Raw genomic sequence first — 106571 nt, forward strand, 5'->3', positions numbered from 1 at the left:
CACAGACTCCCCACCCCCTGGGCGACCAGTTCCTGGGTGGCGGGCTGCTAAGGGAGGAGCTCTTTCGGAGATAGGTGCTTTCAAACCCCGCTCCCGTTTTTTTAAGCTCCAAATAAGCAAGGATTCTTTTTTCCCGGTTGAAATGGGTTGCCACATTTATATTGACTCTTTTATTGCTGTAAAATGTACCATTTTAACCACTTTTAAGCGTGCAGTTCTGCGGCATTAAGTACCTTTATATCGCTGGGCAACCATCCCCACCCTCCGTCTCCCGAACGTTTTCATTTTCTTAAACTGGAACTCTGTTCCTTACAGAGTAACTCCCAATTTCCCCCTTCCCTTTGTAAAAATTTATTTTTAGCTTTAAAATGATTCAGGTGTCAGTGAAGATAGGAGTATGTGATATAAATTCTCCCACTCTGGGTGCTGCCCCCCCAGTTCTGTTCCTGGAAGTATCAGCAAATAGCTTTCTTCCTCTTGGGTGTTTCTTAGAGATCATCTCCGATGATCTAGACTTGCCATAACTTGTCCACCGCGTCCCCTGTTGGTTGACAGTTGGGTTGTTACCAATTTTTGGACACAAGCTGCTTTTTTGTGCAAGTGTGAGTTCTTCTGTAGGAGAAATCTCTGGAATTGGCATTGCTGGGCCCAGCAGGATGTGCCTAAAGTAATGTTGATAGCTCTTGGCAAGTTCCCTCTGGAAGTTCCATTGATCATTGAAGCCCAACCACCAAAGTAAGGGAGCCCGAACCTTCCCCAGCACGGCGGCTCCCCCTCCGCCTGACACATGAAAAATGGTATCTCACTGCCGTTTACAGCTGTGTTTCTGATGGTTGTTATTTTAAGTTTTTCTTGGAATCACTTTTCGGTTTCATGCAAAGCCGCTGAAACTTCTTTGAAGAGTTGCTGGTGTTTTGCTCTGGACAGCGGTGGCAGTGTGTTCTCTGAGCCACAGAAGAAAGGTCACCCGTGAACCTCAGTGATGTATGCTGTGCCGTGGTAGTGATGTGAGGGACAGCGCAGACGTTCATGACACATCTGTTTTGCGTCAGGTACTGTGCTAGGTGCTCCACCCTACATCGCCTGGGTAACTTCAGTTTTATGGTTTATAATTTAAGTATTTACTATAGAGTGAATGTGTCACCCCAGATTCGTATGTTGAAACCTAACCTCCAGTGTGATGGCGTTAGGAGGGGGGCCTCGGGGGGTGATGAGGTCATGGGGGTGGAGCCCTCATAAAAGAGACCCCACAGAGCTCCTCACCCCTTCTTCCAGGTGAGGACACAGCAGGAAGACACCAGCCGTGAACCTGGAAGGGGCTCTCACCAGACACTGAATCTGCCAGCACCTTGATCTTGGACTTCCAGCCTCCAGAACTGTGAGAGCTCAGTGGTATTTGTTTAAGCCGCCAGCCTGTGGTGGTGTTTGGCATAGCATCCTGAACAGACTAAGACAGTACTACATGTACGTGATTTAGAGAGTGAATTACCGGATCCCCTTCTATACCCCCCACCCAGGTTTCAGCTCACCAAAGGCAGCCACTTTTAAATCTCTTATTTTTCTCCGTGTTTCTAAATAATCTGCTTATTTTCCCTCTTTTTTTCTCTCTTTCCTTTATTTCCGTTTTCGATGGTGTCTGTTGATTACCACCAAGTAGGAAAGAGGAATTCTCTTCCAACCCCACCACAGTCCTTCCTCCCCCGTACAGTTACATGTTCTCAGTGTTATGCTCGTGTAAACCATGTTCACGGTTGAACATGTAGGCATAAATGCCTGACTGTATGCATGTGGGCAAAGGCTCCCTTATGTAGTGGGGAACCTTGAACAAACAAGCCCCCTGAAAGAGGGCTGGACGTAGACCCGCAGGCTGACACGGTGAGCCCCAGCTCTCCTGAGTGGTCAATCAACATGCATGTATAAGATAAACTCATCATAGGGCCTCTATTTTCTGTTTTTTTTGTTTGTTTGTTTGTTTTGTCAAAGAGGTGTGGGTTAATGCCTGTGGGTCATGGCGAGGGTGATAAACCAGACGGAGAAACTTTAAGACACATGTCCACACGTTCTGATTTGCTCCATTAAAACGTGTTTCACAGGCATGGTGGTAGGTGCAGGGAAAACGGAGTCAGCTTGAAGTGTCAAGGTCGAGGGGCAACAACGAAGCCTGGAGCATCTCCCACAGTCCTCCTCAGATTTCCTGTCTTGTTTCAAAGCTTTTTTTATTTTTAATGTGGTAAAATATATGTAACGTAAAATTTACCATCTTAACCATTTTCAAGTGTGCGGTTCAGTGGCAGTAGGGGCACTCACATTGTTATGCAGCCATCACTACTATCATCTCCAGAACTCTCTGATCTTCCCAAACTGAGACTCTGTCCCCACTAACTACTGACTGCCCACCCCTCCTCCAGCCCCTGGCAGCCACCCTTCTACTGTCTGTGTCTGAACTTGTCTACCCCAGGGACCTCATATCAGTGGAATCCTATAGGATTTGTCCCTATGTGTGTGGCTTATTTCACTGAGCATAATGTCCTCAGGGTTCATCCATGTGGTAGCAGGTGCCAGAATTTCCTTCCTGTTTAAGGCTGAGTGATAATATTCCGTTGTACGGACGGGCCACGTTTTGCTTATCCATTTATCCGTCAGTGGATATTTGTGGTGCTTCTGCCTCTTGGCTGTTGTGAGTAATGCTGCTGTGAACGTGGGTGTCAAACATCCCTTAAAGTTCCTGCTTTCAGTTCTTTTGAGTGGAATTGCCCAGTGGTAGAATTGCTGGCTCATATGGTAGTTCTGTGTTTAATTTTTTGAGGAACCTCCAGACTGTTTTCCACGTGCCTGCACCATTTTACATCCCCACCAACAGTCACAAGCTTCCCGTTTCTCTATGCCTCCACTGACACTTGTTCTTTTCTTTTCTTCTTTTTTTGTGGTAGCCATCCTAAGGGCTGTGAAGTGTGAACTGGTGTCTCATTGTGGTTTGATGTGCATTCCCAGATTTCCTTTTATTTGTGGTGATTTCTCAATGTTGATGAGAGAGCACGTGGGATGGCGTTTCTCAAACGTTGGCATGCGTACCAGTCACCCAGGGAGTGTGCTGAAATGCAGGTTCTGAGTCAGGAGGTCTGGGAATCTGCCTGTGTAGCCAGCGCCCCCGGTGTCGACGGCAGAAGCTGCTGGGTGAGGGCCACACCGTGAGCAGCAAAGATGGATAACAGTGCACAGAGGCCCTGCAGTCAGGCCAGCCCAGCGTGTGGGTAACTTTCTTAGCCACAGAGAGCATGTTTCCTACAGCAGAGCAGTGTTCCCTGAAGGGACTTAATGGACGGGAGGTGACTTGAAAAGATGATATGTGTCTGTACGTAGATTTTTTTTATTGCCCTTTCGTTTCAATTCAGTCCACTCTGGAGATCCTCAGCAGCGAGGTTATTCTGGAACCCGGGGCGTGTGAAACACCAGGGAGTGAGGCAGTGGGAGATGGAAAGGGAGGGAGTCTCCTCTCCCGGGAGATTACCTTGGTGGGGGAGGATTCGCTACTTACAGGAAAGGTGACATTGCAGAGGTGATGAGGTGCAGGTAGACTGCACCGCGAGGTAGTACTCATGGGTGGTGCAGACGCTGTGGTCCAGGGCAAGTGTACGGAAGAGGAGTCGGGGGCGGGAGCCGGGGTGGCGGGGGCAGTGAGTAGTGACGCTGGTGGGTGGGGACGTTCTGGCGGTGGAGGCGGTGGGAGCGACTGCGCAGGAGCACATCGTCCCTCCAGGAGGAAGTTCCTCTCTCCTCCAGGCCAACCCAGCAGCCAGGCGGCAGCCAGACGCTCGTGTGTGCTGGCGGGCGCAGCCATTCAGAGCGAGAAGGGCCCGGTGCCCCAGATTTCACTCCCCACCTCGTTCCTCACTGTCCTCTTCGTCATCTTCTGAAGTCCCATGGGACTTACCATCTTGGCCCTGGAAATAAAGGGCTTGAACTCGGCGACCTCTAAAGGCCCAGGACTCTGACCCCGTGCCCGCACAGCGATCCCGTCTCCGTGGGTCCCGGCACTGGCTCGAGGCTTTTCTGCAAAGGACTGGGTGGCAGACGCCGTTGGCTTCCTGCCTCTTCCAGCTCGGCTGCCACGACCTGCCTTTGCTGTGGCAGATCCAGAGCAGCCCTAGAAAACGAGCAAGTGACACGGACACGGAGGTGTGAATCTCATAGAATTTTCAGGCCACAAAATCTTCTTTTGATTTTTTTGGTATTTTTTTTACAGTGGTAAAATATGCATAACACAAAATTTCCATTTTAACCGTGTTTAAGTGTTTAGTTTTAAGAGCATTCACATTGTGGCGCAGCCATCACCACCATCCGCCTCCAGAACTTTCTCACCGTCTTAAACTGAGACTCTGTCCCCATTGAACACTGACTCCCCGGTCCTCACAGCCACCATCTACTTTCTGTCACTCTGTCTTTGACTCCTTTAGGTCCCCGTGTCAGTGGAATCATATAGGACATGCCTTTTTGTGTCTAGTTTATTTCACCGTGCATCGTGTCCTCAGGCTTCACCTGTGTGGCGAGTGTCACAGTTTCCTTTTTATTGCTGAGCAACGTTCCATTGTACAGACGGACCACACTTTATTCATCCATCAGTGGACACTGGGCTGTTTCTACCTTTTGACCGTTGTGAATAATGCTATGTCTTTTTTTTTTTTAATATTTATTTATTGATTTGGCCGCGCCGGGTCTCAGTTGCGGCAGGCGGGCTCCTTAGTTGCGGCATGCGGACTCTTAGTTGCAGCATGCATGCAGGATCTAGTTCCCTGACCAGGGATCGAACCCGGGCCCCCTGCATTGGGAGCACGGAGTCTTAGCCACTGGACCACCAGGGAAGTCCCTGCTATGTCTTTTGCTTTTCTTTGATATAACCATCCTCAGCTCTTGGGCTGTCCAAAACAGGTCGGGAGGGCTCGGTTTGGCCCCTGGCCATGGCTCACTGACCCTACTCTCAAACAAAACGGTCCCAAATCACATTCTGTGCTCCGCTTTGCGTTGCTTTGTAAGTATCCAGGAACTGCCCAGGCTCACCAGCCATCCCCATCTAGAGAAAACGGATCTGGGTGGAGTGGCCCAGGGCTGAGGGCTGTCTGGGTCTGCAGGGAGGACAGTCCAGCCCCTGCGTCGGCTGGACCATGTCCCGGTAATCACTGCAGGGGGCACCCGCCCTCCTCTTTTCTTCTTGATAACTTTTTTCCCCCCAGAGCCATTGTTTCTGGGTAAAAGTTTTCCTATTTATTAAGGAATGTTTGATGCACATAAAAGAATACAGGTCATGTGGTCATATAAAGCATCAAAAAATGAAGCCCTAGCCTCTACCACTTACTTGAAGAACTTGGACCAGTTTCCGCAAGTACCTGGTGCATCTCCCATCCTGGTCCACTCGCAGATGCAAGGAGGTGGGCGGCCCTGCTTTCTGTGAGGTCTTGTCCCTGCACAGCACTTCCCGTGTCTGAGCCCAGCTCTTCTCATAGTTATGTCTCTAAGGACCCCTGACTCTTCCTTATAGGATGAATTCAGTGTCAAGAGGACCTGCTGGCATCCTGGGAAGGTGAGGATGACAGAGTAGTGGGGTTGGTAGCAGAAACGGAGAAACAGAGCTCAGTTCACGCCCCACGCGAAGACTCGTGGGAGGTTACCCCGGCCTTCATACTTTCAGGCTTTCAAAATTACCTTCCGTTGTCTCCTTCTTCAGGGAAGAGCTGTGTGACTTTCTAATAATCACAGAACGGAAGGTTCTGAAGCCTTCGGAGTCCTTCTAAACTTTGCTAAGTTGTGTGTGCTCCTCTGACCATTCACACACTTTCGTTGGGGTCCTCCTCCAGCAGGTGCTGTATCGGGTGAGGGGGGAGGCCGGCAATCTCCTCGTGGAGGTGAGACAGCTTCTAAAAATTGAACAAAGGGGACTTCCCTGGTGGTCCAGCGGTTAAGACTCCGCACTCCCAACGCAGGGGGCCCAGGTTTGATCCCTAGTCAGGGAGCTAGATCCCACGTGTCACAACTAAGGCTTGGCACAGTCAAATAAGTAAGTATTAAAAAAAAAAAACTGAACAAAAACACAGCAGAGAGTGTGGCACGGGAGGCCACAGGTGACAGAGGTGGGTCGCCGGGAGATGCAGATATATGCTGTGGTTCCTTGGGCATGGCAACAGCCTGGAGAATGATGTGATTGTAACTGTGTCTTGAGAGCAAAGCCAGTCGGTGACATGTTGGATGCATTGGAGCGAGGACTGTCTGTGGCCAGGGAGACCTCTAAAAGGTCACCGCGGTGGTCTGTGACACTGTCCTCTTCTGTGACGTAGGCTAAGGAGATGAACTGTCATAGACAGTGACAGTCTGGAATGGAAGGTCTGGACCAGCAGGGGAGTGGCAGCGAACAGACTCTGAGGCCTGGAGGAGTGAGATGGGAAGAAAGCACAGGGCGCGTCGAGGGCCCAGGGCTGGAGACAGAGGGAGGGCAATCATGGCAAATTCCACCCATGAAAATTCTAGAAAGTGCCAGCTAATCTGTAGTGACGGAAAGCAGATCAGTGGTTCCTGAGGTGGCACTGAGGGGGTGGGGTGGATGGATTAGGAAGGGGCAGGAGAAAGCTTCCTGGGGGTAGATATGTCTCTTCCGTCGATGGGAGCGATGGTGTCACGGGTGCTCATCAAACTTGGACGCCAACGTATGTGCAAGTGACCATATACCAGCTCCATCTCAGTGAAGCAGGTTTGATTGTGCAGGATTTTCTGTGAGGCCCAGGTGGATGATTTTGAACTGAAGGGCTCAGAGAGGGTGGGAGAGGGTTCTCGCTGTCATCTGAGGATAACACGCTCATGGTGTCAGAGGCGTTGTCTTTGCCCAGCTGCTCATCTAGAAGTACTTGCCTTCAGTCTTGGAACCGAGAGGGCAGCACGGGAAGAAGTTCCACAAGTGGGGAATGAAGCTGAATCTGGAGGAGGGTGGGGCGTGGGTGATGAGCCCCCTCCCCTAAGCCTGCTCGCGTCTTTTTTTTTTTTAATGTATGGATTTTAAATTTATTTATTTATTTATTTGGCTGCGTCCGGTCTTAGTGGCAGCACACGGGATCTTTGTTGCGGCACGCGGGATCTTTCATTGCAGTGCACGGGCCCATCTTTGCAACACGCGGGCTTCTCTCTAGTTTTGGTGTGCGGGCTGCAGAGCACGCAGCCTCAGTAGTTGTGGCGCGCAGACTCTCTGGGCTCTCTAGTTGTGGCGCGCAGACTCTCTGGGCTCTCTAGTTGTGGCGCGCAGACTCTCTGGGCTCTCTAGTTGTGGCGCGCAGACTCTCTGGGCTCTCTAGTTGTGGCGCGCAGACTCTCTGGGCTCTCTAGTTGTGGCGCGCAGACTCTCTGGGCTCTCTAGTTGTGGTGCGTGGGCTCTAGAGCGTGCCGGTTTAGTTACCCCACGGCACGCGGGATCTTAGTTCCCCGACCAGGGGTCAAACCCACGTCCCCTGCGTTGGAAGGCAGATTCTTAACCACTGGACCGCCAGCTAAGTTCCTCGCGTCTGATGTTTGTGTCTCCGTCCTCGAGTATAGGCCCAGTGCACGTGTGCACATGTTCAAGAAGCATGCGTTTCAGGAGCGTCGCCTGAGTGCAGGGCCTCCTGCAGGGCCTGATGCCATCGTGAAGAGACTCAGAGGCACTGTTTCCGCCACGGCCTGAGCCCTAACCTCGTCCGTCTGCGTGGCCCCTGCTCCCCACCCCTATTGAAATGACTGACGTTTCCCCAGGAGCAGCTCGCTCTACCCTGGATCCCATTCCCAGCTGCCGTGTCTGACCCGAGTTTGGATCTCTGCTCTGCCGTTGGCCAGTGGGCCTCTCAGAGTCCCAGCCTCTGTGCGCTCCCATGCCCACAGAAGCCTTTCTCTTGGGGCCTGTTGGGAGGTGACACCGCTGGCAGGGAGCCAGCATCAGCCTGGAGGCCCCGTGTTTGGACATGGGATCTTTACAGAGGGGATTAAACTAAAATGAAGCCAGTAGGTAACCCTGACGACTGGGGAGATAAGAAAATAGGACCCAGACACATAGGGGGACGACCACGTGAGGAACTGGGGAGAAGCCGGCCTCGGGAGGAACCACCCTGCCGACCCCTGTGTCTGGGGCGTCCGGTCTCCAGGACGGTGAGACAGGAAATGTCTGTGTTAAGCCGCCGGGCGTGTGGTACTTTGTCGTGGGTGATATCACACCAGTTCCCCAGATCTTAGGAACAAAGGCACAGCAGGCTGCTCTGCGTATGTAACTGTAGCCATTAACAGGGACCCTCTGCGGGCTCTTCAGCGGCCCCGGGGTTATCCCCGCTCTGCAGGTGTTTGGCGAATCTTGAGAGGTGCCTTCCGGCCGCATCTGCCAGCGTCTCGTTGCTGAGCTTCCTGTGAGGGGTTTGCGGTTCCAACAGAAGCGCTTGAGGTCTCACTGAGACCCAGGGCGCTGGGCCCCCGGGGGCGGAGTGCGCGGGGCTGGTCGCCGGGGCTGCGGGCTGCGTACCCGCCTTTCGCCCCCAAGCCCGGCTCACAGCGGCCCGTGTCAGCCCCCCGTGGGCCTGTCGCCCCGACCTCCCTTTCCTGTGTCTCCTCAGCTTTTCTCTCTCGTTTCCCAAAGCCCGGTCGGCTCTGAGACGGTGAGTGTCTCCTGCTGTTCTCCTTCCTTCCAGCCCATCTCCCTCTGCCTGCCCTCCTCCTACCCCCACCAGGCGTGGGAGGGGACCCGCTTGCCATGTGGATTCCAGAGCTCCCGTCCTGCACGTCCGGCCGCCCCCTGACCATCTCACCCCACGCCCTGGCCCTGGATTAAAAACCTATCTGCTATCCTGATCTGGCGCCTTATTTCTGATTTCCAAGTGAAAGGAAAGCTCAGAATTGCTTACTGAGCAGCAATGTGGTTTAGGAGCCAAGACTACAGACTCTGGAGCCAGAAATCCCAGCCCTGCCGTGGACCCGCCGTGTGACTTTGGACAAGCTGCTTGGGCCCTCTGTGCCAGCGTCCTCCCTCACGGGGGATAAAGCCGTGAGAGGGCTCGTGTCAGCGCCATGCCATGTCCATCCGCAGTAACTGTTGATTATTGTTGGTCCCCAGAGAAGCTCTCAGGTGAGTGCAGTCGCCCTTCAGAAGAAACTGTTCATTAAATCAGGAGTAAATAACGCAGCCTCTATAGCTTCCGGTTTTCTGAAACGAGGGCTCGGAACACGGCGTCGTTTACTGTATGCACGAGGCTGGGAAGCCTCGCCAGCTGGGGCGGGCAGCTGCCACCCCGCCCACACTCCTTGGCCTCCCTGTTCGAGCCAACCACTGCGGAAAGTATTTCCCTCATCGGGGGCACGTGCACCCAGCTTACCTGCTTTCAAACACCCGCACACGTGGTCCTGCACCCCAGCTGCCCCTGTAGATAGATCTGGGGCTCGATTCGTGCAGCCTGGGTAAGCCCAGGAGGCTGCTTGCCGGGCCTCCTGGGGCTGGTGATGGTTATTACGTTTGTGCGAAGCAGAGCAGACCCGTATCCAAGGGCGGGAAGAAGCCGTGATCGTGAGATAAGCCCCAGAGCTGGATCGAAGCGGGAAGAAAGTCGGGTCTAGACCAAGGCCTGCCCTGTTCCCTCTTTATTCCCCCATTCCCTTGGCGTTTGTCCAGGGTCTGTCCCGGATCAGATGGAGGTTAGGCACGTGGGATACAGAGGCTGCCACCATATGGGGGGTTCGTGGGAGAAAGTGGCCTCGTGTGCGACGCTAAGGATGACAGGCTTGAACTTGAGACCGTGGGGCGGACAGCCTGTCTGAGGCTGGGACGGCGCGGGCTGAGCGGGTTGGAGCCGCCCTTGGGGTGCAGGACGGAGGCTGAATGGGAGACGGCAGTGGGGGCCGGGAGGACTCTCGCACTGTCGACCTGGGAGATGGCGAGAATGTGCACTGCAGTGAAGGCCATGAAGGTCGAGGTGAAGACGCTGGTCTGAGGAGGCCTGAGCGGTGGAACTGGCGGACTGTGGGGTGGGGAAGGTGAGTACAGGGCCCGTCTCTCGTGATGCACGTGTGGGGAGACCACGTGGCCTCGGAGAGTCATTTCCGGAGTCAGTGGATAAAGCAGGAAACACGTCAGGGCAGAGCTACCCCGAGTGACCGGTGGATGGCTCCCTGGAGCGGCGGACCCACCTCCCAGCGCCTCCCCGGCGGCCCACCTGCCGCTCTGGCCCCGAGGGCTCACGTTCACACTCGAGGGTCCCGTGTAGGGTTGGGGGTTCCCACGCCGTGCGTCTCAGGGGCCCTGCGCCCGCCCAGACGATTAAGGGCCCCAAAGAGCTAGTTTGTGTGGAGGCTTCCATCTGTTTTTACCCATTTCGGAAGTTAAATTTGCCGAATTCGTTTACTAAGTTCATTTAAAATTATCAATAATAAACCCATCACGTGGTAACGTTTTGTGAACAATAGCTATCTTGTGAAGCAAAGTGGTAGTGAGGAGAGTGGTGGTGTTTTGCATCTTTGCGAGTGTCCACGTGCGGCCCCGTGGACGTGTGTGGCCAGGCTGTCCTCTCAGCCTCCTCCTCGTGACGCTTTGGCTGACGTGTGGGAAGGAAGCCTAGCCGTGCGGCGGGCACGCGCTGGAAGCGCCTTCGGACGATGTGGCTCTTGTTTGAAAGCACCAGAACTCTGCCAGGTGTGCTGTGATCCTGGCGCCCGGCAGCGAGCTTCCCGCACTCTGCTCCGCTGGCTTCCCTGCTCTGGTGCTTTGCGTCTTTGGTCCAGGCGGGGCTTTGTGACGTCCGCGTCGGTCATTTGGAAAATATTGCTTCACTGACTACACAGAGCTTCCAAATGCTGACGTTTCTTTTCTTTTCTTTTTTTTTTTTTTTATAAATTAATTTATTTATTTTTGGCTGCGTTGGGTCTTTGTTGCTGCGCGTGGGCTTTCTCTAGTTGTGGCGAGCGGGGGCTACTCTTCATTGTGGTGCCCGGGCTTCTCATTGCAGTGGCTTCTCTTGTTGCAGAGCACGGGTTCTAGGCACGTGGGCTTCAGTAGTTGTGGCACGCGGGCTCAGTAGTTGTGGCTCGCGGGCTCTAGAGCGCAGGCTCAGTAGTTGTGGCGCACGGGCTTAGTTGCTCCGCGGCATGTGGGATCTTCCCGGACCAGGGCTCGAACCCGTGTCCCCTGCACTGGCAGGCGGATTCTTAACCACTGCGCCACCAGGGAAGTCCCTGACATGTTTCATTTTATAGTATGAAAAACTCACTTCCTCATCAGAAAAGTCTTTAACGTTGGGAAATTGCCAAGCTTTTATGGAAGACAGACATTCCCAAAATTGCCATTTTCTCTTGAAAGCGCAAGTGCTATCATTGGCAGTAAATACTGTCCGTCCTCCCTGAAGTGGCAGGCTCACTGGTCCTTTTCTGAGAAGCCGTCTGCGAGGACTGTGGTCGAGGCGACCCTGCACACCTCACCCGGCAGGTCCCCCTCCAGTGGCAGTGGAGGGCCCCGCACACTCCCCGCCTCTCCACTCAGAACATCACAGGGACCAGGACGCAGGATGCAGGGCGTCCTGGAGCCGCACTGCTTCGCGTGAGCGTGTGGTGGTGAACTTTGGTGCCTCGGTCTGTGCGGGGCTGCCAGCGGTGCAGCCCCCTGCTTTTGCACCATCGAGGCTGTGAGGGACGTAACGAGTCTCCCTTAGCGCGGCCCCCTGGACGGGTCTGCAGGCCACCTGTGAGAACTACTCTGCTGGAGGAGGAGGGAGACGACCCCTGGGGTGACCGGAGCCACTGCGACGGCGGGCCACGCCTCCCGGATGCCCAGCAGGGTCACCCCGACTGTCCTCAGTCTCTTTCTGGCCTGTTCAGAGCAGCTGCATGTCAGAGGTCACGCTGCAGCATTCACAGAGAGCCCCCTGTGACTCCATACCTGCCTTCCCTACAGAAGTACAGGCGTCACTGTGTCCTGGGCCCCAGGCCTGTTCCCGGGGGAAGGAAAGGGGCAGGTGTGTGAGCTGGGAGCGAGACCGAGGTGATTCCGCCTCTTCCTGAGGACCAGTTACAGGCGATCCTTATAGGGGACAAAAGCAGCCCTGAGGGGCAGAGCTGGCTGTGAAACCCTGGGCGGTGGGGAGCACTGACTGACGCCTGGGAGGACGGTCTCTATTCCACATGATACCCAAGGATGGCCCGCGCTCACCCAGCAGGACGGACCCTGGTGGGAGCCCCACCCTCACACCTTCTGCCCTCCTGTCCTTCAGCTCTCCCCAGCGCTCTGCTGGCACCTGAGGACACCCTGGGCAGCTGCCAGACCATCTCTTGGGCAGCTCGGCTTGGGCTGGGGGGTGGGCAGCTGGGAGGAGAGGTTTCCTGGAGCCAGAACTTGGTGGTCAAGAAATGGACGTAGAGTCTAGGAGGGGTTAAAGGTCGAGGGTCTCCCTAGAGTTAGCGATCATAGTTTATTTTTGGTGCGCTAAGTGTCTTCGTTTGCTGCTGTGTCTCCCGGGCCCCTCCTGAATTGTGGAACAGAGGGTAGCCCGCTTCCCTTCGCTCAGAAGCGGAAACCAAGGCTTCACAGTGGAACGAAGCCACCGTAAAGGCTGGGGCCAGAGCGCCTCACTGCTGCGTCTGGAGGAGGCTCTGTGTTTGCGGCAGACTCCCACAGACCCCGGCTTGGGGAGCGGGTGCCTCCGCGCCCCACATCAGTTCCAGCCTCTCCCTACGCCTCTGAGTCTTGGCAGCCGGGGCGCTCTCCCTGGAACCCTCCGCCGTCCGCAAGGTGATGGCGGCTGGAAACTTCTGTTCCACTGAACTTTGCCAGGGAGCTATACTTAGCCACCAGGGGGAGGCCAGGAGCGGGCTCGCTGAGTATAGATAGTAGCCAGCGGACTGATTTAGAACTCCCAGAGAACCCCCAACACGGTATTTATAGAAGCCTCTGGGCTTCTGGAAGGGAAGCCATAACCTTAGCGCGCCTGGGGCTTCAGGAGAGAGGTCTCTCCGCGGGGAGCGGGGCGGGGAGCTGGGCCCCCGAGAGGCTGGGTGTCCCTCTCACACCTGTTCCGGGACCTGAGCCACGGGGCCAGGCGCTCGCGTCCCAGTCGGAAGGCAGCGCCCGGTGGTTTTCTGTCCGCCGCCCGTCACGCGCCTCCCGGGAGCGATTTTCATGTGGTGCAGATGCCGCCCCTCCCTCGGCTCGTTCCGAGAGTCTCCTCTTGTCCAGAATCCTGCTGATTTCTTAGGCTCCTGCTTTTGCCCAGACTTAGCCGGGCTGCCTCTGAAACACCTGTCTCCAACTCCTCAGGTCCTGGGGCTCCTGTCCCCCCGGCCCGGGCTCCTTCCCTGGAGAGAGGTACCAACAACGTGCCTGAAGCTGTGTGGCCAAAAGGCCTTCTTTAGGGAGAAAAGTGGAAATGTGATGCGTAAAATTTGGGTAGAGAAAGCCTGTAGTTGGGGGGGGACCCAGGTAGCAGTCCTGCGAGGAAACAGGTGTCTGTGCACTCCTCACCCGGGACGGTGTGAGGGACGGTTGGACCCCTTCCTGATTCCCATCTGTGGGTGTTGGGAGAGGGCTCCAAAAACCCAAGTCTTAAGTGAGCGTCTCGGGTCAATGCTGCTGGTCAGGCAAAATCACGAGCAATGAGGAACGGAGAGTGGGAAACAGTGAGGCCTGAGTGGCCGGTGGGGACATGGCCCCATGGCGGGGACGAGGCGTGCTGACTGCAGCCGCCCTCCTCGGAGAGGAACATCTCCCCATTCACTCCACGTCGACTCCCTGGCAGGTGCCCGGGACTCTCTTCACCCCGCCTGCCAACCCACCCTCTGCCACCCCTGCCCTCCGCCAGCCCAGATATAAATATAAGAGCATTTTCCATGGGCCGGCACAGAAGGGCAAACATGGACTTTATTTAGGCCTGTGAAATTCCCTTCCTCCATCCCCAACAGGTGCCTCGCTTCATTTAGATATTGGTGCTCAGAAATAGAACACAATTTACAATATAGCTTCCTTCAGGCATCTGGATGCCATTAAAAATAAAAAGCCATCCAGTGAGATGGGCACAAACACGAGCACGGTTGGAGCTTGGCCTTTGCCAGGGGTGAGGAGAGGCTCCCCAGCCCCGGGCTGCCCACCCTGCTCAGCAGAGGCCCGGGCATTCGGGAGACAGTGGAGGGACGTCCCTGGAGGGCAGCGGCCTGTTCTCACCCGCTGCGGGCCCCTGACCAGGGTAGCGGAGAGGAGGAGGGGTCAGGCACCTGCACACGCGAGAGGGGCCGTCCGGGTGGGTCACAGTGCGTTTGGAGGAAGCGTTTCTAGTAAGTCGGTCGTGGAATCACTGCCCCCTTGATCCTTTGTGGCCTGGGGGGAACAGCATTCCACTCTCCTCTCCATAAGTCCAAGCACAGGGACCCGCCAGGCTTCTCTAGGCAAACTGTGTGCTCTCATCAGCTGTTACAGGGTGAATGGTGTCCCCCATTCGTATATTGAAGTCCTAACCCCTGAGTGCCTCAGAACGCGGCCTTATTTGGAAACAGGGTCTTTGCGGATGTTGTCAAGATGAGATCATCAGGGTGGTCCTCACCCGGTACGACTGGTGCCCTTATAAAAAGGGGAAATTTGGACACAGACACAGACACGCACACGTGAAGACGGAAGCAGAGATGGGGGTGACGCTTCCGCGAGCCACAGAACATCAGAGGCGCCAGCAAATGCAACAGCTGGGAGAGGCCTGGGGCAGATTCTCCCTCGGCCCCGGCAGGGATCAGCCCGGCCGGCACCTCGTTCTCGGACTTCTGGCCTCCGGGGCTGTGGGGGAGTCTGTCTCTGTGGTCTGAGGCCCCCGCTCTGTGGGTTTGTCACGGCCGCCCCAGCAAACTGACACGTTAGCTAAGCCTCCTGGTCCTGCCATGTGTCCCTCGGGGGAGGCTGATCCCTCTTGGGGGGAGGCAGTGGGACTGGGAGTGCAAGCGTGGCTTCCTTGGAGAGGTTCTCTGTTCTATGGGCAGACGTATCAGTCTGGTTTAGGCTAGAGCAGGGGCTCTCCTGGGTGGTCAGTTTCATCAGGGTCGCCCTTGATCCAGGGAAGCCCAGTGTCAAGGTCAGGTTTCCTCTGGGATGTCCCCAGGCCCCCTCTGATTGCCGTTATCAAACCAGCCACCCAGGGACCTTCAGCCCCTGACTTCAGCATCAGGAGGGATCTACGGGTGGGGACCCAGGGATGGGGCTGCAGAGCTGGGAGCTGTGTGGGCCTGATGAGCGCTCCCAGCATCCTGTCACACGGCGAGGAGGTCAGCAGGTCTGGTGGCTCAGGGCCGAGCGGGGGCCTCTGCCGCTTGCTGTGTGGCGCCGTCCCGGGAGCAGGACCAAGGTGCCGAGCCCTGTCCCTTGGCTGGGGCCAGCCCTCCTGCAGAGAGGAGCAGGTGTCCTCTCCTGCATCAAGGATTCGGCCAGTCTCCGTCAGACTCAGGCCTCCTTCCTCCTTCCTAAATGCCACCCTCCAGGGTCTGGTGCAGACGACTCAGACACGCTGCCAAGTGGCAGGACCAGCCCAGCGCGTGACAGCCTGGCGCCTGGGGGTGAGGGGAGGCCACCTATGAGAAGGAAGCGGGGTCTCGGCATCTGAGTCGGTTTGGGAGGTGTGTGTCTTGGGTGGGGTCAGAGATCGGCTGCTTGGTGGGTTGGAGGTGCTACAGCCTCAGGAGAGGGCGTGCAGGAAGGAGGCCGGGGCGCTGGGTGAAGGGCTTGTGCCTCGGGGAGGCGGCTGCAGTGGCGACGCGTCTGTGGTGTTCAGTAGAGATGCTGCAGGTGCAGGAGGGACTCCCCTCTAAATTAGACTTTGGGGGGATGAACGCCTGCCACAGACACGCGGCCTCGGTCCCCCTCTCGCACCCTCACCCCGTCGCTGGCCCTCGCTGTACTGTCCCCACGTCCGCTCCCTTCCTTCCAAGGGGAGGCGCCCTGCTCACCTGGTGCTCCCACCCAGTGAGGACCGCACAGCTCGGGGCCCTTCCCCCTCGGCTTCCCCCGCTCTGGCCACAAGGGTCCCGTTATCCAGGGGCCCTGCTGCCTCAGCAGAGTTTGTCCGAGCTCGGCCTCCTCCGCGGACCCAGGGGACCGGGTGAGCCTCAGAGGACATTGCAGCAGGAGTGCGGGCTCTTTATTGCCCCAGATCCACCCGCCGCGGGGCCTCCCTCGCCTCTCCGTCTTCAGGACGGCCTAGCGAGGAGGGGAGCGTGTGTACGTGCCGCGTGTGTGCGCCTGTGCACGTGTGACATGAGACAGCTTGGCCCAGATGCCATCAAAGGCGGGTGGAGGGGAGCCTCCAGGTAGCTCTGCCCACGCAGGTGGCCCACACGGATGTGCTCGGCCCAAGTCAAGCTGCCGGTCTGGAGTGGAGGGCATCCAGGGCAGCCCCGCCGTCAGCCTAACGCGGGGGTCTTCCATGCTGACCACCGGCTCCCGACCGGCTGTCACTGGGAGGAACAGAACCGGAACCAGAGCTCGCTGGAAACAGCATGGAGGAGGCTCTCAGCCGGACGAGAGTCATCCCCGGAGGGAAGTCCCTCACGGGGGCAGGGAAGGGCGACGCCCTCCCAGGACGCCCCGCTCCTCGGCCCCTCCGCCTCTCAGGGGGCGCAGCAGCCGGACTCCTCGTGCCGCGCCAGGAGCGCCACGCGGGAGAAGGTCTTGGCGCAGCGCTTGCACTGGTACTTCTTGGTGTCCGAGTGCGTCTGCAGGTGGGCCCGCAGGTTGGAGCGGTCGGCGAAGGCCCTGCTGCAGTGAGGGCAGGTGTAGGGCTTCTCACCTGGGGGAGGGGAGGGAGACAGGTGGGCGACCGGCTGCAGGGGCCAGAACAGCCCTGCGGAGGGTGGCCCCAGGCTCGCAGATGCATAAGCCGTCCCCACCCAGAGGCTCCTCAGCCCTCACAGTGAGGCTAACGCCTTCGTCTCCGTCGCCCGCTCCCTCGGGGTCAGTGACGGGGGCCTTAGCACCTGCCCTCCACTGAGGGGGTCATGTGCTTGATAACCTGGGCAAGACCGCAGCAGCTAAAACACCGATCTTGGCTAGATGGCTCTTTGCTTCTTCTGGAGCTCCCCTGGGGCCCTCTGTCACCAGCCCTGGACGGGAGAGGCGCTGCAGGCCTCCTGGCAGCTGTACCCACCCCCCGAAAGCCACGGTGGGAACCGTGAAGGCGGCTGTACAAGGGCAGGCGCTCAGGACCAATGAGGATTCCCGTGTCCTCCAGGCCACCTCCAATCAGGGCAACCAGGGATTTGGACAAAGTCCTTCTGTTGGGACCTTGCCCTCCAGGCTGACCCCCCAAGTGTAAAAGAAAGGGTCAGTGAGAGTCATCTGTTCAGCTCTGCCTGCGTGGAGAGTCCTGCAGCCCCAGGGGCCCTGGGAGGCAGCAGCCTGTAGTCCCGTGGGGCCCAGAGCATCGCGTCCTGGCCGCTGACCCTGCGCTCCCAGACCAGGGCACTGAGCCCCGGCTGTGTGATGGGGCGCTCAGGGGACATCCTCAGCCAGCGGTCGGGGAAAACCAGGTGGATTTCCAGCCTGGAAAAAGGCTCCTGCAAAACCCTTCTTTCGTGTGAGTCACAGAGCCGTGACTGAGGGTGAGGGAGGGTCCAGTTCCAGAGACTGTTTGTTGTAAGTCCCCAGCCTGTTCCTGTCTCCCTTTCACCGCGTGCTTGACAAAGTCCTGGACTCAAGAGGAAGACCTGGGGTGGGGTCCAGCTCAGCCCCTGGCTGCCCTTGGGCAGAGCCGGCCCTGGCGCTCTTTCTGGGCCGTGGTTTGTAATCTACAGAATGAAAGACTGCGAGCTCCCTTCCCCGTATCCCCCATCCTGTCCCTGCCTCCTGTCCGCAACTGCTCTCTCCTGCATCGCCTGTGCTCTGTGACCACCCTCTCACCCAGGGACGGGATTGCTCCTGGGTAAATCCCAGCCCGTCAGACAGGTTGTGTGAGCCCTGGGGTCCTCACCCCCAAGCCAGGCCTTTCTGGCTCCCCTCCTCCCCCGCTGCTCCAGAACTCAGGAAGGCCATGGACTGTTTGAGAAGTCAGGCCCCACGGAAGCCCTGTGCATCCTGCGCTTTGCCGGGTGTTACGAGTTGAATTGTGTCCCCCCAAAAAGATACATCCGTGTCCTAAACCTGGTTACCTGTGAGTATGACCTGATTTGGAAAGAGAGTCCTTGCAGATGTGATCAAGTTCAATTTAAGTTGTACCGGAGCATGCGGGCCCTGAACCCAATGTGACTGGTGTCCTTATAACTAGAGGGAAATCTGGACACAGACACAGGGGAGAGGCCGTGTGAGGACAGAGGCAGAGACTGGAATGACATGGCCACAAGGAACACCTGGGGCCCCAGGAGCTGGCAGAAGTGGGAAGGATCCCCCTCTCCAGATCTGGAGGGAGCCTGGCCCCGTGACACCTTGATTCAGACTTCTGGCTCTAGACTGTGAGAGAGCATTTCTGATGTTTTGAGCCCCCCGGGGTGTGGCTCTTTGTGCCACAGCCTCAGGACACCAGGAAAAAGAAGCCGTGTGTGCCCATCCATCCTCTTGTTTATGAACCCAACCCCTCCCCTCCTTTGAGGCCCAGACCCCACCCTGCCCCCCAGCCAGATCCCTCATGGGCCCTGGCACCTACCTGTGTGGGTCCGGATGTGGCCCTGGAGCAGCCAGGGCCTGGAGAAGGCCTTGCCGCACATGGTGCAGAGGCAGGGCAGCGTGTGTGTGCGGATGTGCATCTTGAGGGCGCCCAGGCTGCCATACTCCTTGTCACAGAACTTGCAGGTGAAGCAGCGTTGAGCCTGCAGGTGGCAGTGCAGCTGCTGGTGCCTGGCCAGTGCGGCCGGCGTGCGGAAGCCCCCTGGGGCACGGGGGGCCCGCTCGGCCCCTGGCAGGTGGCCCGGAGCCTGGGCCCCATCTGCGCCCAGGACCGGGGGCCAGCGTGTGGGCAGAGCCAGCAGCGGGGGCAGGTTGAGGTGGTTCAGGCTGTCTCTGAGAGGTGCGCCGGGGGCCCGGCCAGCCCGAGGGTCTGCCAGGCTGACTTCCAGGGGGTCTGGCCCCGAGGCCCCCCCGAGCTTCCTCGTTACACAGGAAGGTGGGGAGGGGCAGGGAGACGTGGGCGACGACGGAGGTGAAGTCCCAGGGCCGGGGAGGGTCGCCAGGCGTGGACGGGGCCGCCTTGTCTGGGAGGACAAGGGGCACCACCAGCCCCCCGCAGGCGGAACAGGCGCCATTGGTTTCTAGAAGCGGGGAGGGGAGACAATGCACGGTGAAGCCTGAGTCCCAGCGCTGCAGAGTTCACCATCCCGCATTCCTGGCCGAATCCCACTACTAGGCCATCCATAGCCCGGCGGGAAGGGGAAGAAGGTCTGACAAGACAGAGGCGTGGGCTGCGGAAGTGGCGGCTGCAGCCGGAGACCACAGCGTCCGAGCAGGAATCTCAGTTCCTCTTTACAAACAAGGGAAGAGAAGCATCTCACAGGATCCCAGAGCAGCCCTCAGGGGCCAAGGAAGGGTCCCTAGCCGCCCTCTCTCTGAGCCCCACCCGCCGCAGGGCCAGCTCGGAGCTGCATCCTGCGGACTCCCACGCAGCTTTAATTCACAACTCTTGGCAGCAGCCGCCGCGTGTGAAATAACTCATCAGCCTCCGGTCACCTCCCGATCGCCCCTCGCCCACCATGGCGTGGGCGCGCACAGCGTCCTGCAGACGCTCCCAGCTCAGGAGGGACCGTTGTCGGTGGTGTCCACTGCCTCCTGGCTCGGCCTGCCCTCAGGCTGTTGCTCCCGTATGTGTGGGCCACCCCGCCTCATGCTTGACCCAGACAGCAGAAGCCCCCAAAGTAAACATGTCAGCAAGTAAGAGTGAAGTTCTGCATTTCCCCAAAGACCAAATCTCCAGCCCTGAACCCATTTCTTATTTCATATGTGTTGAAATAAATCTCTGGCCCCATTTCTATGTCCACACCAAGGCTTTGGGTTGAGAAAGACAACCCACAGAATGGGGGAAATGTTTGCAAATTAGGTATCTGATAAGGAATTGGTGTCCAGAATATATAAAGAACCCTTGCAACTCAACAATAAAAAGACAAATAGTCCACTTTTTAAATGGGCAAAGAATCTGAATAGATGTTTCTCCAAAGAAGATGTACACACAGCCCATAAGCACAGGAAAAGATGCTCAACATCATTAGCCATCAGGGAGATGCAGATTAAAGCCATAATGAGGTATCACATCATACCCACTAGGATGGCTAGAATTAAAAAGAGGCAAATTACAAGTGTTGATGAGGATGCAAAGGACTGGGGAAGCTCCCACGCTCCACTCTCTCCTGACCTCACCGTCTTCCACTCCAGTCTTCCCAGTTATAAAATCAGCTCGCCAGGCTTCTGTCCTCCTAGAAATGGCGGCTGGAGAGTGACCAGCTAAGAGATGAAGTCCAAGGAACTTCTGGAGACAGCGCTGGGGTCCCCGGAGAGTCTAGGGCCCCCCACTCCACACACAAGCTTCAGTAGGGGCCCTCGTATGGGAAAAAAGTCACCTTAAGGCTTTGCGGCTCAGCCACTACCCTGACCCCAGGCATCACCTCGGAGCCTAACCCTGTCTAGGGGGCCAGTGCCGACCCCAGTGGGAGGGCAGGAGGGAGGCAGCCATATGCCGGGTGCTGCTGACCGTGTGCTTCTGCTAATAACTTTAAATGCTTCCCCATATCCCCTGGGTTAGCTAGATTTTTTAATTCATTCTGCAGCTCAGATTCCTGGGAGAAGAGACTTAAGTTCCTTTCTGGCTTCAGGGGTTCCCTGGGGAGGCCTAAAAAGGCACTTATTTAAAAGTGACGAGTGGAGGACCCCAAATCCAGCATCTCGGGTCTATCTTGGGGTAACTGCCTGGCAGAAAGAGGATCACCGTGGCCATTTGGCCCTCAGAAAGCTGGTGCTACAAGGAGGGGAGAGCAGAGCACTGATGGCCCTGAGGCTGTTCCCTGACAGTCACCGGGCCGTGCTCGGCTGCCAGGATTTGCACGCTCAAAGGGGTACGCTGCGTGACTGGAGTCTAAACAATAGTTTTTAAACGTTTAAAGCCATGACCCGTGTGAATTACATGCTCTGTCATACATGTGTATCTGAAACAAAAGTTTCCTTTACTGCGAGCACCGCACTCTGATGGCTTCTGTTCTTTTTTATTTTATAAAATTGCTGGTGGTGACTCATTAACTGGATTTCAAAATGTGGAGTTGAGGATCCCGGTCCTAGAAGGTGCCCCCTGGTGGCAGCCCAGCCCCGGGGACCCACCAGCCTGGACTCCCTCCCCGCTCCCAGTCCTGAGAGGGCTAAAGGGCTCTGGACGGGCACCGACTGTGTGCCCTGGTCTCCGCAGTGTCTCTCCCCTGTCCCCCTCTAAGTCACTGAGCCATCCCCCAGAGGGTGTCCCCCCCAAGAAGCTGTAGAGCTGGGGGCGCCTCTGACCACTCGAGAGAGGCCTTTGCCGTGGGACCTCTGCATGTCCCTGACCCTGACAGGGAGTGGGAATGAGTGCACGGTCCTGGTTCCTGGACACCTGTCTCCCCACCTGAGTAAGAACTGCAACCCCTTAGCCCAGCCTGCCCTGGGCAACCTCCTCTGGGGTGAGGGAGGCGGGAGGGAAGGAAACCCCAGGAGGGGTGAGGAGGCATTGGAGGGGGCACAGCGGAACGCTGTGCGAGCTGGGCCCTGGCACCACAGGGCCTCTGGGTCACTCCTCCTGGCCTCTCTGCTCACCACCCAATCCAGGATGTTCTGGGTGCTCTTGGAGAACAGCCTGGGCTCACTTCGTCTCTGCAATATCCGTGGGGCTCTCTCAAACCTCCTGCACGAGGAAGATGGCCCTGGGGTCCCCTTTGCTGGGATGGGCATGCCGGGCCATAGCGGGAGAGCCCCAGAGTGACTGGGGGCCTGGAAACTTCTCTACGTGGAGAGAAAATCCCCACCCAATCTGCCCGACGCGAGGCTGGGGTCCCTGAAGTGGGTAAGACGCCCGCGGGCCACCTTTCTACCTCCAGCCTCGTGGTCTCGGGCCCCTCCTCCCACCTGGGACAGGTGTTCCCGTTCCCGGGGTTCTCGCCCCTCCTGCCCCGCGGGAGTCGAGCCCTGGGCAGGGCAGGGGAGCCCGCAGCCCCTACCTCTCTGCCTCTCCAGCTGCCCGTAGTTGGGGACCCTGTGGCTGGAGTGCGTCTTCACCAGGAAGGAGCGCGGCATGGTGCCCTGGCGCGGGTCGCACTGTGCGTACGCCGGCGCCCGCGGGCAGCGCGGCCCACAGGTGCCGGGAGGGTCAGGTCATTAGCACAGCGCGCCGCCTCGGCCAACCAGCGCGCGGCGCGGCCGGGGCGAGGCGGGGCCGCGGGGCGGGGCATCGGGCCACGCCCAGGACAGGTGCGCGGGCCGCGGGGGAGGGAGCGCGTGGCTGCGTGTCCAACCCACGGGACTGGCCTGGCACGCACTGCGAGTCACGCCGACCCCGGGGCCTGGCGGGCCCACTCGACGTGGACTGAAGGGCGGAGGTCAGGGCTGGGCGGAAGCCGAGCTGGGCTCAGTCCACGCTGGGGTGGGAGCGTGCGCCGAGCCCCGCCTCGGAGAACCCTGCTCCAGCGTGTTACACCCGCCCCGCCTCCTGCGCAAACCCGCAACGGTAGGTTTGACGAGCAGCGGCCCGGAACCGGCTGACAGGCTAGAGCGGCGGCCAGGGGCTCGGCCGGCCTGGCAGAGGAGACCGTGCTTTAGGAGTTGGCCCCAGGCCTCCAGAAAGCTTATTTGTGGGAGAAAGGACACCGCTGGGCGTTCCGGAATTCCCAGGGGTTCAGACAGGCGGCGTGGGAAGTGTAATCACAGAGGGCGTTGCATGTGCCCGCTGCTGCAGCCTGGTCTGTGACCCGGGCAGCCTCACCTCCTTCAGTATCCTTTGGAGTCCTCGGTGCCACCAAGAGCCAGCCATGCCTGGGTGTCTGGTCCCTTTTGATGTGGACGTTTCAGGAGTTCAGGGGTCAGTCTCTGGGGGGGGCGAGGACACACTGCCAGGCCCCCCCGGAGAGCCACCAGGCGCTGCCATGGCTGTGCAGGAGGCCTGCCTTCAGAGGCCCAGGTGCCACGTGCAGCCTGGCGCTCTCTGCCAGTTGTGGGCCTGGGGACAAGGTGGAGGTGGTGGGGAGTCTGCGAGGAACCGCGGAGAGACGGGAAGAGGGAGGCCCGCGTCACGCAGCGTCTTATGTGCCTTCAGTTTCGCAGGACAGAAAACAGGCTCTGAGAAGTTCCGAAGCTGTGGGATTGCGACCCGGGCAGGCACTTCCAGCCTCTCAAGGGGCGTCTGCCGCTTGGTTAGGGCGTGTGGAAGGGTAGACAGGTGGTGCGCAGGCGGGAGAAGGCGCGCGTCTCTCCCGCCGGCCTGGCCTGGCAACGTGTTGCCGTGCACGTGGCTGCCTTCTGCTTGTTCACCTGTTCCGTGGCCTCCCAAGCTTAACATGTGTACCTTCCCTTCCTTCTCCCCGTCCCAGACGTAGATGACACTTGCAGATACCTGGGCCAGCCCTGCACCCACGCTGTCCTTCCTCGCCCAGCCACCCACGGTGTGGGGCTGACCTCCTTGACCCCCGGAGGGGCACTCATGTTCTTGAGGGGCGCTCATGCACTCCCGTGGAGAACCCGCTGATCTCATCCTGGAGACGCCCCAGGGACCCCAAGGGGCCTTAGAGCACCTCTGCGGTGGGGTGCTTCTTTCCGAGGGCTGCCATAACAAGTGACCCTAAGGGAGGTTTGAGGTCCTTGCCGACTGCTCAGAACTGCCCTCCTGTGGTCATACAGACTCACTGTTAGGCTGTGACTCACAGGGTTGTGTCTGGGCCAGACCAGAGTACCACTCACAGAGGAAAATCCGAGTGTCTGCCCTGTTCGCACCTGTGCAGCCCCAGGGAGGCGGGAGGCTGTCCCCACCTGCTCTGCGTCCCTCTGTCCTCAACACGACCGCCTTGCCTTGCAGCTAAGCCCCGCGCCCCGCTGTTGGAAACCAGCTCCCCTCCGGCCTCCTGGAACCGGGCTCTCCACCAGAGCAGGACCTGCAGGGACCAAAGTCCACGCTTCCTGCAGAAACCCCAGGGTCTCCCCTTGACACTTGGCGACGTCGGCTTGTGGCCACCCGCCCGCCTGCCTCTATCAGACGCTGAACAAGCGGAGCCCAGGTAAGATTGTTACAATTCCTCTTATGTTGATGTTTTCTTTCTTTCTTTCTTTAATTAATTAATTTTTTTTTTTGGCTGTGTTGGGTCTTCGTTGCTGCGTGCGGTCTTTTCTCTAGTTGTGGCGAGCAGGGGCTACTCTTCGTTGCAGTGCTCGGACTTCTCATTGCGGTGGTTTCTCTTGTTGCAGAGCACAGGCTCTAGGCACGCAGGCTTCAGTAGTTGTGGCACGCGGGCTCAGTAGTTGTGGCTCGTGGGCTCTAGAGCACAGGCTCAGTAATTGTGGTGCACGGGCTTAGTTGCTCCGCGGCATGTGGGATCTTCCCGGACCAGGGCTCGAACCCGTGTCCCCTGCATTGGCAGGGGAATTCTTAACCACTGCGCCACCAGGGAAGTCCCTCTTTCTTTTTATGGGTGTATTTTTGTGCTCTTTTTCTGTGCTTTGTATGGCGATGGTGCTTGGCTGTCTGCATAGCGTGTACGTGTGCACCTGTATCCCATTGGGTCTGGTTTTTTTACTAATTGGGTTTCATGGCCCAGCGTGGACGCCCCCTCCCTGTCAGATGCAGCCCGAGGGGCTGCCAGGTGGGAACCGCCTTCCTTCCCTCACAGCACCTGCACGAGGTCGGGTCCGTGGTGGAGGCTCAGCAATGCCTGCCGGACCAGATGGAAAAGCGTCAGGAGCCCCCGTACAGTGCGGCCCGGGCACACTCCTCCCTGGGGGTCTCTCAAGTGTAGACACGTGGGTGAAGGTACAAAGGCCCCGCGGTGGGCCTGGCTCTGGGACTTGGAATAGCGCTCAGAGCTGGGCCTTGAAGCTGGGCTCGGCCGTCCCAGGACTCTGACAGGGACCCCCGGTGTCAGTGTGTGGCGTGTTTGTCGTGGGAGGGTGGGTGTGGCTGGACCTCCTGCCTTGGGGCATCCCTGCTGCTGCCCACGGTCGCGGACCCAGCGCTCCAGCTCCCGGCACATGGGCAGATTGGTGGCCAGTGTGCATTCGGTCACCCCCAGAAGGGGGACTCCCAGCTGCTCCCAGCGGCCTGTTCCCTCTTGGGTCCTGGTTGTCGGAGGTGATTTTGGTTCTTAAATGGGGGTTCAGGGAGGGGACGCTGACCCTTCCCCCACAGCTGTGACACACAGTAGAGCCCCAGACGCTGAGCCCGGGAAGGTGATCTGGGGGCTGAGGAGGGATGCACGTGTGTGCGCGTGTGTGCAGGTCTGCACGCCCTGATGTGCACACGCACACGGGTGTGCACACGCGTCTGTGTGTGCGTGTGAGGTCGCAGGAGCGGTTCCGTGCGACACAGCGGTCAGGCGGCAGCGGGTGGGCCCAGGGCCTGGAGGGGAGAGTCTGTGGGCGCACGGCTCGGGTCCCAGCTCCGGACCCCACAGCAGTCAGGCGGCAGCGGGTGGGCCCAGGGCCTGGATGGGAGAGTCTGTGGGCGCACGGCTCGGGTCCCAGCTCCGGACCCCACACCATCCTCTCGGAGCTCCTTCCCCGTCCGCGTGTGGCGCTGGGCCCTCGTTCCCAGAAACTTGCTGGAGAGACCGGAGGGTCACGGGCCGTGCAGCTCTCTTCTCCGGGACCGGAAGGGGCCTGACGTCCCCGGAGCTCCCGCCGGCACCTCCAGGTCAGGTCCCGGCCCCTGGCGGCGTGGTGGGAGCAGCACAGACACAGACCACGGACGCTGGGCGCGGAAGCTTTGCTGGCGGGGGGTTGATTGTGCACCGCTGGGGAGGTGGCCTCAGGCCCACTTGTGTGGTGGCGGCTTTGGGCCTGTCGGTCCCTGCTGCCTTGTGGTGAGTGAGTTCAAGGATCCTTCCTGGGCGCGTGTTTCGCGGGCAGACGTGGGGAGCCCCGGTGTGTGAGGGTCCAGAAGGAGGCGCCGCGGCCTGGGCGTCAGCACCGGGAGACTGCCGCCCGACCGCCCGCTGTGTCCCGAGGGTGCGCCCTCCCTGCTGGGCCGCAGGCCTCAGGCCCCATGGCTGCTTGGGGGCTTGTCGAGGGGCGGCCCTGGGGCCCTCCACTGGTCCTAAGGGCTCAGAACCTCTTTCTTCCCCTGTGGAACGGGGGCAGCGAGCTGGCAGGAGGTGGCCCCACGCCAGAGGGACCCCGAGGCCCCACCCGAGAGGTGAGGGGCGGACCTGGCCCTCTGCGGCAGCTGGGCTCCCCGTGCCTCCCTGGACGAGGTAGGAGGAGTAGACGCACGTGTTCGCGGTTTGCTGCCAGGCCCCCGGGCACGCTTGTATTTCCTGAAGGCATGGCTGCTTTGCAACCCCCGTGAGGGGCCGGGCCTTTCGGGAGGCCCCTCCGCTGGGGGCTGCATGGCCACACCTGGCCTCTCCGTCCACCCTTCTCCACTCAGCGCCCAGAGCTCGGAGGCGCGGCTCCTGCAAGACCCAGAGGTGACACCTGTGGCCAGTCCTCGGGGGCCCTGGGGCAGGCGCTCGTGCTCTGGGCACCCTGCCTTCAGGAGTGCTGGCTGCCTGTCTCCCTCCTGATGGCCGAGGTCACGGGTTCCCAGGGACCCGGCGGCGCCGTCTAGGCGGCAGGGTGTGTGCGGACCCCCCAGGCCGTTGTGTGACTGGGGAGGAGAGGGTGTGCGGCCCCCCGTCAGGGACGCCCTGGAGTCGCTCGGGGTCCGGGCCTCCCACCTCCACCTCACCTTTCATCCAGACTCAGAGCGGCGTCCTGCGGGCTTCAGCCTGAGGTGTCCTCGCCGGACGCTGCGGCGTCTGCCGAGATCCAGCTCCCACGCAGCCCCACAGCGCGTCGGGGCTCGCCCGGTGCTCCGCCCTGGCGTCCGTCCTGGACGCCGAGTCGCCGAGCGGCCACGTGCCCAGGGCCCCGTGCGTCCTGGGCCCAGGGCGGAAGGGACGAGATCAAGGCCACGTGTGGGTGCTGCCCTGTGGCTCTTGGCCTCCGTGGCCTCTGGGGGGGCCTGGAGGGGGCTGAGCTTGGCAGGCGTCCTCGGGCGGGGGAGGGGACTAGCCACCAGCGTGTGCTCCTGGCTCCGCCCCTCCTGGGGCCCCACTGTGGCCAGGAGCCCTCGGTGATGTGGTGACGTGGTGGGTGCTGAGGCCTCCACAGGGTGAGACGTGGGGAAGTCACTGGGCGTCACCTCCTCGAGGGCACCGGTGGGGTCAGGACCTGCCGAGACAGCCGTGAAGCTGCCCCCAGGACTCCGTGGGCGCCGAGGGTCACGACGGACGTGTGAGGGCAGCACCATCCTCCCCCAGGCAGCGGGCGGGCAGCGGACAGGCCTGGCTGGCGTCCAGGTGGTGAACAGACAGCTGTGCTCTGAGGGCTGGAGGGTTAGCTGGGGATGGGATATGGGCCCGAGTGACAGCCCAGAACCACAGCCGCTGCACGTCCCAGATGAGATGTGCTGGCAGCGCCGGGGGAAGAAGCAACACGTCCTGGACGAGGGGAGGGCAGCCGGGTACAGGGGAGGGTCATGGGGCAGTGAGGTGCTAAGCTGGGGGTGGGAGAAAGGAGACGGGGCAGCGTCTGCACCTGGCATCTGGAGACTGGCTGTCCCAGCGCTGCCACCACTGGCTCCAGGCCCCAGGGGACTGGCCAAGGCCACCCTGAGGCTCCCCTGGGTGCTGATGGGCCCTCATCCCTCTCCCCACTCGGTGAGGCCTGGGAACGTGGCCTTGAGTTTGCACTTGGGGGCCGTGTGCCTGGCAGGCTGGTCAGCAGGGCAGGGCAGGAGGTGCACTTCCCTGGCGGCCGAGGTCCCAGCTCCCCCATCCTCCTGCAGGAGGGGGACTTCAGCCACACCCTTCCTTTCCCGTCAGCCCTGGGGGAGGCTGAGGCTGGGCCCGGGTGGCCCCCCGGGGACCATGTCACGGGCCTTCTTCTGGAAGGCGGCAGAAAGGACAGGCTGGCAGGTGGCATCCTCGGCTGGTGGGGTCAAAGAGCGGTCAGAGGGGAGGGTGGGCCAGTGGCTCCTAACAAAGGGTTCTGAAGGGGGGTAACGCACCCCAGGTCACAACTCTTCTCTCTTGGAGACTTTTGCTTGCCCAGCCCTGCCACGGTCGAGCTCAGGAGATCCGCTTTCTCCATAGAGGAAGGGTCCAGAACACTACGTGGGGAGGCAGACAAGGAGAGCGAGGCAGGGGCTTGGCCTCGCTCTGATGACCAGCCACCTGGGCACAGCCCAGCAGGTGATTCTTGTCAGCTTTTAAAGGCCTGTGGTGACTGGGAACAGCAGGGGCCCATGGCACTGATGGTGGCCCGAGACCACCGTCCCTGGGTGGATGTTTCAGAGGAGGGCCAGGTGCCGGCCTGGGGAATGAGGGCACACACTGGGGCACCAGGCAGGCTGCCCGGGGAGGCAGAGGAACGCCTCGAGCCAGCAGTGGGGAGAGCGGCTGCAGCACAGGGACTTGGGGGGGGGGACGACAGTGGGGCTTCACCCCAATGGCATCCCAAAGGCCACCTGTAGGCCACCACGGCCACCTCTGGGCCCCAGCACCAGCCCCATTCAGACCACCCCGGCCAGGGGAGCTCAGGACGGTGCCCAGCCTGCTGGCCTCAGGTGGACCCCATCCCAGGACGAGGAGGTGAGCGCCGCTGCCCAGGAAACCTTGGCCTGGGCTTGTCGCAGGGAGAGGTGGCCAGGCCGGCAAGTGAGGGCACAGGTTGAGGGGAACAGGGTCCGGGGGGCGGTCAGGACCAGCAGGGGCCGCGGCCCAGCTCATCCCAGACGCGGAAACGGCCTCCGCGGGGCCCCGAGGCCAGCTGTGCTCTGAGCTGGAGCTGCCTGGGGACAGACACGTGCCCGCGGACCTCGAGTGGAGGACGGTCTGATGACCGCACTCTGGCCCTCTGCCTTTAGTATTCACTGAAGGAAACGCACCAGCCAGGTCGCTAGAGATGCTTTGAGACATTTTATTTAAATTTTTTTTAAAGACAGCAATAATTTATGCCATGAACCAAACGAGGGTGCCGACGAGCATCTTCTGAACTGCCTGGTCACTGCCCCGGCCCCCGCGCTCTGCCACTGCTGGGGGTGGCCCTGCCGGGGGCGGGCGGTGGTCAGCTTTGGAACAGTGACAGCAGGGCCGAGGCCAAGACCCAGGCGGGAGGCCGGGAGCAGACACAGCGCCACTGCAAGTGGCCGGGCGTTGGGATTTCTTCCCGTTATTATCACAGTGACCCTGGGGAACGGCAAGGGGACCTGGGGACGTGGCCACCTCGGTCCCCGCCCACAGCGATTGCCCCGTCTCTCCTCCCCTCCCCCTACCAATCCCACAACCATTCGTTTTTTATTGTTTTTTTTTAAAAAATATAATTTTGTAAACGTTCCATAAAAATACTATTATTCCTAGTCAAACACAGATATTGCAATATGAAGGGTAACTGCTCTGTCTTTGCTCTAGAAAACGTGAAAAGGTCATCACACCGGATAATATAGAAAAGTGTGGAACCTCTAGGTATCACAAAAGCCAGTACCGAGCACGCGAGGGGGAAGCGTTGCCAGGTGCTGGGCCGGGGCCCCCTCCGCGCTTCCCTGCTCAGTGCCGGGGCCCGTGGGCGCGGCAGGGCCTGAAGGGTCCTCTCTGCAGGGAGGACATCATGGCTTTGAGACACAGACAGTGGCCACACTCCGTCCCAGTGGCCGGCCCCCCGAGGCCACCTGCTCAGCCCGAAGCACCGAAGAGCCGGTGACGACGGGGCCGCGGCCTCTCCTCCTGCAGCAGTGAGGCCCCCACGGCCCTCGAGGCGCCTTCCCAGGCAGGCCTGGGCCGCAGGAGCCGGCGGGGCCTGTCCCTCGAGGCGGGGGGGTTGGGCCAGTGGCCGCGCCTTCAGTTCTCGGAGAGAGACAGGGCCAGGGCGGCCTGGAAGGCGGCCTCCTCGTCGATGCTGTAGTCCTGGAAGACAGGGAGCGGAGCTGGGCCGGGGGCACCGGGGCCTCTCAGGGCGAGCCCCCCGCCCTGGTCCGGTCACCTCACACGGACCGGCTCTGCCGCGTCCGGTCTCCCCGCCCCCCTTTGGCCCCGCACGGTCCCGGGGTCCCGGGCGCCGTGTGGTGAACGCTCTGCGGGGATGGTCGGGCCGCCCCGAGGACACCACGCCCAGTGACTGAGGGCTGGGCGGGCTGGGCGCCCGGAATCGGAGCTGTCCTTTCCCCTCAGACTCAAGAACGGGGCTTGAGATGAGCAGAGAGGCCAGGGATCCCCGTGGCATCCACCCATCGGGACCAGGCACAGGCGGAGGAGCGGAGGGGTCGAGTCCACAGGGTCTGGTGCCTGGAGGCTGGAGGCTGGCGGAGGACGAGCATAGCAGGGCTGGGGGCGCACAGGAGGGGAGGGCCTGCAGGAGGGTCTGCAGGTGGGGACCGCAGGTGGGAGAGGGAGAGGAAGAGCCGGAGTTTTTCCCGGCGACAAAAGTCCCCGTGGCTCTTCCCCGCGGGAAGGGCCTGTCCCCCGTGGAGGGGTCTGTGTGCCGAGGCCCCGGTGCAGAACTGGGGAGATGGTGGCCCTGCGATGGCGCCTCCCCGAGAGGAGGCCCCGCGTGAGGAGAGCTCGCTGGCCCAGCGGTGAGGGACCCGCAGGACAGGGGGCCGCTGTGGGCCTGGTCTGCACAGCCCCAGAGCCCCCGGGCCTCTAGTGGCCACGTGGACCTGCCCGCCACCGGCACCGGGGGAGGGGGAGGGGAGGGCACCCACCACGAAGGTGTCGTAGGAGAACTTGTGTCGGTGGAGCAGGTGCTGCAGAAAGTTGGCGCTCTTGTAGCTCGGGTCGCCCCAGGGCATGGCCGCGCAGATGGGACACACCTGTGACAGAGCGGGCTGGTGAGCCTACAGGGCCTGGGAGGGCCGGGCGCGCGGGGCCAGGGTCCCGGCGGGCGGGCGGGCTCACCACGCGGTTGGGGTCGCCGCGGTGGCCGTCCACGCAGTGCTTCACCAGCTCCTGCTGGTCCAGGTTGCGGGCACCACAGTAAGGGCAGGCGAAGGTGGACCTGTTGGGGACGGCGCTGGGGCGGGGTGGGGGGTGAGTGGCACTACCCACCTTCCTACAGCCCGGCCGGCTCGCCCTCCCCTGCCCTGTGGGCCGTAGCTGCCGCGGGGCCCTGCCCCCTCTGCACCTCCCGCCGCCTAACCCTGGGCCCCCTGCTTCCCCGACGCGGCTGCCCACCCTGAGAGGAGGTGTCTGACCAGCCCCAGCCTGTCTGGGGACCGTGTGTCCCTGCTGGGAGGTGAGCCATGGGGGCCTGGCTTGGGCCCTCCTGGGGTCCCCTACCCGCAGGGGGCGAGGCCCCACCGCCCACCCCGCGAGGTAGGCCCGGAGCTGCCCCATGGAGGGGGCCCCGGCGCGGCGGCCCACCTGGGGATGGGCTGGGACGTGGGCACCACGGGGACGAACTTGGGGCAGTTGGCCATCTGCTCCTGGACCTTCACGCAGGAGGCAACGTGCACCCTCATCTTGGCCAGCGCCACCTGGGGAGGAGAGAAGGGGAGGGCCGGGCAGCGGGGCTGGGCCTCCGGCTCCCGATGCCCCGGCCCAGCAGCGCTGCGGAAGTGGGGCCGGAGGCCGAGTGAGGGAGACACAGACTCCGGACCCGAAGGCGGCTGAGCCGCACCCAGAAGCAGGCGCTCACGGCTTCATGCTGAGGCCGTGCGGGGGGCAGTGCGCCTCCGGTCCCTGGGGAGCTGCAGGCGAGGGGCGGCCCACGAGGGGACAGGGAGGGTGTCTATTTGGGAAAAAATACCCCTTGTAACGGGAGCCAGCAGGCAAAATTCTGGACAGTCGAACGTCCAGCAAACTCTTTACCAAGAGGTAGGAAACCGAACAAGATACAAGCTTCTCGGCTGCCCGCGTGGCCTGCTCTGGCCGAAGGCTGGAACCGGCTGAGCGCAGGGCAGGGGAGGGCGCGCCGGCTGCAGAGAGCAGGCGGGAATGACCGGGAGCAGGAAGGGGCCCGGCAGCCCTCCCGGGTGGCGCGCACAGGAACCTAGTTCCCAGAACCGAGGAGGCGGAGAGGGAGCAGGACGGACAGCCGCCTCCATGCGGGGCCCTCCTGATGCCGGCCCGGCCCCCGGCTCTGCCCAGGGTCGGGGACACTGAGCAAGCCTGCCCCCCGGGCCCGCACGTGTGGACGGAACCGAGGCCAAGGGTGGGGGCCGCCTCACACCAGAGCCAACAGCCTGCTCCACTCTCATGCCGGGAGGGAGGGGCACGTGCGCCTGAAGGAGGCCACGGCAGCCCCTCACGGCGAGCTCGGGGCGGCCCCTGGACAGTCTGACCTTCGGCCTTGAGGATAAAGCAACAGGGCTGCTGCCTACGTGAAAACGCGGAAGAACTCGTTAACCCGAGCGATGGCAAAGTCTGAAAACCTAAGTTCAAACTCCGTTGCCGGGCTGGGTCCCCCACCAAGTGGTGTGCCCGCCTGAGGGGGCAGCGGGTGCGGGGACAGGGTGTGCGGGCCGGGCCCCATTGCGGTCGCCGCCTGCAGTGCGAGGGTCACTGGGGTGTCGAGGCTGCATCAGGGTGGGCTCAGCTCAGCCTGTGTCCCTGCGCCAGCCACAGCCCGGAGCCCAGGCCACACGCAGGGCCCGCAGGAAGCGAGCGGAGCGGCGGGCTGCTCAACAGGGAAGGGAGGTGGCCCGTGCCCAGCTCCCCTGCGCGCCCATCGGAGCCCCCCGGGCCAGGGAGGCTGCGGTACCTTCTTACTGCAGCCCCGGCAGGGTGCCTTGTAGGACGAAAGCTGCTTCTCCACGTGGGCGGCCTTGTCCACTTTCTTGGGGTCGAAGGGCAGGCGGCACAGTGGGCACAGGGGGGACGGCACCTGCAGGCACGGCTGGAGGCACTCCCCGCAGAACCTGCAGGGCAGATGTGGGCCTGAGGGCTGCGCTCCCCTCCATCAGCAGTAGCTGCTGGGCCTGGGTCCTACGGGCTGGATGGGCACCATCTGGCTAGAAGATGACCCAGGTCCCTGCCCAGCCGTGAGCTTCTGGGACCCTCCTGCCGATCCTGCGATGAGGGCTGAGCTGCAGCTGTGACCCTTCCAGGTCCCATGCTGGCCCCGCAGCCCTGGTCCCAGCAAGAGCTCTGGCTGCAGGAGGCCCAAGGCCCAACCTGTCCGTCTCACTGCCAAGTGGTGATGACGCCACCTCAGGGGACTCCAGGACAGCATGGGGGACCCTGGAGACCCTCTACCCACGAAACTCTGAGGAGTAAAATCACTAACAGTGGTGAGAGGAAACCGCAGGGCCCCAGGGCCCAGGACTCATTGGATGGAGCAGGGCCAAAGCTGGCCAGGGAGTGTCACCAGCCTTGGGACAGTGCCCTCTCCCCAGGCAAGAAGGGCTCTGGCTCGGCCTGAGCAGAGGCGTAGTGGCAGAAGGGCTGTGCCCCTCTCGGCCCTGAGCTCTTGGCCACGTCCCTGGAGACGCCGTGTCGTGAGGTACAAGTCCCGGCACCCCGTGTGTGCTTGGCCCCGGCAGCTGGCATTTACAACCACCCCAGTGCTGCAGAAGAGCGCGCACTGCCCGGTGGGCAGTGGGGCAGCGGGTCGAACACTCTGAGTGGGGGCAAGAAGGGCCAGGAGCCTGACCGCAGAACCAGCTCGGTCCACCTCTGCAGGAAGCGCCAAGGGGACCACTTAGCAGAGACGGGAGCCGTGGAGTGGAGGCTCCACGGCCCGGAAGAGCAAGCGCTCGGCCCCACGAGAAAGGCGGCAACTTGGCAGCCTGCAAGAAACCCGCGAGGTGTCGGGGTGTGCACCGCTCTGCATGCGTCTAGCAGGCTGGGCCTGCGGGACGCGAGGACATTCCCCGAGCACACGGGTGGCTCAGCTGAGCTCAGGGGTCCCTGTCCTTTTACCTCAGACTTTCACGTCTTTGTGGGAAGAGGCAGCCGCGGGTGACGCCGAGGCCCTCCTCCTGCACGCTGGCTTCCGTGCAGCCGCCACGGGCTCGTCACCATGGGTGCCGCTCTTTGCACACAGGAAAGGCCAGGCTGGGCCTGAGGCCCATCAGAAAGTGCAGGGTTCCTGACACCCTGTTCCTGCCCACCCGTCACTTTCCGCACCTGTCGAGGGCCCACCAGGCGCTACCAGCAGCGCCCACCCCTTGGTGCTCCAGCAAGTCCTCCAGGGCCGTCCCTCTCACTGGTCTTAGGAGCCAACTGGCCTAGCAGCCGGGGCAGGCCTCGCGTGTCGCCCTGTCACTGGAGGAAAGTGCTGGCTCCACGGTCACCACGGGGAGGCCGGGGGAAAATCCGCACGGGGCGCTCACGGCAGCATCGGTCACGAGAGCCGTGGAGCCAGCCCAGCGTTCACTGACGGGCGAGGGACACAGAGATGGTGGCCGACCCTTACGATGGGACACCACTCAGCCCAAAGGGAGCACGGCACGGATGGATGCTGGTGCTCAGGTGACCCCGAAGACGTGCTCCATGAAATAAGCTGGTCACAAAGGCCACATGGTCTATGAGAAACGTCCTGAATGGGCAGATCCACAGAGACAGGAAGCAGACCAGTGGTCGCCGGGGTGGGGGTGGGCATGGGGTTTCTTTCTGGGGTGATGAGGGCGTTCTGAGACGGACTGTGGTGAGGGCTGCTTGACGCTGTGGCTGCCCCAGGAACCAGCACACTGTGCGCTGTGAACGATGGGTGCTGTGCCCTGGAGCTGTGGCCCCGGAGCACACTCAGGACGAGTCGGCCTCGGGTCGAGGTGAAGGGTGCCTCCAGCAGGGGAGGCAGGGAAGCTGCGGCTCGGGAAGCAGGGCGGACCCTGCCTGAGCAGCCCGCCCCACTGCTGGCCTCTGTCTGGGCCCCTAAGGAGCCAGACGCAGAACCAAGTGCCCCGAGGCCCCTCCCCCTGCAGGCGCCCCGAGGCCCCTCCCCCTGCAGGCACTCCCTGCTGCCCCAGCTCTGCGCCCCCAGCACAGGCGCAGGGGAGCCGCCTGGGACCCAGGGCTCTCGGGCCATGAGCTGGAGGGACAGAGGCCTTGAGAACCCTGAGCGGAGAAGCCCGCTCCTGGCCTGGCAAAGCTCAGCGTCCCGGGTCTCTGCGGGCACTGGTGCAGGAGTGCTAGGTGCTGTGGCCGCTGAAGGTGCCACGGGGAGATGGGCTGTGAGGCTGGCCGGGCCTGGCAGCCTGAGCTCCAACCTCGGCTTTGCCACGACACTTGGGAACCGCACCCGGCCGCTCTGCTTTCCTTTTCCTTGTACAGAAAGAGTAACAGCACCTGCCTCCCAGGGCTGTGCAAGTGGGGAGGACTCAGAAAGCGTGTCAGCACCATTCCCTACGAGTCTCCTTAAACACGAGTATTTCAATTTTTCTACAACTTTTGTTCGTAAACAAATTGCATGTGGGGACACTTCAGCACAGGGACAGTGTGACAACACTGACCAGAGGGAGTGACAGAAGAGGTACAGAGGCTGGGGGCAGCCCCGGCGGAACCAAACACTGGCCCTCAGGGAGGCCTCATCAGAGGGTCAGCAACAGCTGGACAGGGCTTCCCTGGTGGCGCTGTGGTTAAGAATCACCTGCCAGTGCAGGGGATGCGGGTTCGAGCCCTGGTCCAGAAAGATCCCACATGCCGCGGAGCAACTACGCCTGTGCGCCACAACTACTGAGCCCGCGTGCCACAACTACTGAAGCCCGTGAGCCACAACTACTGAGCCTGCACTTCTAGAGTCCGCGAGCCACAACTACTGAGCCCACGTGCCTAGAGCCCGTGCTCCGCAACAAGAGAAGCCACCGCAATGAGAAGCCCGCGCACCGCGATGAAGAGTAGCCCCCGCCCGCCGCAACTAGAGAAAGCCCGCGCGCAGCAACGAAGACCCAACGCAGCCAAAAATGAATAAAATAAATTTTTTTTTTAAAAAAAGAGGAAGCCATACAAGGCTAAATTCCTTTATAAAAAGAAAAAAAGAAACAGCCGGGCAGCTTCTGGTTCCGGATGTGGCTCACCGCCCAGGCCGTCCCCTGAGTGTGACAGATCACTGGCTCTGGGGCCCCTGGGGACTTCATGGGAGCGCTTCCACACTCTCTACCGAGGCACCTCCTGCCTCTGGGCTCCTGCTCAAAAGCCCTCCCTGTGACCTGTCCCCTTCTGTCTCGTGCCGGAGCATGAGTCTCGGCCCCTGGCAGGGCTGCTGTCACCTCCAGAAAACCTATGTTGTGGAAGGAGACTGCCACAGTTAGGGAGCTGGGGGTGGGGGTGCGGGGTGCGGGGTGGATAACCAGACCACCAACAGACTTTTTAGAAGGAGAGATGTGAGTCTTTAAATCTTTCACGTTCATTTGCACACATGCCTTCAAAACACCGGAAAAGAAACTTATGGAAAGTAAGAGGCAGAGATGGAACAGCCAGGAGGTTTGTTTACACCAGCAGGTAGAGCCAGGGAGAAAGTCTTTTTAAGGCAGAAGCTGAAGAAGAGGCTCTTGCAGGACCAGCCTCAGAAACAGGAGAAGAGGGGACAGATTCTGCCAAGAAGAGCACGGGGGAGTGGGGTTTATAGAAGAATACGCTTGCACAGCAGTTTGTGTATATCTGTATTCTGAAAACCACCTTTTAAGAAAAGACTTATTTGGAAAAATAGAAAACAGATTTGTGCTGACCAGAGGCCCGAAACCCCACAGCCCAGGGCTGGGTGAGTGTTGATACCAACCCGAAGCCCAGGAAAGGCTTTCTAAAATTGGGCCTGGGACAAGCACTACAGCTCTCTCAGTGATGGTCTGGAAGAAGCTGAACACACTTGACAACACCCCCTGCTGTGTGCTGACGAGAGCAGTGCTGTGCAGGGGCTGCCCCTGCGGAAACGCCACACGCAGCATGAAGACGTGAGGCACAGCGCCTTCAGGACAAGTCAGCGGTGCTCTCCCCGTGTGGGCAGGTAGGTCCCCGTGCTGCCTGCCAGTGTGTGTGTGTGTGTGTGAAGGCTTGCTGGCTCCTGACACGGTTCCTGCCACCTCCCTGGGTGATGAGCAGCACACACTCCCAGCGGCTGCAACTCCCTCTTTGTATCAGGAACCTTCCAGGTCATCTGCCTTTGTTTGCAAAATGTTCAAACACCGAGCCTGGGTGAATCTCGGCCCCACCTCCTCAGCAGCTCTGCTGGCAGCGAAGCCCTCCTGCCCCCTCTCCCCACCCTGCTAATTTCACTCAAGAGCTGTATTATTCAGCCACTCCAGAGAGTTGGAGAGCCGACACTGTGATCTCAGCCCCCTCCTAAACAGGCTGGCAGCTCCCAGAAGCCTTGAGTGCAGCACTTGGCTGGGAGGAGAGCCACATCCTCAGGTTTCTGTTCCTGAAACAACCCGGCCCTGACACAGCTGGAAACCCTAGCAAGATGTGTGGCATCTGGTCCCCCGAGGGCCAGCCTGCCTGGCTGCTCAGTGATCGATGTGACCCAAGTTCTCCATCAGAACAAAACAGCACCAGACTCCAAACAAGCCCCTGCCCAAACTTTAGGGAACTCCTCTGCAGTCAAGACAAGCAGACAGCGGGTCCAAAAAAGAGTTGACGGCAAAAGGCACAAGGCATTTATTTACAACTGCCCACCCCAGTCTCCACGGGACCAGATGGAAGGCGACCGGCGCAGAGGTCGTGCCCGCTGCCCTGTGAGTCCCCGGGGAGGCTCATCTATGCCGTCAGCGGCCCCGGGCACTGCCCGTTAGAGACCGGGCAGGGCTGCAGGTCGGTCCTGTCTGCCGACGGGGTGATCGGATCGAGAGCCCGGGGCGGGCGGGCGGGCAGAAGGCTGGGCTGAGGCGGATGGACGCGCCCAGAGGGCAGAAACGGCGCTGCGCGAGTCCTCGCGCGCCAAGGCGGCTGCAGAGCCCTCCCCGCAGCGGCGCCCGACCCCGCGGCCTCCCGGAGGCCGGCGCACTCACGTGTGTCCGCAGCTGCCGATGGCCACGGGCCGATGGTAGACTTCCAGACAGATGGGGCAGCTGTACTGCGCCTCCAGGCCGCTGTCGCCGCCCGCGGGCCCGCCCGGCGGCTGCCGCTGCTGAGCCGAGGCCACCAGGCTGCGGAACATCGCCATCCCGGGGCCCGGCCCGCCGCCGCCGCCCCTGTCCCGGCCAGGCCCGGCCCGGCCCGGCCTGCGCGTCACGGCCGCGCCGGCTCTGAGTTGACGTCATACGGAGCGCCCGCCCCCGGCCCGCGCGTCATGGCCGCGCCGGCGCCGAGATGACGTCATACGGAGCGCCCGCCCCTCGCCCGCGCGTCACGGCCGCGCCGGCGCCTTGGTGAGGTAGTCAGGGCGCGCCGCCGCCGCGTGTAACGCGACACGGAGCAGCCATGTGCGAGGTGGGCGAGGACTATCGGGCGCCCGCGGGACAGCCGCCGCCACGGCCCGGGTAAGAGTTGGGCGGCCGCACCCGCCGCTTTCTTTCCGGCGCTCCCGCAGACGGCGAGCCCTGCCCCGAGGGGTCGGCCCGCGCTTTGCGCTCAGGGCCCCGGGAGGCCAGGAGACTTCCGAGGGCGGGGCCCAGGAGCCCCGGAATCTCAGGTCGGGGAGGGACCTCGCTCCGCAGCACCCGGAGAGTGCCTGGCAAGCCTGTGGTAAACACTGTGCGCTCTCGCACCTCTAATTCTTGCAGCCAGTGGGACGGCTTCGCTGCTGACCAAGCTGTCCTTACAGGGAGGCGAGGAAAGTCGGCCTCCCTGTCCCTTCTACCCACTGGCTCCACTTCTCCCTTCCAGGGCCGCAGAGAGCGAGTTGTCTCTTTTGTGCCAGGCCCTGAGAGATTGAGCCCACTGAGCTCGCTTTAACAGACTGAAATCTCTCTAGGGCCCTGGTCTTTCCCCAGAGTGGTAGCTTGGATAAGATACAAGCCGTGGTTTGTGTGGTGCGGCGCCCCCGCCCGCCGCCGCCAGTGACCTCTCGTATAACAGCTTGGGGTGAGAAACAGGCTACGGTCTCCCTGAAGCCCCCGGGAGAGGGGTGTAACCTGTGTTCCTGTTCTCTCTTCCCCCCCACGTCTCAAGCCGTGAGCAGAAGTGTGTGAAGTGCAAGGAAGGCCTGCCTGTCGTGGTGATCCGAGCCGGAGATGCTTTCTGCAGGTGAGGCATGGAGGTGGCAGGCGACCTGGTACACACGGTCTCACTCAGTAACCAGGACTGCCCCCTACCTGTGGCTTTGTCTTTTTTTTTTTTAATTAATTTTATTTTATTTTTTTATTTATTTTTTGCTGTGTTGGGTCTTCGTTGCTGTGCGCGGGCTTTTTCTAGTTGAGGTGAGCGGGGCCTACTTTTCATTGCAGTGTGCAGGCTTCTCATTGTGGTGGTTTCTCTTGTTGCAGAGCACGGGCTCTAGGTGCGCGGGCTTCAGTAGTTGTGGCACGTGGGCTTCAGTAGTTGTGGCACGTGGGCTTCAGTAGTTGTGGCGCACGGGCTTAGCTTCTCCGCTGCATGTGGGATCTTCCCGGACCAGGGCTCGAACCTGTGTCCCCTCCATTGGCAGGCAGATTCTTAACCACTGCAGCACCAGGGAAGCCCTGTGGCTTTGTTTCTTGCTTTTGAAAGCATCTTACCACTTCACTCCTGCTTCTGACGTCCTGCTGGCATGTCTGTGTGTGTGCAGGTTTCCTGTGTGAGTGCCATTCTCCCATCATCCAGCCATTGGTCAGGTGGCAGGAAGGTATTGATGGAGCTTAGGGGGAGACTTGGGAGTGAAAGTGGAGCGTGGTGTGCGGGAAGAGCTCTTTGGGGCAGCTGGAACGCATATAGGGGCAGATTGGAGCAGCCTGGGGTCTCTGGCAGGTGCTCTTCATGATGCTGTTTGACTTGTGAGAGAGAGAGAGGGATGGAAGGTGGGCTGTAGCCTTCTCCCAGCTCTGGGAGGACCTTTGGACAGCAGGGGCTTCTTCCCAGAGAGGCCTGAGCATATTCCGTTTTATCTGAGGCTCTCTGTGGCCCTGTCGCATCGCCTTTGAATCATAACTTCCAATGTCTGATCATGTTCACTGGATTCATAGCTCCACAAGGGCAGGGCCTGTCTCCCGTTTTATACCTAGGGATTTCTGGTGACGTTGCATGCTTTGCATAGCGAACGAACGCATGTTGAATGAGTGATGGGCTCACATTTTTAAATTGGTCTTCCAGAGTACTGGACTCTGCTTTCTAAGTTTCCAAAAGAGAAACCGAAGGGACGGAATAAGTTGTTTTCCCCAGACTTTCTCATACCTGCCTATCTTTGGGGGGGCCTAGTAGACTTGGTGTGTGCCATCAGGAAATACGTTTCAGGCAAGGAAGTCACTGCTTTAAGCACGTAAGAGCATCTAGAAACGATTATCTCTCCAGTCTGCTTGGAGAACTCACAGGTAAGAAGCGAGGCCGCAGTGACTCACTCCTTCAGGGCTCAAAGCTCCCCCTCCCCCGCTTGCCTAGTCCCGGGAAGAGGTGGGAGGCTGATTTTCCAGGTTGCAGGTCCTGGCAATCTACGTTTTGAGCAAGTTTCCTCAGTGACGGAGAGGTTCAGCATGTCGGAAACCCTGGCCTTGCCTGACCCACAGGGCGCATGTGGTTTCAGGAGGCTAGTGGTGCTGGGGAGACATGGGTGCAGCAGCCACGGGGTCCTCTCTGCCGCCCTGAGCATCTGTGTCTGCTTGAGGAGCCTCCCTGGGCCATGACCTTCCAGGAGTCACTCCCATGGCTGGTCTCCTGGGGTCCCTGGAGCCCCAGTGATTTGCTGTCAAAACCGAGTTGAGTTACCATCCACAGAGGTGCCTCGGGGTGTTTGGTCGGCAGTTCGTAAGTGGTGCCTGCTCGGCGCTGGGGGGACTGCTGTGATACCAGCACGTCCGCACAGGAAGAAGGAAGTAGATGTGGGGGCAGAGCCCCAGGCTTGGGGCCGCTCCCCTGGGGCCGTGCCGCTCCGCCTTGGCTGCCTGCTGGGGAGCGAGCTTGCTTTCTCTCTCGCTCTCTTTCTTCCTTCCTTTCCCTCCCTTCCCTTTCTTCCCTTTTTTCCTTTCCTTCCTTCTTTTCTGTCTCTCCGTCTCTCTTTCTCCCTCTTTTTTTTTTCTCCCTTTCTCTCTCCCTTCCGTTTCTCCTTTCCTTCCTTCCCATCTTTGTCTTTTTGTCTCTCTTTTTCCTTTCTTTCTTTTTTCCTTTCTTTCTTTTCTTTTTTACACTTTTTTCTTTTTTTTATACACAGCATTTGTTTATTTATTTTGGCCGTGCCGGGTCTTAGTTGCGGCATGCGGGATCTTCATTGCAGCATGCAGGCTTCCTGGTTGTGGCATGGGGACTTCTTAGTTGCCACATGTGGACTTTTAGTTGCAGCATGTGGGATCTAGTTCCCTGACCAGGGATCAAACCTAGGCCCCTGGCATTGGGAACGTGGAGTCTTACCTACTGGACTACCACGGAAGTCCCCGTTTGTTTCTTTTTTCCCTCCCTCCCTCCCTCCCTCTTCTCCCTTCCCTTCCCTTCCCTTCCTTCCTTCCCTTCCTCTCATCCCGTGCGGCTTGCGGGATCTTAGTTCCCCAACTGGGGGTTGAACCCGGGCCACGGCAGTGAGAGTGCCAAGTCCTAACCACTGGACTGCCAGGGAGCTGCACTGGGGAGCTTTTAAACGTGGATGCCTGGGTCTCACCTGATACATCCTGACGTGGTCGGCCTGAGTGATTCTCATGTGCGGCCAAGGCTAAGAACCTCTGACCTGGTGAGCCCCAGGCTCAGCTGGAAGGCTGACCAAGAATGCAGAGTTCCAGGCCCTGTCGAAGTTATGGTTCTCCACGTCTGTGGGAGCCTCCTGGGCATTTCTAGAGGCCAGTGTGGGCCTTTAGGATGCTGGTCCCCTGACCCCACGGCCTGCTCAGTGCCTCCCCATGGGGGTCTTGGAAGGGGTCAGCTCCTCTGCCTAGGGAAGGGTCAGGGTGGCCTTGCCCTGTGCATGCCCTTCCATCCCTTCCGCCAGCTGGGCCTTCCTGAGTAGCTGCAGGTACAGGAGCTGCCTGGGCTCTGGGCCCCTCAGGCGTTGGTTCACAGTGGTGAGAATTGGGGGGTGACCCAAGCGGGTGGTGAGAACTGGGGGGCGACCCAAGCGGGTGGTGAGAATTGGGGGGTGACCCAAGCGGGTGGTGAGAATTGGGGGGTGACCCAAGCGGGCCTTCCTGTGTGATGTGAGGCTCATCCTGGGGCAGCCACAGTTGGTGAGAACCCCTCAACCCTAGCTCCCCTCTCCAGTCTTTGGGCGCAGCCTCGACGTCAAGACACTGCTTTGAAGGGTGGAGGTTGCGAAAAGAGAACGTCACCCGGCGGAGCATCAGGCTGTCCTCCTACGAGGCAGGGGCGGACAGCTTCCCCACCCTCGTGGCGGGCGGGTGGCCTGGGCAGCGTTGCCGCAGCTGCTGGTGGTCTGTGTTGCAGGGACTGTTTCAAGGCGTTTTACGTCCACAAGTTCAGAGCCGTGCTTGGAAAGAACCGGCTGATCTTCCCAGGGGAGAAGGTAGGGTGTGGCGCCCCCTCCCGCAGGTGGCCTGTCCCAGCCACATCCCGCACGCCTGGACTCGGGGGGGTGGCCTCACGTCCAGGGACGCCCGTGGGCAGGGGGTGGGGCATGTTGGGGGCGCGGTGCCTCTGCTGATGCTGCTTCTCCCCCAGGTGCTCCTGGCGTGGTCCGGGGGGCCTTCATCCAGCTCCATGCTCTGGCAGGTCCTTGAGGTACGCCTGCACGCCATCCTCCTGCGCCCAGGCTGTGCCCGGCCGAGCTCCAGGGTGGGGGGCTGGCACTGAGGGGCTCTTGCTTGGGGTTGGGGAGAAAGGCCCACTCCCCAGCTAGGACGCCCGAGGGCTCTGGGACGTGTGCACAACGGGCACAGGCCCCGGAAGCGGTGTCCGGAGTGCCCAGCCACGTGCCGGTTTAGCGCCCCATCCCTTTGCTGGACTGCGTTAGAAACACGTTGCTGGGAAGCCGTGTGTGCCACGCCAGAGCGCCCCTCAGAGTGTCCCGGGGCCCAGGGCCCTCCCCGCAGTCCTGGTGGTGTGTCAGGACGGTGAAACGAGCAGGCATTTCAGGGGCCTAGAGGGCCTGGTTCTGGTGGGGGTCAGGGTGGCTTCCCTGAGAAGTTTGAGGGGAGACCCGGAGGAGCCGGGGCGCGGCCGGGTGGCGGAGGGGTGGAGAGACCGGCGGGGGGCATGGGGGCGGTGCCCCGGCAGGCCCAGCTTGGGCGTCGGAGGCCTCGGCCCGCGTGGGACACGCACGGATTCCCTGGCCCTGGGCTCTGTGAGGGGCTGTGGGGCAGTCTGTCCCAGGGCTAATGGGAGGCGGCCCAGGGCTCTGGCACAGCGCTTCTGTGCTTGGCCTTCTGCGCTTGCCTCCTGGTCCCCTAGCCCCGGCCGGAGGGTGCGAGAGCAGCGGCCCGCCCGGCTCTGTCCAGTGCCTGGCTGTGGACCTGAGGCCCTCTCATGTCCACCCCAGGGCCTGAGTCGAGATTCTGCCAAGAGACTGCGTTTCGTGCCAGGGGTTGTCTACGCCGATGGTACGTGTGGCTGCTTCTCCTCCCGGGCCGTGGCGCTCGGCTGGGCCCACCGACGGCTGGCGCTGTGCCCACACAAAGCCCTGGCGGGGGCGTTTCTCTCGAGACGATGCCTGTGTTCGACAGGCAGCACCGCTGCTGTCTTAAATCTCAGACCGTCCAGGATTGGGCAGGAGCGTCTGCCTGGCGTCTGTCACAGGGTCAAGGGCACTGAGTGAGAAGGGGGAGTTCGTTGCCCTTCTCTGCCCCCCTTCTCTCCCCAACCAAAACAGAGAACCCACCAGCCACTCTGAAAATGCCCCCAAGGAGACAGGTCAGCGTCCAGAGACTGCTGCCCTCCAGGGTGCAACGGCCTTGGCCCTGACCTTACTCTCCTTTCTGCCTGCGGTTCTCAGAGGGAGCAGCCTGTGGCCAGAGCCCGGAGGACAGAGCAAAAACCGTGGCCGAGGCGAAGCTGGTCTTGCAGAGCGTCGGCTTCCCGTGGCACATCGTTGCCTTGGAAGAGGTGGGCAGGTTGTCCCTGTTAGAGCGCCTGGGGGTGACTGCTGGGTGTCCACGAGGGGTGCCGGCCTGCTTCCCCCACGTGGAGTGGGCTGGCCCTCACGCACTCCCCGCCCCCCCTCCCCCAAATACACACACAAGGTGTTCAGCCTGCCGCCCTCTGTGCTGCGCTGCTCTGCCCGGGAGCCGGTGGGGACCGAGGGAGCCTACAAGGCGGCCGTGGACAGTTTCCTGCAGCAGCAGCACGCCCTGGGCGAGGAGCAGCAGAGCCTGCCCTGCCCCCCGCGCCCCCCGATACGGGCTGGGCCACCCACAGCCGGCCAGACTGAGGCTCTGTCCACACTGTTCAGCTCAGTGGAGACGCTGACGGCCAAGGAGGAGCTTCTGCGGACACTGCGGTGAGTCCCCTGCCACCCCAGGGTGCCAGCCCTGTCCCCCGCACCCAGTTCCCGAGACCCTCTTTACCCTGCCCCCCGGAGTTCTGGCCCTCCCTGGGCCCCTGAGACCCCCTGCCCTGCCCTGCAGGACCCACTTGATCCTGCACGTGGCCCGGACCCACGGCTACTCCAAGGTGATGATGGGGGACAGCTGCACCCGCCTGGCCATCAAGCTCATGACCAGCCTGGCACTGGGGAGAGGGGCCTTCCTCGCCTGGGACACGGTGCGCCTGCAGGCTGCCCAGGGCCCCGTCCCCACCCTCCTGGCCCCTTTCTCCACGCGGTGTCTCCTGAGTCGGGTTGCCCGTGAGGCAGGGGGAGCCCGTGACCCCCCAGCTGGCAGGGAAGGGGGGGGTGCTGTGAGCTGGTCAGCTGCGGGCGGCAGGGAACGCTGTGCCCCCCACCCCCAGGGCTTCTCAGACGAGCGACATGGCGACGTGGTGGTGGTGCGGCCCATGCGTGAGCACACGCTTAAGGAGGTCGCCTTCTACAACCGCCTGTTTGCCGTCCCCTCCGTCTTCACGCCGGCCGTTGACACCAAGGTCAGCAGTGCCCGCGCCACGTGTCGTGCCCTCCGGGAAGGGGGGGCTCTCGGGGGAGGAGGGTGCCCAGCTGGGGGTCATGCACGTGGGGGAGGGACAGTGGGGGCAGCATGACCTTTGTCAGGGATGCTTTGTCTAACGACAGAGACGCTTTAGAGCAGGGACCCTGGCTGGCTCCACTGCAGACCCTCGGGCTGGTGGTGTAGAGGAGCCCGTGCTCCCTGCTCTCAGGAGGCCCTGACCGGCCCCTTTGTCCCATTGCTCCTAGGCCCCCGAAAAGGCCAGCATCCACCGGCTGATGGAGGCCTTCATCCTCAGGCTGCAGGCCCAGTTCCCCTCCACGGTCAGCACCGTGTACAGGTGGGCGTGTGTGGGTACTGGGAGGGGTGCCTGGGAGGGAGTGGAGCCCCCCAGCCGACGCTGCCCTGTCCCCCACCCCCAGGACGAGCGAGAAACTGGTCAAGGCGCCCAGGGATGGCTGTGCTGCCGGCACCCCCGGCCCCCGCTGCCTGCTCTGTATGTGCGTGCTGGATGTCGACACCGCTGGTGTGTCCTCGCCTTCACAGGGTGCCGGGGGAGGGGCACCGGCGAGCGGGTGTTGGGGTTCCGCGGCCCCCGAGGTCCCCTCAGCTCCCCTCTGCTTGCAGACAGTGCCACAGCTTTTGGGGCTCAGACCTCCTCACAGCTCCCCCAGACGCAGCCCCCCGTCGCACAGGCTGAGGCGCCCACCGTGTCCTGCTGCTGCACCGGGATGGGCGGGGCCCGGCACTGCTGCAGGACGTGAGTCCCTGCCTTGTCCCGTCAGCCCCACCCCCCATGGTCGGCCCCTCGCGGCTGCACGGGGGAGGGGGTGCCCTCGGGCCCTTGCTGAGGGCAGGAGCGGCTCTCAGCGCATTCTGCTCATGCAGGGAGGAGGACCCCCGGGCCCGTGTGATTGAGCAGCTGTGCTATGGCTGCCGTGTGAACATGAAGGACTTGGTGAGTGGAAGCCTCCCTCCCGGGTGAGGGGGCAGGTGGGGCCTGGGTTTGTGCCGCGCAGCCCTGGCACCGTCAGCTCTCTGTTGCAGCCCTCCCTGGACCCCCTGCCACCCTACATCCTGGCCGAGGCCCAGCTCCGCAGCCAGAGGTACTGCCCACTCTGCTGGGGTGGGCGGGGGGGTGGCTAGGAGGGGTCCTTCCGGGTCTCGGTTCCCACCGTGTGGCTTCCCCAGGGCCGAGGCTGAGCAGATCCAGGAGTACCTACTGGAGGACCGTGAGGACGAGGACGCACGGCCTGGCGAGAGCTGAGCCCGAGGACCGGCGCCTGGGCCAGGAGGCCCCAGGCCTCACCCTAGGCAGAGCAGGAAGGCAAGGATGGGCGGCTGGCCTGTGACCCCCCCGTCTGTATAAATAAAAAGGTTTTAATTAGAAAACTCTACAGTACGAGTGGGGAGGGGGCGCCGGGCCGCCGGGCCCTGCAGGGAGGGCGGGAAGAGACAGCAGTGCTGTGCCGGGCTGGGGGCCGCAGCTTCCGGTGACAGCGGCATCAGGGCCCGGGGGCTGGGATGAGGCTCCGCCCCCGCCGCCAGCGGCCCTAGTCCTTGTCGCGCGTCCACTTGATCATGGTCTCAGGCGAGCGGTACAGGAAGATGAGTTTGGCGTACAGCTCCTCCTCCAGCTCCAGCTCCCGCGTCTCCCGCACCAGGAAGATGTCCTGGCAGAGCTTGAGGATGCGGTCCACGCACGGCAGCTCCTCAAACATGATGGAGTGCGAGATCTCGCTGAAGAAGCCGCGCACGAACTTGCCGATGACCAGCACGATGGACACGTACAGCCCCATGATGCTGCAGGTGGGCGGGTGAGTGCGTGTCGGGGCTACGGCCCGGCCCGCACCCCAACCCCACGCCCTGGCCCCGCCGCACTCACCCGTAGCCGGCCAGGAAGCCCAGGCTGGGCGGGCTGACCTTGTCGCTGAAGATGACCATGGGCAGCAGGTTGCAGTCAGCCTGGCAGTCCTGCAGCTCGATGACCCACCACTCGAGGAGGCCGGCTGCCCCCGAGCCCACTCGCTCCCTGCGCAGCTGGACGCGCACGCCGAGGTAATCGGCCTCCTCGTCTGGGTCGGAACCAGGAGGTGTCAGGCCGGCGCTGAGGCCACGGCCGGCGCCCCCGCCCCGGCACCCCCGCCCCACTCACTGGGCTGCAGCTGCTTCACGGGGTTGGCTTCAGGCCCGTTGGGGGCACGGATGTACTTGGGGAAGAGGTGGGGGATGACCCTGCGGGGAGGAGGCCGGCAGGTCAGGCCCAGCCCAGCCCTCCCGCAGCCCCCCGGCCCCCAGGCCCCACTCACACGGACTGGTCCGAGGTGCCCTCCAGCAGGCTGGCCAGCTGCCTCCGGGCGGTGCTGTTGGGGGCCAGGCCCAGGGTGTGCTTCTCGTTGGTGTACTCCACCGTGCCGCCCTTGGCCAGGTCCCTACGACAGCACGCGGTGTGACCCCCCACGGGCGTGCTCCCCACCAGCCCGGCCCCTCCTGTCCCGGGACGCACCTCTGGAAGTTCCAGGTGAAGCGCAGAGTGATGTCGGCGGTGCCGTTATACAGCTCCCGTTTCATCTGCGCCCGGCTTGGCGGGCTGATGCGCCAAAGCGCCCCGGAGCTCCCCTCGATCTGCGCCGTGACGATGTCCTCGGGGCCATACTGGCTGATGAACTGCATGGCCAGCTGGGTGGAGGGCGGCACCTCAGCGGGGCGCAGCCAGGCCCCCTCCCATCCCGGCGTCTGCGTTTGCGGGGGGCACTCACCGGGTGAGGGTCAAACTGCTTGGACAGCTCCTCGTAGGCCTGGTGCGTGAAGGGCACGATGGACGGCTGCTGGGCGCTCATGGTGAACAGGGGCTGGCGGTGGGGACACGGTGACGTGGTGCTAGGGGAGCTCCCCCACCCCAGGCCACCAGCAGCCACGGGAGGGCGAGCTCGCCTCCCAGGCAGGGGGTTGCTCACCTCGTAGCCACCCAGCTTGAGGGTGACGGTGACGTCAGTGGGCTGGTTGACGACGCCGACCACGGACCGCACGAGGGACATGAAGAGCAGCGGGAACCAGATGATGGCCACGAGGAACAGGATGATGAGGCCGCCCATGCCGTACTTGACGATCTTCTTCTTCTTCTGCCCCTTGGGCTGTGGGTATCGCTGGGGGTGGGGGACACGGGGCACACAGGTCACCCGGCGCGCCTCTGCGCCGTGCCCTGAGCAGCCTGCCTCCCTGCTCTGTGGCGGCGGGCGCCGTGCTCTCAGGCTCCCCTGTGGCCCCCACGAAGTCGAGCCTTGACCGAGCATTGAAGCCGTGGCAGTGAAGACAGTGGGGACTGAGGAGTAGAGCCCAGAGCCAGAAACAGACCCTTCCTTTGCGACTCTGCAGAGGGGTGGCTGGACGCCCACATGCCGAAGAGTCACGTTGGGCCCTTAAACCCTCGGCAAAAGTGAACTCAAACCTAAGACCTAAAACGGTAAAAGCCTTCGGGGCAAATCTCCCTGAGAAGGATCTAGTGTTCGGAATACACAAAGAACTCTCACAACGATAGAAAACCACCCAAGTAAAAGCCGGCAAAAAATGTGAACGGACGTGTCTCCAAAGGCGATACACGAGTGACCGACAAGCACAGGAAAAGATGCTTGACGTTATTAGTCACCAGGAAATGAAAGAACCGCGGTGAGAGACCGCCTCACCCCTGCCAGGACCTGTGAGATCAGACAGTAACAAGTGGGCAGGCAGGATGGCGCCCCCCACTGGCAACACCCACGCGGCTCCTCGGAAGGGGAGCCTGGAGCCCCCAGAGGTGCTGAGTTCCACTCCTAGGTGTGCATCAGGAGAAAAGCGGGCCTGTGGCTGCAGTTCTGGACGCGAATGCCGTGTCTTTTAGGACACCCAGAAGGCTTATTACGGTGGACTACTACTCAGCCCCGAGAAGAAATGAAACCGTGACATGGCTGCGTGGATAAACCTGGGCCGCGTCGTGCTGAGAGAAGCCAGTCACGGGAAGCCATGTGTCCCGTGGTTCCACGTAAGTGGCACGATAGAAACAGGCACATCCGTGTAGAAGATGGACGGGGGCCAGGGGCTGGGGGCTGAGTGCTAGTGGGAGCGGGGCTTCTGTCTGGACGATGAGCACCGTCTTAAATTGTGCTGACGGTTGCGTAAATCTGAACAGACTAGAAACCACCAAACTGGAGGTGTGTGAATTTTATCAATAAAACTGCTAAAAAACCCCACAGAAACCCAGTTAACGTCTTAGTGCCAACACCATGACCCGTGCTAGTGAACCAGGGCCCGAGAAGCCAGGCCTCTCCTGCCCGGCGTCTGCTCAGGCCCCTCTGTGGCTGGCCACCCCAACACGGCCACATTCACTGTCCCCTCGAAGAAGCCCCTTCTGGCCTCCAGGAAGTTTTTAGGACAATGCTCTCTCACGTTTCGTGGGCTGTGAACCCCAGCAGGGACCCCAGTGGGGAGTGACCAGTGTCCCCTGCTACCCCCGCCTCGGGGCCCGGGCACCTTTTCTGTCTCTCGGCTGCACTTGATGATGAAGATGTTGGCATAGATGTCCTCCACGCACATCCAGTTGGACAGGGACAGCGTGGTGTCCGTCCACACCCAGTCCATCACAGCCCGCAGCTCCACCAGGAACGGCACCAGCCGGAACCTGCCGGAGGCCGGGGCACCGTCACGCGGGCCGGCGGGGAGGGCAGCCCTGCCGCAGGTGCCCAGGCCAGCCACACTCACCCCTGGAAGAGGAAGAGGTTCAGGTGGTTGTACTTCTTGGTGAGGAAGTTGCCGAGGATGCGGGTGGGGTAGCCGCAGCGGATCTGGTAGGCAGACAGGGCGAAGTAGATGCATTTGACGAAGTACCACAGCTGGGCCACCGCGTTCTGGCTGAACATCCTGGACGGGACACGAAGCCAGGTCAGGGTGCCTGTCTCGAGGCCGGAGCTCCAAGGTCCCCGACCCAACCCTGCTTCTGCCGGGCACCAGCAGGAACGAGAGCCCCGGCACCTACCGCTCGGTGACAGCGGGCAGGATGAAGAACATCCAGAGGTGCACGGCCAGCACCAGGACGACCTGGAAGGCCAGCTTGCCCAGCACGGCCTTGCGCAGGTAGAGGGCGCGGTCCACGACCATGGTGCCGAACTGGATCAGCAACATGACCAGGAAGGCCTCCGGCACCTGGTCGTCCGACAGGGAGGACGTGATGTCTGTGGCCGCCGAGTGCTTCTGTGGCGGGGGGAGCAGAGGTCAGGGGCGCGGCCGCAGCTGTGGGGCCCTGTGCTCCTGGGGGCCCGGAGACCCGACTCACCCCAAAGGCCCAGAATCCGAAGATGATGATGACGAAGTCGACGACGTCGGCCAGGAACATGAGGGCGTAGACGTCGGTGGCCGCCCGGTACTGAGTGTGCAGGATGTCGTGGAAGAAGCGCCGCACCGGCCAGTACGTGCTCCGGGCCCTGCAGGCGAGCCGCCTCAGTCCAGGCCCCGCTCCTCCCACCCACCCTGGCCTGGGCGCTCCCGGCCGGGTCACTCACAGAGACAGGCAAAAGCTCTGCAGCCGGAGCCCCAGGGCCCTCACTCTTTCGCGGGGCCGGCTCCGCCTCTTCTCGCTCTCTGCAGCCGCCGCCTCCGCTCCCACCTCCTTGCCGTCCTCACCTTCTGTGGGGGAGCAGCCGCTGCTGAGAGAGCCTACGGCACGGGGGCTGGGCCCAGCTCAGACTCCTGACCGTCCCGAGACCCCCAGGGGCTGCCATTGCCCCACCTCACAGACCAGACCGAGTGCAGGGAGACCCCCCCCCCCTCCACCGAGGGTCACCAGCAGTGGCCGTCAGGGACGCGGCTGGGGCAGTGGCCAGGTCCTCGTACCAGTGGCTGCCCGTCCTCTGGGTTCTGTGCTCTCCTTCCTCCTCCTCCTGAGATGCAGGCTGACGCGCCTCTCGTCACGGGGCTCTGGGGGCGAGTCCTTTGCTTCCACCGGGATGTCGTCCTCAGTGGGGGCCCTGGCCGCCCCTGGCTCCCCGTGGGGTCCCAGCAGGGCCGGCTCCTCCTCAGCCCCCTTGTCCTTCCCACCACCCCTGTCACGCTCCTTCAAGAGAGGGTCCTCGTCGTGGTCCCAGAGGCCGTAGCACTGTGGAGAGAGGTGGGGGGCTGGTGAGGAGGCCAGCGTGGCCGCATTGGGCAGCACACAGAGCGGGCGAGGTGGCCAGGCCCACGCTGGGCGTCGCGGCGTCCGGCCTGCCTCTTGGAGCAAGATGGCTGGGCGTGTGTGCGTGCGTGTGTGCGACCGTGTGCGCTGTGTGTGTGAGAGGCGGCTGCCCTGCGGCAGGGCGCGTGCGCTCACCAGCAGCTGGGCGCGGTGGAAGAAGAGCACCATGAGCTGCAGCAGGTCGTACTTGACGTAGCTGTCGCTCTTCTCCAGGCCCAGGATGCGTGGCGGGAAGTAGGGCTTGTTTTCGTAGCGCCGCAGCACGGCGTGGCTGTTCCAGGGGAAGAAGCCAAACTGGAACAGGTACTTGGCGACCACTGTGACCTGCAAGGGAGAGGGGTCAGCGGGGCGCCAGCCCCCGACCCGCACCCCCACTGCCAGCCCGGCGATGCCCACCTCGGTGAAAACAATGGCTGTCATCCAGAAGCGCTTGCTGGGCCGTGGGATGGACAGCGTGGCCCACAGGAAGACCAGCACGGGCAGCACCAGGGAGGCGGTCGAGGCGGTGACCATGTGGTTGAGGACGATGACGAAGTAGCAGAGCAGCTCCGAGTGGGCGGCCACGCACTGGTACACGGCCTCCAGCAGCCGCAGCGCGCGGCCCTGCCCTGCCGCGAACCGCTCAGCTTCCTCCAGCTCCGGGATGTGCAGGCACCTGCGGGGGGACCAGGCTCAGAGCCTCTGCGGCCACCAGGCAGGCCTGGGCCCACCGGCCCGCCCGCCGTACCCCTCCCCGCGCACCTGTCCAGGAGCAGCTCACTGGCTGTGCGCGTTCTGGCGCGGCCGCCGGCGGGAAGCTCCCGGGAGCCGTGCAGCGAAGCCCCGGGCTCGGCGACCATCTCCTCGCTGCTGCTGTGGGTGTCGTAGCTGGTGCTCAGGGGGCTGCTGATGTCCTCGGTCACGCTGCTCAGTGGCTCCTCCGCCCCCAGCCCGCTGCAGGAGGGCAGGGTCACAAGGTGGCCTGCGCTCCCCTCGGGCTCGGGGGCGGGCCTGGAGGGCTTCGGGGCCTCTGGTGCATGAGCGCCCAGCCGGCTGCCTGCCCCGTGCAGCAGCCCAGGTGCCGGGGCTGGACCTCACTCTGGGCCAAAGCCAGGCCGGCGGGGTGGGTCCCCGCTCCAGCCTGAGCCCCCAGCCCCCTCTCCTACCTCGATGGTGTGCTCAGCGCATCACGGATCATTTCAGCTTCGCTGGCGTACAGCTGGTCCAGCACGTCCCGCCGCACCTCTCCACCCTGCAGGGCGGCGAGGGGCTCAGGGCAGCCGCGGTGGGCAAGTGGGCGTGGCGAGTGCAGGGGGCAGGGCGGGGCAGGGGCGGCCCACTCACCCGCAGCAGCTCCTGCGTGAGCAGGTAGCGTTCCGCGCGCAGCACGTCGCTCGTGGCGCGGTGGTGCCGCGTGAAGTCGTGCAGCCAGCGCAGCAGCCCGTCCGCCAGCGCCTGGCCCAGCACCCACAGGAGCTGCATGGCGCTCAGCGCGCGCTGCATCACGTGGCTGCGGCCTGCGGCGGGGGCGGGGCGGGAGGGCGCTGGAGGGACGCCTGCCTGCTGGGAGACCCCCAGCCCCCCGGCCCCTAGCCCTCGGGCCAACTCACCGGCCACCTCATCCTCCAAGCCCTCCGCCAGCTCTGCCTCCTGGCCTGGGTCGCCTCCTGGGCACAGGGGTGCCGGTCAGCACCTTGCAGCCCCACCTCCCTGCAACCAACCCGCCGGCAGCCGGACTCACCTGTGGGCAGCTGCTCTGCCCGCTCCCGCCGCTGCTGGTGCAGCACCGTCTGGGCGTTGGTCACCCACACCTGGTACGCCATCTGCAGGCCAGGGCCCTGGCTTAGCACTCGGCCTCCCCTGACCTTCTGATCCCATTAGCCGAGGGGCCTGGGGTCAGGAGGCTGAGCTGGGGGCCGTCAGCTCCCTGAGCCCGGCCAGGAAATGGGCCATGGAACTGTGGGGGGAGGACCGGGCGGTGCGTGCAGCACACCCAGCGTGTCCTGCTTGTCAGCGCCAGGCCCCGTGCTGAGAGCCAGGGGCCCAAAGATGCACAGGAGAACGTGTGTCCAGCACACTCTGAGCCCGTCTCCAGGCTCCAGTGGCCACCACAGGCCTGGGTGATCGGAGGGACACACAGCTGCCTGTGACCTGTACCCCCAGAGCCTGCTCTTCCACTCGACTTGTGGGCGCAGGAGACCGGGATGGGGCCGGGTGGGCTCCCTCGGCCTCGGGGGCGTCCGTCCTCCTCGTGCGGCCCTAGCCAGCCCAGGCGCTCACCTGGAAGGCACTCTGTGCTGACGGCCGGGGGTCCTCAGGCTGGGCCTCCTCCTCCTCCTCGCTGTCGGACTCGAACAGGAAGTAGTCCCCGGAGTGGACGACTGTGGGCAGGGGTCACTGAGAGCTGGCCGCCCCCACGGCTGGGCTCTGCCCCTCCCCCCTCCTCCCCCGGACCCTCGAGTCCGTCTCCTCGGTTTGGGGTAGGTCCAGTGACAGCCTGGCCACGCCGGGTTCCCTCAGCAGCCTGTGACCCTGGGCCAAGGCCTGCACGCCACCCTCCCCCGAGGGATGGCCGCAGGGGCTGGGGGCCTGTGGCACGTGCACGGGACACAGGCGGGAGCGGTGGGACGAGACCAGCCTGCGTGAGAGGAACGCGTGGGGGCAGGGCGGGGAAGGCAGGGACGGTGCCGACCGGCAGCCAGGATCCAGACTTCCGAGCCCGAGCGTTAGGAAGCAGGAGGCAAACGGGGCCTGTTGTCGGGGACACGGCCCGACGACAGCGGGACGCAGCACGAGGCCTGAGAGCCCGCACACACGGCTCCTGGGGGGCGCTGGCCAGGTCGGCGCAGGGCGCGCTCCCTCTGTCCCGGGGGGAGACAGCGGCCAGGGTGGGGGAGGCCTGCCTGGCGCGCAGCAGCTCTGAGAGGGCGGCCAGGTGGGGGCAGTACCTGTGGCGTGGTCCAGCCAGGGCCGCCACCACTGTGGCCGTGGCGAGGAGGAGCCCCCTGGACTGCCGGGCCCTGTGGAGAGGCGGGGTGAGCGTGAGCCAGCAGGGAGCCCCCAGGGCCACGAAGGGGCCACGTGTGGTGCCGTGGGAGGGGGAGAGGACAAACCACAAGTGCAGACGGATAGTCAGGGGCCGGCCACGTGGCCTGTGGGGACAGAGAGTGACCAAGCAGCACAGGGTAGTCGGGCCGGAAGCCCCGTGGGATGCCACACGGCACAGACACAGGCAGGCTCCAGCGGGCATGGACGCACGGGGACGCAGGGCCTGCTGAGGCTCCGTCCACACTCACCTGGCTCCTGGCTGGGGTCCAGGGAGCCCTGAAGGTGGCCACGGCCGGCCCGGCCCTGCCTGTGCTTCTCCTGCTTGGCCCGGATGCGCTCCATCCTGCAGGGCGGGAGGCGGCTCAGTGCCGGGCAGGGCGGGGCCAGAGAGCCCGTGGCCCCACCCACACGGCACCTACTGTCTTTTTAGCTGGGCCAGCGACTTCTCCTCCGCCCTGCGGTGGAGCTCGATGGTCTTGAGGTTGGCAGCGTTGTAGAGGGCAAAGCCCCTGTGGGGCAGCGAGGGGGGTGGGGCATCAGCTCCGGCTCAGCCAGGCATCCCAGGTCCTGCCCGCTCACAGCAGCAGGGGCCCAGCCCACCGAGCTTGACCCCTGCCTTGTCGAGTGCTGCTTCTGTGAGAGGGAGACCCTCCCGCAGCCTCCAGTCTTAACGGGGTAGAAGATGCAGGGGGGGATGGGAGAGCCGCTGGCCCAACAGCTGAAGTGCGGGGACGCACCCTCGGGCCAGCGCGGTGGCCACAACCGGCCCGAAGCGCCAGCTGGTGCCAGAGCCCGGGCCGAGGCCAGATACCACCGGGGTATGGAGAAGGTCCTAGCGGGTCTGTCTCCTTGGTTCTCCCTCTAGGGGATGGGTCACGTCACGGAGGGCCGGCCCGGGGCGCAGCGGGGGGCCCACCTGGAGGCCTGCAGGGCAGTGGCGCGGAGCTCGGCCCGGACGTGCAAGAAGTAGTAGCTGAGGAAGACGCGGCGCTGCAGCAGCAGGAACAGGAAGCAGACGCTGTCCCACAGGACGCCCGCCTCCTCCACCGGCAGCAGGCAGTCCTGGTCGCGGCCCAGCATCTCCTTGGCTGCGGATGGACGCCAGCCAGGTCAGGGTCCTGGAAGCCGCGTGCGTCCCCACGCGCCTTGGGGCCCCGGCCGCCTGCCTCGCCACTCACGGTTGTAGTAGCCTTTGACCGTGCACACGAGGCTGAAGAGCTGGATGACCCAGCAGAAGCTGCTCTGCATCTGCTCCACGAAGACGCAGGACAGCAGCTGAGGGCGGGAGGAGGGGGTCAGCCTGGGCGCCCCGGGCGGGGGCTGGGGGCCGGGGGCCGGGGGCCGGGCTCACCGAGAGCATGTTCTTGGAGACGATGACGGTGACGTTGTAGAGAATGAGGCAGTCCCACAGCACGAGGCGGGCGCGCGTGTCCTTCTGCTGCAGGCTGGTGCCAAACAGCAGCAGGTAGAAGCAGGCCAGCAGGTAGCCCAGCCCGAAGATGCTGACGCGCGTGGCGCCCGTGACGAACACCACCACCAGCACCAGCCAGAAGAGGTAGCGGAAGACGGCCACCTTCAGCGTGTCGAGGTAGGACCTGCCGGGCGGAGCGTCACTCTGGGCCCTGGTCACCGCCGCCTCCGCCGCAGCCCGGGACCAGAGGAACTCCCGGGCGGCCCCTCTGCTGCGGGGTCGGCATCCGCCCCTCGCCCCGGCCACGGTGACGCCCCTGGCAGCGCGCGTCCTGGCTCAGTCCCGCTTGAGCCCAGGCGCGTCTGTCGGCCCCGGGAGCCCCGCGGCCTCTGCGACGCCCACCTGCAGTGGATGAAGTTGGGCACGGGGTTGGGCTCCCCCTGCAGCGGCTCCAGGCGGTCAGTGTTAACGCCTGCCATGAGCTGCCACTCCTCCGTGCGCTCGGCCAGGAACACCTGCCGCTGCTGGGCGGCGCAGAGCAGCAGGAGGACGTCACCTGTGGGCACACAGGAGGCCACTGCCGCGCCGCGCCCCGGGAAGTGCTGGCTGCACAGAGGCCTGGCCCACGACGGGGCGCAGGGCACGTCCTGCCCGGCTGCTCTCATCCCCCAGGCCCTGGGGGGCACAGGGGCTGGGCAGAAGCGTGCACGCGTGTTCACGCCGGCATCTACACACAGCGTGGATGTGCACGTGGGTGCTGGGGAACACGCCTGTGTACACGTTCTGCATGTGTACACATGGGGGTCTACAGGCACCACACGGGTGTCAGGAAACGCCCACGGGAGCCTGACTGCACACCATGTGGCATCAGTATGTGCACACCTGTGTCCTCCCCCACATCCGTACTTGTGTGCACACCCATGCCCACCTGTGTCCACACTTGCACGCACACCTGCGCCCACACCGTGTGGCAGGAAGTGCGCACGTGAGGTGGGCCCGTGGGCCCAGGCACGCTCACGGAACACACGCCCCCGCAGGGAACTGCAGGACTGGACCAGCCGGCAAGGCCTGGATGATGCAGCCCTCGCTGGCCGGAGAGGAGGGTCGGCGCCCGCCTGCCACCTACCCCGCGGGAACCCGCACGGCTTCCCGCACGGCCAGCAGTGCCGCGTGTGCACGAGGGGCCCCGGGGGACTCACTGATGAGGTTGGTGGCGTTGGGGGCACTGAAGAAGTCAGGCAGGTAGAGCCACCGGATCAGGGCAGAGTTCACGGGGACAGCCCGGCTCCAGCGCCACGGGTAGTCTGTGGGAAGAGGGTGCCCGTCACCCACCATCCCAGCCCGTCCCCAGCGTCCCCGGGAGTCGCTCGGGCACCCACTCCCACCCGCAGTCTCCGGAGCACGCAGGACCAGACAGCCCAGTTCTCACGGACGTGTGCCCAGGCGCCAGTGGCTGGGGAGGGGGTACATGGGCAGGTGGGCGGGCACGGCCCCGTGTGTGGGCCACGGTCGGCGTGGACCCGAATGAGGCTTCATTGCGCACCTGTCAGAATGGCTAAAATAAAACCGTGTGGATGCCAAGTGCTGGCGTGGAGGTGAAGGGGCGGGACCACCCTGGGTGCTCATCCCAGAGAAATGAAAACCACGGCCACACAAACACCTGTGCCCCACCAAACGAACGAACATCCACAGCCCCTTATCCCCGACATCCCAGACCTGGAAACGGCCCAGTGCCATCCACGGGGGGAAAGGTCAAGCCAACTCTGGTGCATCCAACCCGAGGAAAACTGCCCAGCAAGGAACGTGAGCAAAGCGTCATCCAGGCCACAGCCCGACGCACCTTCACTGCATCTCATGAGAGAAGCCAGACCCCTAGGTTACACCATCCAAAGGCAAACCATAGGGATGGAGACCACGGTGGTCGCTGGGGGTGGGTCGGGGGCAGGGACCTGGGGACGGACCAGCTCTACATGCTGGTCAGCACCACAGAGTGAATTCTACTACATGGTTGGGGGAGCCCGGGACGGAGCGCAGACTGACGGGGGACCTAATGGGACAGCGTGTGTGTGACGCACCTCCCGGGAGGGGCCGGGAAGAAAGGAGCTGCCCTAAGTAGCTTTGCAAACGGTGTCTTGACAGAAGAAAGACACTGTCCACCAAGATGAAGGAGGAGCAGTGACACCGCGTAGCAACGCGCACACCCAGGGCCAAGGTCTTGGTTTCTGAATTTCACCCTCCAGTGAAAGGAACCAGGCTCCGTGGGGCGGGGGCCGACTTCCTGGGGATGGAGGCAGGGGGGGGTCCCGAGGCAGCAGCGCCTGGTAGGGCCAAGAGTGAGGACGTATCCCAGGGCCAACGCTGGGACGTGTGAACACAGAGCACCAGCGACGGGCGCGCAGCAGAAGCCTGGGAATAAAGGCCCAGAGTCCCTACAGATGAGTAAACAACTGGACAGATCAGCGGGGAGAAGGGACAGCTCCTCTTTACAGATGATGCCGATCAGTCGCCACAGGAGACAGAAAGGCACTGTCAGAGAACCAAACAGCCCCCGCGGGTGGAGCCACCGAGCGCGCTAAAGCCAGTGGGCGCGAGTTCACACGGAAACAAGACTCCTGCCGGGCCCTAAGCTCGCCCTGCAAGTGAACACGCGGCAGTGACAAGCACCGGCGAGACTGGCGGAAAAGGGGTGTCACCACGATGAGACACACCAGCCCCAACGTGACGCACTGAGACGGGCAAGTCACGGCTGTGGTTTTCTTGCCAAAAGTGTATAACCTGGTCTAAGGGAGAAACACCCGTCGGTGCTGGGTTGAGGGGTGTTCTACAAACGACCACTTCGTGTTCCCCACAGTCTCAAGGTGATGAAAGACAAAGGAGCCCAAGGAGCCGGCCCAAGGGGTCTGCGTGGGGGCCCCTGGGGACAGCCATGCGGGCCTCTGGTTCCGGCCGTGGTTGGTGGCCTGGCACCCATTTTGGTTCTTAACTTTGGGTGCTGTGCTGGGTCGCTTCAGAGGCTGACGTTCCCATCGGGGAAACTGGGTGAAGGACGTTTAGGAACTCTGCTCTGCTTCTGCTACTCTTCAGCCAAAACTCACAGACTGTAACCCAAAAGGGGCCTTTCACGGGGCAGGGGCCTGACTTCCAAAAATACTGACGAGGACATCGAAGTGCCTGCCTGGAGGGCGCCACGGGCACCTCTGAGACGCTCTGAACGGGAACGGGAACACAGGATGGATTACACGGCGTTCAGACAGAACCCTGCGCCCGCTGACAAGACAACAGGAAACAGAGCAGGGAGGGAGAGAAATCAAAGCTCCTTCTCGCAGAGAAGCCAAGTAACAAACGTACCAGGAAAAACAGAAATCGAAAATGTCCGTTTTAGGAAGTCCCGCCAACGGGAGGGAGAGAAATCAAAGCTCCTTCTCGCAGAGAAGCCAAGTAACAAACGTACCAGGAAAGACAGAAACCGAAAATGTCCATTTTAGGAAGTCCCGCCAACGGGAGGGAGAGTCAGCAGACGTGGACACACGGGGCAGAGCGCTGGTCCCCTGACAGGGTGGGCTGGGGGCCCCCAACGCCCTGATGGCCGCTTGACTCCCCGTCATGGACCATTCCTGCCCAAGCATTCACCGGTGTCTAAGCACTGGGGCACAACCCACAAATCCAAGTTCAGGGCTTTCTGTAAGCCCCCTGGCCTGACTCTGGAAAGATCACAAGAGACAGAGGCTGGGACAGTCTTGACCAAAGGCGACGGGAGAAGAGGACGGCCAAGCACTCCCGTCAGCTCCTGGTCAAAGCCAACAGCTACCAGGGACATGGCCCTGAGGACAAGGCCGCTGAGTATGGATGGCGCATCAGACCGGGGCATCATCCAGGGATGGACGGCCGGGCATGGTCACCGTCCTGAACACAGAGGGTCCCCGCCCTGGGTGTACTGAGCGCGGAGCCCACACAGACTCCCATTTGCCTGGGAAGAGCGTACAGCTGCTCCTTGGACTATTCTCCCAACCTCTCCGGTTGTTTGAAAGTTTTCAAAATAGAACGTTGGGCAAAAAGAACGCAGAGGATTAGGGGAGACCAGCGAGGGGGCCAGCACGCCCCCCGGAGTCAGCACAGCTGCAGCCCACAGAGTCCATGCATGGGAAGGGGGGGCTGAGGCCGCTCCAGGGGCTGGGATGCCCAGGTTGGGTGCAGCCACGCACGCCCACTCACCCCCACTCACCCCGCGCCCACCCCAGCCCGCAGGCCACCCTGCTCACCGATGCACAGGGCGGGGGGGATGCCCAGGCACAGCAGGTACTGGTAGAGCAGGAAGAGCGCCAGGAAGAGGCAGTAGTTGGGCCAGAGGCGGGCGATGGCCTCACGGCGCCGGCGGGTGAGGATGGCCACCAGCCAGCAGCCGTGCAGGATGACCATGAAGTTCATGCGCTGCCCGATCACGTTCACGGCCATCAGGAAGCAGATCTGGGGGTGGCACAGGGGGACAAGGTGACCAGGATGGGGACACAGTGAGCTGGGGGAGGGGCCCTCCTGGCTCTGCCTCTGGGCAGCCTCGGGCGGTAGTGCTTGTGCCCAGGGTAGGGGCAGCGGCCCAGGCTCACGACGGCCCAGGCCACCCTCCTGGAGGGATAGAGAGGCTGGGCACGTTTCCACGGTTGGGGGGAAACCAAGGTAGGGGCTCCGTGGCGGAGTCGAGACTCCTGTCTCCCGCCGGGGCCCCAGCCCCCTGCCCTCACTCTGCAGGCCCCTCTCCAAGCAAGGCCAACTCAGCTGGAGGACCCGGCACCCGCCCCCCTCCCCCCGCCCTGGGCCTACCCATCGCAGAAGGCCCCACAGAGGGTGGCAAGGACCCCCAGTGGCCCCGCCCAGCCCAGGGAGGGGGCGAGGGTCGACGCCCGCCTCACCTCCAGCCCAAATTTGTAGAAGAAGAAGTTGACGAAGTACTTGAGGCAGCTGGGCAGGTCGCGGTCCAGCCGCTGGCGGGTGCCGTCGGCGCAGACGGCCTGGGCCGGCAGCGGGGCCAGCTGGTGCCGGCGGCGGTGGTAGTCCTGGCACCGGTACACCACGGCCTCGAACACCAGCAGCAGCAGGATCTGCAGGTGGTTCTGGGGGGCGCGGGCAGTCAGGCCCCGCCCACCCCTGGCTCCACCACCCCACCTGGCCCACCCGCCCCGCACTTACTTGGATGTAGCCCAGGTTCGGGAAGCCCTTCCGCACCCCAAACCAGTTGGCGGGGTCGATGGGTCCCCGGTACAGCAAGGACTCGTGGATCTCCGTCTTCTGCAGGTTCGTGCTGTTGGGAAAGGGCTGGGGGAGGGGCGGCGTCAGCACCGGCTCCCCACCAGGAACCGGACGCTGACCCCAGGGACCGCCAGCCCCGTGTGACACCCCGGCTGCAGCCACAGCTCCAACGGGTCTGGGCCAGAGCACGGCTGTCCCCAACCAGGGACACGGGGGGCTGTCAGCCTCCCCGCCACCTCGGCGGTGACAGGGAGGCCACCAGCAGGGCCTGGGAGAGTGAAGAGAAGTCAATGGGTGGGCTTCCCTGAGCAGCCCCGCACTTCCCTCCAGTGGACGTCGGGCCTCTGTGCCCCTCACACCAGGACCTGCGCCTCCGTCAGGGAGTCAGCCAGGTCGGGACACATCTCTGAACCCAGATGTCTCGACCTGGGGAGCGGGTCCTCCGCGGGAAGCCCAGGCCCCAGGGACAGGCCCCCTGCGTCCGTCCCTCCACCCGAGCCGGAGCAGCGGCCGTACCTCGGTGCAGTTGCTGGCGTACTCGTGGGGGCTGACGACCTTCAGCTGGTACAGCATCTTGCACACGATGATGACACAGGTCCACACGGTGGCCAGGCAGGAGGCCATGGGCCGGAAGCGGGGGTAGGGCAGGGCGAAGGCCCAGAGCACGACCAGCAGGAAGTTCAGCACCGACACCTGTGGGCAGGCGGGCAGTGGCGGCAGAGCTGCGCCCTCCCCACGGGCCCACGATCCGCAGCCACGCGCCGGTACCGGCTCCAGGGAGGCCAGCGAGGGCGCCTGAGCGTGCCCGCACTCACCTCCTCCAGGGCCACCCACACGGTGTACAGGGCCACTAGCTTAAAGACGTGCAGCTCCAGCAGGCGCCGTGTGAGCACTTGCGTGCGGGTGAGGCCGTCCGAGAAGCCGGCGGCCAGGTCCAGTAGCCGCTCCGCCACCAGGCCCCACTTGCTGGCTGGGGGGTTGGGGGGACGGTGAGGAGGAGGGGACGGGGCCTCTGTGGCCTGGGCCGTTCCGTCTCGTGTACTGACGGGGCTCCGGGGCTCAGGATCCGGGCACCTTGAGCTTACCCTCCGGGACCTGTATGGCCTGGTGGGGGCCGGCCACGCCCAGCCCCTCGTCTCTGGGTGCCGCCTCCTCTTCCTCTTGCTGCAGCAGGGGGGTCCCGCTCACCGTGTCCTGCCTGGGACAGGGCCCCGAAGTGTCCTTCCCTCCCGCGTTCCTGGGGTGTCCTGCAGCCCCTCCCATTCCTGCCCCCCCAGGGACAAGAGAAGCCCCACCTGCCACCCCCCACCCGGCGCTGGGACCCCTGTGCTGCAGCCACTAGGTGGGAGAGTGGGGCCCGGCTTGACGTCGTGATCCCCACGGGTCGAAGAAAACATCCAGTACCTGAGGCCCCGGTACCTGCAGGCAGCGGCCGAGGCCTCAACCCCGTCCCGGGTCTCCCGCCCTCACCGTACAGCCTCCATTCCCGCCCGCGACCGGCCTTGCCCTGTGCGGGTTCAGGGGACACTCTGCAGACCCCCAGGCCCCAGGAGGGAGGACGGGCGCACCTGTGAGCCCCGCGCAGGGTGCGGGCGCTGGGCGGGGGGCGGTGCTCGGGGTCGGTGAGCTGCATGAAGGGCCTGTGGAAGTAGTGCAGCTGCAGGATGCAGGCGAGCAGGAAGAAGCCAGGCACCAGGATGCTGGAGAAGAGCTCGGACACGCTGAACTGCTCCAGGCCCAGGTCCCCCAGCCTGTGTGGGAGGGGGGGTGAGTACCGGCAGCGCGCCAGCCGCAGCCCCCTCCCCACCGCGCCCCAGACTCACTGCTCATCCGTGAGGCCGGTCAGGTTGCGCCAGTAGGCGGGGAAGTCCTGGAACTGGAAGGTGTAGACGGCCACCAGCACCAGCATGGTGTAGGCCACCACCAGCCACCAGAATGCCTTGAGCAGCTTCCGCCACAGGCTGTAGTAGACCTGCCGGCCGGCCAGGCGCAGTGAGGTCAGCCCGCGCGGCCCTGCACGCCCGCGCCCTGCGCCCCGTGCCCCCGCGCCCCGCCCCCCGTACCTGGAAGAGGGTGAGGCAGAGCAGGAAGAGGAGCATGTAGACGATCTTGTACACGACAAGGCGGCCGGCGAAGCTGACCACGACGAACATGCCGGCGCACACGTAGACCCAGTACTTGGCGTACACGCCCCTGACCAGCTCCCCCAGGCTCCGCAGCAGCGTCCGCGTCCGCACGGGCTCTGCGGGCCGGGCCGGGCGGGGTGGGGCGAGGGGGGCGCGGCTTCAGGACTAGGCGGGTGGGGGAGGGGCCGCGCCCGCGCCCCCCCCCTCCCCCCTTCTCCCCCGCCGCCCAGCCCGCTCACCTGTGGCGGCCACGGTGACCTCCATCAGCGCCACGGGGTCCCGCACCCTCTTCAGCAGCTTCTCCTTCACAAACTGGCGCAGCAGGAGCCAGAAGGTCAGGGTGCACAGCAGCTGGGGGGCGGAGGCAGCGTCACTGAGTGGGGGCCGGTACCCCAAAGCTGGGCCCGGCCGGAGGAGACGGGAGCCGGGGGTGAGACCGGGAAGGCGGCCCACCCGGCACCCATGCGCCAGCCTCCCTGCTAGCAGAAGCTCAGTCTCTCCTATGCGCGCACGAGTTCACGCACAGACGCACACGCTCCCACACAGCAGCTCCTGCACTCACACACCACCCCGTTTGCACACAGACCCGCAGGTGAACGCGGGGTCACAGGTGTTTGCACACTTGCAGGCTCCTGGGCTCGCACAGTGAGATATAACTAACCCACAGGCCCCCAACACGTGACTGGCAGCAGCACGGACGTCCAGGTGCAATGGCCTGTCCCAGAAGGGGACACGGCGAAGGCACAGACACTCGCTGAGACCCAGGGGCCGCGTGCGATGCTCACAGAGCCCGTGTCAGGCAGATGGGATGGCACCCCCAGCAACACGAGGTCATCACTCGTTCATTCAACAAACGCTCTTCGAGCAACTACTCCGGGCTGGCTGGGTGACCCTGGTGACAACCAGACACGGGCCCCGGGCTCCAGAGCGCCCACGGCACTGGGAGCTGGACGACGGGCAGCGTGGCGTCCTCACAGGCGCTCAAGGGGCGGCAGCAGACTCACCATGGCGCCCAGGTCCAGGCAGGGGTAGCGGGTGTGCTCCAGCCCCAGCTGGCGCAGGCTGACGGGGCCCAGGGCGGTGGGCAGCTCGGGCTGCAGGTCCATGGCCCACACGTAGCGCAGGGTGCAGAGCGCCAGCCCGTAGAGCAGGATGAACGGCGAGCAGAGCATGGCCATCTGGTGGCGGCTGCGTACGGTCCAGATGAGACAGGCCCAGAGCAGCAGCACGAAGGTCAGCCAGCTGTGATACGTGATGCTCCACACCTGGACGGCCGGGGCGTGGGTAGGGCTGCGTGGGACACCCGGCCCGGCACCCAGACCCCGTTCCCCCAGGCTGACGAGGCGTTGGGCCCCCGGGGCCGGGGCGGTGCTCCGACAGGAAGGCCAACCTGCCCCGCTGGCCCGGGCACACCCACACACCCACCGCACGTATGCGTGCACTCACACACGCGCCTGGGGGCTGGCCGGGGCTGCTCTTGGCCTAGCAGGTCGCAGCCCCAACCGCTTCTGGCGACAAAGCACCGGGACACCATCTGTCGCGAGGGAGCCCGCGGGAAGCCCCAGCCCGAGGGGTGGCCCGGGCCAGCGCCCTTACCATCATGGCAATGAGGGCACAGACGTAGCTCTGGTCCATGATGAGGTGGCCCAGGCCGTGCAACGGAGACGTCTCCTTAAGCCCAGTCAGCCTGGGGTGCGCTGAGGGGTGAGGGCAGGGGTCACCAGGGAGGCGAGACCCCTGCTGGGGAAACTCCAGCGTCAACAGGCCCAAGCCCCTTGCCCACACCCGACTGGGCCCGAAAATGCAGACAGTGTGCTGGAGCCGCAGCTCAGGTGGAGGGGGGCCACGCCTGTCACAGGCTCACGGGGCACTGGGGGCGGAAGACACGGGCAAAGGGCCCGGGCTCCTGTCCGACCCTGCTCCCGATGTGCTGTGGACCCTGGCCAGTCCTCGCCCCTCTCCGGGCCTTGGTTTCCGCGACTCTGAAGGGATGGGGTGGAGGAGACTGCCCTGATCCCCTTCCAGCTCTGTGAGCACCCATGTCCCCAATTCCCAGCCCCCGAGGCCAGCGGCTTCATCCTCTGCTTTGTAAAATGGAAATCGAGGCTTAGTATCAAAAAAAAAGGAAAAGGAAAAAGCACCACAGAGCCCTGCCCTGGGGACCCTGTCTACACAGCTCCCAGGGCCGCAGAGGCAGCCCAAGGCAGAGCAGTCAAGGTCTCTGGGGACTGGAAGGCAGTGGGGGAGTGGGTGGGAGACTGGAGACCCCGGCAGGGTCTCAGGTTCCACGAGCACCACAGCTACCGCGCCCGCCCTGGGCAGCCCCAGAGAGGTGCGCAGCGGGACAGGCCGACCGGGCGAGGCCACCAGGGGGCAGCAGCCGTGCGGCCGCGTCATACTCACAGGGCCGCTGCTGGACAGCGCTGTGGCCCGTGAGGTCGTGCACGATGCAGTTGTCCTCAGGGTCCGGCGGCACGGGCACGGGCATCGTGTGCTGCAGACAAGCCAAGGCCCGTGAGCCGAGCCTGGGGGCAGGGGGCGGCAGCCCCACCGCTCAGTCCAGACCCCTCACCTGGGTGGCCTCCTCCTCCTTGGTGGCTGCAGCCCTGGCCTGACCCTGGGGCCAGCGGTCCACCTCGGTCAGCTCCACCTCTCGCTCCTCGTCGTCCCCGGCCGCCTCCTTCCCCTGCGGAGACCGGAGGGGAGAGCTCAGCCCCACGCCCCGGCCCGAGGGGTGCGGGGGACACAGGGCGCTGGCCTGGGCACTGACCCAGTCCGCAGGCTGGCGCACTCGGAGCTTCAGGAGCGCGGTCACGGTGTAGCAGAGGAGCAGCAAGATGCCGGGGCTCACGTAGACGGGCCAGTCGTGGCTGGTGTTGAGGACCAGCACGTTGGGGCTGGAGCAGTTGGCGGGGGCCACGAAGTCCTTGAGACCGAACACCCTGCCCACAGAAGGTGCGTTACTGACTGCGGCGAGAAAGTCACGGGTGCCAGGCGGGCAGGGCCGGGGCCCCATGGGCAAGCCCTCACCTGGCCCAGATGCTGGCAGGTGGGAGCATGGACTGGGCGAGGGGCGTCTGGTAGCAGTAGAGGCAGAGGAGATGGCCGGTGCCAAAGCAGCCCACCATGACACAGAGTGCACTGAAGCCCAGGGGGCTGATGGGAAAGTGGCAGGCCCACCAGGTGCAGATGGTCAGGAAGAGCAGGAAGTAGACACTGGAGAAGGCTGAGGGGTGGGCGATGCCTGCAGGCCAGGCAGAGGCACACAGGGTCACTCCTGGCCTGGGCAGCCTGACCGCCGTCTCGCGGGTCAGTGGGGAGCTTGGCTGCCGAGACCCCTGCCGGTGTGACCGCCAGTGGTGGGATCCCAGCTCCCTGCCCAGGGGGTACCTGCCAGCGCGAGCAGCACTACGGCCAGAGTCCGCCCAGCGGCCACCAGCAGCCAGTGGGCTGTGATCCGGAACCGGGCGGCCAGCCACGATCTCCGCTTGCGGGGCAGTGCAGGGGCTTCCTGCAGCCCCACCAGGGAGCCGGCGTCCACATCCCCATCATCATCGTCCTGCTAAGGTCACGGGGCGGGCAGAAGTCAGGTGCGTGGGGAGGGAGGGGGAGGGAGGGGGAGGGAGGGGAGGGAGGGGAAGGAGGAGGAGAGGGAGGGGAGGGAGGGGAAGGAGGGGGAGGGGGGGGAAGGAGGGGAAGGAGGGGGAGAGGGAGGGGGAGGGAGGGGGGAAAGAGGAGGAGAGGGGGGGGGGGGAGGGGCGGGAGGGGGAGGGGGAGGGGGGGGAGGGGGGGGGAGGGAGGGGGGGAGGGGGAGGGGGAGGGAGGGGCCACCCCTCCAGCCCCACACCCTCCTCTCCCCACACCCACCGCGGGCCCTCCGAGGACACGGGGCCGCCAGCCTGAGTGTGGCCGCGTGCTGCCGTCCAGGCCCAGCTCCGCCCACCGTCTTCCCACCGCCTCACTCGGGTTCACAGCCCTGGAGGCGGCCCACTGCGACAGCAAGACACGCTCCTGCCAAGGCTTGGCGCTCAAATGACTGACCCGAGCAGGCTGACCTCACAGTGCTCCGGAGCCCCTCAAGGGCCTCTTTACTCCCCACCTCCACCAGGGGACCCCGAGGACAGGGCAGGCCCACAGGTTCCTGCATCTGTCCCCAGTGCCCTTGGCCTGAGAGGGCCCGCGTGGGGATTTTTAGGAAAAAGAAAAGCGGCGCACAGCACAGCCACGCGTGCATCTCACTCTACAGTTACAGGGCACCTCTACACCCTATCCTTGGCCTCACGGCACCTTCCTCGTAAGTACAGAGACGGAGGCTCGGAGGGGACCCCAAATCACACAGCCAGGGAGGACAGTGCCCAGCGTGCAGCCGGCTCCTGCTCTGCTGCCTGGTGGGGCTTCTGGAGAGTGAGATGCACACCTGGGCGGCCCTTCCCGGCCTCCACTGCCTGCGGGGCACAGAGACCCACCAGGGCCTGCTGCCCTGGTCCGACCTCAGGGTTTCCCAGAACAGAGCTGTTTCCTGGAACCAGGGAGGCCAGGGGGAGGCAGAAAGAACACAGACTCTTTGTCAGACGCCCGGCCCCCGTGTCCCCAGCTGTAACATGGGCGCCGTGCCTATGCCCTGCCCCGTGGCGGAGGTGGCCCTCAGTGTCCAGGCTGAGAGCACGGGCTCAGGGGCCAGGCGCCCCGGTCACACGCCGGCTTCGAGTCGGGGGTTAGGGGCCTCGCCTGTGCAGCCTTGGTGAGCCCCCTAACCTCTCTGTTTCCTGCCTGTCAGATGAGGGCGGGGCACGGGGCAGGCTCCAGGGAGGTGCCACTGAGCCGTGCCTGGAAGGAGCAGAGGGGACAGGCCAGGGCAGAGGCCCAGCCCTGGGGTCAGAGCAGTACCCAGGGTCCCCCCATTATGTGCCGGAACGGGGGGACAGGGGCACAGCTGCCGGAAGGCACTGCAGCCAGGCCAGAGCCCAACCCTGCCCACGGCCTGGCCCCGGCCCTGGGAAAGCTGCCGTGGAAAACGAGCGTTTCTGGGAGTGGGAAGAAGAGAGGCAGCTGCTGGGCGGAAGGACAGCTGCTGGGGGCCGCCCGCACGGTCCAGCCCACCCAGGCCCGGCTCCAGCCCCGCCGCAGCCGGCCCCCCAGGACGCACCTCCCGCCGCAGCCCCAGCGACCCCCTCAGGGCAGGCACGGACCCACGTGTGCCAAGTCAGGACGGGCGCGTGTACACAGATCGTGTGCAGCCACGCGTGCCGCGGCCCTGCCAGGTGGCAGCGTCCACACAGGGGCGCCGGGGATGCTTCTGGCCTTGAACTCCGGGCGCCTGTGATGGGCCCCCATGGCCTTGCTCTGAGGTCTGTCTACACCAGCCGCCCCGGGGCCAGAGTCCAGCCCCCAGGGGCTGCCAGGACAGCCCTGTGCTCCGAGGGGTGATGGGCCGTCCTGCCCGGCCCAGGCGTGGGGAACAAGCCAGCCCCTTCCCGGGGGAGCTGTTCCGGGAAGGCCTGGCTCTGCTAACGGGGAAACCAGAGGCCCCCCTGGCCCCTCCGCCCGCCGGTGCCCACGCAGCAGGGTGGTCCCAGCCCCACTTGACCCCCACAAGTGCCCAGAGCAGCCACTCCACCTCCAGGCCCCCGTCTCCCCCTCTGAAATGCGGGTGCCAGCCTTGCCCTGCAGGACTCGGGGGATGGGCAGGTCAGCTGTAGGCCGAGCCCCGCCTCGACCTGCGGTGGGAAGTCCCCTCCTCCCTGGGGACTGAGGCCCTCGTTTCCGCAAACATCAGCTGCTGGACCAGTGGACACTGGGGCTAAGGGCGTGAGCCTGTGGCCCCCCAGGGCCTCCCAGGCAGGGACCCTGGATGGCCACAGACCCGGCCCAGCTCTGGAGACCAGGTCCTACTGGACAGAGGCTGAGGCCGAGTGTGAGGGGCCCAGACTGGGCGCGAGACCAGAGCCCTCGTGCAGGGACAGGAGAGGACACGGAGGGAAGAGCCCGGGGGGACCCCGAGGACTCTGGCAGAGGGCCCTGCTTCAGGCCTCTGAGCCGACACAGCCCCTGCCTTGACACAGCCCACCGACGCCCCCACCGTGGGCACGTCTGCTCAAACATCGTCTGTCCATCCGTCGGTCTGTCCATTAACCCATCGGTCCCTAGGTGCTCCCTGACGGCTGGTGCAGACCATCCTCCAACAGCGCTGACTCCCTACTGCCCTGCAGCCCCGAAGACCCTCTTCCAGGGGCAGCTCTAAAGGCGCAGACGCTGCCTGGGGTTCCTGCAACGCTAGGACCACGCGCTGCATCGCCAGCAACCCCCCACGGGGACGTGCACTTGACCTCCTCCGTGCTGTCTCTCCATCATGGGCATATACGGACTGTTACAACTAAAACGTCCACATTTTTAGAAAGAAAGAGATAGGGAGGGAGAAAGAAAGAGAAAGTAAAATAGTCCTCAGATGGCTGGGACACAGGTGCGCCCCCATCCCTCACCAGCTCCTGGGCGCGCTGGCTCCGCCGGGCCATCTGCGTGCGGCGCCTGCAGACGCCAAGGCACAAGGAGGAGGCCGCCAGGACACCCAGGTCGGGGGCCACCAGGCGGATGGCGCTGGGCACGTCCTTCAGGTCCAGCCTGTGGAGGGCGGGGAGAGCCCGTGGCCGGCTCAGGGGGGGCAGGTGCCAGTGGGGGCACCCCGGGAGCTGGAGGCCCAGGAAATCCCCGAGGGAGGCTGGGGGACTCACCTCGTGACCCCTATGTGTCGGGAGATGGTGTCCCAGGTGCTGCCTGCAGAGAGAGGCACGGGGGAACCGGGTCAGGCGGGTGGGTGCTGAGAAGCCCCTTCCGTGTTGCCAGGGGGGCCTCGGGAGCCCCAGAGCCACGGAACCCCTGGTGTCCGGGGGTGCTTGAGAACGCTGCCTCCGCCGGTAGGGTAACTGAGGCCCAGCCGGGGAAAGCTGGGCAGATCAAAGCCCATTAGTTCTGCCTGGCAGAATGGGTTTCATGGCCCAGCTGGGCGTTGTGTGGCCCGGGAGGCTGGGCCGGGCTCTCGGACCCATCGGCTGAGGCCGGCTGCTCCTTGGGGGCCCGAGTGGGGAGGGCTGGTCTAAGAGCCGCCAGGACCAGAGGGCCCTCGAGGCACCTGACTTCTCTCCAGTTTCTAAACTGCAGGAGGGGCACGATCTTCACGGAATGAAAATGGGAAGCGGGGTGGGACACCCTGCCCGCCATGAGCCAGTAGGGCATGGAGGTGGGAGACCCCACCGGGCAGTGGGGATGGGAGCCCAGGGTTCCGTCATCTGAAGGTGGGAGGTGGGAGGGCTGGGCGCCGGCTGGGGATTCCATCCTCGGGGTGAAAGGGCGCAGGACAGCGGGCGGGCGGCACACCAGGGCCCGCCCCCCGGCTAAGTCTCTCTGCCCCAGAGGGCTCAGGAGGAAGATGTGAGAGGGAGGGGCCTGAGAAGACCGGGGCTGCCCGGACACTGGGCTCTGGGACCAGCACTGGGCCGGTGCTCAGCCCAGCCCCACGGCCACCTATTACCGGGGCACTTGAGCTGCGCCCTTCGGGCCGGATGTAAACCGTGGCCGGGCACTCAGAGGCGGCCCGTGTCAGGCCAGGCCTGGGTGAGGCAGGGCGGCCCCTGAGGCTGAGCTGACCTTTCCGAGGAGCGTGCGGCTCCCCAGCCCGCCCCAGGCTCTCCAGTCGCTCAGGAGGCCGTCGGCTCTCCCCCAGGCCTGCTGCCCCCAGGCACCCCCTTCCTGGCCCTTCGGTGACTCACAGCTCGGCCCCAGAAGCTGGTCCAGGTGGGGCATGGTATGCAGGCATATCTGGAAGGTGAGGTGGGCTGCCAGGAAGAGGAGGCTGAAGCCCAGCAGGACTCGGAGGAGGCGGCCAGTGTGACCTGGAGGCAGAGACGGCAGCGGTGAGGCCGGCACGCAGCCGGGCCTGGAGTGGGGGATGGGGAGGGGGCAGACCGGTCAAGGCCACTCAGCCCTGGCTATCAGCCCTGAGCCAGGCTGTGTCCACCAGCCCAAGACACGCACCCAGGGTCTTAAGGGGCCGTGAGCAGCGAGCTCATGCAGCACACCCCTCCTACACCATCCCACTGACTGCTCACCACAGCCCCGTGGTCCAGCACTGTCATGACCCCAATTTACAGACTGGGAAATGGACACAGAGAGGTGAAGTGACTTGCCCACAGTCGCACAGCAAGGAATCGGCAGAGTATAGTACACCCACCCTGCCTGCGCTTGGTCTTGCCCCCTTCCTGGGGTGTGGAGCAGTGGGGGCAGAGCCAGTGCAGGAAGGAAAGGCCCCCTCGGGCTGGGGGGCCACCTTCAGTGTTGCTCATGTATCCAGGAAACATCTGTGTTGCTGCTTGGCCCTGGCAGCGGGGTGCTGCTTCATGCCCAATGCGGGCTGAAAGCACGCCCCATCCAGGGAAGGCCCTGCCCAGCGCTCCACCACACTGCTTATCGAAGCTGGGATGCTCTCCTGCCCACAGAGCAAAGCCTCAGGCTCCGAGAGGTGGCTGTACCCTGGGAATTCACACGATGAGTTGAGGTATGGGAGGAATGAATGAATGGATGGATGGATGAATGGACGGCAGGAGGGATGGATGGATGAAGGGATGGGGGGATGGATGGGGAACAAATGGATGGGAGGATAAATGGATGGATGGGAGGATGGAAGGATGGATGGATAGATGGGAGAAAGGATGGATAAATGGTAGATGAGAGGATGTATGATGGGGGATAGGTGGGGGAATGGATGGGAGATAGATGGATGGATGGAAAGAGGGATGGATGAATGGATGAGAGGATGGATGGATGGATGCGAGGAGAGATGGTTGGGAGGAGAGATGGATGGATGGATGGGGGATGATGGGATGGGGGATGGATGGAAGAATGGATGGAAGGAAGGAGGGATGGATGAATGGATGAGATGATGGATGGGAGGATAGATAGTTGGGAGGAGGGATGGATGGATGGATTGGAGGACAGATAAATCAATGAACGGATGGGAGGATGGATGGATGGAAGGAAGGAAGGAGGGATGGATGGATGGATTAGAGGACAGATATATGAATGAATGGGGGGATGGGAGGATGTATGGATTAGAGGATGGTTGGATGGAGAATGAGAGGATAGAGGGATGGCTGACAGCAGTGTTGGGTGAGGCCAAAGGGCAGCTCTGATTTCAGAGGGGGAGGGGGGTCAAGCCAGTGTGGGGCTCCTGAATTGCCCAGGAGGGATAAAGGGTGTGGCAGGCGACCACTGGAGTCTACCCCAGTGGGTTCCGAGCTTCGGCCCTGAGTGTCAGAAGGAGCGAGCATCATTGGCGGGTGCGCGCAGGGTGCGCATGGGCGCTAGACCACACACTGCACTTGCTGGAAGTGCCGCCTGCCTCTCTCCTTGACCTGGGGTCACTCGTTCGGTCACGTGAGGCCTGCACAGCACAGGAGCGCCGCGGAAGGATGGGGCGTGCCTTCGTGGGCAGGCAACCCCACCTCTGTCCTGCAGGGCAGGGGTCACACGGAAGTCTGTCCTCCTGAAGGAGCCGGGGCTCCGCTCAGGGACTTTAGGCTCAGGCAGGAATCTGGAGACACAGGACGTGGGGCTGGGAGGCTGTGGCTCCAGGAGCAGAAGAGAGGGAGGCTCGTGGCGGGTACAAGGAGCATTTGTCTGACCCAGAGCGGGCAGCGGGTTGAGCCCCAAACCTCCCTGACGCGGCTGCTCAGCCTGCAAACGCTCCAGGGCTTCTCCGCCCTCGGCACCACCTGCCACCACGAAGGCCCCGCTCCCACGACCCTGTTCTGGGGCAGCCCCGGCCCCTGGCGGGTGCAGCGCCCACCCCGGGCCCGGCTCCGGCGCTACGGTGAGCGGCTTGCAGAACTCGCCCTCCTGACGCGATCTGGGCAAGCAGAGCTGAGGGAAGGGGCGTCCTCCGGTCGTCCGAGGCCCCGTCACACCGAGGGTGGTGCAGAGATGGGGCAGGGAGGGACAGGGTCCCCACGGGGGGACGTCAGAGTTTGAGCACGAGGCTGGGGGGAGCGGGGTCCCAGCTGCTCTGCCGACCCCGGGGCGTCGTCTGCTCACAGGCAGGAGGGCGCAGGTCTGGGGGCATGGCAGAGCCTCTCATCCCCTCACCCAGCAAAGACAGGCAGCCTCCCGGTGCACTGACTGCTCTGCGAGGTGACCCAGACCCGCCCGCCAGGCCCACCACATCCAAACAGCACCTGAGTGAAAGCAGAGCCGAGGGGCTCCAGGGGCAGGTGCACCCTCTCCCGCGAGCAGCCGCGGGGCTGGGTTTTGTGCTAAGGCAGGGACAGGGCCTCCCTGAGTCCCTAAACATTAATCAGGTCGCCAGGAGCTGAGCCTCGGGTCTACCTGCAGCCCCGCCCCGCCCCGCCCCGCCCCGCCCCGCCCCGCCCCGCCTCGCCTCGCCTCCCCGCCCCGCGCGGGGCACGTGACCCATGGCCGCCGCCCCATCGCCCGGCAAAGTGATGGTCCTGACCCCTCTCCGCCCTGCACAGGGAGCCGGGGTCAGGCTGACGCCCCCACGGGGATGGGGCCAGGAATCGGCTCCCACGGGCACCCTGCGCAGCCTCAGACCTTCCACCTGCTGCCGGCGCCGAGGCCCAGCTGCGGCACAGGCACGGGCAGGCCTCACATTTTCCTCTCTCCTGCCCGGAAAAACCCGGCAACCTCCCTGTCCCTGAAGGGCCTCTGGGGCTGGCCAGAGGGACGGATGGAGGTCACGCGGGCAAGTCTCCCCAGCGCCTCGCCCTCCACTCCCTGACCCTTCCCCACTCTGGACTCCTGCCCTGGCCAGGAGCCTGTGCTTCCCCCACTGCCAATTAGAAGCAAGTGTTCCCAGTTGCCAGGGGGCAGGAAATATTGACGGAACAGGCCGCTCTGAGCCGAGAGCCCGGGAACGGGGTCCACGGAGAGGAGAGGAAGGCCTGGATGGCAGACTCTGCCCAGCAGCCCTCCCCAGGGAGCTGGGGGCTGGGGGGCAGCTGGGGCAGCCGGCTGGGGAGGGGTCTGGCCTGCAGTCCCCCGTGGCTCCCTGCTCTGCCCCCGTGCTGGGGCCCCTTCCCTGAATTCTACCCACACTCCAAGATCAGGGCTCCGTACGAGTGCCCCAAGTGGGGAGAGAGGCTGATGGGGGGGGCGTTACCACCAGAGGCCACAGGCCGGGGAGGGGTGACCTGCCACCCTGTAGAAGGCAGAATGACACTCCTCCAGGGAAATCCATGCCCAATCCTGGGGCCCTGTGAGTGCTTCCTGACACAGCAAAGGGGAACCAACGGTGCCAATCAGCTGGACTTCCAACAGGGAGCTGCTCCTGGTCTCCCTGGAAGGGGAGGTCCTAACTGTGGACAGGGGGCAGGAGGGCAGAGTCAGAGTGACAGGGGGTGACTGTCATTGACTGGCCATCGCCAACCTGGACAATGGAGGGAGAGACCCCGGGCCAAGAAGCTGGAAAAGATGAGGAAGCAGGTGCTCCCCAGAGGCTCCAGGAGGGACCAGCCCTGCGACACCTGGGCTTTCGCCCCGTCAGGCCCGGGCCAGACTCCGACCTCTGGACGGTGAGTGGGGATGTGTCGTGTGGCCGCTCAGTGTCGGGTGGTCTCAGCAGCCACAGGCCATGCCCAGGCCCCAGAGTGGCCAGCACCCCCCGGGGGCAGTGCGTGGGCATGCCTCCCTCCAGGGTCTCGGCCAAACCCTCGGCCCGCCGGGCACGGGGTGTCACACCCTGACAACTTGCTCCCTGGGGACCCTCTTTTAAGCCTGGGCGCCTCTCTTCACCCTCCAAAACCTAATGGCCTCCCTACCCACGAGGCACACAGCAGTCCCCAGGCACCTGTCCTCACCGAGAAGCTGGGACGACAGCAGATCCAGAAGCACCCAGAGAGCATCTGGTGGGAGCCCCAGCGCGAAGGGACCCCTCAGCCGTGCCCCCTTCCCGTGCCACCCGCCTGCAGGCCTGTGCTCCCTTCACAGGGGCCCGTGCTCTGCTGGGCAGGGGGCAGGGCACCTCCTACGCAGGGGTCCTCTCCGCTCCAGCTCCTCTCGGACGAGCCCGTGCCGTGGGCGCCACCGTCCACACCGTCCTGGGAGCCCAGGCGCCCTGATGGGCCTTCCCACCCGTCTGCCTGGCGGACACAGAGGCCGCCCTCCAAGAGCTCAGAACCAGGTGGAGACCGCCGTGCGCCCAGCCACCCCGTTACCCCGACGACGAGGTGGCCGGGGGGAAGCCGAGGCCCCGCAGCACGCCGAGCGCACGTGGATGGAGCCCGAGTCCACGGCGGGGCGGGGGAGCCGCGCGGCACCTGGACTTCAGGTTGGCCGCAGCCGCTCAGAGCAGATGGGCCGCAAGGACGGCGCTGGGACAGGGTGGTGATTGGGGGAGGGACCCGGCGGGAAGGCGGCCCAGCCCACGGCCAGGGGACGCCCCAGGGGCCTCCTGCATCATGGCCCCTGTGACATGAGGTCAGAAAAGAGGTTGTGAAACCAGCCAAGGGTCCACCATGAAAAATGAAACTCAGGACCACCCATCCTTCCCTGGTGGCTCTTCATCCGCGGAGAAAGTCCATCCCTGCCCGGTTCTGCCGGGGCCCCAACGCTCCCCCACCCCCAGGCAGCTGGACAAAGAGCCCCGAGACCCCGAGTCACCCCACCACCCCCTGCAGAGCCCTGCCCGCCCTTACCTTGGATGCTGTGCCGGGAGGGGCCCGGGAACCAGGGCAGCAGCAACAGAAAGAGCAGGTAGACCAGCGAGAGCGCGTTGACGCGGAAGAGGCAGGCTGCGGAGGAAACAGGACGCGGTCAGCCCGGCCGCCAGGGGGTGGAGGCAGCCAGCCCCGCGCCCCCCACCATCGCCCCCCGAGCCTCTCTGCCGTGGGTGCTGTGCGTGTCACCGCTGCAAGGCTGCCACCTCCCCGCGTGGGCGAGTGACCTCGCTCAATGCGTGACGTGTCACTGGTACCGGGAGCACCGTGCCTGACTTACGACGGCTCCGCTGTCCACTGACAAGCGTGGCCGTCGTGTCTGCAGAGCCCCTGCCACGGGGCCAGCCCTGAGGTCATGACATTCTCCCGCCTTGCTTTCTCCCCTTTGTAAGATGCTATGTTTTCAGTCAACACACAGCACGGCTGATTTTGGGGTCCAGCTCCCTTAGCCTCCTCCCCCCACCTCCGCCTCCCAGACAGCCGGGTGCGCCCATGTTGCCCGGGGCACGAGTCACGCACGTGTCTGCAGCCGCTCCACCTCTCCCCTCACTGACTCGAGGGCGCCCCCCGCGTCTCGCGCTGCTGACCCCATCCTGATGAAGTGCAGGGGGTGCCGGGACCTCACCCGCCCCCAGGAAGTGAGGGGGTCTGGGGATGCCAGGGAGGTGCCGTGTGTCCCAACTCAGGTCTCGTCACTGAGCAACCGGGCCACTCAGCCTTCCCCGGGGGCCCGAGAGGGGGCTGGGCCAGGAAAGCCCCGCTCGCTGCCCAGAGGAGACCAGCATCGCGTGGGCAACCCTGGCGAGGTCCCCAGGCTGGAGCCACCTCTGCCCATTCCGCTCCTCAATCACCACGGTCAGCAAGCGGGCCCAGGTGACCCAGCCCTGCCCACCCAGGCCCAGGACGGAGCAGTTGGCTGTGGGTGCCAGTGTCCACCACGGATCCAACCCCCGGCCCCCGCGGACGGCCCAGCCTCACGGCCCAGTCATCGTGATTGAGCAGAGCTGCACGGGATAGAAGCCCACCCCGGATCGGGTCTCCAAGAGGGGGATCACTCTCCCACCTCTGCTCTCTGCCCCTCAGACCCCCAGGTGTGGCCCGTGAGCCCAGCAATGGCTGGACCGCCACTTAGGAGCCGTCTGGACGGCCTGGGCCAGAACAAGCCGACCTGAACCCGGCCACGGACTCAGCTATACAATCTCCCCGGAGCAGGTGGCAGGGCCAGGTGGGGTGTTCAGCCCCTTCCCACTGTCTCCTTAAGCCCCCCATCGCCCGACCAATGCGGAAGCCCCGGAGCACCACGCGGCCAGTGCCGCGGTCCCGAGCTCTGGTCAGGCCGCCTTCCTTCCTGGATGCTGCCGCGCCCTCCCGCTCCCTGGAGCACCCCTAAAGCTAAGCAGCCTCCTTCCACCACGTACACCTGCCACAGCCAACAGCTCAACTCAAAATCCAAAGCTTTTCCACAAATATACGTTTTCGTAAAAACAAACAAAAAAATCAATCCGATCTGGCCCAAGAGGCAGGAGGGAAATGCATTTACGGCAAAGGCTTGTAAAGTTCCTTCCTGTTTCCCAGAGCTGCACTTTTCAGCCTGCTGGGTTCTGCCCCTCTCCTTCCACAGTGCCAGCCAGGTGGTACCCACCCACCCAGCCATCCAGGTAACTTTCTCCTGAGGGCGCACGCTGCAGGTCTCTGCCCTGAGGTACTCATGTTCTGATCCGCCAAGGACACCAGAGCTGAACGAGCACACGCGCACCAGCAATGGCGTTCGCTAGCCCGTGACAGGGAGGCGAACGCAGTGCAGGCCCTGGGGAAACTCCCGGAGGCCTGGCTCTGGCTCTGACGCTGACGCTGACCCAGGATGGGGAGACGGAGCTAGTGCTTCCCAGATGAGGGTTTCGGTCTGGGAAGATGCAAAGTTCCAGAGGTGGTGGTGACGGGTGCACCATACTGAGAATGGACTTAATGCCACTGAACCGTACACTTAAAAATGGTTAAGGAACTTCCCTGGCGGTCCAGTGGTTACGACTCTGCGCTCCCACTGCAGGGGCCACAGGCTCGATATCTGGTCGGGGAACCAAGATCCCGCATGCTGCGTGGCGTGGCCCCCAAACTGAATGACGATAAATAAATAAAATGGTTAAGATGGTAAATTTTATCTTATGTGTATTCTACCAAAATAAAAGAACAAACAGCCCCAGAAATCAGTGAAGGATCTCAGAGACTAGAACTGGAGGGTCAGGGGCCAGCCAGAGCCCTGCCGTCTTCAGCCGGTGGAGCCGGCCCCCCCGTCCCCTCCCCAGCCCCAGGCCAAGCAGGAGGAAAAGAATCTAGAAGCTCCATCTGCCAAAAGCAGGAAATCAGAGATGAAGAGTCAGAGGGGGCAGGGTCGGGGGAGCACGTGGGACGACTCGGGGACAGACAGCACGTCAGCCCCAAGTGGGCGCTGCCAGGCACTGCCCCACCCTGGGAGGGTCGCCGGGCGCCACAGCCCGCACAGGGCCTGCCCTGGAGGGGCGACAACGGCCCCTCAGAGTCATTCCTTCATTAGACACAGAGCAGACAGCCCAGCAGGAGGCACTGTCCCCAGGGGGACACGGCAGAGACCGAGGATGCGCGCGGCCTGGGACGCCAGCGTCTCCACCAACACAGATGAGGAAACAGAGGCCATGGGGTGCCTAGGAGCGCGGCCCCGCAGAGACTGGCCGCCAGATGGTCCCCCTGCCAGGAAGCTGGCCCCGGCAGGCAGGTGGCGCCAGACAGCCCTGGACGCTGACCCAGGGGACGTGAGCCAGGACAGCTGGGCCCGCTGGCCTCCAGCCCCAGCAGGGTCGCCCCGGGCCAGGATGAGAGAGGGGGCTGGGGTCACATTCCCAGCCCACCTCCCCTCCCTGTTGTCAGGGCCTGGGGACAGGGTAAGAGGCCAGCAGAGCAAGAGTGGCCTGGGGCCAGCACGGGAGCAGGGAGCAGAGGTGAACAGGACTCGAAACAGGGCCGGCTCCCGAGGTCTCCCCTGTTCAGAGGGGGAATCAGGTTCCCACAGGAGAAGGGCTTTCGTGCCGGGAGAGTGAGGACGTGGGTCCAGACTCCTGGCTCCACAGCCAGCCCTCGGGGCCGCTGGCCTAAGTGCCATGAACGTGGCCTCACTGTGACTCTGCGTGACGAGGAGGCTCAGGGCATCTGAGCAGGCCGCCTGGAGGAGGTGGCATTGCTTTTGGCCTTGAGGGCTGGCTAAGACTCAGGGAAGGCCAGGGGAGGTTTGGGGCGGCCCCAGGCTCCAGCAGAGAAGGAAGACACTCAGGTGGAGAGGCGGTGGGGACGTCCTGAGAAGGGGGACGGCCTGCTCTGCCCAGGCAGCTCCCACCTCCCCATCAGAGCTGCCCGTGGCTGGTGACCTCATGGGGGAAATATGCCTTTTCCTGAGCCAGGAACAATAGGATGGGGTGAGGGCAGAGGGAAAGCCAGCAGGGCTGCCTGCTGGGCAGGAAAGGCCGCCCCCACCCCTCCAGGCATGTTTAACCCTTCAGAGACCCTCACCCAGCACATCAGAGCCCGGTCCTGCAGATGGGGAAAGTGACCCTGGTCTCAGCTGGTGCCCAGTCAGGAAGGGAGGGCAGGGAGGCCGGCGTGGAGGTCACAAACACCCGGGACGTTCCACGCAGAGCTGGACACCACGGCCCGGCCTGCAGGGAGATGGGCGCCTGTGGGGAGGGGGGCGGCCAGACGCCGAAGACCCCAGGTCCACCCGCGGTGCCGTGACGTCACCCCAAGGCTGGCCTGCACCCCGGGTGGGAGAAGAGGACACGAGGCCTGTCCTCCCGAGGGAGCCTGAGGAGGCCGCCTGCCCCAAGCCTCAGTTTTCCCACCTGTGAAGTGGGGGAAGGCATGCAGTGTGAAGGGCTGTGGGAGGGATGGGCAGCTCTTCAAGCACCCTCGGGGTCCTCACCTCGACCCTCCGAGGGGTGTTCTAGCCCCACGCGGGGAGGCCCCGGGACACACAGGAGGCCAGCCTGAGCACCACGCCATCGGCCAGTGGGACCCGCAGGCCAGCGTGGGCGGGTGACCCCAGAGGCTTGCACGGGCAGCACGAGAAGGCTCAGAGGTCATGCCAGGCCTGCGTCAGCATCAGAGCTGAAAGGACAGTGGGCCTGGGAGAGACCCAGGGAGAGGCCAGGACTCAGGGGGGGATGCACCACGGCCGCCATGACTGCCCAGCACCCGTGAGGGGCACTACTGTCGCCTGTGCTTTGCAGATGAGGAAAGTGAGCCGGGGGCTGACACCCCGCAGAAGTGGTGTGGGTCTAGGTGGCCCAGAGAGCAGAAGGGGGTGGGTGAGGGTCAGCCCCAGGGGCTGCCGAACCAGCCCTGCAGGACAGCCGCAGGGGACAGATGCAGCGGGGGGGCTGGTCCAGGAGTAGCAGGTCTGCAGGGTCAGCTGTGGGAAACCAGGGCCCAGGCAGAGCCGCCCGCCCTCCCACCAGGCTGGGGGACGGCCAGGCCCCTTCCAGGGCGGCCAAGGCCACAGCACATGGAGAAACGGGGTGGAGGATGGGAGGCCGCGGGGCCCAGAGTCCAGGGGCTACTGCAGCTCACCGGCCCCTTCCTCCTCTTCTTGCTGGGCCCTGGCTCGGGGTCACGGGGAGAAGGGCCGTGGGCTGAGTGCTTGGGAAGAGCTTCTGGAAGGAGGCAGCTCGGTGGCAAAGAGCCCGGGCCAGGGGCCACGGAACTCACCCCAGCCTCAGTCTCCCCACCTGTGAAACGGCTGGAGGCCGAGCCCTGCAGGAGACGCGGGCCTCTCTGGGCCTCAGTTTCCCCAGCTGTTGTGTGGGAGGGGGTCATAACCACTCCCGCTCAGGGGGCTGCTGCCATGGAAACGGTGCCCGGCAGGTAGCAGAGAGAACTAACCAACCTCCAAGGCCCTGTTGGAGGACACAAGTCACGGCCGGCCACGCCCACTGCCACTCCTCTTGTGTAAAACTTAAACGAGGGCTTCCCTGGTGGCGCGGTGGTTAAGAATCCGCCTGCCAATGCAGGGGACACGGGTTCGAGCCCTGGTCTGGGAAGATCCCACATGCCACGGAGCAGCTAAGCCCGTGCGCCACAACTACTGAGCCTGCGCCCTAGAGCCCGCGAGCCACAACTACTGAGCCCGTCAGCCACAACTACTGAAGCCTGCACGCCTAGAGCCTGTGCTCCGCAACAAGAGAAGCCACCGCAATGAGAAGCCCGCGCACCGCAACGAAGAGTAGCCCCCGCTCACTGCAACTAGAGAAAGCCCGTGCGCAGCAACGAAGACCCAATGCAGCCAAAAATAAGTAAAATAAATAAATTTATTTTTAAAAAAACTTAAATGAGAACAGACACACAAGTGTGAATGTCTAAAACGCCCAAAAGAGCCACACTAAGCGGAGCCCGTGTTTACCTGTGCGGGAGGGGGCTCGGTCCTACCTGGGAGGCTTCCTTCTTCACGGGGAGAAGGTTCTCACGTGTAACTGGGGTTGCGTACAGTGAACTGACCGCGAGGGGAAGACGAGGGGGAACACACCACAGGGCAGTCGGGTCACCAGGACCAGGCTTCCCTTCCACACACCGGGCAGGAGGCTGGGAGAACATGAGTCATCTGAGTCCCCAGGCCCCGCGGCAGCGGCAGGACTAGGCCCGGGGTCTCCTGACCCGCCAACGGGCATCCTCGGGCCTGCCTCTCCGCCAGCTGGGTGAAGCTCCTCTGGGCAGGGCCAGGCGGAACCCCGAGGCTCAGAGACCCCAGGGGAAGGCTGCCAGGCCAGGGCAGCTGCCAGGGCGGGGGTCCCGCGCGAGCCCGGCTGCCCCCACGCCCCCAGCCCGCTGCAGCTCCAGCCAGCTTGCTCACTCTGCCTTATTTGGCTTAGAGGAGAAACCCATAAACACTTCCCTGCTTGCTTCTGCCAGGGGCAGGCGGGCGGGCGGGCGGGCGACAGAGGAAGAGGACAGACGTGGCAGTGGGAGCGCCCAGCGGCACCAGCCGTCCCCGGCCGTGCCTCGCAGCTCCCACGGCAGCACCCACAGCACGCGGTGGCCACACCTGCCACACCCCCGCCCTCCAGGCCGAGACCCAGAGGAGACCAAGGGCTAGATCAGACCCAGCTTTCTGGAAGGGGAAGGCCGGGGAGGTCAGCCGACGGTCCTCCCCACGCACCCGCTACCCTCGGGACAAGAGCTGTGGCCAGGGCCAGCACAGGCAGCACGGGGCTGGCACCTCAGGGCCCCTCGGAGAGCCCACGGAAGGCTGGGGGAGGGGGCGCTAAGGGGTCCCGCCGCCCAGACCCGCCTGCGGCCGAGACGGCAGGCCCTTCAGCCGCGCTCCCTCCACTGCCCGCCACCTGCCCCTCACGGTCCGTGCAGCACGTGCCCCCCTGAGACCCCGTCCCACCCGGCCAGCCGAGGGCTGCACGTGGCCGTTCGGGGCTCCCTGCACGGACGGTCTCGGGTGGGACCACGCCGCAGGGCAGGAGGGGCAGCCGGCTCCGGGCGCCACGGGAAGGACAGGCCTACAAAGCCCGAGAACCTCAGCGACCTTCAAAGGAATCCCCTTCCTCCCACAGGAGGTGGGAGGCCACAGACAGGGACGCAGGCTCGTGGGGAAGGGGCTGGGCAGGACGGAGCGAGGGGACAGGAGCGGCCGCGGGACACTGTGTTACCTACGTGGGGCCCCGGTGCAGGCGGAGGGTTTACCTGCCACCACGTCCAGGCTCAGCGAGTGCGGTGTCCAGGAAACCTGGCTGCACGGCTCCCTGACCGCACAGGGCAGGCACAGGCGGCTGGTCCCCTCCCTGCAGCACGGCGACTGCCCAGGGCCAAGGGGGCCTGGTGGCCGCCGTGGACCAAACACAGGGGAAGGGGCCGAACCACGTCTCAGGGGGGCTCCCGACAGCACCAGCATTGCCCAAGACGTGCCACACGGGCCAGGCTGGTACCGCTGCAGCCGTTCAGACAGGGCTGGGGGTGGAGGATGGCTCCCTGAGGTGACCGGCAGGTGAAGCAGGTGGGACGTGAAAAGCTGAGCCTGAGCTTTCAACCAGCACTGCCCAGGCCCGGCGGGCCGGGTGGCCAGGCCGGGGTGGGGGGCTGCGGAGAGAGCCGCGCTGGGGGTCAGGCGTGGGCCTCAAGGGCCGTTCACAGGCCTCCTGACTCAAAGGGGAGCCACCTCCCAGGCCCCACTGCAGCCCCTCCTCCGCCAGGGAGACGCGGGGAAGGCCCTTCGGTGCCTCTGCCCCCGAGGCTGCTCAGACCCCGTGCCCCAGAGCTCGGCCTCCCCTGACGGTCCTCGGCACTGCCGGGGACCAGCCAGCTCCCCCAGACCAGGGCCCACGGGGCTTCCCCGGAAAACGGCGCTCTCCCGGCCCTGTGTCTGGAGCTGCCGGCATTTGCTGTGGCCTCTGCTCCCCTGGAGGGTCAGGGCTCCCACCCCACCTCGCCCTCCACAATGGAGAGGCTGGATTCCAGGCCAGGGGTGGAGTCCGCATTCCACAGAGAGGGTCAGAGACCGCCCCCCACCCCCAGCCTCCCAGAACAGGAGGAGGCCTCACTCTTCTTTATAAATTTATTTATTTATTTTTGGCCGCACTGGGTCTTTGTTGCGGTGCGCGGGCTTCTCATCGCCGTGGCTTCTCTTGTCGCGGAGCACGGACCCTAGGCACGCGGGCTTCAGTAGTTGTGGCTCGCGGGCTCTAGAGCGCAGGCTCAGTAGTTGTGGCGCACAGGCTTAGTTGCTCCGCGGCACGTGGGATCTTCCCGGACCAGGGCTGGAACCCGTGTCCCCTGCGTTGGCAGGCGGATTCTTAATCACTGCGTCACCAGGGAAGCCCCAGGAGGCCTCACTCTTATCTGCACAGTCTCTGCAGGCTGACAGGTAAGGGGACAGCGTGCAGACACGCCCCTCCCCATCTCTGCCCCGGATGTGGTTTGACAACGTGCCCTCTCCCCAGGCCACCTAGAGCTCAGGGCCTGGCCGAGACGGGGGTCAAACCTGGGGCTGCACGGAGGGCCACAGTGAGCAGGTGACAGTCAGCCCATGTCCCCAAGGCCAGTGCCCAGCACGGGGAGCCCTCCTGCCACACGGGGGGAGACTGGCACCCTTGGCCTCTCCACGTGGGTCAGCCCTGTGCAGGGCCCCCGCCCTCCCGGACCCCTGCCTCCAACACGTCCCAGGGACAGACAGGACCCCCTCCAGGCTCCAGGAAAGGGCCTCCCAGCTGAGCTGCACCCCCAGACCGTGAGGAGCAGACCCCACTGCACCCCCGTGAGCGCTGCCACGCCCAACCCTGGGCTCTGTGCCAGCGAGGGGCTCCTGTTGGCCATTTGTCAGACGGGGAAACTGAGGCACACAGGGTGCAGCCGCGGTGCCCGTGCGGAGGTCAGGCCCTCCAGAGCCGCGCTGCCCTCGCGGAGACCGAGCCCTGACCGGCTCCTCGGCACACCAGCCCCACGCAGCCGGGTTCCACCTGCTCTTTCCCGGACCCCCGTCCCCCAGCTCCCCGGGGAGCACCCCACAGCCTGCATGCCAGCTCACAGGGGACAGACGAGTGGCCCCCGACAACCAGAGTGTCCGCGTGCCCCTGCAACAAGGCTGCCCGTCTGGGGGGCGCAGACAGAAACACACGTGGTGACGGGACAGCGGCCCGGGCGTTCAGCTCTGCGTAAACAAGGACGCTCGGGACCCGGGGCCACTCCCACCCCGCCCGGAATTCCAGGCTGGTCGACACAGTGGGGCTCCGACGGGAGCGGCCCCCACGCCACAGCGCCGGAAATGAGGGGGAGGGGACCCCCCTGATGCAGGACTCGGGCCTCGCCACCCACACTGCCCGCCTGGGCCTCGGGGAGCCTCGCCACCCACACTGCCCGCCTGGGCCTCGGGGAGCCTCGCCACCCACACTGCCCGCCTGGGCCTCGGGGAGCCTCGCCACCCACACTGCCCGCCTGGGCCTCGGGGAGCCTCGCCACCCACACTGCCCGCCTGGGCCTCGGGGAGCCTCGGCCACCAGCACCCCTCACACAGACCCCGTCCAGGGCCTCCGCACCCTCGGGCGACGCGGACAGGTAGGTAGCACCCAGAGTGGCGCGAGGGGACTCGGAAGGCGACGCGAAGCCACGGGAGCCGCGGGGCCGGCGCTGCTTTCACGGCTCGGGGGTACGCGCGGACTGCACCCTCCCAGGGCCCTCCAGCCAGCAGCCCACACATCTTCCCAAAAGTCCTCCGTGTGACAAGACGCGGCGTAACCCCTCCTACAGATCCGCGGTCCTCCTAGCGGGGTTCCCAGGCCACCCCATCGGCGTCCCCTGTGGAGCTGGCGGCGTCGCAGATCCCAGGCTTGCCCAGAGCCACGTGCTGTGACGTGGCCCCGGCGGACACGCCCTGCCGACGGAAGGCTACCTGGGCCTGGAAGGAAGCAGGTGCACGGTCCTCCCAGCTTAGAAGGGGCAGCAAGCTGCTTATTCGTGGGACCCCTGCCGCAGCCGGGCCCGAGGCTACGGGGCTTCTGAAGAGCCCGGGCTGCGTCACCTTCCAGCAGCCACTGAGGCCAGGGCCACCTTTCCAAACGTGGGTGCCCGCCGCGGGCGGACCGCCGCTCCAGTCTGCCGCCAGCTCTGGCCCGGGACTGAAGGGTGGGGCGCTGCCTCAGAGCCCCACCCTGTGACTCAGCTGGCCCGCAGCACCCCGAGTCCCTCCGCCTGTCTGGTCTGGATCGTGCCAACAGCCCCAGAGCCTGGTCACAGCCCGCCCCGCTCTCCAGGGCCCTTCCCAGCACCTAGGGAGAGGGGAGGAATGCCACCCGGCCACCTCTGGCTGGCAGGCGGGGGCGGGTCCGCAGGCCCCTTCAGGGCCCTGCCCTCCTCAGGGACGCGGGAGCTGCGGCGGGGAGGGCGTCCCCGCCTGGGCATTTAGGAAGGAGGCTCTGGTCACCCGTGTGTGTCAGCAGGAGACAGCGTCAGGGCCCCTTGGGAGAAAGGGGACATTCATGGGCCCCTGCCCCACGACCACCTTGCTCCCCAGCAGACGCCCACCCCAGCACAGCGCTGACCCCGGAAGGCGCCCCACAAACGTGGCAGGGAGCAGCGGGGGCGGCCCTGCCCTGGGAGAACCTGTCTGCTCTCTTCGCTTGGGCGAGCGCACTGAGGTCAGGGGACTGCCCGAGAGTGTGGAGGTGCGACCAGAGGCATCACGTGCGGACCAGCACACACAGCCTTGCTTTCCCCAAGTGGCAGGCTGGCCGGGAGCTTCTGTGAGGGGCCTTCGGGCCGGCGTGGTGCTTCATCCCGTGTCAGCCTGTTCAGTCAGCCTCAGATGGGACTTCCACGTCCAGCAGGCAATGGAGGACGGTGGACACCCTCCCAAACGTGCGGCCAATTGGAAGAAAACCTTATAGCAAAGTCTGAGGCCCCCAGGGAAGAAGGAATTCTCCAGCTCCTTAGAAATTTGGACTCCAGATTGCAACATCAAGGCTTGCCCAAATTTCCAGCCTGCTGGGCTCCTTGCAAATTTCAGACTGGTCTCACAATTGCGTGAGCCAGCTCCTTACAACAAATCTCCTTCTCACTCCCTCTCTCTCTCCCTCCCTCTCGTCCGTGTATACGCGGCTATGTAAGACACCATATCTATCTATCCATCTCTTACTGGCTGTTTCTCTGGAGAACCCTGGCCGATCCACCTGCTTTCAGGCTTCTGCACTGTGAACGGCAGGCTGGCCCACCCGCCTCTGAGGTCTGGGCCCAGGTGGCTGCAGGGCTGGGGCAGAAAGGGTGTCGGGGGCCCCACACGGGCTCTGGAAACTCAACAAGTGCACGATGACCCAGGGAAAAATCAACACTGTCTGCTCCTAACAACCAGTCTGGGCAGGGCGGCTCAGCCTGCACCCCCGCCCCCGCCAACAGGCACCAGCCCCCGGAGCAGGGCTGCGGCTCATGCCACTCTGAGCATCCACGACCAGGGGCAAGACGGCGGGGGGGGGCGGGGGGCGGGGTGCACCCCAGGCTCGAAGCCCGGCTCCATCAAGCCAGGAGTGGGCCGCCGTTTCCCCTCGGCAGGAAAGGTCGCTGACCCACTCACAGCACGTCCAATTTCCTTTTCTTCCTTCTCAGAAGTTTTTTAGATGCAGAGAAGCACAGAAATAATTAGCAAGCAAGTTCTACTTCTCCTGCCAACGCATGTATTACCAGATTAAACTTCACCCACTCAGCTGAAGTGTCCTTTGTTCACCTCCCCAGGACTCCTCTCCCTTCCTTGAGAAAAAACGCTCATGAATTTCAGGATATCCTTCCAGGAAAGAGCCACTTCTGGGCTCTGGAATTCCACCTGGGGTCATTTCCAAGGGGGCATCCAGGCCTGCAGCTGTTGGGCCGGAAAGATTACAAAAGCAGCCTCGGGCGCCCTGGGCTTCGCCCCATGTCCGCCACAGAGATGCCACCCTTGCCCGGGCTCCCGTGAGCCCATCTCGGCCCCTCCTGACTCCCAGGAGACCAGAACCCAGAGTCCCCCGGCAGCCCACCCGACAGGACTAAGCAGGTCTGGGGCTTTCTCCCCTCTCAAATCCGCTTTGAAACTTCCCGAGGCAGGGTCTCCAGGACTGCCGAGAAGGGCTGGGGCAGGGGGATTGGCACTGCCGGACCCCTGCCCGCCTCCGCTCGCCCCTCTCAGATCCCGCCAGCGCAACGCCATCAGCTCGCAGCCAGGGCGCCAGGACAGACCCAACCATCCTGCCCGGGCTGGCTGTTCGGAGCCGTCGGCCCACGGAGCAGGGACTGCGCTGGGGGAGGGAGGTCCCCGCAGGCCACAAGCCAAGGCCACTCCGCCAGTGAGTGACGGAGCCAGGCCTTTCACTACGGGGCGGCCTCTCCCTGCAGCCAGGAAGCAGCGGCTCCCTCCAAAGGTCCTCTCGGGATGGAGCTCAGCTCCACAAGCTCCCCTTCGCGGCTCCCGTCACCGGGCGGAACAAACCCACGCTCCCTAACGGGACCCCCAGCTGTGCCCAAGGCTCCAGCACCACCAGGCTCTTCCCTAAACTAGCCGCGTGGCTCACACCCCGCCCCGCGCACAGCAGACCTGCCCCTCAGCCCCGGCCCAGCTCTCTATCACCTCCTGCGGGCGACGGACCCTCCAGACGCAGGCTCGAGCCCCTGAGGGTCCGTGCTGCCGCGGGAGGGGCCGGGGGAGGGGCCGAGGCTAGGCCATCACCCAGGCTCGGTCCAGCATCGCAGACCCAGAGCGACCCTCGAGGTATGCCCCCCGCCCGTCCGGCGCCCGGGCCACGCGGCGGGAGTGTCCCCACTGGCTCCTGGTGACGGGGTCAGCTCCCCAGACAGAGGAGGCGCAGCCACGTAAGAGCAGAGAGCGCGGGCAGCTGGGGACGGGGCAGTCCTGGCCGAAGCCATACGTTCAGTTCCTGGAAAAAGAGGGGCGGCAAAAACTGCCTCTCACCCACCACATCCAGTGTTTCTGGAAAACTAATCCGATTCCCGACAGCAAGGCAAGCGGCAGACATCCGCGGGGGTCCCGAGCAACATGGCGAACAGGCCCCCACGAGGCTCGAGGCGGAGCCGGCGCCCTCCTTCCCGGCCAGCTCCACTTCCCGGGGGCGGCCAGGACCCAGGGACCCTTCCTGGCAGCGAGCAGCAAGCAGGCCAGCTCCCACCCACCGCCCCCAGTCTCCGGCGGCCCAGCCCCCAGAAGGCCTCGGCCATCAGCACGGGGGCAGCTGTCACCTCGGGGCTGCCGCCCACAACGGGCAGGTCACGAAGTGCCAGGGACGCCCCGAGCTGAGAAGACGCGTTCCTGGGCCCGGCAGCCTGTGGCCACAGGACTCAGGCTCTGCGCGCTGTCCCGGGCCTCTGTCCCCCCGCCCCCCGCCCCGTGAAGCAGGGACACCAAGCCCATACACCTCAGCGGCTGGCTCGTGGGTACGCGTCAGCTGAGCCTTCTCCGGCGACAGGGAGAGAGCTTGCGGCCGCCCACCTGAGCCTGGCCTGTGCTCAGCCCGAGGCCACCTGCCCACAGCCCAGGGGCCCTGGGACCAGAACCAGGCCTCAGCACGCCTCCCACCGCTGCCCCCAAGGGTCAGGGCTGGGCCTCTGGGAACATGCAGGCTCTGGTCACCTCCGGGGAGGAGGCCCCCAGGCGTCCCCACTACACACGGACAGGCCGCAGGGATCCTGTGCCTCGTCCCGCTGCCGCAGCCGATGGCGGGAGACCAGGGAGGGCCCCCCGGCGCCCAGCAGGCCCACAGAAACCCGCTCCCCGCGCCCCCCAGAGTGTCCCTCCACCCGGAGGGGCTCCCGAGGCCAGGGATGTCCCCCCCAGGCAGACACGCCCCCTGGCTGGGGGCCCTCCTGACAGCCACACACACGGTTCCACCCTCACACTCCGTGACGGATCCCACGGGAACCTGACGCCCAGAGCATCCCGTCCCTCTGTGCCCAGATGCCAACCTGGACAGGTCACGGCCCAGCTGGCTCCTGGTTCCTGGGCTTTCCAGCTTGGGGCTTGGAACTGGCTCAGCTTCTCTGGGCTGCGATTCTCTGTGCCACCGCCTCAGAGGCCAGGCCGAATCAGACGGGACTCCTTGGGGGGGGCACCAGGAAACACGGCCAATCTCCCAGGGCCCCAGGCCCGGGCTCCAGGCCGCGCATCCGCCCCACCACTCCCTTCCTGCCAGCAGCTCAGGGTCGGCCACACGGTGCTGCTGTCCTGCGGGCGCGCCCAGCCGCCATGACTCAGCCAGACCTGGCAGGTTCCATCCACTGTGCTCACCTGAGCGAGGTGTCCTCACCTTGCCGCCCCCCCCTCAGCTCCCGCTGTTACCAAGCCACTGACAACTCTGCCGCAGATTCCCCCCTGGTGAGGCCACCACCGTGTCCCAGGGCTTTAGGGTGCCTTGATTAACGTGCTCGGTGGCCAGGCTTCCTGAGATGCGCCCAGGCTTCCTGAGATGCGCCCAGGCTTCCTGAGATGCGCCCAGAGGTGTGGGAGCCGCAGCACGGCCGCCTCGCACTCAGGGCGACTTTACAAAGTACTTCCACCCACGTCACCTGGAGGGTCACCCCAAGAGCCACGAGGCCAAGCAGGGCAGGTGCTAATCTCACAACTAGAGATGAAGACAACTGGGGTGCAGAGAGGCCCCAGGGATGGAAGGGCGGCTGCTGGTGCTGGGCGCCTGGCGTAGTAGCAGGCTCTGCACCCCCGGCTCCACTCCGGACGGCCTCCCTGCACAGTGTGGGTCCCCCTTCTACAGGTGAAGAGTTCAAGGCTGAGAGAGGCTGAGTGACTTTCCCCAGGAAGCCCAGCAGCAGAGCCGGAACTTGGCCCAGCTCGATGCCGGGAGAGGAAAGGTGACAGAGGCTCGGCCTGGGAGATTTTCCATCCCGCTGCTCTGCTCCAAGGACACCTGCCGGCCCAGCGTGTGGCCTCAAACCACAGGTCCTGAAGACTTTCACAGCCCGGCAGGTGCCGGGCACACAGAGGCCATGCACACTGGAGCCTGGATCCCGACACAGCAGCACCTTGGAGCACCCCAGTGACAGCGTTCAGGATGGGGCAGAAACCACCTGAGGTCCCAGGGCAGCCCCAGTGGGCCCCCCACTCTCTGCCTGTGCACAGAACAGGACCAGGCAGGACAAGGAGGCACTGAAGTGACACAGGGGGTGACGATGTCCAAATTCCCATTTATAAACACCCCGAAGCCCTGGGACCATCCTGGCAGGAGGCTGGATTCCGAGCACGGCCGCTGGCATGACCGTCCCACTACCTCGGGGTCCAGCATCTCGTGTCTCCAGGGGTTGATGTCCTAGGTCTGTGTTCAGAACTGTGGAGAAGGGACAGGACTCCTGGACCCCCTGCCCGGTGGCAAGGGAGGAAGCCCGTGATGTGCCCTATCGCCCAGAGACTAGGAAAGCCACATGGGCTCCCGTGGTCCAGTCACAGCGGGAGCCACCAGAGAGAACACAGTGCAGTGAGGAAACCGGCCTCAAGTTACAAATGACCAGCGGACAGGCGTCGGAAGTCGAGCCCCTGGCAGCCGCACTCACACCATGAGGCCCCCCGCCCACCTGCAGACAGGCCGAGGAGAGAGACTGGAGAAGGGCCTCCAGCTTCTCTCCCCTCCGACGGCCCCAGTGCCCGGCCGCCGCCTCCTGCTCTGCGGGATGACCCTTGGCAGCTCCCGCCACGTCCTTAGGTCACCCCTGCCAAGGCACCCCTGCCCCCACCCCTGCCCTCGGCAGCACTGCCCTCCCTGGGGGCCCCTTCCTCTCAGAGTCCTCAGCGCCCCCCAACCCCCTGCAGGCCTCCAATGCCTCCTGAAGACACACGCAGGCCCCGCCCCGGGATGGCTCTGGAATGTGACAGAGCCCGTGCAGCCCAGAAGCCCCCTGCAGCCTCCCCTGGAGGGTTACTCCCCCAGCTGCCTCATGCCCCCTCTGGCCCTTGAGGGCCAGCGGTCTCCTCCCAGCTGGGCTCCTCAACTCCGCGTGGGCCCCCAGAGGACAGTGCCCTCCTGCCCACCCCTGCAAGCCACTCTCGGCCTCCAGCCCTTCATCCCTCGCTCTCCCAAGGAGGGGGGCGGACAGGGGGCACAGCACAGCCCTCCCAGGGTGGTGGCCCACCCAGTTTGGGGGGCAAGGGAGGCGACGGGGAGGGGAAAGAGGGGTCTCGCTCCAAGAAGAAAGGTGGACGGGTGGAGGGCGAGGCGGGAGGGGAGCCGCCTGGCGAGCGGAGCACGGGCTCCCTCCCTCCCGGCGTGGCCATGCGAGCCTGGCCAGCGGCCCCCCAGCTGGAGTGTCTCCACCTGCAACCCGGGATGGGACAGGATGGGAAGGAAGGCCACCCCGGAGGCCCCAGATCCTAAGAGGGCTACAGTCAGGTGGGGCAGCGGCGGAAGGCCCGACGGGGCCGCGGGGCCGCCTCCAGGGAAAGAGGAGGGCCCGGCCATCCTGCGCCCGGCGTCCCCGGCTTCCTGAGCGGGGACACAGGGACACAGGACCCAGAGCCCACCACTGTCCCCAGCGTCCAGGACCCCGAGGGGAGCTGCTTCCAGGCCAGAGGACGTGCCAGCGCTGCTTCAATGCTCATCCCATCCTCCTGGGGTCACATGATCTGCCCCTTTGCCGGGACAAGGATTCGGGGGCAGGAGAGGACCCCACCGGGGTCACAGGGCAAGGCTGCCCTCCCGACGGGCCCCTCGGTGCCATTCCTGGGCCCTCATGGAGCCTCAGGCCACTGTCCCTGTGTCACCCCACTCCTGACCTCCAGAGATTAGGGCCCAGCCTGGCCATCACTCCCCGGCTGGGACAGTGTGCACCTGCTGATAAGGTGTGGGACGTTCCTGCGGCGGGAAGGGGGTGTCACAGGCAGGGCTCAGCACCCACGGGGCCTCAGGCAGTGCCCGCTTGTCACAGCCTCTGCCTCTGTCCGCTTGCCACCCACAGGACCGGGCAGTAGCCAAGCTGTAGTGACAGTAACAAGAAAACAAGGGCCGAGGGACAAAGAGGCACCACCCCGCCAGCAAGGGTGGAGAGGACCCAGGCGGGTGCTTCCCGCACGGAGTGGAGACACGGGCCCAGCGTGTGTCTGTCGAGCTGAGTGTGTGAGCATGGAGCGTGTGCTAAGCTGAGCCGGCCGCAGGAGAGAGGAGGGAGCCACACTGGACGCGGACAGGCCCCGAGGACCGCGGGCGGCTCGTCTGCCGGGGAGACCGCACAGGCCTCCCGGGAGGGTCACACAGGACGCTACACGCCAGGGCCTGGCTGTGCCCACTCAGGCGAGGCTGCACTTGCCAAAGCACCAGGTGTGCGTCCGACAGCGAGTCTGTCCTGTCCTGGGACTCGGGGTCTGACTCCGGGGAGCTTATCCTGAGGGGAACACTCAGAAGGGAAAGCAGGTGAGCACAGAGATGGTCACTGCGTCCCTGGGAACCCCAGGAACGGGGGTCTGGAGACTGGGACCGTCTCTGCAGCGGCTGAAAGGAATCCGCTTCATCCAACAGGCGGCCCAGGGGAGGCCACGCGGAAGGGCAGAGTGACGGTCCCACCGCAGGAGCGACACCAGGACAAGAGCCTGCAGACGGTGGGACAGAGGCCCCAGAGGAGATCTGAGAGCGGGCAGAGGGCTGGGCAGGCAGCAGAGGAGGGGAGGGGAGGGGAGGGGAGGGGAGGGGAGGGGAGGGGAGGGGAGGGGAGGGAGGGAGGGGAGGGGAGGGGAGGGAGGGGAGGGAAGGGGAGGGAGGGGAGGGAGGGGAGGGATGGGACGGGATGCGATGGGATGGGACAGGACGGGACGGGGACGGGACGGGACAGAGGGCGAGCGGAGGGCACGGGCAGGGCGGGGAGGAAGTGGGAAGGCCCAGCCCAGCGAGCGGAGCGGCCCACCCACCAGGAAACACTCAGGGACCCCACGAGCCAGGCACCGGGTCACAGCCACCAGCTCGGGGGCACAGGAGAGGACGTCCCAGCCAGAAGCATCTGCGCCCACGGGACTTTGAATCAAAAACACCTGCTCTGAACTGAACACCATAAAGAAGATGATTAGCTCTGAACTGGACACCATAAAGAAGACACTTAGGATCGTAGCCACAGGCAGGGAAAACCACGTGCGGTACAAACAGGTGCTAAAGAGCTTACAATCTCGAGTCCACAACGAACCCCCAGAGCCAGAAATAAAAAGACAAACAGTCCAATTTTTTTTAATGGGTGAAGGAGTCTTAGAGACTCGTGCCAGAGAAGATGTCCAAGGTGATTAACATCATCGGCATCCGGGCAACAAAGACTGGAGTCGCGGGAGATGCCACTGCACGCCCCAAACCAGCTAAAATCAGAGGCCAACACCACGTGCGGCGAGGGTGTAGCGCCCTGGAGCGTCCCCTAAACGACAACCAGGAGGACAGATCGAAGCTTCCTTCCAGTGAACATGCGATGCCCGCAACCCAGCAACCCCATGGCCAGAAGTGAATGAAATCCAAGCGTGTGTCCGCGGAGACGCATGCGGCTAGCAGCCTCGCGCCTACCCGCCAGGCGCAACAGGTGATCGGATAAGCAAACGTGGCAGTGCGTTCAGGGGACCTTAGTCAGCACCAGAAAGAAGGAACCACCAGCACACAGAGTCACATCCCAGAGATGTGAAGGCACGGAAGGCAGCAGACACAGAAGTACACACCCCGGTGGTCCCTCGAGCACGGACCCCCCAGTGCAGGCAAAACCGACCTGGGGAAAGAGGTCAGAGTCGAGGCGGGTGAGCGGGAGGGCAGAAACATTCTCCATCTCGTTTGGGGAGGTGGGCAGATGTGCTTGACTGTCAACCCACCAGACAGAACACGTAAGGCCCGACCCTTTACTGTGAGGGCCTGACGTCTCAGTGGAAAGCTCTACGCGTGGACTGTGCCGTCCTCCCCTGGGGGCTCTGTCGGGACCCCAGAGCCTACAGCAGGGCCTGGCACAGGCAGGTTCTCCAGACACGTTTGCCGAGCGAGTGACGCGTAGGAGGCGGCTGAGTGACCAAGCGTCTGGGAGGGAGGAGGGCAGCCACAGGAGGTGGTGGCAGGGGGACAGCCGGCAGGTTCCGGGGCGAGGACAAGCTGGGGGAGTTGGGAGACCAGATACAAGCTGGAGGTTGGTGGAGGAAGAGACGCAGCCAGAGGAACTGCGGGGGGCGGGGGGGGGTCACCCCAGACACTGACGTGAGTGGGGGCGGGGCTCCCGGGAGGCAGGAGTGTCACGGGCGAGAACTCTGCCCCCGGGGTGCTCATCCGTGACATGAAAAGCCACTAGTGCCCCCCTCTCAGGAGCGAATGTGCTGCTGGCAGCAGGCCGGAAAGTGAGCGGAGGCTCGTCCTGAGGGGGGCCCCGTAGGTGGCTCTCGGATGTCCCGGGAAGGCCACTTGGCTGTGGGATGCATCTGGACGCAGAGCCGGAAGCCTGGGGCTGGGTGTGCCGAGGCCCCTGTCTGTCCAGGCCGGGGGGGTGATGCTTGCGGACATGGGTGGAGGCTGCAGGGGGCTGGGGGACGGGGGGACGCTGAGGTAGAGAAACGATGCAGCGCTGTGTGCCCACGTGGCGGCCAGCTGGAGAGGACAGTCACCGCCGGCGGCCCACACCGGCACACGGGGACCGGGGTCTCGGCAGTGAGGGTGACCTGCCCCTCCGTGAAGCAGCCCAGGGACAACCCACCCCCCCAGCAGGGGAGACAGGTTCATGTGGCACAAAGCCCCTCAGGGCTCCTGGGCGTGTCCCGTGGTCACTACGATCCCTGGCCACCGACGGGGAAGAGAGGATGAAACAGCTGAGCTGGGGGTAGTGGCACAGACGGTTGAGTTTCCCTTTGAAAAGCTCCCGTTAATGCTGTTATGATGACGCGTTGTTTCAAATGGTGTTTTAACCGTAATCAGAAATCAAGTGAATGAGAGAGAGGGAGGCAGAACAGGACCCTGGGGCCCCGAGGGGAGGCTGGGGTGTGACTGGGGGCGGCCACAGGTCACAGGCCCTGGCAGTGCCAGGAGGTGAGAGCGCCCGAGGCCCAGGCCTGAGGCCGCTGAGGCTCCTGCTCGGAGGCCCCCGCCCGGGAGCCGGGCTGTGTCCGCTCCCGCTCTGCCCATGCAGACCCAGCCACGGTCCGGGCCACGATCACGGGCCTCTGGCTGCTCCCGCAGGCCCAAGGAATCTGTGCACATAGCAGTTCTGTTCTTTTGTTTTCCCCAGAGGATCCACGGGAGGCCACTGAAGGGCAGGGGAGGCGGGGAGAGCTGGGGGGACGGGCCCGGCCGGCACACCTGGGCACTGCCGGGGGCCTGAGAGGCGCGTCCCTCCCGCCTCAGCGCCCTGCATGGGACACGTCCCACCACGCGGCCAGCGGTTAGGACCCCAGGACGGAGGCCCCGCCCACCCCGGCCCCCGACCTGCTCTCAAGGACAGCAGCCCCCAGACCCCTCCCGCTCGGCGGAAGCCGCCGGGCCCGGTTCAGCCGCCCGTTCGCTGGCAAAGGAAACCACAGGAGGCAGCTGAGGTGGCCACGGTCCCTCTTTAGCCTGACCCCGGGGAAGGAGAAGAGGCCCGGCTATATATACTCACGGAGAAAAACAGCACGCAGGTCGGAGCCTGGTAAACAGTCGGCCGTTACAGGCAACTAAAAATACTCCCTATAATTATGTTATTAAAACACACCAGAAAAATTGACCCGCCCCACTCGGCAAAGGCCCGAGACGGCACAGGGAAGCGCGGGCCACGCACGTCGGCCTGAGGGTGCCCTGGCGGCAGCGGGCGGCTGGGCTGGGCCGGGCGATGCCCATCGCAGTCGGCAGCTTCTGCAGGGCTGCCTGCAGCGCCGGTCCCAGCCTTGCGGGCTCCTCTCCAGGGCAGAGGCTGCTGACCCCGGGCCACCCCAAGAAACGCTCTCACACGTGTCGGGGTGGGCGGGGGCGCTGCCGTGGCCCCAAAGACCCGCAGCCGCCTAACCTCACAGGAGGGGACACAGCAACCTTGGGCCCCAGCCGCTGACCAGGGCCTTCCTTCTGAGAGCAGGAAAAAAGGATTAAAGAAGGAACTTAGTCTCATCTGACCCAACACTTCACTGTTTTATGACAAGTATTGATACATTACTTGTGTAATTAACACTAAATTAAAGAATCAAAATGGGGATGGGGGCAGGGGGGGTCAAGCCTCAGGTCTCTCCGGCCCCGACTGTCCACTCGGCACTGCCCTGCCCTCTCCACCCCAACCCAACCCTCCGACTGGCCACCACTAGGGGATGGGAGACCCCAGCTACCAGGCCACCTGCTCGCCTCCTTCCACAGACGGTCCGACCCTGGAGGGCTGCACTGATCTGGGGCCTTGGATCTGCCATCCTGCCCCCTCCCCGGCCTGGCTGGCAACTTCTCTCCCTCCAGCAGACCAGCCTTGCCGGGTGCCCGCCTCCCCCCAGCCCCGCCCAGCCTGGACCTTGTTCTGTATGGCGTCACTGGCTGCACTGTGTTTCTTTCCCATCTGGGCTCAGCACAGCGTGAATAAATACGGCAAAGGCACTTACAGAACCAAGGCGCCGGGAGCTGCGGGGGACCCACACCCCCCTTTACAGTCAAGGAAACCTCGGCCTCCATTAGAGAGGAGAATGGGCCCAGCCCCTCCCATGCCCACCGCCACTGGCCCTGAACCAGAACCTAGACGCCTGCCCGGAGCACCGTCCCACGAGACCTGGGTGAGAGAACGCTTGAATGAACTCGGGGAAAGGTCCCACGTGAGCACAGGAATCTGAGCAGGCGGGTGTCACGCACGGTGGCTCTGGACACCACGCCTCCCCGCCTGGAAACGGCCTGTGGCCGGCGGGCAGCTCTGCACATTCCGGACCTGGTGGTGGGCGGCTCTTCCACTCGGCCCCCCAGGACTGCCCTGCCCTGCCCCGTCCAGGGACCAAGAGATCAGAAACCTGGGATCGGCCTTCAAGCTTTTATTGTCTTGTTTACAGGCGAGGAAACTGAGGCCCAGACAGAGGGGTGAGGGCCTGGCAGGTTCGGAGCGGGACAGACGCTGGTGCCACCCACAAGCCCCTCCAGCAAGGCCAGCCTCCCCCTCTCCTCCCTGAGACCTCCCACCCCAGGTTCTCCCACCCCGCCAGCAGGTGTGGGACTCACCTGCCCGGAGAAGGAAAAGATTTCACCCCCAGATTCATCCTGTCTCGCCTGTGTTCTAGTCCCCCAAGCCCCAGGTTCCTCATGCAGAAAACAGGCTTAACTCAACTCAGAGGGGTTCAAAGGTCAGGAGTGGGGCAGAGCTCACAGGCAGAGCACCGACCCCCCTGAAGACAGCCTCAGGCTCCAGCTGCTGCGCAGCAGACACAGCGGCCCTCTGACCCACTTCTGTGACTCCTGGAGTCTGCAGCACGAGGAAGAATGAAATTGCTTTGGTAACCAGGGGGAAAAAGTCTACAAACAAAAGAATCCACATAAAAAAAGTCTATATATTTCTAAAACAGATAACAAAGAAAAGACCAAGACTTCATTGAATTCTATGGAAAAGGGGATTCCTGAGGACCAGGGTGGTCAAGAGTGGCTTCCTGTAGGAGGCAGCTCACACTGGGCCCTAAAGACTGTGCTGGTGGGGCACAGCGGGGGCAGGGGATACCCTCGACCCCTGTAGGGGCCCTGCCACAGAAGGCAGTCCCCTGCAGCTGTGCTCAGAGCAGATGGGCCCCTTTCCCTCTCCATCTTTGAGCACCGGAAGTGTCAGAGGGAGAGACACTGCCCAGGAGGCAGCCCCGGCGACAGGATCTGAGACGCTTGTCACCCCGCCCCCCCCCCAATCAACACTGCCCCGCAGGACCCTTCCCGCTGGGCCTGACTGCTGCTGGGATGGCCACCTGCAAGATGACCACAGATGACCTGTCCTCGGCTCCTGGGTCGACCCCAGCCCCTTCCCTGATCATGCACACTGAGCCCTCGGGTCCCGTCAACCGGGCACCTGAGTCCTGCGACTTATTCAGTTCTCGGAGGGGCTGCAGGAGGCCAAGTCTCCCCCACAAGGTGGCAGATGAAAGCGAGACCTACCCTCAGCTCTTGGGGCCTCTGAAAGGGGCGGCCCCAGGCTCACTGCCAGCCTGAGAGCCTAGCGGGGTGTCACCACCAGGGGGTGGGTAGGGAACTCCCAGGCCTGGGTTTCTAACACGGCCCCGCTGTCCCAGGCCTCTGTCTTCTCACTGCCTTCCTGCCAGCCTCACAGGGCTGTTAAGACGGTGATGGTGAAAACACGATAAAAAGGAGGAAGTGTCCCCATTCTAAACGGTGACACGGCAGTGACAATCAGGCTGGCGCAGGTGACGACGCTGGCGTGCGGTGGGCGTGTCCACGAGGCCGGAGCCCCATCCATCCCGCAGGCGGAAGCCATGTTGCCACCCTGCACGTGTTTCCCTGTCAGTGATACAGTTACTGCCTTCTAACCACCTGCCTTTGGGCTACAGTGTTGCTTTTGGGCTGCCCGTTAGGTCGAGTCACGGGGCGGGTCCGTTCCGTGGGAATCACAAAGTGTTCTGTCCTGACGTCTCTCTAGAACCTTCCAGCTCTGGGTCCTGACCCCCAGGGCTGCAGGGACCACAGGTGAGATGTCGAAGGCCGTCACCCTTCCCGGGGGGGCGGGGGGGTGGCTAGGGAGTCTCTGCTGTGACGAGGTGGAGGTAGGATTTTGGGGGGCAAGGGGCACCCCAGGATGACCCAAACCCTCACTGCGGCCGCTGCCTGAGCCAGCACAGGCACAGGTCTGACCAATACCCTCTGACGGCCTCATCCAGCACCCACCACTCAATGGGAAACACCGCAGAACTAACCAGCTCCACCAAAGCTCGTCACAGAGTGAGGGGCGCTCAGAAGGCAGCAGCCCAGCGAGGTCCCTCAGGAGCTGCCCACGCCCGGACCCGAGAGCCGGCCTCCAGCCTCTCAGGTGTCACTGCGTAGGGCTCTTGGCCGGCTCTACATCACCCTCCCACAAAGCTCAAGAGAAAATACGGAAGGCCAAGCCCCACACCCAGACACAGAATCCATGAGGGGCATGGCCAGGGTGTCAGGGTTTTGATTAACAGACTTCATTTGGGGGACAGTTTTAGATTCACAGGAAAGCTGAGCCAAGTGCACAAAGAATGATCATCATCAGGATGCGAACAGCTCTCAGGTGACTCCGATATAGCCCAGGTGGGAACCCTGAGCTAGTGCCGCCTCTGCATCCAGAGACCGAGAGACCTACCCTCCCCCACCAAAGCACCCACTTGGGTTACAGCCAAGAGCCCGAAGAACACAGATTAATTCTCGGGGTCAACAAACTCTGGCCCTGGGGCTGAGCCTGGCTCCACCACTTGTTCTGCTATAGTTCACAAGCTAGGAGTGGTGTTTACATTTTTTAATGGTTGGAAAAAATACCAGAAGAGCTCATGATGTGAAAATATTTACTATCCAGCCCATCACAGAAAAAGTCTGCTGACCCTGAATGCGTAGACTGCACCGTGTGGGGAGGCGCGCCCTTCAGGAGCGAGCACCCACCCGCGCAGGCCTACCCAATTCCCCTCCTGGCTTCGCAGCCTAAGGAGGCTGCAGGTGTGCTGCGGGGCCGTTCGAGGCCAACCTGCCCCTTTGAGAAGCTTACCGGCTTCTGAGCCGGACTTCCAGCTGGGTCTGTTCTGCTAGCCTGTTAACGTCTACTCTCCAGAGGCACGAGGAGAAAGGCCGGCGGACCCTGCGCTCTCCCGAGCACATCCCGGACTGTCCTGTCCGTACAAGGCTGACTCAGACCCTCCTCCCTGACCTCAATGGTTTTCATTGATTCCTGTCCTGAAAATTTTCCCAAGTCTCACCACCTTTCTCTGCTACAAATCAAAACACAGTCTGTCTGGGAGCCGAGTGCAGGCTGCTCTGGGTCCCACATTCCTAGCCCACTTGGAGCCCGCTCCTACCTATAACAGAAGTTGGCAGATTCCACCTGGAGTGATTTCAGAGGCTCTGGAAAGGCTTTCAGCATAAAAACACCAACACCCACCATGGTCTGACAAGTTTTCACCCAAAAGGCAGACTCACATCGCAAACCCTTCCATGTTTCCGCGAATTAATTTAATCAGACCACTTTCCAGCTCACACCCAGTAGAGAAAGCCCCAGTGGAGGGAGCGGAGGGCCAAGGGCCGGCCTGTGAAGGGTGAAGTGAGTCTCGGGCACTCTGCCCTGGGCACAGGGAGGCCAGGAGGGGTGCAGAGGGGAGGGGCCATGGAGCAACGGGAACCACAACTACAAGCTTTCCGGAAGGGACACCGATGACATGGCAAGCAGCGGACACTCGTGCCAGGGTTGCGGACCTTCAGCTCTGATACCAAGACCAGAGCCTTCTGCGGGGCATTCCCTCCCCCAGCCCGGGGCACAACCTGCCCGGCCCCTCTCGCAGCACTAGAGCCCAGCGGAGTAAGCCAGGACACCAGGGCGGCAGGGAGGAACCCCAACTGTGTTTACCAGAGCATGGGCCTGCCCTAGTCCGGCTGGGGGGTGGGGACGGGAAGGGGAAGAGTGAGGGGGGCCGAGCCCAGGGCACAACGCCGTTAGAGCCTCCGGAGGCTCCAGATTAAACAGCTCCAGGCAGGAAGCCCGCCTTCTCCCAGATTGGTCAGGAAGTCGTGATGCAAATTTGTGTTTTGTTTTGTTTTTTTAAACACGAAAGAGAAAAAGAGATTCGTGCCCCCCTCACCGACGCCCCAGCCCCTCACATAGGAGCCGACATTCCCCCACCCTCGTGCCCCTACTCTCAGCGCCCCAGGGTGTAGGCACGAGCCGCCCTCTCCGGGGGTCGCTCGCCGCCCGCCCCTGTGGCCGCCCGGGTGCCATCTGCCCGCCACCCCGCCGCCGCCCTCCCAGCCTGGCGCTGGGACGGGGCCCCGGCCTCCCCGGCGCTCTCATGCTTCTGGAATGCGGGCGCCCAGGGCCGCGCGCATCCCGGGGAATCTCCGCGCCCGCCCGCCCGCGCACGGTCGTCGCCCCGCCAGCCTCGCTGGGCGACCGGGCCGGAAACCGGGAGCGGGGACGCAGACCCCGTCCCAGACCAGAGCCCGCCGCGCACGCCCCCACTCACCAGCCAGGAGCGCGAAGGGCAGCAGCAGCCAGTAGAGGACGGCGCCGAGCACGTGCGGCTCCATGCCCGAGGGGCCCGCGGGGCCGGCCCGGGGTCGCTCGGCCGCCGCGGCGCTAAAGGGCGGCGCTGGGGAGCCGCGGCCGGCGCATGGCGCACAGGGCGGGTCGCCGCACGTGCCGCGCGCAGTGGCCAGGACCCCGGCTGGTCGATGGGGACACGAGCGCCTCCGCGCCCTCCTGGTCCTCCTCCTAGGGCCGGGGTCCGCCGCGCCCCGCCGGTGCCAACGGCTGGGGCCCGCGCTCGCTCCGGTGTCAACCCTGCGCCGCAGCGGAGCGCAGGGCACGGCTCTCGGCGGCTCGCGGAAGCCGAGCAAGGCAGGACGCGACTCAGCACCTCCCTCCCCCCTCAGCCCGCCCGCGGGCCTTTATAAGCTCGGCCCCCGCCCTCCCGGCGTGCCCGCCCCCGCGCCTTCCCGACGGCCCGGCACGCCCCGGCAGCCCCCAGCACCCCCTCCGCCGCTCCGTGCTGCCCGCGGCCCCCACCAGCCCTCCCGGCCGGGGCCGGCCAGCGGGGACCGGGGACCCCCGTGCGGCGCACTCCCCGAGAAGACCTCCACCCTCAACAGCCTTGGCGCTGCCGCTCGGAGTCGCGTGGGGGCGGGCGGGGGCCGCTTCTCCCCCGGCGGTCCCGGCCCGGAGGGCTCAAGAAAGGGTCCCTATCGCCGGGCTTCCGCGGCAGCACGCCACCCGCAACTGTGCCCCGCACTGCAGGACCAGCTGAAGCTTTGCTCCCGCGGACGCGGATCCGCAGCGCCCCCTGGGGACCGTGGGGTGGCTCGGAGGCCCCGCCCGCAGGGCCAGGGCCGCGGCCAGGCTGGATGTCGGGTGGGAGGCCCTTGAGGTCCGACAGGGGCTGGGGGCCGCTTCCACCCGCGCCTGCCACCACCGCCAGCTCTGCCCTGATCCCTCTGCCATAGGAGGGAGGCGATAACCGCCCTTGGGTGGCCAGGCCAGGGTCTGAGCCCAGGCTGCGCTGGGCACTTCACCTGGCCACCCCAGTTTGGCCTTCTCCACCCTTGAATGGGGCTGGGAAAGGAGGAAAAAAGAGCCACAGTGTGTAAGGCAGAGTCCACCGAGGGTGACGGGACCCGGGACCGGGTGAGGGCCTGAGGAAGCTGATGGGTGCGGTGGGGACCCAGAGCCTGAAGATGGCACCGCCCGGCTCCAGCTGGCCAACCATCCCAGCTCCAACACAGGCCCAGACCCTCCCACTCTTCAAAAGCCAGAAATGGGGACTTTGATGACATCTGGTGTTTCAGTGCTGACTGGATTTCTCCCTGCCTCTCGTCCTGCCTGCTCCTTCCTGGGGTCATGTCTGACCCTGGACTTTCTCTAGACCCCTTGAGACTTGTAGCCTCGGGGTTCCTCCCCACGGTCAGAGACCAAAGGAGGCTGGGGACATGGGGTTGAGCTCCTTGAGAGTCCCAGGACCCACCTGTAAATGCTGCCTATTCCCAGCCTCTAGAGAGATGGCTAGAACCACCCTCAAGGTTAGGCCTGAACCTGGCCGCCTGAGGCTGTCCCTTGGCAGGGATTGTGGCCAGGGTCTCCGAGCAGCACCAGCGTCCAGAGAGATGACCGAAGGACAGCCCACGGCAGCTCTACTGGCTGCCGGCCTTCTGCCCAAGAGGCCAGCCCCCTCTCTGAGCCTTGGGGGGCATCTGTGAGATGGGATGGGGGCCAGCTGCAAAGCTGTGAAGATTTAAGAGGAGAACATGTAAAAGTGACGTGAAGTAACGCACACCCTTGAGGGGTTACCATCGGTCCCCTCGGTTACTCACCCTGGTCATTCTTAACCGGGCTGTGGACTGGAGAGAGGAGGGGGAGAGACAACAGGCAGAACAGACACAGCATTGTGGTTAGGGCTCCCCCCACCCTGCCCTCTGCCTGGCCTGCCCTCAGGGTGACCAGGGGACAGCAGGGGGCCCCTCTCGGGACACTGATGTTCACCCACGCCGGGCCTTGTTTGCATAAAGGGTTTAAATGCAAAAACAACAAAAAGCTTAAAAACCACTCCCTTAAGCTAAGTCCTTCTAAGGCCTAGGTTACAAGGTTTTAGACTCTGTCCCAAGAGCAAAGTCTGAGGGGGAAGCAGGAGGACTCAGAATGGGGATGAGGAGACAAGAGCCCTGGGCAGGCAGGCCCCCAGCACCCCCGCAGCTTCGGGGACCTGGCTCACAGCGCTTCCCACCCTCCCGTCTGGCTCCAGAACAAAGAAAGGACTTTCCCTGCAGAGGAGCAGAACGTATGCTTCCAAGAATTGTGAGCAGCGAAAGACAGGAAAGAAACGAACTGTTCTGGCAAATTTAGGAGCTGTTAGAAGAAATCACCGTGTATCCTGCCATGGAGCGCTTCAAAGCAGTTAGAGAGTGAAGCAACTCTCTGTGTATCAATATGGAACAATCCCTAAGATACAGTATTACAACTGGGAAAAGCAGAGGCGTTGGCCCACGCCTGGCCTTCGTGGACACAGTCTCTGGGAGGAACACAAGCCATAGCCAGGCCAGTAGGGGTGCAGCTGCACTATCGGATGGGAGGGGAACAATGGTTGCTGAAATGCCTTTTTGTCTTGTGGGTTTTTGCTGTATACATGTATCACCTATTCACAAAATACATTTTACAAGAGCACAGTGGGGACAGATTCTCAGCAGAAGAACTTCCCAACCTGCCGACTTGCCAAGTAGGGGGCGGGGGCAGTCCTGGCTGTTCAGTAATGCAGGTTCTAATCCTTTGCAGATGAGGACACGGGGGCCCGAGGGGGGGACGTCATTTGCCAAAGGACGAGCCAGGCCTTAAGGCCAACTTTCCTGATTCCAAGCCCAAAGCCATTTCTGCCCTACCACCCCATGGCTCGGGGTCCTACCACACTTCTTGATTAAAATAGAAATGTAACCACTATGGAGAACAGTATGGAGATTCCTTAAAAAACTAAAAATAGAGCTACCATATGATCCAGCAATCCCACTCCTGGGCATATATCCAGAGAAAACCGTAATTCAAAAAGATACATGCACCCCAATGTTCATTGCAGCATTATTCACAATAGCCAGGACATGGAAGCAACCTAAATGTCTATCGACAGATGAATGGATAAAGAAGATGTGGCACATATTTACAGTGGAATACTCTTCAGCCGTAAAAAGAATGAAATAATGCCATTTGCAGCAACATGGATGGACCTAAAGATGATCATACTAAGTGAAGTAAGTCAGACAGAGAGGGACTTCCCTGCTGGTCCAGTGGTTAAGAATCCCCGCTTCCACTGCAGGGGGCACAGGTTCGATCCCTGGCTGGGGAACTAAGATCCCACATGCATGCTATGGACCAAAAAAAAAAAAAGAGAGAAAGACAAATATCGTATGATATCACTTATGTGTGGAATCTAAAAAAACAAGATACAAGTGAACTTACTTACAAAACAGAAACACACTCACAGACTTTGAAAACAAACTTATGGTTACCAAAGGGGAAATGCGGGGTGCGGGTGGGGATAAATTAGGAGTTTGGTATTAACATATACACACTACTATATATAAAATAGATAGTCAACAGGACCTACTGTTATAGCACAGGGAACTCTACTCAATATTCTGTAATAACCTACATGGGAAAAGAATCTGAAAAAGAATGGATATATGTCCGTATAACTGCATCACTTAGCTGTACACCTGAAACTAACACAACATTGTAAATCAACTATATTCCAATATAAAAGAGAAATTAAATTAAAAAAATAGTAATTTAGTCTTGGAAAAGCAGGAGTGGTCAGGTCCCCCGTGGAGAGAGGAAGGGCCGAGGCAAGAGTGTCATCAGAGGGGCCGTCGTCACTCAGGTTTAACTTTTCCCCAAGGATAACATCGTCATCCTTACCTGTCTCTATACTTACAACTTATTTCTGAGAAGTGTCCGTGAACAGATGAGTGGATAAACCAAATGTGGTCCCTCCACACAATGAAACATTATCTGGCCGTGAAAAGGAAAGTACTGATTCTGCTACAGCCTGGATGAACCCTGAGAACATTCTGCTCAGCAAAAAGAAGTGAGACACAAATGGGCAAGTACTGCACAATCCCACTTATATAAAACATCTAGAATAGACAAATTAATAAAAATGGAAGCTAGATTAGAGGTTCCCGGGGCTGAGGGCGGAAGGGAATGGGGAGTTACTACTTAACAGGCATGGACTTTCTTTTTGGGATGATGAGAAAGTTCAGGAAATGGTTACAAATGGTGGTGGTTACACAACAACGTGAATGTACTTAATGCCACTGAATCGCGCACTTAAAATGATTAAAATAATAAATTTTATATTATGGGTTTTTACCACTATGAACAACTAACTTGAGAGATTCTCACGAGGCTAAGCGGATTTCCCTGCAGCCCACACTATGGCGTCCTCCACCGGGGGCCTCCCCAGAGGCAACCACGTTGTCTGTTTCTTCTGAATATTGTTCTCCTGACTCCTGGCCAGAGACTTGATGAGATCGGGGATTATTTTTTAAATTCCCCAAGTACATTCCCACTGAGTCTCCCCAGCCCTCCTTTCCTGGAAACAAGACCAGGAATCGATCCAGCGGAGAACAAGCCCAAGTCATGCTCCTGTCAGCGGTTCCCAGGCCTGGTTCCTTCTGAGGGACCCGTCCTACCGGAGCCCCCTCCCAGCCACCTGCCCACCCGGAATCGGCCGAGTGACCCTGCCTCCTCGCTGCCCGAAGGCCCAGCCCTCGGCCCTGTCCCTGCTCAGGACGTGACTGGACCAGAGTCAGCAGTGGCGCCTGCTTCTGCACTTGCAGCTCCCAGTCGGTCTGGAACCTGCCCGCCTCACGGGCTCACGGGCCGGCTGAGTTGGGAGGCTGGCAATCGGCGCCTACAACGCAGACACGCGCCTACGGGGGCCTGTAGCTGCGAGCCCTTCACAAGCCGCCACCAGGAATGGCGTGGGCTCTAAACCCACACTGCGGGGAAAGGTGGCCCGATGAATAACTGGGTTTTCCACGTGAAGCCAACTTTTAGAAGTTTGTCAGTGGTTTCCCTACC

The 106571-nt window shown here is 63.5% G+C and overlaps 4 protein-coding genes across 15 annotated transcripts; 1 reads left to right on the forward strand and 3 right to left on the reverse strand.

The window, feature by feature from the left end:
* Positions 1 to 15768: 15768 nt before the first annotated feature.
* Positions 15769 to 22290, reverse strand: SNAI3 (snail family transcriptional repressor 3). The gene is given in 4 exon segments (XM_036834324.1): positions 15769 to 16787; positions 18636 to 19065; positions 19067 to 19236; positions 22153 to 22290. Coding segments are annotated over 4 exon segments (855 nt in total). The 5' UTR covers positions 22229 to 22290; the 3' UTR covers positions 15769 to 16608.
* A 181-nt stretch (positions 22291 to 22471) lies between these two features.
* CTU2 (cytosolic thiouridylase subunit 2) lies at positions 22472 to 46530 on the forward strand. 5 transcript variants are annotated; one of them, XM_036834321.1, is made up of 16 exons: positions 22472 to 22658; positions 24000 to 24198; positions 39157 to 39231; positions 42541 to 42619; positions 42775 to 42834; positions 43592 to 43652; positions 44045 to 44154; positions 44292 to 44548; positions 44676 to 44811; positions 44998 to 45129; positions 45398 to 45489; positions 45572 to 45675; positions 45777 to 45909; positions 46038 to 46107; positions 46197 to 46255; positions 46341 to 46482. In XM_036834321.1, exons 5-16 carry the CDS (start codon positions 42814 to 42816, stop codon positions 46414 to 46416), a joined length of 1251 nt encoding a protein of 416 aa, XP_036690216.1. In that variant the 5' UTR covers positions 22472 to 22658; positions 24000 to 24198; positions 39157 to 39231; positions 42541 to 42619; positions 42775 to 42813; the 3' UTR covers positions 46417 to 46482. The 5 variants fall into 5 exon arrangements, with proteins under 5 accessions (XP_036690216.1, XP_036690213.1, XP_036690214.1 ...); XM_036834318.1 differs by lacking the exon at positions 22472 to 22658 and having other exon boundaries at positions 46184 to 46255; positions 46341 to 46488; XM_036834319.1 differs by lacking the exon at positions 22472 to 22658 and having other exon boundaries at positions 44676 to 44721.
* On the reverse strand, positions 29078 to 38310 carry RNF166 (ring finger protein 166). Of its 2 annotated transcripts, none has more exons than XM_036834325.1 (6): positions 38055 to 38301; positions 32873 to 33029; positions 31534 to 31646; positions 31069 to 31183; positions 30876 to 30983; positions 29078 to 30078 (listed from the first exon to the last, which is right to left on the reverse strand). In XM_036834325.1, exons 1-6 carry the CDS (start codon positions 38207 to 38209, stop codon positions 30013 to 30015), a joined length of 714 nt encoding a protein of 237 aa, XP_036690220.1. In that variant the 5' UTR covers positions 38210 to 38301; the 3' UTR covers positions 29078 to 30012. The 2 variants fall into 2 exon arrangements, with proteins under 2 accessions (XP_036690220.1, XP_036690221.1); XM_036834326.1 differs by having other exon boundaries at positions 29082 to 30078; positions 31069 to 31168; positions 38055 to 38310.
* PIEZO1 (piezo type mechanosensitive ion channel component 1) lies at positions 46510 to 101884 on the reverse strand. Of its 7 annotated transcripts, none has more exons than XM_036834317.1 (51): positions 101476 to 101884; positions 75858 to 75953; positions 70920 to 71042; positions 69885 to 69927; positions 69636 to 69774; positions 66547 to 66715; positions 66187 to 66400; positions 65927 to 66098; positions 65729 to 65842; positions 65560 to 65650; positions 64753 to 64853; positions 64161 to 64421; positions 63396 to 63507; positions 63094 to 63272; positions 62854 to 63002; positions 62599 to 62781; positions 62116 to 62228; positions 61846 to 62000; positions 61547 to 61723; positions 60971 to 61096; positions 60694 to 60894; positions 60049 to 60253; positions 56989 to 57093; positions 56192 to 56345; positions 55730 to 55973; positions 55557 to 55653; positions 55295 to 55466; positions 54798 to 54887; positions 54627 to 54721; positions 54279 to 54350; positions 53611 to 53711; positions 53072 to 53153; positions 52941 to 52997; positions 52675 to 52847; positions 52497 to 52582; positions 52093 to 52284; positions 51748 to 52006; positions 51487 to 51675; positions 51012 to 51273; positions 50681 to 50834; positions 50455 to 50602; positions 50158 to 50372; positions 49884 to 50042; positions 49656 to 49803; positions 48107 to 48295; positions 47909 to 48001; positions 47656 to 47828; positions 47459 to 47581; positions 47305 to 47384; positions 47035 to 47224; positions 46510 to 46952 (listed from the first exon to the last, which is right to left on the reverse strand). In XM_036834317.1, the coding sequence occupies exons 1-51, from the start codon at positions 101537 to 101539 to the stop codon at positions 46703 to 46705; spliced, it is 7539 nt and encodes a 2512-aa protein (XP_036690212.1). In that variant the 5' UTR covers positions 101540 to 101884; the 3' UTR covers positions 46510 to 46702. The 7 variants fall into 7 exon arrangements, with proteins under 7 accessions (XP_036690212.1, XP_036690210.1, XP_036690207.1 ...); XM_036834315.1 differs by having other exon boundaries at positions 66547 to 66718; XM_036834312.1 differs by having other exon boundaries at positions 52675 to 52997.
* Positions 101885 to 106571: the final 4687 nt, after the last annotated feature.

This window comes from Balaenoptera musculus, chromosome 19 (assembly GCF_009873245.2).
Source record: "Balaenoptera musculus isolate JJ_BM4_2016_0621 chromosome 19, mBalMus1.pri.v3, whole genome shotgun sequence".
Classification (NCBI taxonomy): Eukaryota; Metazoa; Chordata; class Mammalia; order Artiodactyla; family Balaenopteridae; genus Balaenoptera; species Balaenoptera musculus.

Bases quoted from the DNA above. Each gene is read 5' to 3' on its own strand.
- RNF166 (XM_036834325.1), bottom strand. From the start codon at position 38,209: ATGGCGATGTTCCGCAGCCTGGTGGCCTCGGCTCAGCAGCGGCAGCCG. The intron at 31,647-32,872 runs GTACCGCAGCCT...TCTCCTCCCCAG, and splicing joins GCCGGGGCTGCAGTAAGAAG to GTGGCGCTGGCCAAGATGAG. The intron at 30,984-31,068 runs GTGAGCCCGCCC...GCTCTGTCACAG, and splicing joins GCGGCGACCCCAACCGCGTG to GTGTGTCCCATCTGCGCGGC.
- CTU2 (XM_036834320.1), top strand. From the start codon at position 38,467: ATGTGCGAGGTGGGCGAGGACTATCGGGCGCCCGCGGGACAGCCGCCG. The intron at 42,835-43,591 runs GTACGCCTGCAC...TGTCCACCCCAG, and splicing joins TGCTCTGGCAGGTCCTTGAG to GGCCTGAGTCGAGATTCTGC. The intron at 45,490-45,571 runs GTGGGCGTGTGT...CCCCACCCCCAG, and splicing joins ACGGTCAGCACCGTGTACAG to GACGAGCGAGAAACTGGTCA.
- PIEZO1 (XM_036834311.1), bottom strand. From the start codon at position 101,539: ATGGAGCCGCACGTGCTCGGCGCCGTCCTCTACTGGCTGCTGCTGCCC. The intron at 47,829-47,908 runs GTGAGTGCCCCC...CCCTCCACCCAG, and splicing joins AGCAGTTTGACCCTCACCCG to CTGGCCATGCAGTTCATCAG. The intron at 47,385-47,458 runs GTGAGTGGGGCC...TCCTCCCCGCAG, and splicing joins GGCACCTCGGACCAGTCCGT to GGTCATCCCCCACCTCTTCC.